General features: G+C 41.9%; 2 protein-coding genes and 1 long non-coding RNA gene across 10 annotated transcripts in view; 1 reads left to right on the top strand and 2 right to left on the bottom strand.

Moving 5' to 3' along the window:
* Positions 1–21,360: 21,360 nt before the first annotated feature.
* Positions 21,361–110,880, bottom strand: ATP8B3 (ATPase phospholipid transporting 8B3). 7 transcript variants are annotated; one of them, XM_087922782.1, is made up of 28 exons: positions 110,739–110,880; positions 87,497–87,559; positions 85,062–85,153; positions 84,235–84,348; positions 81,783–81,881; positions 79,281–79,342; positions 76,341–76,413; positions 73,471–73,541; positions 71,865–71,947; positions 71,043–71,201; positions 67,973–68,061; positions 66,220–66,413; positions 64,213–64,421; positions 62,978–63,009; positions 57,054–57,204; positions 49,748–49,936; positions 48,121–48,233; positions 46,899–47,063; positions 44,951–45,062; positions 43,960–44,035; positions 41,920–42,061; positions 40,696–40,969; positions 37,712–37,935; positions 36,055–36,138; positions 32,502–32,741; positions 30,729–30,867; positions 26,000–26,130; positions 21,361–23,180 (listed from the first exon to the last, which is right to left on the bottom strand). In XM_087922782.1, the coding sequence occupies exons 2-28, from the start codon at positions 87,549–87,551 to the stop codon at positions 22,902–22,904; spliced, it is 3,651 nt and encodes a 1,216-aa protein (XP_087778908.1). In that variant the 5' UTR covers positions 87,552–87,559; positions 110,739–110,880; the 3' UTR covers positions 21,361–22,901. The 7 variants fall into 7 exon arrangements, 6 of the variants coding, with proteins under 6 accessions (XP_087778908.1, XP_087778911.1, XP_087778910.1 ...); XM_087922785.1 differs by lacking the exon at positions 110,739–110,880 and adding an exon at positions 88,835–89,269; XM_087922784.1 differs by lacking the exon at positions 110,739–110,880 and adding an exon at positions 88,409–88,603.
* LOC148128398 (uncharacterized) lies at positions 88,362–93,157 on the top strand. The gene is made up of 2 exons (XR_015741326.1): positions 88,362–88,474; positions 91,771–93,157. It is a non-coding gene; the product is annotated as an uncharacterized LOC148128398 (long non-coding RNA).
* A 24,577-nt stretch (positions 110,881–135,457) lies between the features above and the next one.
* LOC148128399 (diencephalon/mesencephalon homeobox protein 1-like) overlaps positions 135,458–144,179 on the bottom strand; it is a 13,593-nt gene continuing 4,871 nt past the window's right edge. For both annotated transcript variants that reach the window (XM_087923304.1, XM_087923297.1), the window contains 3 exons: positions 144,092–144,179; positions 141,996–142,171; positions 135,458–137,536 (listed from right to left, as the gene is read on the bottom strand). The exon at positions 144,092–144,179 is cut by the window's right edge. In XM_087923304.1, coding sequence (XP_087779430.1) covers positions 137,159–137,536; positions 141,996–142,171; positions 144,092–144,179 — 642 coding nt within the window. In that variant the 3' untranslated portion in view covers positions 135,458–137,158. The remainder of the gene's footprint in view (positions 137,537–141,995; positions 142,172–144,091) is intronic.

Consider the following 144,179-nt stretch of genomic DNA (forward strand, 5'->3'; position numbering starts at 1 on the left):
AAAAATGCTTATTATCCCAGAGGGCCTGGCTATCTGAGGAGCAAGTGTGTGGTGTATGCCTTAAAAAAACAACAGCCCAGCACTGGAAAATGGAAGGGAGGGCAAGAAGGAAGCAACGTATGAATTCCTGAAGCTGATTCAGCTCCCTCAGATGTATTTCTAGATACCTGTCCACGTAACTGGACTTTGTCTAATTTCTGGGTTTTAAATGCCAGACTAACTTATCGTTGCTACCGGGGTTGTCTTTCACCACTGAGACAGAAGTGAATTGTGGGATATTTATTAAGACTCCTACCTAAGACCTGTAACATCCGATTCTGTCTCCTCCTTCCTATTTCAAAGAAAGGCCACTTATGGTGAAGCTGATCATCATGGCCTGCCTCTGATTTGGGAAAAGGCATACGAGAGGATCATGTGGGGAATCGTTTAGCCTTCATTTGGAGACAAGCTGCAATGGTTTATCCTGAAATGAGAGTCAGTGATGACACGAGTGAATGTAGATGAAGGGGTTGCTCAGTTTGCAAGCAAGGATGCATATCGGGCCTGAGATTTAAAACAAACAAACCAACATAATCCCATCTACATCCTTCATCCTAGATAACAATGGGAAAACGCATGAAAATCCATTCCGGGGTGGCGGCGGGGAAACATCTTCAAAATGTTGTCATGTTCTCCTCATGTACGTTTCCTACAGCTCAGCCCTCTATTTTTCCCCACCTCCTGTCCTCAAAAGTCTTCACCACTCCAAGGGGTCCTCATGAAAATCCACCAGAGGTCTCGCCCAGCGCATCACGGCATGGTCTGAAAGTTACCGAAACCAAATTCAACTCTCAAAAAGAAGACTTTTTTTCCCCCCTTTCTTTTTCTTTTTTTTTTTTTGACGATTCCTCTGGGAGGAACTCCAAGCCAAAGTATCAAGGGGGAAACCAGAAACTCTGATGAAAAACGATCCTCTCTTTTCTCCCTTGAATTAGTCATGTGGAATCCAAAGCGAAGTTGCACTGTGTCACCTAGAGAAAAAGCGGGTCATGAAGCACATTTTACGTACATAAATCGGGTAATTAAAAAAAAAAAAGCTTTAAAGAAATCAAAGCAAAGCAGTGCAGGAGCTGAATTTTTATTTCCTGGACACTGGATCGGCAGCTGACCTTCAATCCAATGTTGGTTTCATTCCAAAGGCCAGCCCCAGCTGAATGATTTCCATTCTCCTTCCTCTTTTTTTCCTCTTATTATCCCCATTTTCTGCCTCCCAATACATACAGGATGGCAGAAGGGGAGAGAAACCATGATAAGTGTATGTGACAGGAATCAGATTGGGCAAGTTGAGTTGAGTGGGGGGGACAAATTATGAATCCGTTTGCTAAATGGATAAATAGATTGGCAAGAGGAAGATAAACACCCCCCCTCTCCCAAGTCCTTTTCCAGCCCAATTCCGTATCCCTCCCTGTTGAAAATAACAAACTACAAAAAAAGAAGAAAAAGAAACTAAAAAAAAAAAAGGAATCCTGGCAACGTACGAAAGATAAGTGACTATTTTGTGTGTGTGTGCCAATTTAACAGCTTGCCTTAAAAATAGAAGATGGATACCAGATGACCGTCCTCTTGGAAAGGAAAGGAGGACTTGACTCCAGTAGTCTGGCACCATGAATCAGGACCATTTGCAAGGCAGAGAGAGAGAGAAAGAGAGAGAGAGAGAGAGAGAGAGAGAAAAGACATGGTCAGCTTGATGAGAAATAGCATCACCAGTTAAACCTGGAAGTCTGGCTGGCAAAGTTGAAGCCCTCACCCCCACCCCTTTACCTACGGAGCCAGAGAAAAGGCGTCTGAGAAGGCAGAGACGTTGTGGAAATCGCAGCCTCGCCCTCTCCATGCTAAATGTGGGATTCTTTGTTCGTGTGTGTTTGTGTGTGTCGTTTCTTTGTTTTATTATTTTTTTAACGGGACACTATCAAATCGATGCGGGTAATAGAGCACCATCCTTGCGCAATGGTTTATGCATTCACTTTATGTTGAAGACAATGTGTTGAGCGACCCTAAGGCACCTTTGGGAATGGAACAAAAAGAAAGAAAGAGAGAGGAAGGAAAAAAACAACAACCCAGAACCATCAAAAGTTTATTCTTTGAGCAGAAAAGGAAGAAGGGAGGAAAAAAAGAGAATTAAACAACTCTGATAATGTTTCCTATGTTCAGCAAAACGTTTTGTCCCGGTCTTGACTGTTGGGTGCGGCCAATCAAGGTGTGGGATGGAGTGGGAACTTACTTGGACCAACCAAAGAAAACTGGAAAAGGGAAAATAGCAGATGCTGAGATATGTTTTATCAAAACACACATACGGAGAGAGGAGGGGGGGATACCGTAGGAGGACAACAGCCCCCCAATTACCTCTCTCAGACCCCCTGAGTGTCCATCCCCTGCAAATCTACCCCACCCTACCACATCATCTTGTCTTGTTGTGAGTTGTCGATGCTAAAGAATGATGGAGAAGGACTCTGGTGGATTTCCCATACCTGATTTTTGTGATGTATTGAAGGGCTGAGAAGCCTCACTAAAGGAAAAAAAAAACGAAAAAAAAAATGAAATGATGAAATGAAATGATGGGGCCTGAACTTAGTAGAAGAACCGAAGGGAGGGGGAGAGAAAAAAAGGAAAGAAAATGAATAATTCTATCAAAGGAACGACCCCGAACATGCAAAGACATTTTTAGTGAGAACCAGAAAATATAGGCTACCTCACTTGAGTTTTCGATTTTTGTGATTTGAAAATCACACCTGATACCAAAGATTTTGTTCTCCTTGCCTGGTTTGTGCTGGATTACACACATTTGCGCTTCCCCTTTCTTGTTTCCTTTGTGACCTTCCATTTATAGTTTGTAGTCATAGACCTTTCCCCATGCCACCGTCTCCTGTGCTTTCCAACTTCCCAAGAGAGAGAGAGAGAGCGCGCCAGATGCATGAATGAAACTTGGAGTGATAGCTGAGTGCCTTTTTCTTGTACAAAAGGTGTAAAACCATTTTTTCTTTTTCTTTTGTTTTCTTTGTCCTATAAGTTCATGAGATATTACCTCAGTTCTCTTAATCAGAGGGATTCTGGCAACTCTTATAGCTTTTGGGTGATGGGACAAAAGCCATCCCTGGGTCCTCTCCTCCTGCCCTCCAACTACCCCACCTCCAACTCCCCAGTGTTTCATGTGCACTCCAATGCACATCTAATTCACTAGGTGCACAAGAAACAGTGAGGTGTGTTCTTTTTCTTTGTGGTATTTCCATCAGAAAAGTTTGGTTGATGCTCCAGCACTGGAGATTTTTAAGAGAAGATTGGACAGCCATTTGCCTGGAATGGTATAGGGTCTCCTGCTTGGGCACGAGGGTTGGACTAGAAGACCTCCAAGGTCCTGTCCAACTCTTGTTATTCTGTCTCCAGAACTCTGCATCTCTAATGGGCATCCGCTGATTCACTGCCACCCAAGTAGGACAGTAGTGTGAGATGCATAGCCCGTAGTTGAGCTTATGCTTGGCATACAAAGGACTCTACGTCCAACCCTTTCCTATATGCAAAGTTCTTTGGGGAAAACTTTACTGCGCCCAAAACTTTGGAGAATGATGGCTACCACAATCAACCATCCTGGGCTAGAAGAGCTGATCCAGGATTAAAAGTGAGGAAAGCAGGTTTTTCAGCCTGGTACGAATGCATGTTGGAAATCCCAGCAGCGCATCATGGGGGTGCATGGCTACCCTTTACACATGCACGAGTCAGGAGCTCCTTAGGGCAAAGAAGGGAAACAAGATGAAGCTCAGGCTACTGCAAAGGAAGATGGGAGAAAGAACTATGCTAAAAGGGGGGTCCCCAACCCCCAGGCTGCAGCCCGCTACTGGGCTGTGGCCCATGGGGAACCAGGCTGGCAGGAAAGTGCACGAAGCTTCATCTGTGCATCACAGGATTTAGGTTATGCGCATGAAATCATTTCCCTTGCCATCGAAACCACCAAAGCAGCTGCTAACGGCCACCTTTCTGCAGAGCCAAAGCGGTTGGGGACCCTAAAACATATCTGTGATCATTCATGGAATAATATATATTATCCAATATGGCACCATATCAGACTAAGCTGGCTACAGGTAGTACTCAACTTACAACTATTCGTTTAGTGGCCAAAGTTATGGAAATTTTTTTTTTCCTGTGGTTGTTTTTCACGCGGCCACTGCAGCATCTCTGATCCCATGATCAAAATCTGGATGCTTGGCTACTGGCATGTACTTATGACGGTGGCAGCGTCCCAGGGTCATGTGATCATCTTTTGCCCCCTCATGACAAGCAAAGTCAGTGAGGAAGCCAGATTCGCTTAACAACTGCAGTGATTCACTTACTAACTGTGCGCAAGAAGGGTCGTAAAATGGGGCACACAACTCATTTAACAACTGTCCTTCTTAGCCTTGGAAATTTTGGGCTGAATTGTGGTTGTAAGTCAAGGACTGCCTGTACCCCTCAGTTCAACTCTGAGCGACAAATGCTCTCTTCTATTGATCTAATGTAAGAATATCGATAAGCTCCCCTAATAACTATGTTCCGTGAGTCATCTCATACCTCCCCCAAAAGCTCATGATGGACAAACCATATCGAATGCACAGATCATGAAGTGGATCGGATAGGATCCGCTTTGACCCACAAATGACCCTGCCTGTGGGAAAGCTAACCGATCCAGCAAAACAAGCTTCCCAGGCAGCTTTTTTCCTCCCCTGTTATCCTTTCATAATGCAGGAAAGGCTCTTGATTCCCACCCCTGCAATTTGAAAAATGCTAGCCATAAAATGAGGGGAGGGAAAATTAATGGTGCTTTCTCCCCTCAGAACTCAGTTCAAATAATGCAGAGAAAGGACGAAGGGATAGCGACATTTTGATTGGTCAACCGCTACTTGAATTCTGAGTTTATTTCTTAAATTTATATCCCACCCTTTCTTCTGTGCCACACAAGGAAGGAATGTACCTAATGTGGGGGTACTTGGTGCTCTTGGAGCTTGGGTTGTTTTCTTGCAGACGTTTCATTACCCAATTGGGTAACGTCGCCAGTGCTAGAAGGAAGTGGGGTTTGCTCTAACCACACACTGATGATGTTACCTAGTTGGGTAATGTCTGCAAGAAAATAACAAAGTTCAGGAAACACCGAGGACACCAAAGTTCAGCCTTGAGCCCCAAATACTCTCTTCTAGTGGTACATATCTGATGGTCTTGCTTTCTATTGCTGCCCCACAACGATGACCCTAAGAGGTGAGTTGGACTGGCCCAAAGTCATCTAAGCCGGCTTTCTTGCATAAGGGAGGAATAGAACTCATGGACTGCCAGGTTCCACCCTAGCACCTTAACCATTGCACCAAACTGCCTCTCTCATATTCTGTGGTACCTGATGATGGTGCTTGTGCAAATGTCCGCATCCCCTCCCACCACAAATGACCAACCTATTTCTCCACGGAATTACCTCTTCATCTGGCGAAATCCTGCAGTTTTCTTTTGACCCAACACCCAAATGGCTTGTTGATACCAAAGATGTCTCCTGTCAGGAGAAAATAAATAAATAAATAAACAAACCAGTGGCCCTGCCTTTCTCTCCAGCACAAACCTGGCAAGCCTTTGACAATGTTCTCTGAAATACCTCAAAAATATTTAATGTATAGTTTATGTGACAAAATAATAATGATAATAATAATAATTACTTAGCTAGTTTTTGGAATTTGCAACTTGAAGCTTTATACTGTTAAATTATAATTTTTGCAGAGATGGCAAGTGTTACTATGTTGACATGCTCAATGGAAGACATATTGAATGTTTGGAAAGGAAAGGAAAAACTGGTTAGTTTCATGATTTTTTTGTTTGTTTTTTTTAAAGAGAAAGATTGAGAGAGAGAGAGAGAGAGAGAAAAAAAAAAGAAGGATCCTTGGAGTTTACAGATTTCATATTTAAACAAGTCCTTTAAAAGAAAAAAAAATCACAGATAGTAGTAATATCCTATGCTTTGGGGATGTGTTCCTTTTTTCTGCTGAGTCATGTCTTACAAGAGTATTTATTATATGTGTTTATGTGTTCAAATGTAATTTAAGAAGGAAAAAAATACCAAAAAAAGAAGAAATGAAAATTTGATTTATGCATGAAAAAAAATATACTCTTTCTTGAAGTAATGTAATAATTATTGAGATGGGGAGGGCAGGGTGGGTGAAGTTGGGTTTGCTGTGTTGTTTGTCTAACAAAATTTAATTTCAATTGGAGGTATGTGCATGGATCAATTAATTTCATGTGACTGTGGACGTTTCTTTGTCAATTCTCTCTTGTTTTATTCGGTTCCTCCTTTCCCACCATTTTCTTTCCTTTGTATATTAGTGCATTGTTAAAAATCAAATGGAGTGTTGGAAGAAGCGTCTCTGCAAATTAAGTGAGAATAATATCTCATGAGGGTAGTGGGGTTGCTTGGCTAGGATCGATTTCAGGATGTCCAACATCAACCAAGCAGGATAACTATGTCTCGGTCAAAAGTAATCCTTGACTTTCCTGCCCTTTTATCATTCCAACAAACCCAACAAATGAACTTTAGCATCTTTTTTTTTCAGACTGGTGTGTTCCCTTTTAGCGTCCAATCACAAGTGTCTTTATTCAGAAGAGAGAGAAAAAGACAATCATTTGTGTGTGTATATATACATCCAAACAAATTGATCAGTCAGTTGTCTTTTCTTATGCTCCCCTTGGAGACAAGGGGACGCAACCAAGTCAAGTGTTGGTCTAAATTTATGCTAACCCCCTTTTAGGTCCTTCTTGGGGTGGTCTGGATGAGAACACATACACAAACACACACACACACACATACTCACACACATTTGGAGATGGAGTGGGACAACTCAACATGGGCAACTTGCCACAGAGAACTTGCCGCGGGACAATTCAACAAATATAAACGTTAAATTCATTCCAACGGAACTATGGTCAATAATAATAAAGTAAAGAAAATTCAATCTAGAAGTATAAGAGTTGCAATAATTGCGATGAAAATGTGGTCATCAGTAATAAAAGTTAAGTGAATAAAATGATTCATAAATGTTGAATTGAGTTGACCATGGCAAATTTTCCTGGACCCTTTGGAGCAGGGGTCTCCAACCTTGGCAACTTTAAGACTTGTGGACTTCAACTCCCAGAATTCCTCAGCCAGCTTTGTTTCAGTCTAAAAGTCTTAAAGTTGCCAAGGTTGGATACCCCTGCTTTGGAGAGTGGTTGGGGCCTCCCTCACCACCCCTGTTTTCCAAACATTTCACTTGTTCAGAAGTTCGAAATTCATGTCAGGCAGGAAGCTCAATGGTGGGGTGCAGGTTAAAGGCAGAAAACCTGATATAGGTAGTCCTTGACTTTAACAACCATTTTTTAGTGACCGTTCAAATTTACAACGGCACTGAAAAAAGTGACTTACGACTGTATTTCACACGGCCGTTGCAGCATCCCCAGGGTCACATGATCAAAATCCAGACATGGGCGGTTGATGGCCACAGTAACCCCGGAGTCATGCCATCCCACTTTTACGACCTTCTGACAGGCAAAGTCAATGGGGAAGCCAGATTCAACTTAATAACTGGGTTACTAACTGAGCAACGGCAGTGATTCACATAACCACCGTGGCAAGAAAGGTCATAAAATGGGGCAAAATTCATTTAACAACTGTCTCGCTTAGCAACAGGTAGTTCGGGCTCAATTGTGGTGGTAAGTCGAGGACTGCCTGTATTCATGTCCTAACAAGTCTGCTTGCGTTAGGGAAAAAAACCCAGCCAAATTAGTCAAGAGAGCAAATGCCAATCCGTGTAAGTAAGATGGACTTATATGGCACAGCATATATTGCTGCTGGTATATACATGAGCAATTTACCAATAAATGACAGGACTCTTGTTTCACATGAAAACGTCTCTGATTCAAATTGGTTGAAACCAGGGGTGGGATTCTACCGGTTCGCACCTATTTTCTAGAACCGGTTGTTAACATTCTGAGCAGTTCGGAGAACCGGTTGTTAGAAGAAATTACTGGCCTAATCCTGTAAGGAAGGTAGGAAGGAAACATTCTGGTGTTGCTTACAGAAACTGCCTCTCTGTTAACCCTTATTACATTCTTGGCAGGACTAGACTTCCTGTCTCAAGAACGTCTCTGGAGGGTTTTTTTTCCTCCTTTGCTGGTACTTTGCTTGTGTGGAGTGACCATTCAAAGTTACAATGGCACTGAAAAAAGTGACTTATGACCATTTTTCACACTTACAACTGTTGCAGCATCCCCACAATCATGAGAGGCCAGGCGAGGAGATGCGTGCCTTGATGTGAATGATATTGAGTTGGCCACACCCAGCCAGTCACATGACCACCAAGCCACTCCCACCAACTAAGCCACGCCCACAGAACCGGTTGTTAAAAATTTGAATCCCACCCCTGGTTGAAACCCTGGATAGCTGCTCCGGTGAGTGCAGGTAATCCTTGAACCATTTGTTTAATTGATTGTTTAAAGTTACAATGGGGCTGGGAAAAAAAGGGACTTACACTTAACAAGATATTCACAACCACTGTAGCATCCCCACAGCATGGGTGGGATTCTACCAGTTCAGACCGGTTCAGGCGAACCGGATGTTAAATTTACATCTGGTCCATCGATCCGGTATTTGAACCAACTGGTTGGCCCCATCCACCCCTCCCCTCCGCTCCCCGGGTCTCCTCATGGTCCATTTTCAATGCAGGTAAGTGCAGGGCCTGCGCTGATGCTCAGGGAGAGTGAAAAACAGGCCTTCCGGAAGTACTGAAAGTCCAGAAAACGGGCCTGTTTCTGGCTTCCAGAGGGCCTCCAGAGCCCAAGGGAGGACATTTCCCCCTCCCCAGAGGCCCGAGGGAAGCCTCTGGACCTTTGGGAAGGCAAAAAACAATCCTCCTAGAGCTTCCTGTAGGCCACACCCACCATGGCCACACCCACTAAGCAATTGGGCAGTGAACTGGTTGCTGGGATTTTTGAATCCCACTCCTGCCGCAGTTACATGCTCAACATTTGGGCCCTTGGAACCAGCATGCAATTATGACACTTGCAGCCTTCAAAGGTCCTTGTGATCTCCAATTGCTACTTGCCGGGATGTCTTTGGACAAGAAAAGTCAGTGGAGTAAACTGGGACTCACTTAAGGTGATTCACTTAACTGCAGTGATTTGCTGAACAATTATGGTTTTACAAAAAATGTCATAAAATTGGGCACGATTCATTTAACACCGCTTTACTGAGCAATGGAAATGTTGGACCTAACTGTGGTTAGAAGGTAAGGACTACCTGGATAGATCATAGTTGATCTAGAACAGGGGTCTCCAATTCTGGCAACTTTAAGACTTGTGGACTTCAACTCCCAGAATTCCTCAGCCAGCTTTGCTTAAGTCTTAAAGTTGCCAAGATTGGAGACCCCCTAATCTAGAAAGAGGGATCACTGGCTCTTTAAATCAAGTATCCATAAAGACCTATGTGTTGTTCTTCCAGGAATGTTCCTGGTTCAAGGGGCGTGTCTTTTTTTAAGGCACAGTACAAAGGAACCAGCCACACTAAAAAGCAAATCGGGGGAAAAAGGACTCAGCGTTTCAAGTAATCCTTGACTTACAGCCATTCATTTAGTACCTGTTGAAAGTTACAAGGGCACTGAAAAAGGTGACTTACGACTGGTCCTTGCACTTACGACTCTTACATCAACCCCATGGTCACAAGTTCAAAATTTGTGTGCTAGGCAAGTGGCATTACTTTAAATTGGTTGCAGCATCTTGGGGTCATGTGATCACCATTTGCAACCTTCCCAGTTGGCTTTGTTCAAGCAAAGTCAGTGGGGCAAGCTGGATTTACTTAACAACCGCATGATTCACTTAACAACCATGGCAAGAAAGGTAATAAAAGTGGGCTAAATTCACTTAACAGCCACCTTGTGTAGCAACAGAAATTCTGGTCCCAATTGTGGTCATACATTGAGGGCTACCTGAAGTTCCTTTTCTACCACATAAAAGGAAATGAGTATTTGGATTACCTGCAGAAGAAACAAATTGTTCAGACACATTTGAAGAGAAATTATGAAACACAGCAAGGATCCCTTGCCTTTTCTGGCTTATGTTTCTAGTCTGTGACCTCACATTATTCTCAAACTGTGTGAACAACCAATTTTCCCATGGACAAAACATCCAAGCATTCTTCCTTTCCAAACAGAGGTATTGACAAACCACTTTTTTTTTGCCCTAGAAATAATTCTCTTGAACAACAAGACAAGTGCTGTAAATTTTTGGAACAGTGAGGCCAGAGGTGCTATTCAGCAGGTTCTGACCAGTTCTGGAGAACCGGTTGTGGAAATTTTGAGTAGTTTGGAGAACCAGCAAATTCTTCCTTTGACTGAGATTTTAGAGTATCTTTCCCCTGCGACGCCCACCAAGCCAGGCCCACAGAACTGGTAGTAAAACAATTTGAATCCCACCACTGAGTGAGGCAGAAGAGGAAAATCCCTAAAACACTGAACCAGAGCCAATACAGACCAGGAAAAAGTCACACCCCCATTCTCTCAGAAATTGCAGGATGTTTAGTAGATAGAACACCAGACTCAGATTCCTCTCTGTAACAACGCCATCCAATCAGGGTTAGGTTTAGGGTTACGTCACCATCTTGAAGTACAGGACCATTGCAAATGGCTTTTTTGCTGTTGTTGGTATACTGAAGACCCACCTGGCTGAGTGTGTGTTTTAATGTGACCCAGGAGTATAAAACTTCACAAACTTGGGAAGGAGAGACACATGCATTTCTCAAACTAGGATGTGTCTCTCACGTACATAAATCTTCTCTAAGGTTGGACTTACACAGTCCTTTCAATTAGAAATAAAGTTGGCTCATTTGTGATTTGATGTACTGGGGGAACCCTGCCATTCTCTCGACATTTGGGGTGAAGCAGCCATCTCGTTAAGCCATAATAGATGATTGGTCTGTTTGGGCTCAGCATGTTTCGTAAACATGACTATGATGTTTTCATAACCCAGGTTTAAGGTTAAGTGTGCAAACCCAGCCTTAATGGCACCAAAGAGGAAATTATTAAATATATAGCAAAATATTCACATTATCTGTGTTAGTTATTTTAATTACATTTGGATGCAAATCAAATTAAACCGTATTAAATCTTGGTCTTGGCCACTTCCATTTTTTTGCTCTGGTCACATTGTCTGCTGCTGCATTAAGAGTAGCCATTGACCTGGAAAAAGCACAAGTTGTGGACTCAGGATAAAATCAGAAGTCTAACCTCTCCTGCACAATGTTCTCCATAGAGCAGCACAAGAGAACAATTATAATTGTAGATCTACTATTGGAAATCAGATGAACATTGAGAGAACTACTTGTGGCTGACGATATATAAAACTTAGATAATGCTGGACTTTTTCATGAAATAGTTCACTGAAATCCTATGAAAAGGGCTTTCTTCTTCATGGGATCTTTCAGTGGCGCATGGGAAGGGAGGCCAAATGGTTTCTTTTCTCTTAAAGCAGAGGTGGGAAACTATAGTCCTTTTATGACTTGTGGACAGAATTCCTCAGCCAGCATAAAAGGGCCCTAGTTCTCTACCTCTGTCTTAAAGGATGAAATTGAAGTCACTCTAAAGTAGGAGACATCAATTCCCAGAATTCAATTCCCAGAATTTCCCAGTACGTAGACCAATGTTTGTCTCTTAGTTTTTTAAAGATATGTGGATGTCAACTCCTAGAATTCTGCGAACTGAAATTCAAACATCTTAAAATGGCTGACAAACATCGGTCTAGAGCAGGGCTGCCAAACTTGCGGCCCACGGGCTAGATGCATCATGCGCTGGCCACGCCCACACACCCAGTTTAGCAAAGGGGGGGAAAGTCCCAATATGTCATGTGACGCTGCCATGATGACACAAGTTTGACACCCCTGGGCTAGACCATCCTGTGTGAATTGCACTGCAATTATTCTAATGCCGTCCCTCAAATGTAAAAGTTACACTCTGTTTTGGTGTGGTAATAATTTTGACTTTTCACCATGAATTGACTTCTCCTGGGATGCCCGTCCTTTCAAGGCCAGGAATGCTTGTGATAATAATTGCAAACCACAAAGTGAAGGCCCAGTCACCCAGTAATGATCTTGGGTTAGGGTTAGGGATCTCTTCACACAACTTGCCGAACTTAGGAATCCACTAACCAGTCATAGCTTATTACCAATAACGTTGGTAGGACACAGTCACAGTAAGAGGGCTAGGTTTTCTGTGTAATAAGGAATGCAGAATCTTCATCCGTGTCCCCCATGTCTTGAGATCATGCCCCAATAGACAAATATTGATAATACTTCAGTCTGTTCCCTTCCCCACTGACTCGGTAAAAATAAAAAACATGTAGTTTAGACACTGCAATCATTTGGGAAATGTATTTTCGTGCTTCATAGTGCCTTGATATTGACTTCTTTACTGGACAGAATTGCTTTTTCAGCTGTTCTGTTTCTCTTACTCTTCTTGAAGAACCTTCTAGGCATATTTGACTATTGGCTGAATGTACAACATAACTGACCAGTAAGATTCTCTTCCAAACTCAAGATAGTTAAAGGTAATTAACTCTGCCTAAGTTTTGGTGTTTTCAAACAACTTAATCCTGCCTTTGCCTAGTTAGATAAGGTAAGCACTGACTCAGTTGACTGGTATGTCATAAATTCTTACACAAGCAAACATAGGAGTTCTTGATCACTTCTGAAGCAAGAATTAATCTAATTAGGAGTAGTGTTCTGATCTAGAATACACCATCTCTTCTGACAAACTTTAGATTAATATTTTTTTCTCTGTGCTCTCAATGTAATGATAATAGTGTTGAATCTTGGAGTCTGAGTCTGTTTAAGATCACAATCCATAGTGTGGAGTTTGGAACAAGTAAATTTAGGTTTGATTCCCCAACATTTATTCTAGCTAGGGCACCATATATCCCTTGCTCTTCTTCTGCTTCCTTGCTTGAAGAGCCATCCAGGAAGTACATGCCATGGAACCTGGAGTATCCTGTTAATTCAGTGGTGTCAGTCTGAGAATCAGAACCAGTGGTATATTTTTAAAAATGCAGATTTTAAAAAAAGGTGAAATTTAGGTTCTAATTATTAGGAACAATTAAAATACAGCTTTTCTCTGAGCTTGATTTTGGCTGAATATAAGGACACATGTTCCTTGCCAACAATAGCAATTGCACTTAGACTTATATACCACTTCACAATGCTTTATAGCCCTCTCTAAGCGGTTTACACAGTCAGCATCTTGCCTCCAACAATCTGGGTCCTCATTTTACCAACCTTGAAAGGATGGAAGGCTGAGTCAACCTTAAACCTTGTGAGAATTGAACTGCCAAATTGCAGGCAGCCGGCAGGCAGCAGAAGTAGCCTGCAGTACTGCATTCTAACCACTGCGCCACCACGGCTCACTACAGAAACAGTTGCCATCTTCCAATTTTATTTCTCAGTCAGGGCTCCCATCCATGTATTAGCGAGATCTCATCCTGCTTCAAAATCAGCCATGGTTGACCATGTTTATCATCTGGTGACTGATTTTTAGAGGTGATAAAATATTGACATTTATTCTAGTGCTTTCCAACATTAGAACACAGTTCACACATTTGTGCCAAAGGCAGCCTCACAATTTCAATGACCAAATAAGCATCGAATAAACATTGCATCTGAGGAAATATAAAAGATGTAGTGTGGTATATTTGATAGGCAACTGCTTATTCATACTTACAAATCACTCCTTGATGGAGCAGTCATTGGAAGTTCATGATTTACTGATTTGATTGATTACATAATATCAACTCTGTGTCAATTATTAGTGACTACATAGAATAGACATTCTCCAGAATGGCCTATCTCCAATCTGGTTCTTCAGGTATCCCAATGATTCACCCAAGACTGTTCTAATTGACCCCATCGACTTTGCAGCTGTCATCCACTGTTCTTCTATTTTTCCCACTATTACAAGCTTCTCAGGAGAGGTGGATCTTCCTACAATAATAATTATGAGCCTAGTCATTTCTGCCTTTGGTGAGAACTCCAGACTGGTTTATTGTACGATCCATATGCTTATTTTCTTGGCTATCCATAACATTCTCAAGAAACGTCTCCAATACCAAAATCTTTTTTTTTAATCAATATTCTTTTAATCTTCCTCACAGTTAAATTTCTGCTTCCATAGAAAACATATTATCTGCATGAGTCTTCATAGGCTTAGACAAATGCCAGCACCTGAATATTTCCCACCAAGGTCTTAATTGCTACTTTACCAAGTGCTAACCTATAGCATGTAGGGATGTGGTGGCTCAGTGGTTAAGACGCTGAGCTTGTCGATCAGAAAGGTCAGCAGTTTGGAGGTTCGAATCCCTAGCACCGCATAACAGAGTGAGCTCCCGTTACTTGTCCCAGCTTCTGCCAACTTAGCAGTTTGAAAGCATGTAAAAATGAAAGTAGAAAAATAGGGATCACTTTGGTGGGAAGGTAACAGTGTTCCATGTGCCTTCGGTGTTTAATCATGCCCATGGAGACGTCTTTGGACAGTGCTGCCTCTTTGGCTTTGTAATTGAGATGAGCACTGCCCCCTAGAGCCAGAAATGACAAGCATGTATGTGTGAAAATATGCCTTTACCTATGGCATATTTTCTGATAGTTGGTTCCAATTTTAAAAGACAGAAACTATCCAGAAGTTTAGTGTGGTATCTTCCTAATATCTGACTGTAGCCCCATTTTTTTCCACCATGCTGCTTAATTTCCATTACTAGAGTTTCCAGATTAATTACATTTTTCAGTTATCATAGTAGCATAGCACAGGTTATTGATTCTTCTTCTTCCAGTCAAGTATTCCCCCTATATTTATATTTTGCATTTGGGTTGAATGAATATGGAAAGAGCATATAGCCATATCTCACATCAGTTTCACCCAGTTTCATCTGGAGCATGGCTTTCTGATCAGTATAACAACGAGATATGCTGAGGTTCACATTTTCCTAAGGACATCCCACAACTAAACCTGCTTGACAGAATTGAGGGCATCTTAATATTCAATTAAGCAGCCTTGACTTCTTTTTAGTATTTTTAGCTCTTTCAATTATCCATAAAACATCAGCAATAAAGACTCTCATGTTTCATCTTTTTCCAAAAGCATCTTGAGCATGTCCTTTTCCATGCAGAGATCTAATGTACACTGGACAATTCTATGTATTGCTTTGGTAGCATGTGAAATTAAGGATGTTGTATGGTAGTTTGCATGTTCTGTTAAGTCTTTCTTTGGTACTGATGTATAGACTGAGCTTCTCATATCTATTGGCCATCATATCATTCTTCAGCTTGGCAGGCATAGTTTGGACATAAATTTTATTGTTCATTTGCCATATTTCTTAAAATATTCCATCAATTCTTGTAGCCTTCCAACTTGGTAGTGGCTGAGTGTTGGAGCTAATTTCTTCTTCTAATACCAGGTGATTTTGTAAATAGGGACACTCTTCCAAAATATTTTGGATGAGGCGACATCTCTATGGTACAGGTAGTCCTCAACTTACAACCATTTGTTTAGTGACTGAAGTTACAATGGCACTGGATAAAGTGATTCATGACCATTTCTCACATTTATGGCTGTTGCAGCATCCCCGTGATCACGTTATCAATAGTTTGATGCTTGGCAACTGGCATATATTTAGGATGGTTGCAGTGTCCTGAGGTCACGTGATCACCTTTTGCGACCTTCTGACAAGTAAAATCAAAGAAGAAACTAGATTCACTTAACTGTGTGACTCTTCATTGCAGTGATTCATGTAATAACCATGGCAAGAAAAGTGTCATGCCCCTAACTCCGAGGAAGAAGAGGAACAGCCAACAGGGAGTGGGAGTGTGGCTCTGGAGGTTGTGGAGGAAACTGGGGAAGGGCACAGGCTGGTTGGGCATTTAGAGGAAGACTCAGGCCCATCCCCTCTTCATCCTAGGGCATACAGAGAGGAGTGGATAAGGGAGAAACGTGAATGGTGTGGTCTATGGGGAGGAAAGGGCCTTGATTCCCTTCATGGGCTGCAGCTGTGAGGACTGTTTAAAAGGACAAACTGCGCATGGGACAGTGCTGGAAGCAAAGCGTGAAATAATTCTAGTCTTCAAGTTCTTATCTGAGTTCTGGAATCCTTCCCAGTGTATGTATTTCAATATCTGTGGATGTCTTCAAGCCCCTATCCTGCCTTGTCTCATTAATTGCTTCAGTGTGGTTTGTGTTGTTTTTTCTATTTATAATTTATATGTATTTTGAGTTTGAACGGAAGTTCTTCCTTTTCGCAACTGTTTGTGGGTTTTTTTTTTTCTCCAGTCAATGATATTTGGACCTTTGAAGCTAAGTTGAAGGAATTAAAGGGACTTCACCTGTTTTTGTGACTTTGTTGCTTTTGTATCCCACCCTGGGTCATCACAAAAGGTCATAAATGGAGCAAAACTCACTTAACAACTGTCTTGGTTAGCAATGGAAATTTTGGACTCAATTGTGATCAAAAGTCAAGAACTATCTGTACAGAATTTCAGTATCTGCCTTCCCTCTTTTATATTTTTTGAATTAATTAGTATCTGTTCATTGGCATTTTTAGCATGCTAGTTTGAGTTTGGAATTTTCTTCTAGGATTAGACAACTTTTAGAAGAGTTTCTTTTTCTGTATCTGTTTCCATCCTTGATGTTTTTACAGATATCATTGTACTGGTGCTTCTTGTTTTTTCTAATGGCTGTCAGAAACTCTATGTTAAATTCCTTCCTTGAATAAACAGAGATGTTAAGAAATATATTGACCAATCTTGTTCTTGATGGAGGACATGCCAGCTAGACCATCCTTTAAAGTTATTCACTATATTAATATTAATTTATTAAAGTTTATTTATTAAATGTATTAAAGCCTAGGGAAATATGTCTGGTCTCAGCGGGTCTTTGAAAACTTGTAGTTCTGCACACAAACCACAAACCACCATGCTTAGCAGAAAGCAGGTTTCAAGGATTTCAATGTCAAACAACAAATTTTCCATCTAACAAGAATGGTATCCCAACCGCTCTGTGTTAGCACTGGAAGCTTCTGTCTTAAAGTGTTATTTAAAGGTATAAACACACCCACCTAAACGCTTCTATCTCCTATCCATGCACCTAATTATTCCCTTAATCACCCCTTATTCCCATCTTCCGGTTTACCTAATCAGTCCACTATTTCCTTCCCTATCACCTATCCATTGCCCATGCTTTCTATCTCATCACGAGTAAACTAAATAGTTAAACTTCCCCCATCGCCTGTTTCTTCAGCCCAATTGATTCAACAGCTGCATTGGCTATTATCTCTTTCAGTTCGGCTTTTGACAGAATCATCTAATTAATGCCCAACAATCCATCAAACACAGATAGGAGTTTTCCTTCAAGTTATGGGTGACTGAGGATCCCTTCACACGTCATCATTCTCCGACACTGCAGCTGGTGGGCTCAGATCATCTATCAGCCCTAACGGACCCCAACAGGCTGCCCCCTCTACCAGAGATCCACCTAGAAAAAGAACAAACAGATGAAACCCTATGCATTGTCTCCCCCCCTTCCTTGGCAGAATACTTTAGGTGGAACTGTCGACATAGCCAAGGGTGCGCACCTCCGAGTAGACAACCCATGATGCCTCCAACAGGGGATGCCCTTTCCTTTAAAAAAAAAACTTAATTGAAGTTTTATTACATTAAAAACATAAAAAATATATCACTCAGATAACCTTTCCAACGAACCTAGTATTGCAAGGTTCCCCTATGTCTTCGGGAATCAAGTATTTCACTAATCTCATATTGATCATCTTGAACAGAGCCTGGAGGATCAGGTTGGATGTCAGGATTCGCCATGTCTGCTGGTTTAATGAGGCTAATATGGAAAACTGGGTGCACTTGTCTAAATCATGATGGTAATTTCAATTGTATTGTGACAGGATAGATTATCTTAATCACTGGAAATGGACCAATATATTTAGGACCCAGTTTCTTAGATGGCAGCCCCAAATTTAGATATTTAGTGGAGAGATATACAAGGTCTCCTAATTTGAACATTTTATGGTCCGTTTGTTTCTTATCAGCCTTATCACCAAAACTGAGCAGTAAACTGCACTCCTCGATCCAAGATGATCCTTCTCGGTACCCCATGTAGTCTGTAGATATTTTTAATAAACATGGTAGCTAATTTTCAAGCAGAGGGTAGACCAGCACATAGGATAAAGTGCACCTGCTTTGAAAATAAATCTATGACTGTCCAGATCACTGTATATCCATGGCTATTAGGTAAGTCCACTATAAAGTCCATTGGAATGTCTTGCCATGGTTTAGTGGGATTCAATACTGTTTGTAATAATCCCATAGGCTTTCCAGGTAGAGACTTAGTGATAGCACAAACCATACATGTCTTTACATAAAGTTTAATATCTGATCTCATTAAAGGCCACCAAAATTGCCTTTTGGCAAGATGTAATGTTTTTAAGAATCAGTAATGTCCAGGCTGCCTAAAATCATGGCAACGGTGTAAATTTCTGGTATATATAGTTTTGTTCCTCTCTATGCAATACCATTGCTGATATCACATTGTGTTTGGTTCTTTGTTAACCATGGGTCTTCCTTTATAGTGTTCAGTAAATCTTGAGCCAATAATTTCACTCATAATGACTGTAGAGTCTCCCTCCCTTGTATAATCGGTTGCACTATTATCTCTCATCTACTGTTGTATTGTGGTAACCTTGACAGAGCATCAGCTAAAAAATTCTTTCCCACTGGTACGTACTTTAGGACAAAGTTAAACCACCGAAAATATAGGCCCCACCGGATCTGCTTAGGTGATAATCTTCGAGGTGATTGGAGTGCCTCCAGGTTCTTATAATCCATCCATACCATCCATATGTTATGCTCTCTCAAGGAAATGCCTCCATGTCAACAAGGCCCATCGTACCACGAAGGCCTCCTTCTCCCAAACAGCCCAATTCTTCTCAGCTGGACTTAATTTCCTTGATGTATAAGCACATGGATGCAAACTACATTTGAATTCTTTTGTAAAAGAACAGTCCCACTGCCACGTTACTGGTGTCTGCATGAATTAAAAATGACAATTCCATATCTGGATGTTTCAATACAGGCTTTTGAGCAAATATCTGCTTAAAGGAATCAAACGCCCATTGACATGTATCCAACCAGGTAATGGATTGCCCTGGATGGAGTTTCATGGTCTGTCCTGATTTTGTTTTTAATAAATCAGTTAATGGCAGGGCAAGAGTAGCAAACAAGGATATAAACTGTCTGTAAAAGTTAGCAAACCCCAGGAAGCTTTGTAGTTGTTTTCTCATATTAGGAGCTTGACAGTCCAACACAGCTTGTACATTGCTGGGGTCCATTTCAATTCCTTCACTTGATATACGATATCCAAAATAATCTAATTGAGAATGGTGAAATTTGCACTTTGATAGTTTAATGTACAGCTGTGTTGCCAATAATTTCGTAAGCACTTGTCTCACCAGCTGTACATGATGTTCAAATGTATCCATATATATCAATATATCATTAAGATATACCAATACATCTTTCGTGCAAATGTTCATGCAACACCTCATTTATAACCTGCATGAAGACAGCCGGAGCTCCCTGCAATCTGAAAGGCATGACCCGGAATTGATAACTGCCCAATGGGCAGTTGAAATTGTCTTCCACTCATCACCAGGATGTATGCAGACTCTATAATAGGCTTCATGTAGGTCCCATTTTATGAAGTATTTTCCTTTTGATACTGTAGCTAATAAATGTTTTATAAGTGGTAATGGTTATAGTGGCTCCTTACATACCGCATTCAATCCTCTAAAGTCCACACATAATCTAAGCCCGCCATCCTTCTCCCTAAACAATACCAGAGCTGCAATATATGCACATCCCGGTTTAATAAAACCCCTTGCCAAATTTGTATCTATATATTTTTGCATTTCCTCCATTTCTTGAGGGGGTCATCAAATACATACAAGGTTTAGGTAACTACCCCTGGTAATAATTCTACCATGCAATCAGTAACCCTATGGGGCAATAACTGGTCACTTCCAGACTCACTAAAAACATCAGCTAAATCATTATACATAGGAGGGTATGTGAGGCTGGCTTTATTATTTTGTTCAGGCACTAACCGGTAGGCTGCCGTGTTAGTCACCTCATCTTTTGGGGGTTCAGGGCCTATTCCCAACTGCAATTTCCTAAACCCCCCTTCCTACTGGATCGTTGGACCCCATTTATCCAACCACACTAACCCAAGGATGATGGCCTCTGTCATGCGTTCAACCACCACAAATGAAATATTTTCCCAGTGTTCTCCCATATCCATGCATACTAACTCAGTACGATGCATAGCTGGCTTCCCCCCAGGATAGAGCCATCCACCTGCTCAAATCGTATAGGAGTGGACAGAAATAATAACCTTAGCCCCAATTTCTGCAGGAAAGGAAGGAAGGAAGGAGATAATAGTGAGACTGAGAGAGGGTCTCAGGGAAGTCCACCACAGCCCACAGGTGCTCCTGAGATGAGTCCCATGTCACGCCCACCATGGCCAGCCCCCCACCCCCACCCCAGCCTTGTGAAGTCAAACACAACTCTGATGCAGCTCTCAATGAAATCAAGTTTGACACCCCGACTTAGACTTATATACTGCCCCCAACAATCTGGGTCCTCATTTTAGTGACTTCAGAAGGATGAAAGGATGAGTCAACCTGAGTCAACTTGGAGCCTGGTGAGAGTCGAACTGCCAAATTTTAGGTAGCTGGCAGGCACCAGAAGTAACCTGCAGTACTGCAGTCTAACCACTGCACCACCGTGGCTCATGTTGTATGGCAACTATATCATTCTACAGCAGTATTTCTCAATCTTGGCAACTTTAAAATATTTGGACATCAATTGCCAAACTCCCCAGCTACCTCAATGATGATGAATTCTGAGAGTTGAAGACCAAACCTCTTAAAATTGCCAAGTTTGAAAAACACTGCAGATCCACTCAATGTGATACCCAGTATAAATCAAATAATACATTGCAAGGTGTTTAACCAATAACCTTTCAGAAAGTATTAAACTACAACTCCCAGCAACCTTAACCACAAACCATGACAGTTGAGGGTATTAGAAGTGGTTATTCAGCAACTTCTGAAAGGATGTTGGTCCTTTATTATGCAACAAAGGAAGGAAGGGAGGGAGGGAGGGAGGGAGGGAGGAAGGAAGGAAGGAAGGAAGGAAGGAAGGAAGGAAGGAAGGAAGGAAGGAAGGATTGTATAAACAAATTTAATGTTAAAAGGGGATTGTTTTTTAAAAATATGTTTATTATATTTTTAAAAGAAGTATGTAAACACATATAGTTCATCTTTCTCACAGCTAGAAAAGGTAGATGAAACACCACTTTTTAAAATAAATCTTAAAAAGTAGATTGAAAATTATGCCATCATATTACTTTGATTGTCTGCCCCCTGCCTGCAAAGCCATGATAGCTGAGTAGGAACTATCCATAAACGGGAGCAGTCTATCTCTAGATACCAAATGCTGGCAATAGGCAGTTGGCATGAGGACTGATTGTTGGGGAACTTCCACAGATCTCCCAACCTCAGGGGTGGGATGCTGCCGGTTTAACAACTGGTTCGGTGAGCGCGCACTTCACGTGTGCACATGCACCTAAGGCACAGCGCTGAAAATGGCACATTTAGAAGCTCAGTTGCTTACCTTCCAAGTCAGCAACAGTAAGTAGAACAGCAAGGGGTGTGCCGCACGATGGAGATGAGCTAAAAAGCAGGAAATAAAGGACAGGATAGGGCGGGGACGGGTGGGTGGGGCAAACTGATCGTCAGAACTACTGGTTCACTGAACAGGTCCAAGCCGGCAGAATCTCACCACTGCGCAACCTGCTCTTTGCATGTTTGTTCTAAATTAGGTAGTAATTCTGTCAGATCTGGCTGTCCGCGTACTTTCTCAAATTATATTAATTGGTATTTCACAAGTTAAAATGAAAGTTAAACACCAGGCACTGGGGACAACAAACAGAAGAAGGTTATTGCCTATTTATGGACCTTCCAGAGACCTTTGATTGGAAACCCTCATGAAGAATGTGCTGGATGGCATAGCCTTTTCTCTGATTTGGGACATAAAAATTTCTTTTTGGTACAATGGTGTTTGGACTCGGCTTTGCAAACCTGCTTAACCTCTTAGACTCTGAAACATCATGAAAGTCACGGTGACCAAAGAATTCTGGGAGTTGAAGTCCAAATCCCTTAAAGTTATGGCATGCCTTCCTTCCGGCATTCACTATCTACTCTTACCATAACTGGAATGTAGAGGACCTCCTGCCTGAGATGGTGATTTTCTGCAAGCAAAGATTTTCTCCTTTACCAGGAGCTACCCTGCACAGTTCAGAGGCATTTAAACTTGCCTAGAGACGAGAACTTCAGGCTGAGATCTGCAAAGCCTTCCAGATTTGGAACCGGAGCAAACCGTTTTCTTCGGATGGCATGGATGGCAGTTTCAGTAGACCCTGACTGCCCACCATCCCCATGTAACCTAGCCAAGGTGGGTTATCCCTTGTAAGAATATTGCACAGAGTAGAAGTAAACCTTCGGATATGGCAGAAAAAAAGAACGAGAAGATCTGATCAACGAAGTTCTGATCAATCAGATGTCTCTCAGATTCAACACTCAGAACTTCATGAACGACATACAGGCACTGTCCATGGAAAGCTTCTGCCAAGTGCAGGCCTCCGTTTCAGGAAGAAATCGTGCCATTCAGGCAAAAGTCACCCCTAGGCAGGACAAGGAATATAGGGCCTCCCTGTTCTCTGAAACAGGCTTTGTCTCCTTCAAATGAGTTGGACCTTCTGCTCCACAGAAGCTTCTTTAGAAGCAGGGTTGATCTCAGTTGGCGGTGAGTTGTCTTTTTCAGGGCTGTAGAAGCCATTCAGTTGTCTGCGAACGGGGATACGCTTGCTCCGCAGACTGGCTCCTTTGGCGATGAGATGGGCATATCCTTCCTTGTGGGAAAAGGCATAGCTGGAACGCCTCAGGAGTGAATTTCTACTGTTGTGAGAGGTCAGCTCCACCATCGATTGCTTCTTCTGGATCTCCTGGACTTGAAACATCTGAAAAGAAAGGAAGAAGGAAGATGGATCAGCATATAACTTAGATCCTGATTCTACGATCCTCCCTCTGGGATGAACTACAGCTCCTATATGCCCTCAAATCTGGGCATCGAGAAAGTTTCTCACTCCATCAGGACATTTCCAAGTTGGAAAGGGTCTACTTACTAGGTGTTAATACCTCCTGGGAATGCAGAGTTTGCTGTGGCTAAAATAGCACATTCTCTCTACAACAACGTTACAAGCAGGTTTTAGAGGGAACCCAAAGATTTTTCCTAGCAAGTAAATTGTCCTTCAAATCCAGATCAACCTAGTGACCAGGGGCTCAAAAGAAATCAGATAGTAGCCATAAGTACATGACCAAAGTTCTAACCTTTTGTGTATGTATTACACGGTGTTAGGTGCAAACAACTAGAGCCACTCATAATTCACTAAAGCAACTCCTTTGCTCGCTACCAAAATTACAGGAATCTCCGGAGACTTCTCCTAGGAATTACCAAATTAGGCTTCATGGATCTTGGTGAAGGTCAAACTTATGCCTTTTGCACAGTAGTGGGATTCAAATATTTTTACCACCGGTTTGGTGGGAGTGGCTTAGTGGGTGTGCTTTGCACGCATGCACACACTTTGTGTGCGTGCGCCAAACACACACTTTGCACAGGTGCAGAGGCGTTCTAACTCATCTCCTGCAAGTCTGCACGATCCCGATCACTTCAGCAGCTGTTGCGCAGCACTCTTCTGTGCTGCGCAAAGCAGCTGTGCTTCAAATTCAGAGGATAAAGGTGAGTATGGGAGCCCAGGTGGGTGGGTGGTCCTAACAGCAGAGCGGTGGAGAGAACTGGTTCGGTCTCTGCTGCTCATCACTGCTACCGGCTCGGCAGAACCGAGACAAACTGGTAGAATACCACCACTGCTTTTGCAGCTATACAAGGACGCTAAGCTAAGTCCACATTTGACCCTCCCTCTCCTTTCAGTCTAACTGACACTTTCCCAAACTATGGATGTGGTTAGCACCTTGACCTTTTTTAGCCCTCCCTGCAAACACACTTCCTGGTGACTTTCTGGACTGTGGTAATTTCTCAGCAACAGTCTTAAAGTGGTTTTCCATTGCTGTCTTCCAAATGCTTTTTGTAAAGTTACTACTTTTCTGCCTTCTAGTTTTCTGCCTTCTGCACAGAGGTAGGTTTGAAGCTGTACAGATGCAGATAGGTAACTCAACAAGACATCCATAACAAATTTCATTTATTGGTTCATCAGGTATCCTCATAACTCATGTTTGTGATGAAGTTCTTCTTTAATGACCAATCCTTTGTCTATCTGCCTTGTAATAAAAGATGATTATCTCCTAACCCATCTTGTAGCGATAGAAAGAAGCTGCCATGAGTTAGAGAGTTCAGACAAAGAATGTGGAAAACTCCTCCAACCCATTGAGGGTCAAACTAGTGACCAATCAGGATTACAGATGTAGCCACGTGACATGAACTACATTTCCCAGGATACCTTTAACTACATTTACCATGATGCATTCCCTTAAGGGGACAGCTCATAATTCCTAAGTAACTATCCAATTCCCATAGACTGGCTGGGACAGCACAACTACAGTTGAGAAATTTTTGTGTTAAGTTTATGTTTTACTTACAAAGAAATAAAGGAAGACTAGCAGAGATCTATCTCAAGCTATTTAGCTCTCATCAGCTAGCCATACCCTTCTGAGATTCAAACCCAGCCTACTTGCATATTAGGTAGATGTATTAACCTCTAAGCCACAGGCTCTCCTCACTATTGGCTATACCAAGGGAAAGATTAAGTGCTTTTTATCAGGGCAACCTGGTCTACCCAATTATGGGATGGCGCATACTGCTTCCGCTTTCACCTTTCAGCTTCAATCCAGAAAACTTCACAGGCAGTCGCTTTCATGAAAAACTATTTTTGTGTTAAATTTAGGTTTTACCAACAAAAAAATAAAGGAAGACTAGACTTCTTTGTCGGTAAAACATAAGTGTAACTCAAAAATAGTTTGTCGCGAAAGCAACTGCCTGTGCAGGCTCCTGGATTGGGGCTGAAAGGCGAAAGCGGAAACAGTATGCTTCTTCCCATAATTGGTAGATCAGGTTGCCCTGATAAGAAAACAACACAATTGAGAAATGCTGCACCAGAGGTGGTATTCAGCAGGTTCTGACCAGTTCTGGAGAACTGGTAGCGGAAATTTTGAGTAGTTTGGAGAACTAGCAAATCCCACCTCTGCCTGGCCCCTCCCCCATCTACTCTGCCTCCCGAGTCCCAGCTGGGTCTTCTTTGGTTGCCCTGCACAGGAGAACAGAGCTGGAAAGCAGGTTAGTAGGGTGGGGAGGGAATGGGGATTTTGCAGTAACTTTTCCCCCAGGAGTGGGGAGGGAATGGAGACTTTACAGTATCCTTCCCCTGCCACGCCCACCAAGCCACACCACACCCACAAAGCATACCCACAGAACTGGTAGTACATTTTTTTTGAATCCCAGTTACACCAAAGTGAAAAAGTTTCCGACATTTATCTAATGAGTCAACTTTTGCCCCAAATCCAGAGAAATCAAGGCTAGATTTGCACAGTGTCTCTAAAAGGTGACTGACATTATCTAGCTTCTGAGCAAACATAATACACCATATCAAGAATCAAACCAGAATAGCTTCATGCAACACACTAATCGTTTAAAAGCCTGTCTTTTTAGTCCATCTGGTTCATCAAGCCAAAGCCACTCATCCGTCACTCTCCTTCCGCTATTCCTTGCAACCCGACCAATCAAATTCTCTTTTGATGCTTGCTGCCCTTGGAAAGCTGGACTCACCTCTGACATAGTCGGAGGCCAGATAGTATTGTACACAAAACGGACTGCAAGGGAGGGGATGATGTTCACCACAACACACAGCAACATGACAAGCACAGCAGTTGGGTCAGTCAGAGCATTCCTGGTGGCCTCTGGAGGAGAAAGGAAGATGCTTTGAGTAGGACAATTCACACAATTTGATAAACCTTACACTTGAGTTTGCATAACAGTGTGCTGTGCATACAAATAAACAGTTAGCCCTCGACTTAGAAGCATAATTAGAATGCAGTGCTTCAGGCTACTTCTGCTGACTGCTGGCTGCCTGCAATTTGGCAGTTCAAATCCCACCAGGCTAAAGGTTGACTCAGTCTTCCATCCGTCTGAGGTGGGTAAAATGAGGACCCAGATTGTTGCAGGGGAGAGGCTGACTCTGTAAACTGCTTAGAGAAGGCTGTAAAGCACTGTGAAGCGGCATATAAGTCTAAGTGCTATTGCTATAATTGAGCCCAAAATTTCCACTGCCAAGCAAGACAATGCTTATTAGATTTGCCCCATTTTATGACTCTTCTGGCTACAGTTGTTTAATGAATCTACTGCAGCAGTTAAGTTAATAAAGCCATTGTTAGGTGGCTCCCCCATTGAGTTTGCTTGTCAGAAGGTCTCAAAAGGTAATCCCATGACCCTCCGAGACACTGCAACCATCACAAATACATGCCAGTTGTCTGAATTCTGATGATGTGACCACGGGGATGCTGCAATGGTAATAAATGTGAAAATCGGTCATAGGTCACTTTTTTTTCAATGCTATTGGAACTTCAAATGGTCACAAAATGAATAGTTGTAAGTTGAGGACTACCTGCGTGCTGTTGTAAGAATCAACCTAATGACATTAAGGCAGAGAATAGTTTAAACACACTGGACCACAAATGGTCCAATCTTTCTTTTGGCTTTTGGATGGACCAACCAAACCCCTCCTTAGGTTGCTCCCACCTCTTTTTAATATTTATTTATTTATTTATTTATTTTATTTGTCAATTGTTTACAAGATAAGTAAAAGTGCATACATAATTATGAATACATGAAATGAGTACATATAAGAAAAATAAAAGAAAAATAAAAGAAACAATAGGACAGGGACGGTAGACACGTTGGTGCGCTTATGCACGCCCCTACAGACCTCTTAGGAAAGGGGTGAGGTCAATAGTAGACAGTCTAAGGTTAAAGTTTTTGGGGTTTGGGGAAGAAACTACAGAGTCGGGTAGAGTATTCCAGACATTGACCACTCTGTTGCTAAAGTCGTATTTCCTGCAGTCAAGCTTGGTACGGTTAACCTTGAGTTTGTATCTGTTGTGTGCTCTTGTGTTGTTATGGTTGAAGCTGAAGTATTCATTGACAGGTAGGATATTGCAATGTATGATTTTATATACCATGCTTAAATCAGACCGAAGACGGCGTAATTCAAGGTTTTCTAGTTCTAGAATTTCAAGTCTGGTGGCATAAGATATTCTACAACGAGTAGAGGAGTGGAGAACTCTTCTTGTGAAATATTTCTGGACTTTCTCAATTGTGCTAATATCAGATACGTAATGTGGGTTCCAGACTGATGAGCTGTATTCGAGTATTGGTCTAGCAAATGTTTTGTATGCTCTAGTTAGTAGTGTGATATTACCAGAGAAAAAGCTACGTAAGATTAGGTTAACAACTCTTAATGCCTTTTGGCTATGTAGTTGCAGTGGGCACTAGCACTTAGATCATTAGAGGTGAGTATTCCAAGGTCCTTTACAGAGCTTGGATCATCAACAAGATCTTGACTATTCAGCTTGTATTTTATTTTCGGTTTTTTTGCCAATATGTAAGACAGAGCATTTATTTGTTGAGATTTGAAGTTGCCATTTGTTTGACCATTCTGATACACAGTCAAGATCTTCTTGAAGGGTAGCAGTATTGTCTGTGGTATTGAACAGCTTTACATCATCAGCTTAAAGAACGCAGTTGCTCTTAATATGATCACAGAGGTCATTTATGTAGAGTATGAAGAGAGTTGGTCCTAGAACACTGCCTTGGGGGACACCACTATTGACAGGTACAGAATTTGATAGGACACTCCCAATTTTGACCATTTGTTGTCTGTTTGACAGGAATGCTTCTATCCAGTTATGCAGTTGTCCAGAGATACCATAGGATTTTATTTTTAGTAGTAGTTTGTCATGTACCACTGAATCAAAGGCTTTACAGAAGTCTATGTAGATTGCATCTATTGTTTTGCCCTGATCAAGTTGTGTAGTCCATATGTTTTTGCAGTGTAAGAGTTGCAGATTACAGGATAGTTTTTTTCTGAAACCAAATTGTTTATTGGAGAGTAGGTTGTTTGTCTCTAAGTGGAGGATGATGGATTGGTTAATAATTGATTCCATGACTTTACAGGTGACGCAGCATAAGGAGATTGGTCTGTAATTTTCAACTAGGCAAGGGTCTCCCTTTTTGAAGATGGGGATGACTGTGGCTTGTGACCATAGGTTAGGCAAGGAACTGGTCCTGAAAGATTTTTCAAAGATTATGCTTAGAGGTTTGGCTATGGCAGTGGATAACTTTTTTAAGAGAATAAGAAATAGGCACATATTCCATCCGGTCCAATAGATAGGGATGGTTTTAGATTGCGTAGTGCTTTTTCAACATTGTCTTCTGTAAAATCGATATGTATTAGATCACTGTAGTTATCTGTGGTTCGGCTAGGAAATGCTGGGCATGATCCATTGCTGTTTACAAATACTGAGCAAAAAATGTGTTAAAGATGTTGGCTTTAATGGTGTCGTCAGTTGCAGTCTTTACCATTAGGTCCTATCAGGGGTGGGATGGACCTTGAATCTTTAGTTTGTTGTTTACAAAATTGTAAAAAGCATTGGTGGAATTGGTGCTTAGAAGGTTTTTCTCTTGTTTAATGTGATAATTGGTGCATTCGGTCTTTATTTGGTGGCATAAATTTTTGTATCGGCTTTTGAAATTGGCAACGTGACCAGATTTGTTTTTCCGCCAGAGTGATCTCTTTTGGATTGAAGTTTCCTTATTGTTATGGGCAATTTGTTTTTTTTTTGTTTTGGGAGTAGTTGTTGGTACATATAGTTTGATGACTCTTTTGACTTCAAGTAAAAATATGTTGTAATGGTCTTCAACAGTATTGCATCCAGTGAATAGAGATTGCCAATCAAGGGATGAGAGATCGTTGTTTATAAGATCATAGTTGCCTTTTTGAAATTATAATTGGGGATCACATCATTGTGGTGGTTTTTGTGTGGACGTATGTTGAGACAAAAGTCAATAATATTGTGGTCACTGCTGGAAAAGGGTTCTTTAGTTTGTATTCCGTAAATTAAATTCAAACTATTGCAGAAGATGAGATCGAGGCAGTTGTTTAGTCTAGTGTTGTTGGATACTAGCTGTTCCAGTCCCAGATTTGTAACAGCATTGTAAAAGGTTGCATGTATGGTTTCAGTTGTACATTCATTTAGGGTCCAGTCAATATGAGGCAGATTGAAATCACCAAGAAAGATAAAGGGTATGGGCAGGATGCTGCCCATGTTAGTAGTGTATTTAGCTTGTTTACATGTTCGATGTCATAATCAGGTGCTCTGTAACATAGTAAGAATCGAATTGTGATATTTAAGGATAGTTCACAGATAATGGTCTCAGGAAGAGCAAGCTCTTGGGTAACTTGGATATTTTTTAGATGTAAGGACTTTTTGTAGAAGATAGCAACACCACCTCCTCTACGAATTTCACGATCTGATCGGTAAACATGTTAGTCTCTTACTGTGGTAATGGAGTCGGGGAGAGATGCATTGAGCCATGTTTCACAGACAAATATAATGTCGAATTTAGCCATATTTAGTAGGAGGAAAAATTCAGGTATTTTATTTACAAGGCTTCTTGCATTGAGTAGCTTGCATTTAAGGCCAGCAGTAGTTGGAGTTGAGGTAGTTAGGGGCGTGCGTGCCTAGTCTTGGGTGATGGTGGATTGGTTGAGGTAGGGTTGTGGTTGAAGGTTAAAGCTGAGTTGCGGGATGTGTGACTTAATATGATGTTGAATATTGTGGTTTTAAGATAGGAGATGCTGGGAGAAAATAAATAAGGGATCCAATTTACTCATTCTCTTTTTCTATAAACACTTTTATAAACGCAGCACAAAAAATCATCGGTTGCTCTCTTTCTTCTTTGGAAGAGATTGCGAAGACCAGACTCCTCTCTAGAGCACTAAAAATCTCCACAGACCGTTCTCATCCTGATCTTTTATATTTTGAACTGTTACCACCAGGGAGACGCTATAGGTGTCTTAAAATGAGAACTAATAGACTGAGAAACGGTTTCTTTTCCAAGGCAATAATTGTCTGGAATCAAACAGTGCATTTGTGATTTAGTCCTGTATATAGTGGCATTTTTAAACTAAATGTTTTAGATAGGTTTAAGACTAGGTTTATTATTATTATTATTATTATTATTATTAAAAAAAAAAAAATACTCTGTAGTGTGATTGTGATGTGGTGTTTGGGGCACTGTGCTGGAGTAGCTTTCAAATTTCATCGTATTTGTGGAATGCAATGAAAATAAAGGTATTCTCTCTCTTTCTATTTAACATCTTGGGACCAGATTGTAAATACTGTATGACCCAAGCCCTCCCAGGAAGCAATCCAACTTGCTGCTTAAATTTGCACATGCAAGAGAAATCCCCCAAGAGTTACATCTGGAGGTAACTTACCAGGAAAGGGGAACATCTGGGGAGAGGTTCTGTAAGCTAGGAAGTTTTGAGTGATGTACGTGAAAAGACAATAAAGCAGGACGCTGATCAAGATGGCCAGAGAAGAGAAGACAGTCCAGAATTTCATCTCCAGCATGATCTATGCAAGGAAGGAAGGCGGGAGGAAAAAAAGGACACTGTCAGAATTGTGCTGGTTAAAAAAATGGTTGACTTGGGGGAGAAGAAGGGAAAAACTTGGGCCAATCACCCTCTCTCACACCAACCCACCTCACAGGGTTGTTGTTGTGAAGAAAATAGGAGGAGGAAGATGTGTTGGATATGTTGGCTGTCTTGAGTTATTTATAGGCAGGAAGAAAGAAAGAAAGAGAAAGAAAGAAAAGAAAGAAAGAGAGACAGAGAAAGAAAGAAAGAAAGAAAGAAAGAAAGAAAGAAAGAAAGAAAGAAAGAAAGAAATTTTACACACACACACACACGGAGGAGAGTGGAAAGAGTGGCTACAAAACATGGGCATATCTCTCTCCTTTCCACTGCTATCTATATCTTCATCTATATCTATCTGTCTATATCTATCTATCTATCTATCTATCTATCTATCTATCTATCTATCTATCTAATTCAGCTTTGTTTGGGTATTTTCCCACGTCATTATAGTTGTGCTTTTAAACTTTAAACTTTTAAAAGCACAATTATAACGACGTGGAAAATTACCCGAACAAAGCTGAATACCATACATGTAAGTACCCGTGAAAACCTAAGAAAACAAATATATATATATAATATGTATATGTATATGTATACACACATTCCACCCTGTAGTAGATTGCTTTAAAATAAATGCTACGATGTCAGACATGCTGATCCTGTTCTCATAATGCATTTAACCGGTTTAAGGGAGGTTAAGATGGAGTCAATTGAGGTAGTAAACTAATCCTGAGGGGGAAATCAAATAGACCCAGTCAAGCAGAGGGTCAAACTCATTTCATTCAGGTTATGCTTTCACGGGAACCGTTTAACAGTTCTGAGATCAAGAGAAAGTTTTAGAAAGACTGTAAAAAAAAATGGGTTTTCCTGAATTCGCTATCTCTATAGCTGTTTTAGTAAATTACACACACACACACATACACACACGAACAGAAACAGATGGGAGGTGAGTAGGATTCTGTCTCTTAGAATCTGTCCACAACAGTGGTGGCATCAAAGTGCATTTTTTCCGTTACAGGTAGTCCTTGACTTATAACCACAATTGAGCTACAATCGATACTGTGGCCACCAAAACTGGATGCACAATTACTGTATCCAATTTTGGCCACTACAATATAAAAAAGATGTTGAGACTCTAGAAAAGAGTGCAGAGAACAAAGATGATTAGGGGACTGGAGGTCGAAACATATGAAGAACGGTTGCTTGGAAATGGGTATGTCTAGTTTGATGAAAAGAAGGACTAGGGGAGACATGATAGCAGTAGTCCGATATCTCGGGGGTTGCCACAAAGAAGAGGGAGTCAGGCTATTCTCCAAAGTTTTCTTAAATTTATATTTAAAAAGCATGTGTTGTGTTTATAGTAGAGACAGGATCTTTCTAGAAGGATTTCTTCCCTTTCTCAGCACTTCCTGGAATGACTGTGCACAATCCTGCACCAGCTCTTTGTTCATTGATTTTGGGCCAACTCCGGACTACCTTTTTGGAGGCCTCTGCTCTAAATCTACTACCAGAGGAATTCAGGGAGAAATTCTATCACATTCAGCTTCTCTACCACCACACAAAGTTACTCACCTCAGCCATAACTGTCAAGATGGCAGAGGTTGCAACAACCATTCCAAAGGACTGATAATCACCAGTGACCCGGATGCCTGATCTGTCCCCCATGGCCCACATGGTGACGTAGAAGTTGACCAAAGAGACAAAGGATCCATGGATGAATGACACAAAGAATATTCCAAAATTGAAGAAGAGGTCTTTTTGACCTGCCTTGTACAGCTCGGGGAACTGCAGACTTTTCTTGGCGTTCACATCCTAATGAGAGAAAGAGTGAAGGCAATTCAGGAAGGAGGGAAAAGTCAGGAATGGAACAGTGGAACTGACTGCTGGCAGTTGTAGATTAAACATATCTGCTGTCAGAGTTCCGAGTAATACATCCACCAAAAGCAGGTAGATTCCTGAGGCAGGTAGATTCCTTAAAGAACATGTTTATTGGACAAATTATATCGGCACAGCTAGCGAAAACCAACTCTAAAGGTTCCTGTGGTTTTCCTCCTAATTAAAAGAGCAAATATCCCCTCCCTAGGTATCACCATTCATATTGTCCAATGAAGGTAGCTGGGAGGCTGCTTGGTCACTCAACTCCTTCACTTGCCATCTGTTGGGATGACCTTGGTTCCCACAAGAAAACCTTTTGTTTTGACTGGTAGCCAGTCTATCTGCTTCCCCTTTCCCTTCCCCCTTTCAAAGTTCATGGCAACTCTGAGGCAGGAAAAGATGACTTCAGCCAGGTCAGCTTCAGAGTTGACATCTGGAGGGAGTCACACTGGATAAGATTACAGGCAGTCCTCGACTTACAAGCCCAAAATTGAGCCCAGATTTCTGTTGCTAAGCAAGACAGTTATTAAATTAGTTTTGCCCCATTTTATAACCTTTGCTGCCATAATTGTTAAATGAAGCACAGCAGTTGTCAAATGAATATGGCTTTCCCATTGCCTTTGCTTGTGCTCAGAAGGTCACAAAACTGATCACATGACCCCAGGACACTGCAACCGTCATAAATGAATTTTGATAGCATCTGAATTTTGATAACATGCCCATGGGGATGCTGCAATGGTCATAAGTGTGAAAAACATTATAAGTCACTTGTTTTAATTCCATGTAACTTTGAACAGTCTCTAAACAAACTATTATGAATCAGGAACTACCTGTACTCTAAAACAGGAGTGCAATGTAATGATTTCCCCCAATCTTCTGTTCCTTTTTATTGGTTCCCAAAATACTCCAGATGTGACCTGCTGAACCTTGGTGGCAACAGGTGGTTTCTAGTTTTTGCAAAGCAAAAAAGCGAAACAGATGTGCTAAAACCACTGATAAGCTTACCCCTTAATCTTACCTTAGCCCTAGTCACAATCTTTCCACCAATGGCAAATAAAAGTTAGAATTCATCATTGCTCCTCCAGTGACATCATTGCTGCACCTTTGTACTCAAACCACTGAAAATATTGCTCAAAAAAGGCAACTGTTGGGCATAACATAGAGCCAGTTTGATTTAGCAGTTAAGGCACCAGGCTAGAAACCAGGAGATTGTGAGTTCTAGTCCCGCCTTAGGCATGAAGACCGGTTGGATGACTTTGGGCCAGTCATTCTCTCTCACCCCAACCTACCTCACAGGGTGATTGTGATGGGAGAAAATAAGAGGAGGAAGGAATATTATATAAAGTTTGTTGCCTTGAATTATTTATAAAAGTAATAAAGGGGGGATAATAAACAAATATTTCCCATCTTTGCCTCAGTAAAAGAAGATGGGACAAAATCCTGTCACAAAAGGGATACTGCTTCCCCCTGCTGGTGATGTCAGGTACAGAAGGCAGAAATCTGATCTCCAGATTCTCTATTTCCAAAATGGATACTGTAACTCCCAGGTCTACAGCCAAACTCATTCCTCAAGACTCTGAAAGAGAATTAAATGCCACAATTCTCCCCATTTTGAGGTGGAAAATGCATGAAAACTATATTGGAAGACCCACAAGAGACTTGCCATAGTTTTTAAAAAAAAAAACCCTTCATAAAATTACCCTAGAAAGAACAAACGAAAAGAATAGCCCTATGCAATTTGGGATTTCCTCAAAATGTTAAGTAATGCCAGTAACCATTAGGCCGTAATCTATTTCTTCTCAATTTTCATTGTTTGAATAACAGCATCTGTGCTTCTGTTGTCAAAGTAGTATCATTCCACTTTGCTGAAAGGCAAATAGTGTTTAATAAAAAATATGGTTAAAACTTCCAAAATATACCAAAGTGGCTTTCACTACCTTTTATTAATTTCTTCCATAGAAGTATGACAACTTAAGCTATGGGAGTAAAAGCTAAATTCATATTGTTGTTTTTAAAAAATCTGATCTGGAATTTAACTCAATATGAACATGAGTTTTGGATTATAATCTTACTAATGAGCTTCATAACATGTCCTAAATTTGGGTTTTTCTTAACATAAGCTTTAACATTTCAGTTCTTTTTTTTCCTTTTTTTCTGATTTGCTAAATTTGTTACAATTTTCAGATCTTACTGTAGCTTATGAATCAAATCATGCTGGTTATAGATAGCAATTCCTGCACAATAATCTGATTCTCATGTTTACACAGCAAACCTCTTCGGTTGGTTGGGCTAAGAGATACTGTCGGGAGGGAGTGTGCAACTGCTGGAAGTTAAAACCTACCCCTCTCCTAGAAAAATGAAATATTTTAGGATATATTAAAAAGGCAGAATATTTCCCCTAAAAGAGAAGTAGAAACTTAGAGAGGCAGAAACTCAGTCCCCCTCACACCTTTGTTAATAGGCCATTAAGGCCTGGGCCAGTTTATTCTACATAACAAAGATCTACCTCCTTCAGGCAGAGCCATTTCATTGCCCTTCATTGCACCACCCACCAAGTTTCAACCGAAAACTGTAGAGAGTGGCTCAAAATAGTTCACTGGGTAACAGGAGACCTGGATGACAATCTTAACACTTAACCATCACACTTCACACTTTTCTACAAATCTCATTTATTTGTACATATTCTCCAAATGCTTTAATAGGTGGCAAGCATCTAGCAAACGCTTCCCGATTTTGAAAATAGAAAACAAGCTCTGAATTAATTCGAACTTAGAAGGGAGATCACTATACAATCTCACAGGTTGCACTGAGCAATGAAAAAGCCATCTTGGAAGAAAATAATGTTTTTTTTTCTATAGGTAGTCCTTGCTGGGGAAACTGGGGGTTGGTGCACACATCTTAAAATTGCTAAAATTTAGAGAAACTAAACTTGCTTGTCGCTTCTCAAAGCAAATGCTGCCATTTCTTTCCACTTGTCTTCTATATGGTTCTCCTGTAAAATTTACTCTAGTTATCCTCATCGGAGACATCAAAAACACTGGGCTATTTGAGATTCTAGCTAAGTGGAATATTTCTTGGTTGTCTTTAAATCAGGGAAGCACTTCCCTTCCCTCCCTCCCTCCCTCCCTCTCTCTCTCTCTCTTTTGCATTAGGGAGGTAAAGGATATTTCCGAACATACCAGGGGCCATTGATTTAACTTACAATGAAAACGATACAGTGTAAAACACTGCATAATGCAAAGTTACTTACCTGTTCAAACAAGCCCAAACACAGGACTGGGAACGATGTGTAGATAACATTATAAAGGGCAAGGAACCAGCCCTCCAACAGAGGCTGAATGGAAAGAGAAAAAAGAAAGAGAAGATTAGAGAGACATCTTGAAATCTATGACCAGGACTATCATTTTCTTCCTCTGCACATTATCCAGAATCGGAACTAAATTCCTAAAGCTGGATGGCTTTTCCAGGAACATCAGTGATTCCAGAGAAAGCCCACAGCCTTTGTGAATAATCGCCATTAGTCCATCTACAAATTACAGGATGAATAGATAGATTCCGGATGTTGATTTTTGTGGCTAACTAATCAAGGCGAGGGCTTTGTCGCAACAACAATCCTGCTACTAGCGAAGATGTAGCTATGTTTGCACTGAATATCAAGGAGGAAGCTGTGTTTATGCCGGCACTCTTTGCAATGTGTCTTTAAATGCTTTGCACGCCTTTGCACTCCAATGCAGCTGATCCCTCAGCACAATATGCACAATGCCTTGCGTGCATAAATGCCACAATGTTTTCTTCCTTCTGTTTAAACTGTGACTCTTCCTTGCCCTTTCCCCACAATAATAACTGACTGATATAAGCATGCACAGTGTCAGGCCCCAAGAACCAAGAAATAAAATGGAATTAATTCTGAGCAGTTTCCTTTATTGTTCCTCTCCTATAGACAGAGCATTTGTCAAACTAAAATTACTATTTGCAGTTTAAAAAACAGATATTGTCAGAGAATTGGTAGGGAGGAGCCTTCTTAATTCTCGTTCTCCTAACCAAACTATCTAAGCTTTGCCGTCTCTTTGCCCTCTGGAATGCAGCCCCTCCCTCCTGGAAATCCAGACTACAATCCACCCACACATAGGTAAAATACATTAGTGTATCATGGCTGTTTTAAGGCCATGGGGTGAGTTCAGAAGAAATTTATGCCAAGAACCATATCATGTTATCAGGATCAGATGGATTATACCCCAAGGTTCTGAAGGAACTGGTAGATGTGATCTCAGAATCACTGAACCACATCTTTCAAAGATCCTGGAATACCAGGAAACTACCAGATGACTGGAAAAGAGCTGATGTAGTTCCCATCTTCAAAGAAGGAGCAAAATAGATCCAGGAAACTACAGACCTATCAGCCTGACATCAATACTTGGGAAGATTCTGGAAAAGACAATTAAGTAACGAATCTCTGAACACCTAGAGACAAAGTCATAACCAGAAGCCAAAGTGGGTTTCTCAAGAACAGATCATGCCAGGGAAATCTTACTTTATTCTTTGACAGTGTGACAAAATTAGACCAGAGAAATGCTATGAACATGTCTGGCACAAGCAAACAACCAGATCCACTTGGGAAAGGTTCAAAGGTTCAACTTTATTGTGTTCTGCCTATATTACAAGAATCTCCCCAGACTTTTCGTTTTCCCTTGGGAACAAACCGATAAGGTTTCATTTAAATTAAAGTGGTGGGGAGTCAGGTTTATGAATCTGGTGGGTCACACAAGGATTCAAGACTACCTCCCTGCTTGACTCCTCCTCATCCATATCTGGCTGGGAACCCAGCATCACACAAGTTCAGAAATGAAAGTCAGACTGAAAAGATTAAAATCAGGGGTTTAGGGTGGGGTGGGGGAATTAACACTCACCTGTGCTGTGAATCCGGTATAGAAAGCAAACCAGATTTGCACCATCATGCCAGCAAACGTCTTGAAGAAGAAGTAGCGGAGAAATTTGGAGATCCGGAGGTAGGACCACTTTCCATGGACGAAGAGGAGCCTCTGAAGGTAGCGGAACTGAGCCAGTGCATAATCACTGCACTGTACTGCTTGCATGCCTTCTTGCCCACTGATTCCAACTCCTATGTCCGCAGCTGGAGAGAACACGAGGAAGGGATAATATCAGACCACATTCCAATTTTGACTCCAGCAATTATTTAACAGAACAACAGAGTTGGAAGGGACCTTGGAGGTCATCTAGTCCAATCTCCTGCTCAGGCAGGAAATCCTATACCCGTGATGCCGAACCTATGGCATGTATGCCAGAAGTGGCACGCAGAGCCATCTCATTGGGCATGTCATCCCATTGCTCTTCTGGTTTCTGGTGCTCCTGTGCACGCCTGCTCCCGTTTTGGCACTCAGTGCCGAAAAGGTTTGCCAACACCATTTCAAACAAATGGTTATCCAATCTCTTTAAAACGTCCAGTATTGGAGCATTCACAATTTCTGGAGGCCAGTTGTTCCACTGATTAATTGTTCTGTCAGGAAATTTCTCCTTAGTTCTAAGTTGCTTCTCTCCTTGATTAGTTTCAGTCCATTGTATCTCGTCCTGCCCTCAGGTGCTTTGGAGAATAGCTTGACTCCCTCTTCTTTGTGGCAACCCCTGAGATATCAGAACAGTGCTATCATGTCACCACTAGTCCTTCTCTTCATTAAACAAGACATACCCAGTTCCAGCAACCATTCTTTACATGTTTTAGCCTAATCATCTTTGTTGCCCTTCTCTGCACTCTTTCTAGAGTTTCAACATCATTTTTAATTGTGGCGACCAAACCTGGATGCAGTATTCCAAGTATTCCAATTTATGGCTTTATGAAAAGCTCAGAAGTTTCTGATTAAGATGGGAAAGGGGAAGGATCCTTGCAGGGGACTGCAAGTCTTGTTTGCAAATCACCCCAGCTTTAATTCCCAGATAGAGGCCCAAAGGAGTGGGAAACAACCACCTGTCCCAATGAACCAGGTAGATAACCCTGTAGCAATGAAGCTGAAGGTAAGTTTGGCCAACTCTTAACCGTCCTCAGCAAGAGATCTGTTTAAACATCTTGTAAGGGTTGGTTTTCCCTTCCTTGATGCTTGGTGTTTTTTTTTTTAATGCTAAGGATAACTTCTAATCAAATTCAAATTGAAGGAATTAAAATTTCTAAACCTAATTTACAGGCCAGGGATTTCTGAAGTCTTCAATCCAAATACTAATCAACATTGGCTTTCCAAGCTTGGTCCTAAGGACTTCAAAAGAAAAGCAGGAAGGATACAGAAATAAAAAGGGTGTTAGAAAAATGGGGGAAAGAAAAGGGGTTCTTTTATGATCTCACGCTAACCCTAATCCTAACCCTAATTCTAATCCTAACTTGCTAACCCTACCTACCATATGACCTCTGAAAGATAAAACCTCAGGCCATGTGCCTTTTAATAGGGAAAATATTGCACATCCTTGGCATAAATAGTATTGACAGATGAAAAGGAACGTCGTCAAGAGTCTTTTGATAGTGAGATGGGTGGCATATAAAACAAACAAACAAACAAGGAGAACTTTGAGAGAGTAGCAACTGAGCTGCAATGGAAGGGCCTCATGGAAGCTGACATAATCAAATCTAATGGACTAATCACAGCATCCACGGAAAAGTCTACATCCAAAAGGGAGGAGGGATCAGATGATTGAAGCTCTGCCCTTTTTCATGTGTGTCAATCATCTGATCACTCATCCCATGGGCACAAAAGGGGTGGGGCTTCAGTTGCCTGGTCCTGTCCACCTTGTTAATGTTTTTTTTTAACCATCTATGGTTGATGTAACTGTCACATCACCCACTGTTCTCTAAAAGAAATTGGAATTCATCCATCTTAAATGCTTTTCTAAAGAAAAATGGCTTCCAAGTTGTCAAAAGATAATAGTTACAAAAAGGCCCCTAAGTGTCTTAGGTTTGAGATATCCTCAACACTAATCTCCAAACTCTGTAGCACAGGGCTCTCCAACCTTGGCAACTTTAAGCCTGGTGGACTTCAACTCCCAGAATTCCCCAGCCAACTGGCTGGGGAATTCTGGGAGTTGAAGTCCACCAGGCTTAAAGTTGCCAAGGTTGGAGAGCCCTGCCTAACACACTTTCTTTTCTCTCCCACCTGTAAGACCAATCTCTTTCTTCACAGGAAGGGAAGTCCCTGTGTGTATAAAAGTTAAACTTACGTTTCCACGGTGACAGCTCTGCTGTGGCCTGCACCAGCCACAAAGCCTCTGTTTTCCTCAGGCAAATCTAATCAACTGCACATATTTACCTTCTCCACTGCGGCACCATCCAAATGCTTTGGACTACAACTGCTGTCAGCCACAACTAGCATAGCCAACAGCCCATGGCTAGTCCTCTTAAGAAGTACAAGGAGTCCTCGACTTATGACCACCCCCGAGTCCAAACTGTCTGTTGTTGAGCGAGACATTTGTTCAGTGAGTTTTGCCCCATTTTACGGCCTTTCTTGCCACAGTTGCCACAGTGAATCCCTGCAGTTGATAAGTTAGTAACCTGGTTGTTAAGTGAATCTGGTTTCCCCCTTGACTTTGCTTCTCAGAAGGTCACAAAAGGGGATCACATAAACTTGGTATACAGCAGCTGTCATAAATATGAACCAGTTGCCAAATAACCGAATTTCAATCATGGGGATGTTGCAAAAGTCGTTTACGGTGAAAAATGGTCATCAGTCACTTTTTTTTCAGTGCCGTTGTAACTTTGAACAGCCACTGTAAGTTGTAAGTTGAGGACTACCTGTACAATCACCACACATCTTGGCTGACGAAAACCAATTTGAGAGCATACCTGCCTGCCCAAGACTGTATATCTGAGACCCCAAAGGGCAGCAGGAGAACTCACTTTTAATCATGTTGACGTCGTTGGCCCCATCTCCGATGGCCAAGGAGATGGAGTTCTTGTGTCTCTTCACCATTTGCACAATGAGGGCCTTCTGCTTGGGTGTGACCCTGCAGCAGATCACAGCTTGGCAAGTGGTAGCCAGTTCCACAAAGGCTTTTTCAATGAGGTTCCCGTATTCCTTGCTGGTGTCCGCAGTCCGGAAGCGCAAAGACGCCAAAAGGCCTTTCATCTTCTTTGCTTTCTTCTCCTCCTCCTCCGTGTGAAAGATTTTCTCCTGGGGAGAGAGGAAGCCCAGACGTATAACCCAGGGGGGTCTGATTTCCTTGCCCAAAATTATAGCTGTCCTACCAACAACGGTTGTTGGAATTGTGTAGGTCTACTTCAAGGGTCTTCAAACTTGGCAAGTTTAAGACTTGTGGACTTCCTCCCAGAATTCCTGAGCTAACATGACTGGAGGAGGAATTCTGGGAGTTGAGGTCCCCAAGTCTTAACACTGTCAAGTTTGAAGACCCGTGGCCTAGTTTGATGAAAAGAAGGATTGGGGTGACATGATAGCGGTGTTCCGATATTTCAGGGACTGCCACAAAGAAGAGGGAGTCAGGCTATTCTCCCTAGCACCTGAAGGCAGGAAAAGAAGAGAGAAGCAACTTAGAACTAAGGAGAAATTTCCTGTCAGTAAGAACAATTAACCAGCGGAAAACTTGCCTCCAGAACTTGTGAATGCCCCAACACTAGAAGTTTTTAAGAGGAGATTGGATAACCATTTGTCTGAAATGGCACAAGATTTCCTGCCTGAGCATCTCTATTACAAAGCCCAAGAGCCAGTGCTGTCCGAAGACGTCTCCGTGGTCATGTGGCTGGCATGACTTAACGCCGAAAGCGCACGGAACACTGTTACCTTCCCAGCAAGGTGGTCCCTATTTTTCTACATGCACTTTTACATGCTTTCATACTGCTAGGTTGGCAGGATTTGGGACAAGTAACGGGAACTCCGTTACGCGGTGCTAGGGATTCGAACCACCAAACTGCTGATCTTTCTGACCGACAAGCTCAGCATCTTAGCCACTGGGCCACCGCGTCCCACAAGAAAGGTTATAAAATGGGGCAAAATGCATTTAAAAACTGTTTTGCTTAGCCACAGAAATGTTGGTCTCCACTGAGGTCGTAAATCGAGGTCGTATCCGTACTATAGAGGAAAGGGACCCATTAAAAATGTTATCTTACAAGGAAATCCCCAGTGACCACCAGGGCTTTTTTGACATGCCCTCCAGATGCCTGGTAAGGAAGAAAAGAGCTGGTGTTGCACAGGGCTTCATCGCTGCCAACCAGACTGTTGTTGCTGTACCAGGTTGGTTCAAGAATCTCACTGAAAAACATGGAGGTGGGGAGAAAAACAAAGGTAGGAGTCATGAACCCGGAAGCACAAGGCATCACACCAATTGAAATCACTAGCATTGATCCGCTTGTCCAAGATGCACCTGCAACATCTAACCTTCCTCATCCCTCGGTTGGTATCTGCATGAAAAGTTTAATTTCTGATTCCGAGATAAAGACAACGTTCTAACCAAGGCTTCCCCCAAAAAGCACTAAGCAGACTCTTTGTCCCGGCAAAACCCCTTTTCTTAAACGAAGGTGAATTTCTTGCGTTCACATTCAGCCAAAAGCCTGGCAAACTGTCTTTCAAGGGTGTAATTAGGAAGACCTTAATTACCTTATCTAGCCTGGAGAGCTGCCAAGTAAATATTTTCAAACGCAGTGCTGACAAGGAAGGACTCGGCAGAGAGTCTCTGAGATACACAGACAGATCTTCACACTGCTGGAACGAATGAATTGTTTCCTGCAAAAGCCCCCTCCCCTTTTGCTCCTCTTTTAATCCCTACGGAAGGGGCCATTCACCGTCCACCTGTGGCCTTACTCCCATGTCGACCCTTAGTTCATAATTGTTCTTTTCTTTTGGCAGCTCTGCGCATGTGCAGGCTGGGAACCGGCTCCAGCTGCTCCCACACCTCAATGCTGTCGGACTTCGACGGCAGCTGATGACTGACAGTCTGCCTCAATCCCACTCCGCCTCTGATGCAGAGCCCTTGTCCGAGCCTTCCTCAGCCTCCAGGACTGGCCCAGATTCCTCCCCAACCTCATCACTATCCGACTCTACTGCCAGCTCCACTAGCCGCTGGCAAGCCACAAACACTAAAGCTGAAAGTTCAGGAACAGAGTCCGTATTTGCTCTGCGCTCAAACAACCTCCCTATGAGATAGAGAGATTTACTATGAAAAGCTATTGAGCCCAGCTGGAATTTCGTAGCAAATGGACAAATGAAAAACAGGGAGCCCTGTTGTAGATTGTTCAGTGGCCATCAGAGTTACAATGGCACTGAAAAAGGTGACTTAGGATGGTTTTGCACACTTACAACTGTAACAGTATCTCCATAATCACCTGATCAAAATTCAAACACTTGGCAAATGGTGTGTATTTATGATAATTGGAGTGTCCTGGGGTCATGGGATCCCCTTTTACGACCTTCTGACAAGCAAAGTCAATGGAGAAGCCAGATTCATTTAACAATTGTGGCACGAGAGCAGAGGTGGTATTCAGCAGGTTCTGACCAGTTCTGGAGAACCGGTAGCGGAAATTTTGAGTAGTTCGGAGAACCAGCAAATCCCACCTCTGACTGGCCCGCCCCCATCTATTCTCTGCCTCCCGAGTCCCAGCTGATTGGCTGGGTCTTCTTTTGTTGCCCTGTACAGGAGAACGGAGCTGGAAAGCAGGTTAGTGAGGTGGGGAGTGAATGGGATTTTGCAGTAACCTTCCCCCTGGAGTGTATAGGGAATGTGGATTTTACAGTATCCTTCTCCTGCCATGCCCACAGAACCAGTAGTAAAAAAAAATTGAATCCCACCACTGCCTGATTTTGGGTAAAAGTTGCTTTTTTTAATAAAAAATTCAATATCTATACAAATTTTTGTAACATTTACATACAAGCCATGCCCAGCCAGTCACATGACCACCAAGCCACACCCACAAATTAGGCAACACCCACAGAACTAGATAGTGGTCCCTGGGATTTAAAATTATGAGTTTGGTGGTCCCTGAGGTCCAAAAAGTTGGCGACCCCTAGTTTGGAGAACCAGCAAATCCCACCTCTGACTAGAGATTTTACAGTATCCTTCCCCAGCCACGCCCACCAATCCATGCCCACAGAACCGGTAGTTAAAAAGATTGGATCCCAGCACTGATCCAAACACATTTTTCATAGCTCCATACCTTATTTTGCTCTCCTCCAGAATGATCATATCTTCAGAAAGGAGCTGGCAAGCAAACCCAATATTGACAGCAGTTTCTGCAAACACAATGAAGACCAGAAATGGGATTAAAAGCTGGAGCATGGCACATTTTCTTCTATTTCTCCTTCCATCCCTGAAACAAGGTTGTTGGTTTTTGGGGTTTTGGGGTTTTTTTTTGGAGTAAATACAGAATCTTGGAAACAAACTGGTATTTCCTAACTCCTTGTTAGTGGCCAGTTCACTATCAAATCTCTTTGAATGATCTGAAATGCTTCTTCCCAGATTTCTCTCCATCTGGGCTACATTGCTGTTTATGAGATAAGCTGTTAACGGCCTCACTCTGAGTCTTTCAATTATTGAGGCTTCCTTTCTCTTCCATTCATTTCCCAGTCTCCAAAACCTCTCCTGTGAATTGTTGGTTTTTAAACTTTTTCCCCCCGCAATCCAGTTTGTTGAAAAAGATGAGCATATACCTGAAATAATTCTGGATAATTCTGTCTGAATGTGTTAAATAATAGCAATAGTAATAGCACTTATCTTCCTCTTTGCTGTGTTTTATAGCCCTCTCTAAATGGTTTACAGGGTCAGCATATGGGTCCCCCTCAACAATCTGAGTCCTCGTTTTACCCACCTCAGAAGGATGGAAGGCTGAGTCCACCTTGAGCTGGTAGGAATTGAACTGCTGGCAGTTGGCAGAATTAGCCTGCAAAACTGCATTCTAATCACTGCACCACCAACAAGGGTTCAGTGAGTAATGTATTTCAATTTGTTTAAACAGTTTTTTTTTTTTCAGATTCTGTACTTAGCTGTGGACATACATCTTGAAGTAAAGTGAAATCAACTTAGCTGTGGACATACATCTTGAAGTAAAGTGAAATCATCAGATGCCTGCAAAACTTTTTTTTTGCAGAAAGGAATGTCATTTCTGAAGGATTCCCTGGGATTAGAACATCACGAATTGGCTGATGTACCTTGCTTATCTCCAGTTAGCACCCATACTTTGATGTCCCCCCTTTTGAGAAGGTGAATGGTCTCAGGGACCCCATCTTGTAATTTGTCCTCTATGGCTGTGGCACCTAGAAGCTGAAAGAACAAAACAAGAGTTGATTCAAAACTTCACAGTACAAACTTCACAGTACAAATTTCATAGGACACTACAGGCAATCCTTGACATACGACCAGTCGTGTGTTTCAAAATAGTTTAACACCGGTTCAGTGGACATGGCTTGATGGGCACGCTTTGCGTGCATACACACACTTTGCGCACACCCACCAAACACGCACTTTGCGCATGCGCAGAGGCTTTCCAACTCGCCTCCTGCAATCCTGCACTCTCCCTGTCGCTTCAGCAGCTGATGCGCGGCAATTTGCTGCGCCGTGCAAAGCAGCTGCGCTTCAAAAGCAGGGAACGAAGGTCAGAATGGGAGCCCAGGGAACTACGGACGAGAAACTATAAACTAACAATGTCAACAGCATATAAAGAGAATTTGTATAAAATGTTTTACAGGTGGCATCTGCCCCCCAGCATGAATAACAAGGATTTTCAAAGATAAATTGGCAAAGTGTTGGAAATGTCATCAGATACCTGGGTCTTATTTCCATATGTGGTGGACGTGTGCAGAAGCTAAAAGACACTGGACCAAAATACACATATGGTTGGAAAAAAATGACAAAACAGCATGTAGATTTGAAACCAAAGATACTTTTACTGGGAATTTTACCTGAAGTTTATAACAGAAAATTGACATACTTGATTATTAATGTTTTAACTGCAGCTAGAATTGTATTTGCTCAAAATTGGAAAAATGAGAAAATTCCAATAGAGGAGGAGGTGATTAAAAAAATAATGGAATGTGCAGAAATGAGTGGATTAACATTAACAATTAGAGAGCAAGAAGAAAAAGAATATTTTAAGATACGGGATCTATTTTACCAATGGTTAGATAGAAAAGTGGAAGATTGAAGTATAATTTAACTGTAATGATATGTTATAATTGATTACTATAGAATGAGTTTTAATATGAATTAAAATTGGTAAGAACTGAGATTTGCTCTAAAGGATAATGTGGATTTGAAACTAAAATCTAATGATGGTGTAATAATAATATGACATGGAAAGTTGATTAATGTAATATGAACGTAAATTTAAATTCAAGAGGAAAAGACTATGCATATTGTGCACAAGAATTACGTACCAACTGACACGCTGTACAATTGAAAGATGGTTTTATTTTGTTGTTTTATTTTTGTATTTGTCTATGTTTGTTGTTAAAAATAAAAAACTTTTTATGAGAAAAAAAAATATGGGAGCCCAACAGCAGCTCCAGCAGCTCCACAGATAAAACTGGTTCGTTGTCTGCTGATCTTCGGCGCTACCGGTATGCCAGAACCAGGTCAAACCAGTAGAAAAGCACCACTGCATACAACCCAACTGAGCCCAAAATTTCAAAATACAACCATTTGTGTAGTGATCGTTCAAAGTGAATGAACATGAGTGGAAAAAATGACTCATTGCAGCATCTCCATGGTCATGTGATCCAAATTCAGATGCTAGGCCTCTGGCATGTATTTATGACGGTTGCAGGGTCCCGGGGTCATGGGATCATCTTTTGCAACCTTCTGAGAAGCAAAGTCAATGAGGAAGCCAGATTCACCTAACAACCATGTCATGGGCTTAACAGCTGCAGTGATTCACTTAGCAACTGTGGCAAGAAGGTTGTAAATGGGGGGAAACTCAATGAACAACGGTCTTGCTTAGCCATGGAAATGTTGGGGTCCATTGTGGACGTAAGTTGAGGACTATTTTTGTGGCTCTTTTCAGCCAAAGCAATATTAAATAATGTCAACTCTCAGAAATAGAAGAATATCCAAGATCTCACTTTGACTCGGCTGTCAGACCAGACCAAAACCAACGTTTACCTTGAGGTTCTGCTCAATCTCCTCATATACTTTGTCCAACTCTTGGGCCCGGCCCTGTAATAAGATGCTCGCCGCATGGTGTTTCTTGCTCCATAGGGCATACTCCTTTTTGTCCATCTCTTTCATAGCCAGGCATAAAGTCCTTAAGGTCTCCGCTGCAAAACTCTGGGAGAGAGGACAAGCATGGGTTGTTAAGGAGGGGGATTTGCTATGAATTTGTGTGCCTATTTGTGACGTTATCATCCAAACTTTCCAACCAGGAAGGTCAGCATTGTACGTAGCAGAATATTAGAGTTGGAAGGGGCCTTGGAGATCTTTAGTCCAGGGGCGTCAAACTCGATTTCATTGAGGGCCGCATCAGGGTTGCGTTTGATCTCGGGAGGCCGGGGTGGGCATAGCCAGGGTAGGTAGCTAGCTCAATGTCAATGGCTCAATGGCGGCCCAAGCACTCTGCCAGCAAAAATGGGCTCCCGAGTTCTGTTTTGATATGCAACGGCCTCCTACAACTCTCTGCCAACAAAAATGGAGCTTGGGAGGACCATGTGTGGCCTTTGCAAGCTCTGTTTTCAGTTGCGGTGGCCTCTTGCAACCCTCTGCCAGTGAAAACAAAGCTCAGGAGGACCACGTGTGGTCCTCACAAGCTTCGTTTTCAGCTGTGATGGCCTCCTGCAATTCTTTGCCAGTGAAAACAGTGGGAGGGCTGCATGAGACCCTCACGAGCTCCATTTTCGGCTGCGAAACCCTCTTGCAACCCTCTGCCAGTGAAAACAGAGCTCCCACGGCCCCCCAGAGCTCCGTTTTCATTGGCAGAGGCACTGGGGCCAACCCTTCACTGTTTCCAGGGCAGCCCCATGGGCTAGATCTAAGCACTCCGCAGGCCGGATCTGTCCCGCAGGCCTTGAGTTTGACACCTCTGTTCTAGTCTAACCCTCCTATACCATTTCAGACAAATGGCTGTCCAATCTCTTCTTAGTTCTGGTTTTTCCCCACAGGATCCCTGGGAGAAGAATGATTGGCTCAAATTTAAGCCGATAAGTTTGACTTAAAGAGAAATTAGGTGGTGTTGGTTGTAATTAGAGCCATCAAGATGACAGCTGAATTGCAAGATTGAAGTCCCCCCCCCCTTCTTTTAGCACACGTCGATGGACCTAAAAATGGGGCGGAGCTTCAGCTAGATAACCATGGCCCCCATCCTGGCTTTTCTATACAATACAAAACTTACATCCAGTGCTTTGATGGTGCAACTTTCATTGGTCCGGTCACTGTGGAGCCTTTCTAGGATCACAGAATCTGCCCCCTTGGTGTAAAGCTTGATGCAACCTTCAGGATCTTGCACTGAGAAAAAGAGATAAGGATATTTTTATGCCACCTTGCATTCATCCGTTGGTTTGTTTCCCTTCTTGTTTCTTAGATTCACATTGGATTTTCCCTCTAAGCCAGGGGTGTCCAACCTTGGCAACTTTAAGACTTGTGGACTTCAACTCCCAGAATTCCTCAGCCAGCAAAGCAAAGCTGGCTGAGGAATTCTGGGAGTTGAAGTCCACAAGTCTTAAAGTTGCCAAGGTTGGACACCCCTGCTCTAAGCACTCAGTTCTTAGGATAGGTTGATCCAAGTTATACATGAGCTTTCACAGCTGAGGTCAGAACGCTTCTCAGTTCTCATGGCCTAGAGGTGGAGCTCTGACCTCACAATCAGGAGGCTGTGAGTTCGATCCTAGGTAGAGACGAATATTTGGAATAGACCAGGAGTCTGCAATCTTAAACACTCAAAGAGCCATTTGGACCTGATTCCCACAGAAAACACTGGGAGCCACATGCCCAACTCAACTTCACTCCCACCCAGTCACATGACCCATCACGCTTACCCAGGTTTTGTGGCTCCTGGTGTTTTCTGTGGAAAATGGGTCTCTATCTCTCCCTCCCTCCCTCTCATTTCTGTTTTTCTGTGTTTTACCTTCTCAGGCCAGGCGAGGAGTGACTGGGAGGGGAGGGTGAGGGGCAAGGCCAGCCAGGACCACCCAATAGGGAACCAAAGCAGAAAGCCTAAAGAGCCACATGTGGCTCCAGAGCCGTAGGTTGCTGACACCCAGAATAGACTCTCCTGTTCTAAACTAGATGACCTCCAAGGTCCCTTCCAACTCTGTTATTCTATGATTCTATTACTTAAACCTGGGTCTCTCAGTTCCCAGACCAGTGATGTTAACGTTTTGGGCTCAATGTGTTCAAAATCCAGAAAATGCTTAACTTGACTGCTGGCATGTCACACAACCTACCCACCAACATAAAAAAACAGGAACAATTCTCTATCCCCACCCCACCCCAACCTTCCTTTCTCCACCAGTTAGCTAGAACTGAAGAAGCTTCTTGGATGAGAAGTGAAATGTTTTCAAAGCAAAAATCCAAGAAGGTCTGGTTGCCTTTTGGAAAAAGTACCTTTGGGATATCTCCCAGCTTATTTTGTCTTAAAACAATTAAATTTTGATTTTAATTTATCCCAATTCAGAAGCGGGTGAGGAGTGAACATGGACAGATGCAGACACAAAATCCTTATCTGTTGCCTTCATTTTTCATCTGCCAATTTTGGCTCAGGTTTTAAGGCAGTTTTGTTTCTCACCAGATTTATCTCGTTAGTTGCATTAATTTATACGCCACCACTTCCTACAGCTCTAAGCCGCTTTCAATAAAACAGAAGCACCTGCCTAATCCTCCTTAAAAAAGAAATTCTCCACTTTTTGAAAAAAATATTTTCTTCCCGATCCTGCACATTTGCCCAAATACCCATTAGAGAGGCTATACTTTGCAGCTCAACAAATATGCAGAGAAGTAATACCTGAAGAATCCATACTCACCTAAAACAGACATCCGTTTTCTGACACTATTGAAATCTAGCAATGCCAGCACCTTGTAAGTCCGTTGTATACCCAGTTCACTTATCGTGATAGTATCTTGAGTGCGGGAGAGAAAGACATAACCCAGGTTTCTGGCAGCTGTTACCAGGGCTTCCTCATCTGGTGAAGCAGCTTGGTAAACAAGCTTGCCTAAGAACAAAAAGATTAGAACATAATCAAGAGAGTGTCCCATGCTAGGTTTAATGAAAAGAAAGACTAGGGGTGCCGTGTTAGGAGTGTTCCAATGTCTAAGTGGCTGCTAAAGTACCCGAAGGCCAGACAAGGAATGATGGATGGAAACTGAACAAGGAGAGATTCAACCTGGAAATAAGGCGAAACTTTCTGACAGTAAGAACAATCAACCAATGGAACAGCTTGCCCTTGGAGGTTGTGGGAGCGCCATCACTTGAGACTTTCAAGAAGAGATTGGACTGCCATTTGTCAGAAATGGTGTAGGATCTCCTGCTTGGGTGGGGCGGTTGGACTAGATGACCTACAAGGTTCCTTCTAACTCTGATTATTATCTGTTATCTGCTGCCACAAAGAAGATGGGGTCAAAACACCTGAAAGCAAACAAGAAGCAATGGACGGAAACTAATCAAGGAGAAAACCAACCTAGAAACTAGGGAAAAATTTCCTAACAGGCAACCAACACATATTTATGACCATTGTGATGTCCTGAGGTCAATGGTGGGATGCTGCCGGTGTAACAACCGGTTCGGTGATCGCGTGTGCGTATGCCAAATGCATGCTGTGCGCGTGAACTGGTTTCCCCCCCCAAATTACCTGCTATGTTACCACTGGGGAGTAACACAGCTGAAGAGCAGGGAATCAGCTGAGAGAATATAGGTAAGTACAGCATAGGGGTGGTGGGGTGGGGCACATGATTGTCCAAACGAACCGGTTCGCTGCCAGCTGATCTTTGGAGCTAGGGGTTCACCCAAACCGGTCTGAACCGGTAGAATCCCACCTTTGCCTGAGGTCACGTGATCACGTTTTGTGACCTTCTGATCAGCAAAGTCAATGGGGAAGCCAGATGCACTTAACAACCATGTTACTAATTTAACAACTGCAGGGATTCCCTTAAAAACTGTGGCAAGAAAGGTTGTAAAATGGGGCAATGTTCACTTCACAAATATCTCATTTAGGAACAAAAATTTGGGGCTCAATTGTGGACATAAGTCAAGGACTACCTGTATCAGAGGTAGTATTCAGCAGGTTCTGACCAGTTCTGGAGAACCGATAGCAGAAATTTTGAGTAGTTCAGAGAACCGGCCAATACCACCTCTGAGTGGCCCTGCCCCCATCTCTTCTCTGCCTCCCAATGAGTCCCAGCTGATCGGCTGGATTTCCTTTTGTTGCCCTGCACAGGAGAACGGAGCTGGAAAGCAGGTTAGTGGGATGGGGAGGAAATGGGATTTTGCAGTAACCTTCCCATGCCACACCCAGCAAGCCACACCATGCCCACCAAGCCACGCCCACAGAACCGGTAGTAAAAAAATTTGAATCCCACCATTGACCTGTATTATCCCGGGACACATATATTTGCCTTCATTTGTGAAATAAACAAACAAACAAATAAATACATCATACTGCTGCCTGGGGGAACTTGGGTAATCTGCTTTAGATGGGTATAAGCAAAACAGCTGATTTTATGGCACTTAGTTACTATAACTCCCCTTCTGTGCTCACTACAATACAGCAGAAAACATGGAGAAAATATTGGCTTGCAATATTTTACAAAGGAAGTGTAATTGAAATATTTTGACCTTGTAAAACATTCTAAATCTTAGAGGGGGGAGGGAAAGGTCTGGGTTTTGGGACCTTTTCTCAAGGAAACCCACCTGAGGTTTATGCTACCATCTTTAGATATCTTGCCTTTTATTCTTCCTGACTTTTAAAAACTCTAGTGTATTTTTTTATTATTATTTCTGCTGTGGCTGTTCTTAGGCTATTAACGGCTGCCAGGAATTGTTCTCTTTATTATTGCTCCTTTATTGTGTCTTCTAAACCATTTCACAAATGTTTAGTTGAAAGGCAATAAAAACCCTCACAGGATTAGCCTGAACATAGAAAAGTGTGTATGTGTTGTGGGGGGAAGCCATCTATGCTTCTCTCGGAGCCTTTGATAATAGGATAAATAAACAGAAACCATCCTATGATTCTTCAGATGTTGCGATGTGTGTATAACTACTGTGATCAGAATCGTGCAAGCCTTAGTATTCTCTGCAATACTTCATGAAAGCAAAAGTTGGACTTTGAAGAAACAGGGCAGGAAGAGTATTGATGATTTTGAACTCTGGTGTTGTGGAAGACTCCTGGGAATTTTGTAGACAACCCAGAAAATAAACAAATGGATGATTGAACAAACCAACCCAGAGTTCTCCCTCGAAGCTCGAATGACCAGGTTCAAATGATCCTACTTGGGATACGTTACCTGTATACATTACAGGTATCTGTAGGAGGCTTTAATGCCGAGATAGGTCAACCGTGAATATTACACCTACATGGAGGGAAGCATGCAGTGGGGTACTCCAAGATTCTGTCCGTGGTCCTCTTCAACATCTTCATAAACGTCCCAAAGGTGTTTTTTTTCCAAAAGGAAAGGCAACTAAACTTTGTTTTTCCTTGAGGACATTTTGCTTCTCATCCATGATGCTTCTTCAGTTCAGAACTAAGGAAGCTTCTTGGACAAGAAGCAAAACATCTTCAAGGAAAAATGAAGTCCAGTTGCCTTTTGAAAAAGCACCTTTGGGACAACTGTGACCTGGATGACTGAGAATGTCATTCATAAATGATTTAGAGGAGGGGGTAGAACTCCTCAAATTTGCAGATAACACCAAGCTGGGGAGAATGGTTAATACTTTAGAACAGTGGTTGCCAACCAGTGGGTCAGGGACCACTGGTGGTCCGTGAGAAAATTTCAGTGGTCCGCAGAGAAATGTCACTCCCAAAGCACCCTCCAATGCAATTAATCCAGGCTACACAGGAACACAAGGCTCACGTCACTTGCATTGCAAACATGAGGTAATGAGGGGAGGGGGAAAGGGCGGAGGAGGGGAATTTGCCCCACTCGCCCCACGCACCTCACTTAGCCACCGGGCTACTTCTTTCCACTTCTTTCTTCTTCTGCTTTTGGCTGCATGCAAGGAAAGCAGAAATGAGTCTCTGGGACCCTGCAAGGCATCCTGCCCCAAGAGGCTGCGCCGGTGCATCAAGTCTCGCAAAGACTCATTTCGGGAGGAGTTTGGGGGAGAGAAAGAAAGACTTCTGCTGCTTCTGCTGCTTTCCTTCCACAAAGCCAAAAGCCTGTCTCTCCTCCTGAGATTGGAGCTGGAGATGATATCCTGTGATCCCAAATAAAGAATGATCAATCGGTAGGAAAACAGGGTGGGGAATTTTCCTGCAGACTTTTTTGGGGGATTTTCCCAGGTTCTCTGGTCCACAAGATTTAAAATTATGAGTTTGGTGGTTCCTGAGGTCCAAAAGGTTGACGACCTGTGCTTTAGAAGACACTTAAGATTCAGAAAGATCTTGTCAGAGGTGAATGTTGGGCCCTATCCAAGAAAATGTAATTTCAGAGGTGAGAAAAATAAAGTTTTAGACTTAGTGACAATCTTCCAAGTAATACCCCCATGGTCCACACAGCTCCGAGGCAGGTTGATTCCTCAAAGAACGGTTATTAGGAGATATCATCCTGGTACAACTGGTGAAAAGCCAAATCTAAATGTTCCTGCGCCTTCCACCACATTAAAAAGTAAACGTTTCCTGTTTTCCCAAAACAATAAATCACATTGTCCAATCTGGATACTGGCTGGTTGCCTGGTTATGTCTCTCCTCCTCTTCTGGCTAGTCAGCCATTGAAATGGCCCTGAATCATCGGAGAACTATGTTGTTTTGACTACAAACCCACATCTACCTGTAACCCACTTCAGCCCCATTGCGTCAGCCTGAAGCCATGTAAAAAGAACCCCAGATAGTAAAGACTGCCCCTCACACACAGAAAAGAAAATGGCCACAGCCAGGTCAGCTTCAGGCTTGACACTTAGACAAGAAAAATCAAACGTAGAGGTACAGAATAGGTGGTACCTTGCATAACACCATTAACTATGAGAGGGATCTAGGGGTCTTAGTGGACAACCACTTAAGTTGCTGGATATTGGCTATGTCTAGATTGAAAAGAAGGACTAGAGGTGCAATGATAGTAGTATTCCAATATCTAACAAGCTGCTACAAAGTAGAAGGGGGATCAACCTATTCTTCAAAAGACCTGAAGGCATTGCAGAAGAAGCAACAGATGGAAACTAATCAAGGAGAGAAGAAATCTAGAACTAAGGAGAACTTTTCCAATGGTTAGAACAAATAATCTGTGGAGTGACTTGCTTCCAAAAGTTGTAAGTGCTCCAACATTTGAAGTTTTAAAGCAGAGACTGGACAGCCAGTTGTCTGAAATGATATAGGGTTTCCTGCTTGAGCAGGGGGTTGGACTAGAAGACCTCCAAGGTCCCTTCCAACTCTGTTATTCTGCTATTCTATTAAGTATGAGCCAGCAGTGTGTTGCAAGTACCTGAAGGCGAGGCAAGAACCAGCAGATGGAAGATCAAAACTTAAACTGGGAAAGAATAGGATAGAATAGAATAACAGAGTTGGAAGGGACCTTGTAGGTCATCTAGTCCAACCCCCTGCTCAACAGGAGGCCTTATAACCATTTCTGACAGATGGCAGTCCAGTCTCTTCTTGAAAGCTTCCAGTGATGAAACTCCCACAAGCTCTGAAGGCAAGCTGTTCCATTGGTTGATTGTTCCCACTATTTCCTAATTGCGAGAGTTATTAAGCTATGGCTTCAGAAGCCGAGGAGGCTCCATCACAGGAGGTTTTCAACAGCGGTGGGATTCAATTTTTTTTTACTACCGGTTCTGTGGGCGTGGCTTGGTGGGCATGGCAGGGCAAGGATACTGTAAAATCTCCAGTCAGAGGTGGGGTTTGCCGGTTCTCTGAACTACTCAAAATTTCCACTACCGGTTCTCCAGAACTGGTCAGAACCTGCTAAATGCCCCCTCTAGTTTTCAAGAAAAGATTGGGTGGCCATTTGTCCAAAATGGTGGGAGGACTCCTTCACTGGGCTGGGTGTTGGGCTAGAAGACTTTCAAGATCCCTTTCAACTCTATGATTCTAAACTGCACAGTAGCGCATTCTGTTTCTTTGATGTTTGATCTCTGCGGGGGCAGAGGTATTATAATGACATGTCATAAATACTGTTCTTGACACAGGTATAATCAACATATCCGACGCCAACACTTGTTTTGTTCCTCCAAACAAAACTGCATCTCTTTCAGCATTGAGGATGGGATGTCACATTAGAGCTAGCATTGTTTGTAAATTGGGAAGACTCCTTCATCATACCGCAGGTGCACAAGTAATCGGATTAGAAAGAAAGTTGCTCAAGTGTGGTTAAATTAAGTGAAGTTCCAAAAGAAGATTTTAATCTCCTCATATCTAATGTTAAGCAACACCGGCATCCAAAAATCACAATATTAGTGTGGAGTGGCCTATTTGTGAGTTGCCCATGACCAAAGGATTTATGTAATGAAAAGCTGAATTATTATAATATTGGGAACAGAAATAGGTGCACAGGAGACCTGGGTTCTTTACTTAAAGTAGAGTGGAAAATGCTTGACTTTATGCCATGTTTGTACGTTTCCTGGAGGTACCTGGATGGCAAAACCGGGTGATAAAGTATGAAAAGGATTTGAAACTCAAAGATGTGACATCCCAAAATGAACTCTATTCCATAGTCCCGTAAGCCATCAGTTAAGGAATTTGACATGTGGTAATGGGGATAAATGTTTCCTTTGATGACCCAAAATAAAGGAATTGAGGAGATTTTCAGTTGGTAGATTTTTACTGCCAAATGTAAAGAGCCTCCAGAAGCTGTGGTTGCTCCAACATGGGGAGGTTTTTAAGAAGAGATTGGACAACTTGTCTGAAATGGCATAGGGTTTCCTGCTTGAGCAAAGATTTGGACTAGAAGACCTCTGAGATATCTTCCAACTCTTGTTATTTTGTTAATTTGTTATTCTTCTCACAGTGACAATGAAATGCAGGCAAGCGAATCAGATGGTTGAGATGCCAACACAACAACCAAAAGAGATGATATCTTTTCCAGTGAGATGTGACCTCCTACTGCCTCTCAGCAGTATGCTCAAAAGACAAAAGACCTACAGCTGGCCTGTCTGGGTAATGTTAGAAAGTTTAGGCATTGTATTGGTTATCAAAGACAAACGGGTTCTCGGAAAAGAGGCAAATACATGTCTGAAGTGTTTCTGGAACATAGCTTAAACACTGTGGTCTTTCCAGTTCCCACCTGAACTTTGTGTTCAAGATAGACTGTCTCTCTGCTGAGGTCAGCTTAAACCTTTCCCTGAAGATCAAAGCAGAACTTGAAGCCCACATAAAATCTATTCGTCAGCATTCCAGAAAACCTCCACTCCAACCAATAACTCTGAGACAGACATCTTCTCAAAAGTTCTTTTTATTTTGGAGAGTAAACTGGCACAACTGGGGAATCCCAAATCTAAAAGTTCCAGGCTTCCTTGCAATAAGTAAAAACTACAAATCCATCATCTTATAAAGTGGCATTAATACTTCACGTGATCTTGATTCTATTGCACTTCTGCCTAGAACTGTGTTGGCTTTTTTGGCAGCTGCTGCACAGCTCGTGACCAACTCCTACAAAACTGAGATGACCAAAAATAGAATCAACTACTAGTGTACTCCAGGGGTGGGATTCAGATTTTTTAACAACCAGTTCTGTGGGCATGGCTTAGTTGGTGGGCATGGCTTGGTGGTCTTGTGACTGGCTGGGCATGGCCAACTCAACATCACTCACATTGAGGCACTCATCTACTCGCCTGGCCTGTGGGGATGCTGCAACAATCGTAAATGTGAAAAACAGCCATAAGTCATTTTTTTTCAGTGCCATTGTAACTTGAATGGTCACACCACACAAGCAAAGTACCAGCAAAAGAAGGGAAAAAAATCCAGAGAAGTTCCAGAGACAGGAAGTCTAGTCCTGCCAAGAATGTAATAAGGGTCAACGGAGAGGCAGTTTCTGTAAGCAACACCAGAATGTTTCCTTCCTGCCTTCCTTACAGGATTAGGCCAGTAATTTCTTCTAACAACCGGTTCTCCGAACTGCTCAGAATGTTAACAACCGGTTCTAGAGAATAGGTGCAAACCTGTAGAATCCCACCCCTGGTCTACTCACTTTCTTTCTCCTCCACCATGACAGTGTGACACAGGGCAAGCAACCGCATATATTCCCTCACCACCGGGTCCTGGTCACGCCGGATGGTATCCAAAAGCAACTGATCATGAAATTCCAGCTTCTTGTCTATATATTTGTTCCAGCTCAAATCCTTGGAGAAAAAAGACAAACAAGGGTCAGAGATGGGCTTGGAAACCACCGGGATAATTTACCTATTTACATTGGTTGGTTCTGAAAGTGTAAACTGACATCTTGGGGAGGAGGGAAAAACCACAGAGTTCAGGGATGGGGCACTTTCTTTGGCTAAGATCCACTTAATTGCCAGAGGGCCCCAGCACATGGGAACATCACTGGAGGGATTGAAGCTCAAATATTTTGCTCAATTTGGAAGCTGTTTACTTCCTATGGCCTCCTCTTTATAGCAATAGCAGCTAGGCTTATATACCACTTCATGGTGTATTTTCAGGGATCTTCAGCCTTGGCAACTTTAAGACTTGTGGACTTCAACTCCCAGAATGCCTCAGCCAGCTGGCTGAGGGATTCTGGGAGTTGAAGTCCACAAGTCTTAAAGTTGCCAAGGCTGGAGACGTCTGTATTACAGCACTCTCTGGGCGGTTTACAGTGTCAGCATATTGCCCCCAACAATCTAGATCTTCATTTTATTGATGTTCAAATGACGGAAGCCTGAGTCAACCTTGATGCCCGTCAGTGTTGAACTCCAAGCTGTGGGCAGAATTTGCCTGCAATAGTGCATTCTAATCACTGCACCACCAGTAGTGTCCCTCTTATTTTGGGAAGTAAAGGGAAATAAATAAAATGGCAATTGTATAGCGGAAATTTTGCCACTGAGCAGTTGTCTATTTGGGCTTCACAGGAAAGAGGAGAGCACAAATGGAGTCACAGGTGACTCACAATCTCTGGGTTGCCCACTTATACTCTAATTTATACACCACATTAAAAACTCATTCTAAAAGCTGTGTCTGGGGAACCTGCCACTTTTCAGTTGTGGTTCAAGTACAGGGTAGTCCTTGGCTTATGACCACAATTGGTTGAATTTCTGTTGGTTAAAGCAAGGTGTTTTTAAGCAAGTCATACCCAACGCTATGACCTTTTTCACCATGGTTATTAAGAGAATCACTGCAGTTGTTAATGATCATGTGATCATTAAGTGAACCTGTCTTGTCCCATTGACTTTGTCTGTTGGAAGTTGTTGGGACCAATGATGATCACGTGATTCAGGATGCTACAGTCATCATAAACACTTACTGATTGCCAAGTCCCCTGATTTTGATCACGGGAGGCTCAGCCAATCTCATTGTACACAGGTTGTACTCTGACAATAAAAGTAATAATAATAAAATAAAGTAACAGTGGGGATGCTAGTTGTAAGTGCAAGAACCAGAGGTAAGTCACTTTTTCAGTGCTGCTATAATTTCAAACGGTCATTAAACAAATCGTTCAAAGTTGAGGACTACCTGTATAACTTCCCCTATCAATATTCACAGTTCTTCATTTCACAGATTCCTTGTTCAGGAATTGTAGTTCAACAACATCTTCAGGATATAGAACTTTTTCCCCCAACGCTCACAAGAGCAGATGGATAAATTTAAGATAATAAGTCACTAACCTATACCATGTTATCTAATGCTACTCTATTTTTCCCAAAGTTTTTTATAATTTTTATTTTTTACACATCTCTTCACGTGAGCAACATGATTCCAGATTACAATATTTATACACAGTCATAGTTACTTTCAACTTTCTTAATTAATATCACTTCAAATTATTATCCATTCAAATAATCTTTAGATCAATTTCCCTTTCATATTTCAATTCATTAATTCAATATCAAAATCATTTCATCCTTGCATATATTTTCAATTCTTTATCCCCTATTATTTCCATTTTCAGCTTACCACCTATTTTATGTTACCTTATGTATTGTTATCATCTATAACTTTCTCAAGGCCAATATATAATTAGACAGTCAATGAAAGAAAAAATGAGTTAAAAGTAAAGTAAGATTAATACATTTAGGATCGACATGGTATATCCCCGCATCTACAATATATCATATATCTATTCCAGAGATATTCATATAATAATTTCATATTTTTTCTTTGTTTCCAAAATTTACCTCTATAATTTAAATAAATTTTCATTCCCCTGCTTTTGATTATAATATAATTCATTCATTATAAATATTTTACATTGCCACATAATCCCTTCTAGTTCATTATATTTTCTATTTTATCATATCCTTTGTATAATCAATTGTATTTTCTATTTCATGTATACCACAAAGAAAAACATAAAATAAAAACAGAGTTAATTTCCTCTTTTACTTCCCTTTGACCAATTTCAACCTATAGCATTTATATAAACCTAATTCACACTTTTTAAACATAATTAATACCAGATTTTCACCCATCATCATATTCTCTGTTTTCCAAATATCATTTAGTCATTAACATATTTTAGAATATGTATGTATGCATATGTATGTGTGTGTGTGTGTGTATGTTTTCTTAAGTTTTCGCGGATACTTACATGTATGGTATTCAGCTTTGTTCGGGTATTTTCCCACGTCATTGTAGTTGTGCTTTTAAAGTTGTAGCAATGTTTCGGCAGAATCTCATCTGCCATCATCAGGCTTCTGTATTGTGTTCGTCATGGTATACTCCCCTGGTATACGAACACAATACAGAAGCCTGATGATGGCAGATGAGATTCTGCTGAAACGTTGCTACAACTTTAAAAGCACAACTACAATGACGTGGGAAAATACCCCAACAAAGCTGAAAATATATATATATATATATATAAAACTTTGCTACAACGTTGTAGGTTTAGGTGTGTTGGGGTCTTTTCCCGTGTAAGATTAAGAGTATCTTGATGACTCGTTTGTTGGTGAGTCCCAGCCATGAAAACCAACACCAGACCCAAAACAACATAGGACACCACCGCCAATCCCACTCATCAGATCCAGGCCCAAGCCCACCCTATAAACGAAGGACAACCACCATCCAGAAAATAGACCATGGCTGCTTCGCCAGCTCTCACACCCCCCAACCCCAAAACCAAACAAGCTGACACATGCCAAGAACACAGACCCAGACCCCAAACTCGAAGCCAGACTAAAACCTAGAATGCTACATCACAGCCACCCGCTCAGGACATCAGATCAGAAAACTCAGGAAATTACACCACAAGAACTCAAGAAGTTGCAACACAGCAAATGACCCAGGATATCACAGCAGAAGACCAAGGATACCACAGCAATAAATTTCACAAGGTCATCACACAACCCATTGCCCAAGCCGTTACTACACAGGAGGCTAATGGAAAAGAGATCAAAACACAAATGACCCAGGATACCACAACAAAAGAACTTGCAAGCCCATCACAAAACCCATTACCCAAGCCATTAAAACATGAGAGGCTAATGGAAAAAAGATCACTACAAAACAAACGACCCAGAAGATTACAGCACAAGATCCAGGATATCTCCACAACAAAACTCACAAGGCCATCACACAGCCCATTATACCAACATCAACTCCATCAACCAATCAAGAGGCAGCAGCGCAGTCAACCAGCCCAGCACACCAGGCCCCCCCAACAGTATTTATAGAGAGATGGCAGCTCCGATCACACACTACTTGCACTGGCACGAAGCCAAAAGCATCAGCCTGAGGCTGGTGAGTGGGACCTCACCGAAATGTCACCAAGATACTCTTAATCTTACCCGGGAAACCTGAACACACCTAGACCTACATACCTGTACCTGTGAAAATCTACGAAAACACACAGACAGACAGACAGACATATAGATATAGATATAGATATAGATATAGATATGATTAATAACAATAGAACCCTCTTAATATCACTCACTCCATCTTCATTTTTCTCATCTATAATTATCTAATAATCTTAAGGTAATTCCCAGTAAGTTATAAACTTCAAATCTCCCTAGTCTACATTTCTAATAGAAAACACAAATATACATCCCCATGTGGTGTCCCCCTTTTATGCTATATCTAACCCTTATCTCTAAATCTCTCAGCCTTGTTATTTCTCTTAGTTTTAGCCAGCTTTCCCTTTACTACGTTTTCCTGGCCTTTCCTCTTTATCCCTCTTTTTTCCTCTAATATTGCATTTATTTCCATCTGCCAGTTTTTGAAATTTTTTCTTGTACAGCTTCTTTTGTTTACTCTTGGGAGCTTTTTCTCTTTTATTTATTATCTCTGTCATCAGTGTCTTAGTTTTAGTTCCTTTTCTGTCTTTTGGCAATGTCTCTGAATCTTCATGTCCATCTTGGCTGTTTTCCTCCCCTCTAGAATTCCTTTGTTCTGCTATAAATTGCATTACTTTTTCTGCCAGTGTGTCCAATAGACCCCTTCATTCTTTTATCATTCCTTTCACAGTTTGCAGTTCCAACTTAAATTCTTTGCTTGCTTCTTCCATGTTTTAATCAATTGTGTTATTCTTTATTGTATTAAAGTTAATTGTAATCCATGCCAAGAGACTCCATTTATATCTCTCTTCCTTATTGGTCCTTCTGTTTCCTTTGCACAGTCAACCCCCAACAGTCCCAAGATGTTGCCTTCCTTTGTCCTCTTGCTGAAATCTCCCCCTTTTCCTTTTAAGCTTCTGGGGTTCTTGTTATGTTAAAGTCTTTTATTTCATGTCTTTTCTCATTCACACATTTAACAGACCAGTAATTTTCCATAAAGTCATCCAGGAAAAAAATGCCTCGTACCACTAAGATGGTGCTCTATATCACTTCCACTTTTCAAAGTTCTTTCCCCCCCATTTTTCCATTATATTAATGTTAATTTTCAAGCATTTCAACCATTGGCTTTTTTTAAAAGTATAATCAATTCCAAGCAAGTTCAGCATTTTATCCAACGCCTTATTAATGCCAGGTTCTGTATATTATTCCCAATTCCGTCCTTAATTTCATTATAGCTCTTTTGTAATCCAGATTTTTATTTACCTTATATTGTCCACTTGTTTTCTATTCGCCACAGTTTGTACTCTCAAGTGAGGAATCTTTCTTTCTGCTTTTCAGGGTTACTAAAACAAAAGGTTCAGCTTCTCTTGTCTGGATAAATGCCGTTCACCACTTAACCTCTCCAGCACACACTTAGGTCCCAGTAGCTTCCCGTCTTCAGGGCAGCCATTAAAACTGCCACTTCTCCCTGTCTTCCAGGGGAGTACACCAAGCCAAGGAGGGGAGATGCGGCTCCCCTCAACCCAGCTGGTGGTATCCCCCTCTTCCCCCACCCCTCCAAGTTGGGTCTAATGGTTCAGTCCCATAGGGACCCCTCCAACAGGGTAAGCATGGATCAAAGCCGCTCACGATCATGGTCTCCATCCGCCCTCGATGGAAGTGCCACCGGAATGCTACTCGTTTAAAGGGGACTTAATGAACATGTTGAAGAAAAATGATTTCTAGTATTATAATTATCCCTGCGAATTCTTTTCACAGGTCTCTATCAGAGGTTAATTCTACCCCACTGATCTATACATAAGCTTGTACACTGAGGTTTTTCAACCTTGACAACTTTAACACATGTTGACTTCAACTCCCAGAATTCCCCTGCTGGTTAGGGAATTCTGGGAGTTGAAGTCCACATGTCTTAAAGTTTTCGAGGTTGTGCAACCCTGCTGTGCATCCACCATAAAGTGTCTTTATCCTGATACATCCAACTGCCTTGTGATGTTTAAATGAATGGGGTTAATTAGTTTCTGGAAGACATTTGATTGAGCAAATTCTTTCCCTTCTATAAATGCAGTGGTACAATCCTGCCACCAACTGGTGGGAGGTTCATTTGATTACTAGTGTGCTATGCAATCCCCTTTTGTATGGCCACAAGAACAGGCGAACAAACCTACAGAGCGAACATGTGACGTACCATTGATTTGCATTCAGTCTTGTTGCTTGAACCTACAAATATATGAAAATGGGAGAAAGAGAATATTAAGGAAACAATGCTTGGAAAGTAAGCACATGTACATGCTAGGAAATCTAATATGCACATAGTTCAAGAAATCCTGATTTCTAAGGAAGATTGTAAATTGTGCTCTGGCAGTTCAAATGTGATACTTCTACTAAATTGTTTTGTAAACAAAATATTCCTCAGGGTAGAAAATTTGGAAGGAGGGGGAGGTTTTTTGTTTGTTTGTCTGCCTGGGAAGGAGACAAACTTATTACCTTTTCATCCTCTTTGCATAGCATACAAAAATGGTTCTTTTAAGCTTTTGCTTTGTTTTGGTTTTCAAATAGTTTCTCTTAACGAATATGTTTTATTTTGCAAATTGAACTTTATTTAAATATTCAGATTTAAACGGGTAAAGGCTTCAGTGTGGGCATCCATAGCTCCTTTAAGGAACCACTTTCTTTTCTGCATTCACATGGTAGCTGTGTGGTTTGAGGTTTTTCAAGGACTCTACATCAACCATGTAAACCCTGAGAAAGGATTAACTGCTTTAAGGATTTGTCAATAGTTATAACAAAATGTCCACATGAGATCTAAAGTCTCTTTGCCTGCTTCTGATCTAATATGTTAAGCTAAATTAAAGGTAACCTTTGACTCACAACCACAACTAGGACTGGGACTTCCATTGGTGGCTACTAAAATGTGCTCAATTTTACAACATTTTTTGCAACAGTTGTTATGTGAATCACCCTGATTGCTAAGTGAATCACGTGGTCATTAGGCCATCAATTTTGCCTGCCAGAAGCCAGCTGGGAAGGTTTCAAATTCACCCCGGGATGCTTCCGCTGTCATAAACATATGCTGGTTGCCAAGCATCCAAATTTTGATCACAAGACTGCATTAGTTGGTCGTAGTGTGAGGACCCCATTATAAGTCCCCTTTTCACTGTCATGAAAGCTTGCTAAAATGAATGGTTATAAGTCAAGGCTACTTGTTCATGTAAACAAGAATCTATCAGCAAGATACAAACTCATTTGAATCGTCCAACCAGTTCAAGTGTTTACAAATCTCTGCACTCTAAATCAGGCGTCTCCAAAGCTGGCTGAGGAATTCTGGGAGTTAAAGGCCACAAGTCTTAAAAGTTGCCAAGGTTGGAGACTGCTGCTCTAAATGACCAGTACATTTGACTGCATTCTGAATCCATTCATTACCATAGATGTTTCCATTGATACAACATTTCTTGAAAGTCATGATGTTTTGAGTCAGGGTGCCTGTTTTGTCTGAGAAAATATATTCAATCTGCCCCAACTGGTCATTCAGGCTTGTGCTCCGAGCATTGGCAGGTGTGTCCTTCTCTGCATAATACATCTCTGTGTCCCAGTTGATGAAACAGCTGTTGACCAGGTAGATAAATTCAAACCTAGGGAAGAAGGAAAACAATGATCAGGATGACAGATGAGATGTCACACTCCTTTTTTTTTTGGCCTGGACAAGAAGATCTAGCCAGCAGATCTGGGTGAAAAGAGTCCTGATTCAACCCTTCAAATCTCCAGGAAGGACTGGGGGAAGATTCCGCTTTCAAACTCAGGAGAACTAATGCTAGTCATCATGAATCAAAGCTGAGAGATCTTTAGCTATAAGGTCTGTCCATACGGCTTATTATCTTCTTTCAGTTCATATGCTCCAGTTACTCATCTGTTTCCAATTTTATTTATTTATTTGTAGAGCATGTATTAGATAACAGATATAAGTATAAACATAATTATTAACACATGAAATGGATAAGAATAAAAGGGGACATTAGGACAGGGATGATAGGCACATTGGTGCACTTATGTACACGCCTTACAGATCTCATAGGAATGGGGTGAGGTCAACAGTAGACAGTCTAAGGTTAAAGTTTTGGGGGTTTGGGGAAGAAACCACGGAGTCAGGTAGTGTATTCCAGGCATTGACCGCTCTGTTGCTGAAGTCATATTTCCTGCAATCGAGTTTGGTGTGGTTTACTTTGAGTTTGTATCTATTGTGTGGCTCGTGTATTGTTGAGGTTGAAGCTGAAGTCATCCTTGATGGATAGGACATTGTAATGGATAACTTAATGTACTACGCTTAGGTCAGACCGAAGCCGGCATAGTTCTAAGTTGTCTAAGCCTAAAATTTCAAGTCTGGTGGCATTCTGTTACAAGTAGAGGAGTAGAGGATTCTACTCGTGAAATATCTCTGGACTCTCTCGATTGTGTTAATGTCCGATATGCAATGTGGGTTCCAGACAGATGAGCTGTGCTGTCCAGACAGTTTAATGGGATTTGAGATAGTTAGTTAGGAATTGTGAGCTGTCCCCTTAAGGGAATGCATCATAATAAATGTAATCAAGGCATCCTGGGAAATGTAGTCCATGTCATGTGGTCACATCTGTAATCCGGATTGGTCAGTAAATTGACCCTTGTTGGGTTGGGGGAGGCTCCCTCACTCTTGCCTGAACACAGCCTCGTGGTAGCAGCTCTAACCCCTGCCTCTACAACTATGGGATGAAATATGGGATAGAAAGATTAATATCATTTACACTATGATTTCAACTTTGCAAAGAATTGGACATTAGATGCATCTTGACATAACTGTGAGTCACCTTGAGGATACCTAACGCAATCCAATAAAAGAAACTTTGTATGGAAGAATTTGTAGAGTTATTCTATCTGTCTTTATATTCAGCAAGTAAATCATAACACAGTAAATAGTAAATGATATTAAAAACTTGAAGCCCTAAAGCCCATCAGTATAAAGACAGTGAATTTGGATTTTGTGATAAAGCAAAGTAATATTGAAGCCAGGATTGAATATGCAATGCTAATCTGAGCGTGAATTCTCATCATCTTTCTCTTTCTGTGCAACGGAACTTTTTACATGCTGTTTGGATGGTAGGAGGGGCTGGAATTCCCTCACTTGCTAGAGACAAAAGAGAGCTTTTGAAGCAATGCCTTCTCTGCGTCTTTCTTTCTGAGCCACAGAGTTGCAAAACCAGTTTGGATTACAGGAACCCACCAATATGAGCTGTCTTCAAGAATTGGTCTAGCAAATGTTTTGTATGCTCTTGTTAGTAGTACAATATTACCGGAGAAAAAGCTAATTTCTAATTCTGGGAGTTGAAGTCCACAAGTCATAAATGGCCCATGGCTCTTCACTCCTGGTCTAGAGTAAGAAAAGGAAGAGTTGAAACCTACGTGATGAGCATGGACATGGGGATGACCAAGCTGAGGAGGATGAGGAACCCCCAGAACGCAAAGAAGGCATAGCTGACTGCACTGGTGTGGTGGTAGAAGCCCAAAAGATAGCTGTGTTCCTGGAAGAACTTGGTGGCCCATAACCCTGAGCCAATGGCAAGGCCGAAGGAGATCAGGAGGAGAGAGACTGTGATCTATGGAAACACGGAACAACAAGAATGGCATCAGTTTAGTTTGAAGAAGGGCTGCAAAGGAAAAACTCAGGCCCAAACTTCAGGATCTCCAAATACAGTTAGTTCTCAACTTATGACCACCATTGAGCCCAAAATTTATGTTATTAAGTGAAAAATTTGTTGAGTTTTGCCCTGTTTTATGACTTTTCTTGCCACATTTGTTAAGTGAATCACTGTGGTTGTTAAATTAGTAACATAGTTGTTAAGTGGATCTGGTTTCCCCATTCACTTTGCTGGTCAGGTCGCAAAAAAGGATCACATGACATCGGGGGACTGCAACTGTCATAAATATGAGTCGGTTGTGAGGCATCTGAATTTTTATCATATAGCCATGGGGATGCCGTAATGGTTGTAAGTATGAAAACCGGTCATAAGTCTCTTTTTTTCAGTGTCGTAACTTTGAATGGTCACTAAGCAAACCCTCATAAGTAGAGGACCACCTGTAAAAGTGGGAAAAGATTCCACCTAAATAAAAACAAAAGATGCCAGGCCCTTCTGAATCTGATGCGCTCCGGATGCATTCAATACAATGTAAAATATATATAGAAATTGGCTGGTGTAGAATCTGATCTATACAGATAGTCGTTGACTTAAAAACGGTTCATTTCGAGATAGTTTGAAGTTGCAATGACACTGAAAAAAGTGACTTATGACCAGTCCTCACACTTACAATTGTTGCTGCATCCCCAAGGTCATGTGACCAAAATTTGTGGACTTGGCAACCATCATGTATCTAAGACAGTTGCAGCATTCCATGGTCATGGGATAGACTTTTGCAACCTTCCCAGGTGATTTCCAAGAAGCAAAATCAATGGAAGAACCCGGGTTTGCTTAATGACTGCATGATGCCGTTAACTACTGTAGTGGTTCACTTAACAACCATGGAGCAAAAGGTTGTAAAATCCGGAGCAACTCACTTAACAACCAATTTCCCTGGCAATGGAAATTGTGGTCCCAGTTGTGGTCGTAAGTTAAGGCCTACCTATACATAAGAGAGAACAACTTCAAAGCTCATGGCACTAGTTCTGTGGATGCTGTTCTCAGGGTTGTGACAAGCAGATGTTGAATAATGAAAGTAAACATTAGAGAAGGGAGCAGCGGCCATTTACAGGGGAGGGAGTCAAATAAGCAAAACGTTGGCTTTGGCCATGCAATTTGAAGCCTATTCCTTTCGTACATTTATCAAAGTCACACTCATATATAAAGGGGTGGAGCTTTGCTGCCGCTGCCATCTTGCTGTTTTTGACCCCCTTTGCATGCTTCTTCATTTTAATCTATGCTGATTAGCGTACATTCAAAGTGACAATAAAGTTGTTCTCTTCTCTTCTCTTCTCTTCTCTTCTCTTCTCTTCTCTTCTCTTCTCTTCTCTTCTCTTCTCTTCTCTTCTCCTCTCCTCTCCTCTCCTCTCCTCTCCTCTCCTCCCATCCCATCCCATCCCATCCCATCCTACTCAAGGTAGAACCACTTCCCTTTCTTATCCTTCTTGTTCTCCCTGACCATGAATAGCAGGGACTTTTACCATGAGCACGAGACGATCCATTAGATGGCAGAGTTTTGTTTTTTTTAACGTGATCTTTCCACAATTTTTCATGATTTTGGTATCGAAACCTGGAAATGAGACATTTGAGATGGTTGGATTTAAAACAAAAATAAACACAGCTGCCACAATAGGAGAAACCTAATCCCCAGATGCCCGTAGGTGTGAACCGGATTTGTTCTGTGTCACCTCAGTTTAAGGCAGGGGTGTCCAACCTTGGCAACTTTAAGACTTGTGGACTTCAACTCCTAGAATTCCTCAGCCAGCTTTGCTGGCTGAGGAATTCTGGGAGTTGAAGTCCAAAGTCTTAAAGTTGTCAAGGTTGGATACCTCAGTTTAAGGTGATGTTTGAGGGCAGGTGGACCTTTGCACAAACAGGCTGTCCCCAATTTCCATTATGAAATAATATTGAGAGACAGCACATTATTTGATCTTGATTGGTTGGTTGTTAGGTTCCTTTACTCAATGGTGGGATTCAAAACATTTTTTATTAATGTTTCTGTAGGCATGGCTTGGTGGGCATGGCAGAGAAAGGTTACTATAGAATCTCCATTCCCTCCCTACTCCTGGTTGGAAGGACACTGCAAAATCCCCCTTCCCTTCCCTCCCCACCCCACTAACCTACTTTCCAGCTCTGTTCTCCTGTGCAGGGCAACAAAAGAAGACCTAGCCAATCAGCTGGGACTCGGGAGGCAGAGAATAGATGGGGGCGGGGCCTGTCAGAGGCGGTATTTGCAGGTTCTCCGAACTACTCAAAATGTCCGCCACCGGTTCTCCAGAACTGGTCAGAACCTGCTGAATACCACCTCTGTCTTTACTTATCTAGCTGTTTTTAATTTAAAAACTCTTAAAACAGTTTCAAAGCAGATTGTAAGCCTCACATCTCATCACAGGTATGGGTGCAGCTCAGAGGTGGTATTCAGCAGGTTCTGACCAGTTCTGGAAAACTGGTAGCGGAAATTTTGAGTACTTTGGAAAACCGGCAAATACCACCTCTGACTGGAGATTTTACAGTATCCTTCCCTTGCTACTCCCATCAAGCACACCCACAGAATCGGTAGGAAAAAATTTTTGAATCCCACCACTGGTGCAGCTGTTCCAAGTGAAGCAAAAGATATACTATTTGAGAGTATCCAGAGCCCAGATAGCATGAACTGGTATGATCAGTCAGTTGCTTTAACACTTCCCACTTGAGTAAATGTAGAAAAAAAAGGCAGAAAAATGCAAATATGCCACAGAAGTGATCCGGCATATCATCCAAAAGAAAAGTTCAGTTGAAAGAAGTAGACCGGAGCTTGTTAAAAATTATGGAAACGTCTAGACTGTAGAAGAAAGGATTAGAGCAAGGTTGCTCGACCTTGAAACTTTTAAGATAGATGCATGGATTTCAACTCCCAGAATTCCCGTGGCTGGCTAAGGAATTCTGGGAGTTGGAGTCCACATGCCTTAAAGTCCCCTAATTTGGAAAACCTTGGATTACAAACATAAAGCTGGTCAATCCATCTCCAATTAAAATGGAAAGTGGCTTTTGTGGCACCCCTGATTAGTGGTCTTTATCCCTCCAGATGTCTCTGGCCAGCTGCTAAAGAGAAGAAGTTAGAATAATTTTATTTCCTGTTTCTCTGAACAGCAAGACAGACAGTTACAGAGAAGCGGGATTTGGAAAACTTTAGGAAATATTTCTCTATGGATGATGAATACTCTTCCTTGGGAGAGAGGGGAGGAGGGAGATGATGATAATAGATGGATGGATTGATGATAGAATAGAACAGAACAGAACAGAACAGAACAACAGAATTGGAAGGGATCTTGGAGGTCTTCTAGTCCAACCCCCTGCTCAGGCAAGAAACCCTATATCCATGATGGTGAACCTATGGCATGCATGCTGGAAGTGGCACACAGAACCACTTCTGCTGGCATGCGAGAGGTCACTTGGAAGAGCCCCACTGCGGATGCACATGTGCCGCCCGCCCAACAGCCGATTGTCGCATATCTGGTGCGCATGCATAGGGGGGTGAGGGGGGGTGGGAGATGCATGTCCGTGCGCAGAGATGCATGGCACATGAGGGGATCACATATGCACAGAGATGTGTGGTGCGCACAGGGGTTCACATGCACATGTGCAGGGGCCATTGCCCCCCCACATGCATTGTCTTCTGGGTGCTGGTACAGGAGTGTGCGCGGGTGCAATTTTCTGCACAGGAGCCCAAAAAGGTTAGCCACTGCTGCCCTATATCATTTCGGACAAATGGTTGTCCAACAGATAGTTAGTTAGTTAGTTGATTGGTTGGTTGGTTGGTTGGTTGGTTGGATGCAGGGGTGGGATTCTACCAGTTTGCACCTATTCACTAGAACCGGTTGTTAATATTCTAAGCAGTTCGGAGAACCAGTTGTTAGAAGAAATTACTGGCCTAATCCTGTAAGGAAGGCAGGAAGGAAACATTCTGGTGTTGCTTACAGAAACTGCCTCTCCATTAACCCTTATTACATTCTTGGCAGGACTAGACTTCCTGTCTCAGGTACCTCTCTGGAGTTTTTTTTTCCCCCTCCTTTGCTGGTACTTTGCTTGTGTGGAGTGACCATTCAAAGTTACAATGGCACTGAAAAAAGTGACTTATGGTCATTTTTCACACTTACAACTGTTGCAGCATCCCCACAGTCATGAGAGGCCAGGCGAGGAGATGCGTGCCTTGATGTGATATTGAGTTGGCCACACCCAGCCAATAACGTGACCATCAAGTCATGTCCACCCAGTCAAATGACCACCAAGCCATGCCTACCACCTAAGCCACGCCCACAGAACCAGTTGTTTAAAAATTTGAATCCCACCCCTGGCTGGATGGTTGGTTGGATGGATGGATGGATGAATAGATTTTTTTTTGCTGGAGAGAGACCGCAATGACACATTGCCACAAGGACACTAAATTGCAAAAGTTCCACTGTTAAAGCTGCATCAAGATGTTGCCTTGTGCAGCAGGGTTGGGCTAGATGACTTCAGAGGTCCCTTCCAACCTTGATTCCATGAAAAGCAAGCCTGATCTTGCTCACTTACCTGCATAAATAACAAGGCCGTAGCAGACCTCTGTGTTACGCACTCTACAGCCACGCAACAGGATTTTCTCATAATCAAGAGGGTATTTCTCTCCGTGCCACTCTAAGGTACCGATAAAGTTGTGTAACCGGCTGTTTGGCTCTTCACAGACCACCTCACCTGGACAGTTGGAAAGAGAAACTGGCTCACCTGCTTGTCATCTGTAAACAAACCCTCTTTTTCCTGCACTCCCATCACCTATTTTAGCATTCGTGTTAAAATGGTGCCTTTATTCCAACCGGGATATATATGTTTTTTTTCAATTTTCCTCCGTGAAATATGTCTCTTCTAAAGTCATGTATAAGATCAAAACTTTAATAGCAAAGGAAAGAGAATTCAATTACAGTATTCTTTAAATCATGTAAAACCCCAGTAAGGTAAAGGTTCCCCTCGCACATACATACAAGTCGTTTCCATCTCTAGGGGGCGGTGCTCATCTCTGTTGCAAAGCTGAAGAGCCAGCGCTGTCCGAAGACGTCTCCATGGTCATGTGGCTGGCATGACTAAACACCAAAGGTGCACGGAACGCTGTTACCTTCCCACCAAAGTGGTCCCTATTTTTCTACTTGCATGGTTTACATGCTTTCAAACTGCTAGGTTGGCGGAGGCTGGGACAAGTAACGGGAGCTCACTTGGTGACGTGGCACAAGGGATTCAAACCGCCAAACTGCCGACCTTTCTGAATGACAAACCCCAGTAGAACCAGGCTAATCATAAATGAAACCACCACTCCCAAGGAACCGTTTCTGAAAATGAAAAGGAAGGACTAGCAGAAACACTGACCGTCAAAGGCAGCCATGTCCTCCATAGAGGTCAGCTGCTCGTGTGTTACCAGGAGAGCTTGTCTGTATTTCAGGTTAGTCTCTCTGAAAAAAAGCAGAGTGGAGTCAGCTTAAAAACTGGAAAATGAGTGGTGCTTTTGTATTGTAGTATTGTATTGTATTGTTTCAATTTAAATTTAATGGAGAGCATTTCTTAAATGAAGGCTGGGATGGGAGTATGTGCTATTTGCCTTGGATTTCTACAGTGGTCCTTCACTTAACAACCATTTATTCAGTGTCCAAAGTTACAACGGCATTGAAAAACTTGACTTACAACCAGTCGTCACACTTTTGACAGATGCAGCATCCCATGGTCATGTGATTAAAAATACAGGTAGTCCTTGACTTATGAGCACAATTGAGCCCAGAATTTGTATTGTGAAGTGACTTGCCCTATTTTATAGCTTTTCTTACCACATTTCTTAAGTGAATGACTGCAATTATTAAATGAGTAACTTAGTTAAGTGAAGTTGTGGGAACTTCAAGAAGAGATTGGACTACCATTTGTCAGAAATGGTGTAGGGTCTCCTGCCTGGGCAGGAGGTTGGACGAGATGACCTACAAGGTCCCTTCCAATTCTGATTATCTGTTGTCTGTTATGATGGTGGTAACGTCCTTGGGTTATGGGATTGCCATTTGTGACCATCCCAGCCAGCTTCTGAGAAGGAAAGTCAAGGGGGAGAACTGGAGTCAATGACTGAGGGATTCACTTAACAACTGCAGTGATTCACTTAACAACCATGGCAAAACAGGTCATAAAATTAAGCACAACTCACTCAACAACCACCCTGTGTAGCAATGGAAATTCTGGTGTCAACTGTGCTGTAAGTCAAGGACTACCTGCATTCATGTGCATAGAGCAACGCTGTTTCATCGAAATTAATTAATTTAAATTAATTAATTTAATGTGTTCCTCTACTGGCATCTAACCAGAGCATGTGTCTTGGCAAAATTATTTCCTACATTATCTTCAATTATTCCCTATGCGAGGAATGAAACAAGTTGAAATCATCTTTAACTAAATAATTGGTTAACTGGTATCAAAATGATTTTTTTTGCCCTTATTCTATCCCCTATCCAAGAACACCTTTGATGTGTGGAAAATCTATATCAGCATTTTTCAACCTTGGGAACTTTAAGATGTATGGACTTCAATTCCCAGAATTCCCCAGCCAGTATTTGAGAAGGTTCGTATTCTATGCATAATGACAGGGCAATCAAACCTGATCTTCGTTGCTTGCATCTTACGATTTATATTGTTTTCTTAATATCCTAGAATGATTTATGTCGATTGCTTCTTTCGTATCCTGTGACTATCACTAAGTGTTGTATCTTATAATTGATGATGAATGTATTTTTATGATGACTATGATCATGACTGATCACTTATTGTTTGTATCAAGTTGTATGTATACTAAGAGCTTATGCACCGGAGATAAGTTCCTTGTGCGTCCAATCACACTTGGCCAATAAAGAATCCTATTCTGTTCCGTTTTGTTCCATTCTATTCCATTCCATTCCATTCTATTCTGTACTGTTCTATTAAAAATAACAAGCAAAGACATTACCCATCTATGTCCATGGTCTCCACATAGCAGAGGCTGTTTGGTTCAGAACTGGAGAGTAAAAGGAGGTCAGCCTGGAAAAAAAAAGCAGAGAGCTTTGTTGATAGATCCATCTTCTGAAAATTTTGGCTTTTATTGTCAGCTTTGAAATTCAGCTGCCACATTTTTTTTTTGAGAGTTAGAGAAGTTGAAAAGTTCAAGGTTATTCTGTGTGTCGTATTAAGAATTTCCAGTTGCAGTTAATTGGTTCTCGTGATTTATGAAGTGTAGAAGTGGGAGGGGAGAAAGGAGGAGAGAAAGTGGGTTCTGTGTAACGTGCCAAAAAACTTTCACTTGGGAAATTGCTTTTGAACATGCCAGATCTGTTCCTAATAAATCAATTGGAGAGATAACGTCTAGGAGTGACTGACATCATGGATACTTTCTGGATGCGTGACATTTATCACATTAATATTATCCACTACTTTCTGTCAAAGCTTAGTAAATATAAGACTTTGTAAAAACATGTTTTAAAGAAGCATTGTCTTTATTACATCTCCAACATAATGCTGTCCTAGGCCCGTGATGGCAAACTCTGTGGGCACACGAGCCATCGCCCCAGCTCAGCTCTACTATGCATGCATGCGCATGTCTCTCACTGGCCAGTTGGTCTTCAGGTCTCTGCCGTGCATGTGGGGGCACAGGGCGCATGTGCGAGGGGTATACATGCATGCACGGGTACGGGGCGCATGTATGGGGATGTGTGCACATGTGCGGAGGTGGGACGTCTGTGAGGGGATGCACACGCATGCATGGGGGGCAGGGGGCATGCGCTGGAACATGCATGCATGTGTAGGGGATGGGGCACATGCATGGGGATGGGGTGCATGCATAGGGCACATGCTCATGCCAGGGATGTATGCGCATGTGCAAGGGATGTGCATGTATTGGGCGCATACGTGAGAATTACCTATACATGGAATTTGACAACTGGACAATGCAAATGGATTCTCCAAGCCCTTAACCATCGCAAGATTCACTTAATGGCTGCAACGATTCACTTAACGACTTCAATGACTCACTTAATGATTGAAGTAAAACTTGTAATAAAATCAGGCCTCACTCAACTTATAACAGCAATGACTTACGATGGAAATGCCAGTCCCAATTGTGATTATAAGTTGAGGACTAGCTGTATACCATCAGTTCAATTGTCCACAGTTCTCCAAAGTCAGAGACTTTAGTTGGTAATTTGATAATGATGCAGTTTTAAGAAACTATTTCCCCTAGTGCATGTAATATGTTGCTGTGAGTTACCTTGAGGTCAGATGGGCCACCTATAAATTATACAAATAAATAAATACATATAGTTTTCATATAGTTTTTCCTGATAAGGGTGAACTGCAGAACGGTGAAATTGAGAAAAGTGAGAATATTCAGTGATTCCAAAATTATAGGTAAACTCAGACTGAAATACGAGAGCCACTTCGGTACGATGGATAAGATGCCGGCCTAGAAACTGGAAGACTATGACTTGTAGTCCCATTTTTGGCATGAAAAGCGACTGGGTGACTTTGGGCCAAATACCAGGAGACAGGGAGTTCTAGTCCCACCTTAGGCATGAAAGCCAACTGCAAGACTTTGAGCAAGTTCCTCTCCCTCAGCCCAATCCACCTCATACTGTTGATATGAGGAAAACAGGAGGAAGGAATATTACGATATGTATTTATTCACTGTGAAAGACTAATAAAATAATAGGCAGGACAAAAATCAAATAAATAAAATATTGTATTTGTTTTCCATTGCCTTCTTTGGGGAAGTTTTTTTTTTAAAAATAAGATTTTTTTTTTTAAAGTAGATTGTAACTATCTAGATCAGTGGTGGCTAACCTTTTGGGGCTCCTGTGCCAAAAATTGTGCACATGCTTGCACGCTCACACTTGCGTGCCAGCATCCAAAAGACAATAAGTGCCCCCCCAGGCCCCCTACGCATGCTCATGTAATCCCCACCTACCCACGCCACCCCCTTACCTGCACTGTGCCTCATGGCTGATTTTGGGCTAGTTTGGGGCCTTTTTCGGCCTCCCAGAGCCTTCAGGAAGGTTTCTGCAGGCTTTTCAGGCCAAAAACTAGGCCTGTTTTGTTATTTCCGGTACTTCTGGAAAAACGGGTAGTGACAAAACGGGCCTAGTTTTTGGCTTGAAAAGCCTGCAGAAGCCTTCCTGAAGCTTCTGAGAGGCCGAAAAAGGCCTCAAACCAGCCGAAAATTAGCTGTGAGGCACACACGTGCGCAGTGAGGTAAGCTTGCCTGCAGCTCATGTGCCGGCACAAATGGCTCTGCATGCCACTTGTGGCACGCATGCCATAGGTTCGCCATCACGGGTCTAGATGACTGTAGCCCTGGATGGATTTTGTGATTTCAGGTCCAGTTATACACAAAACACCATCACCGTGCAAACGATGGGAAGCATGTTAAAACCTGTTATTTTCCACCAGCAATTTTACACAAGCCTTTGTAGGACAAAGGACATTCCCTTCCAACCTCTGGATCCAATCTAAAGATGGAGATTTGCAAACACAAAAGTTTTCAAAACTCTGCTCTTCTGTTCTGAACCGAAACAGAGTTGCCATAATTAGAAGACACAATTCTTTTAGGATTTCAATATTTTTAACCGCTCTTGAAATCATCTCGCCAAAAACATTTTGCTTGTTCGGTACATAGTCAAGAAATTTGGTGCCCGCCTCTAATCCTCGCCTTTCATTTCAATCTTGGCAACTTGCTGGAAAAGTAAAACGATCCTGATGGAAGCTCAACCATGATTATGTCTCTTGAGAATTTAAAATGTTATCTGGGGGGCAGCCTTGATTAAAAGACAGGAAAAGACAAATTCTTACCGGTACGAAGCTATCCTTGTGGAGGCAAATGATATCACCCACTTGTATATTGCACCATTTCATTTTGCAGAAACTGGGAATATGGGAAAGATAATCGATAAGAAAAGTTTGGTCTAGTGGTTAAATCACCACTCTAGAAAGCAGGAGCTCGCAAAAGTCTGTAGACAATCTCAGTCATTCAGGTCATGGCTGTCCCAAAGGTGCTTTTTCAAGAGGCAACTGGACTTTGTTTTTTCTTTGAAGACGTTTTGCTTCTCATCCAAGAAGCTTCTTCAGCTCTGACTGGATGGTGGGGAATAGAAGGATTTATATTCCTTGCAGTCAGTTGGTCATTTGCATCCTTTTAGAGGGCCATTGAAGCACATAGAGATTTACCTGTGTCCTCAAGGTCACCTGAGTAATGCTCCTGGTTTCTGTAGTCTGCAATTTGGTTCCTGTAGTCCTCTATTTCCAGAGGAAAAATTGCAGACTACAGGAACCAGGAACTTTACTCAGGTGACCTTGAGGACACAGCTAAACCTCCAAGTGCTTCAACGACCCTCTAAAAGGATGCAAATGACCAGCTGTCTGCAAGGAATAAAGCTCCTTCCATTCCCACCATCTCGTTAGAGCTGAAGAAACTTCTTGGATGAGAAGCGAAACATCTTCAAAGAAAAAACAAGAAAGTTCAGTTGCCTCCTGAAAAAGCACCTTTGGGACAGGAGATCACAAGCTCAAGACCCACCTTAGCCAGGAAAATCAGCTGAGTGACTTTGGGCCAATCACATTCTCTCAACCCCAGCCCACATCACAGAACTGTTGTTGTGGGGAAAATAGGAGGAGCAAGGTGTGCTGGATATGTTCACCTCCTTGAGTTATTAGTAAAAATATTAAAGGCAAAATACAAGTTAATAAATAAATACAAATAAAATAAATAAATCCATTTTATGGGACTTGTGTCAACAAACTAAAAAGCTCAGGAAAGAAAAAAGGTGAATTTGCAGTGAATACCATTCTCAAGAATAGAGAAATGGCAAAATTGGCTGCTTTGGTTAAAGAAAAGTCTTTATCTTGCTTCGTTTCTACCTAGAAACAAACTCTTGGAATTTTTGACCAAAACTGATAAAAATGAGGTCTGGGTTTTGATGATTGATAGGTTTATGGTGATAGAGGTACTATTTGTTATGGTATATTGTAATTCAAGGGTGATTGATTTACTGATTTTTATCTGTATCCATTGTGGTTCACCGGCGGCAGGTGCGGATGGCTGAGGTCTCAGAGAGTGAGGACTCAGATGAGGGGCCTACGTGTGATGTAAGGATGGGGCCAGGACCAACAGGGAGTGGAGTGATGCCTTCGGAGATTGTGGAGGCTGGCAGCAATGATGAAGAGGCCCCCGAGGAGCCTGTGCCCAGTGAGGATGAGTGCAGTGCTGCTTGTAGGAAAGAGCAGCTACAGCAGCACAAGCAACTCGAGAGTAAGGCTGCAAGGTAATGGCCCCTCCCTTAAGAGATAAAAGCCAGCCTAAGAGACCAGTATTCTTTGCAGGAAGCACTGCAAGCCTTGTGGAAGTTCGGACTATCTTGGTTTGTGTTTGAAAACTTTTTGCTTGGAATATTTCTTGGCAACTTAATCTAGTGCTTTTGGCAGTCTTGCAAACCTTGGCAAGGCTCGTTCTTATCAGAGACAATTAGTTTTAATAGCCTTTTAACCGTGAATTAACGGAAATTCGCAGAGAAGCATTAAAAGGTGTTGCTTTTATCTCTGTTTGGTGTTTGTTTACTTGGAACAGAACAGGTTTGGGTCAGAACAGCATCAAAAAAAGACGGAAGATAGTTTTTTTATATAGTTTTTGTTCTTGTTACTTGTACCCTGTTTTTTTTTTTGTTATGCCTTTCCCCCTTTTTAACACCTTTTCTTTTTTATTCTATTTTTTTAAAATTAATAAAGTTTTAAAACTGGAAAAAGTCTTAAAAGAGTTGTTGGAGAATGTTTCCCCTCACTGAAGAAATTCACTCCAAGTTGCCCTCATATCAGCTTGCCCTACTATAGTTGTAAATAACTGAAGTCACAGATGATCTTTGCACACACCTCTAGACACTTATAGGAAGATGTCAACATTTGACACCAAGTTCATTTTTTGCAGGCAAGCATTTTAAGCATGAAATGTGATACAGTGAGAGATAAAGGCCCACAGATCTCCACTCTCCCTGTTTCTTGTGGCTTGCTTGGGTGTTGCTGCCTGATGATTCAGTGCCATTGGAAAAAGTAATAATGATCAAGTCAATCAAGCCATTGACCTTATGAGCCCTGGTGGTGCAGTGGTTAGAATGAAATACTGCAGGCTAATTCTACTCACTGCCAGGAGTTCGATCCTGACGGACTCAAGATTGACTCAGCCTTCCATCCTTCTGAGGTCATTAAAATGAGGATCCAGATTGTTGGGGGCAAAATTCTGACTCTGTAAACCACTTAGAGAGGGCAGTAAAGCACTATGAAATGGTACGTAAGCCTATTGTCTATGGAGATTCTCAGTCATCTAGCTCATGGTTGTCCCAAAAGTGATTTTTTCAAAAGGTAACTGGATTCTCTGGTTTTTCTTTGAAGACGTTTCGCTTCTCGTCCAAGAAGCTTCGTCTAAGTGCTATTGCTATCTTCTTTGGGTGATTCCCATCAATCACTAGTCCGGTAGAAGATCACATCCCATTTTTTTCAGTATTAAGCCATCGCTACTTATTCTAATATGGGTCTTTTGGCAATGCCTTGAAGGTCTCTGTATTTGCCCATGACTTGCTATCCCATTCCAGGAAGCTCATGACTATTAATAACTTCCAAGAAGAATATAAGTTCAAAAAAGTATTAGTTATCCCCTGTTCTCCGACTTTATTCTCTTACTTAAAAGGACAGTGCTTCTCAAAGGAGGTTAACATGTTTCTGAAAGCATCTTCCAGGTTGGCTTACCTTCCACCTGTCAAGATCTCACAAGGTCGGTTGTTGATTTCCCCATCACTTTTGTGTCGTGCCTGAGAAGCAAAAAAGAATGCGTGAAATGCATTGGTACACTGAGCATCTGTTCATCCAGGACGTCACCTAATCCAAGGTTTCTTAAACTTGGCAGATATGTAGAATTCAGCTCCAAGAAAGCATGCCAAGTTTGAGAAATGCTGCTTTAATCCAAAATCAAAAATTACCAGCCCTCTGACCAGAAACTCTCATCTCGCATTCCACCAAATGTGGAATGTGAAATATTAAATGTGGAATGTGAAATATACTTCCATCAAATTATGAAAAGTTAATACAAAGAATACAGGAAATGGGCTTTTGAAATGCTAGATAAGTACCTGACCTTCTTTTGCCTTTTCTGGATGAAGATAACCTTGTAAAATGTGGTTCATTTAGCTTTGGTCAACCTGAGAATCCCAGGGGATTATCCCAGGGGATCCAAGAATTAAATGCTATATTTTAACTGTTATATTTTAATATATTTTAAATATATATATAATTTTCTCCAGTTGAGCAGGATAAAACTACCTTGTTGAGGTAATTCCCCATTAGGAGAATGAGCGCCTACAGGGAGACGTAATTGAGAGAAGTGTTTGAATAATACACACATAGCACACAGATACACTGTACAGTAAATGTAGGTTTTTACTTCCAGAAACGTTTAAGCAAAGTTCAAAATAAGTAGTCCAAAGTCATTCACAGGTAAGGCAGTCAGTGTACAGTCCAGGGATAACCCAATAACAAAGTCCAGTATCAAAAACAGTTCAGCCTGAACATAGCAAATAAGTCAAATTAAAATACATAGTACCTGTGTTAACCTAACTATCCGGTGCAAGACCCAAAATGCAGGTAGATTCTTCTGAAGGTAGGTTGTCCTTACTGCTTACAGTCAAAAACTATTAAAGTTTTGGGAAGGTGCCCTTAAATCCTTCAGTCTGAATCCTGGTGAGTTAGGGGCTTAAAACAAATTCCTTCTGTTCTAGTTATGCTCAAATAAGAAGTAAAGAGAAATGAACAAGGATCCTGGCCTTCAATCAGGTAGTTTACTACAATAGTTTCCTCTACAGTTCCACTTCAAAATAACACACAGAGGGCCTCATTAGAGGTTTGTCATTGATTAAAAACACTAACAACCTTACCTTTATTTCTCTGCGTGATATAGAGCCAATGAGGGGTCTTAAAACAAAGATTAGTGCCAAAAATGACCTGATTTCTACATCACTGTTTTTCAAACTTGACAACTTTAAGATGCGTGGACCTTAACTCCCAGAATTCGGCACCCCACGCATGGTCCCAAAGGGACTTTTTCAAAAGGCAACTGGACTTTGTTTTTTCTTGAAGAAGTTTCACTCCTCGCCTTATCATTCTGAATGCTAACGACCAGATGACCGCAAGGAACATAAATCCTTCAGTCAGAACTGAAGAAGCTTCTTGGATGAAATGCCTTCAAGGACAGAGTCAATTTACCATTTAGAAAAAGCCCCTTTGGGACAACCATGACTTGGATGACTGAGAATCTCCATAGCCCAGGCGTTGGGAGTTGGAGTTGGAGTTGAAGATGAAGTCCATAGATGTTAAAGTTGTCAAACAGGAAAAGGACCTGCCTCAGCTATCTTTATTCAAGAAAGCATGACTCTTGAAATGGGTTTAATGGAGTGCCAGTGATTGCAGAAAAGTCAGGCAGAACCTGAAGTTTCCGCGTAAAGCGTTAAGCTAATTTTCCCTCTTCAAACAACAACCACACCCCAATCTTCCAGTCCACCAGTTGCCAACAATATGCCACAAGGGTGTTTTGAGAACTCCAAGATGTTAACTTGATAGCAGCAGTGATGGGATTCAAATTTTTTTACTACCAGTTCCGTGGGGCGTGGCTTGGTGGGCGTGGCGTGGCTTGGTGGGCATGGCAGGGAAAGGTTACTGCAAAATCCCCATTCCCTCCCCACCCCACTAACCTGCTTTCCAGCTCCGTTCTCCTGTGCAGGGCAACCAAAGAAGACCCAGCCAATCAGCTGGGACTCGGGAGACAGAGAATAGATGGGGGCAGGGCCAGTCAGAGGTGGTATTGGCCGGTTCTCCAAACTACTCCAAATTTCCACTACTGGTTCTCCAGAACTGGTCAGAACCTGCTGAATACCACCTCTGGATAGCAGTTCACTCTCAGGGCACTGCCACCTTGGTAATCTAGCTCTGGCTGGGAGGAAGCCCCTCCCTAAATCCCACGCGTTACAGCAAAAGCCATGCAAGAAATCCGGCTCTAGCAACCTGCCCCCTCCCCCTCCAGAATGGTAGCATCCTGTCTAGATAGTTGAGTTTCTTTCCCTCTCTCTCCCCACCCCCGCCCCCCCCATGAATCTGATAAACTCATCTGCTACAGAATGATCCTACTATCCTCCTCCAAGAGATTACAAAAGTCATCCAGTTAGACGGATGCCTTCGCAGGTGCTGAAAACAAATACTTACAACATCATCAATTAAATCACGGATGCCTCTGATGGAGAGCAAGATACACAGGGGAAAGAGGAGTGCAAACCAAGGCAGTGTGGAGATCTGTGGGAAGGTCTGTAACAGATAACAGATAATAACAGATAATAATAACATAATCGGACTTGGAAGGGACTTTGTAGGTCATCTAGTCCAACCCCGCCGCCCAAGCAGGAGACCCTACACCATTTCTGACAGATGGGAGTCCAATCTCTTCTTGAAAGTCTCAAGTGATGAAGCTCCCACAACTTCCGAGGGCAACTTCTGTTCCATGGGTTGATTGTTCTCACTGTCAGAAAGTTTCTCCTTGTTTCCAGGTTGAATCTCTCCTTGCTCAGTTTCCATCCATTGTCCCTTGTCTGGCCTACACACACTTTAGAAAATAGCTTGACCCCCTTCCTCCCTGTGGCAGCCCCTCAAATATTGGAAGATTGCTATCATGTCTCCCCTGGTCCTTCTCTTCACTAGACTAGCCAGGCCCAGTTCCTGTAACCGTTCTTCATATGTTTTAGTCTCCAGTCCCCTCATCATCCTGGTTGCTCTTCTCTGCACTTTTTCTAGAGTCTCAACATCTTTTTTATAATGTGGTGAACAAAACTGGATGCAGGACTGTAATAGGAGGCAACTTTTCTTATCACAAAGGAGGCTAAAAGGGAGAACTTTGCATTAATATCTTCAGCAGGAACAAGGCATTCCTTCCATTTAGGGAAAGCCAAGTCGAAACAGGACATTTATACAAGAGTTCATTTAATGACCGTTCAAAGTTACAACAAAAATACAAAAATAACTTAGGACCATTTTTCGCACTTAGGACCGCTGCAGCATCCCCATGGTCATGTGATCAACATTCAGAAGCTTGACAAGTGCCTCATATTTATGACAGTTGCAGCGTCCCTGGGTTATGTGATCATCTTTTGCAACCTTCTGACAAGCAAAAATAATGGGGAAAACCAGATTCACTTAACAACCTTGTTACTAACTTAACATTTTCAGTGATTCACTTAACAACCATGGCAAGAAAGGTCATAAAATGGGGCAATATTCACTTAAAAACTGTTTTGCTTAGCCACAGAAATTTTGGGCTCAGTTGAGGCAATAAATCAAGGACTTCCTCTATTCTTGTTGTACAAGCAAGACCAGACAAGTAAGCAAAGCAGAGGCCTTGAGGTTCACAGGCACAACAGACTCTTACCCCAAGGTAGATCTGATAAGATTAATTAGCATCCTGCCCACTTCACTGATGTAGAAGCTTGTTCTACATAGATCTGTATATCTACCCCACCAAGCTAGGAAGGCGGGCAAGGAACAGGAAATAAGGGTGTTTGAAAGAGTTATCACTACGAGGATCCTTTGTCTTCAAAATTAAATATACAAACTCCTTAAGCTTCTGTTTTGTTTGCTCAGTAATTTACAAGTTGTAATACATTGCAAAAATCTGGAAAAATAGTAATTTGAGCACTCCAACTTCCCAAGCAATAATGTTGAGTCGCCCTTGAAAAATACCTTGACAATTTGTGAGACATGACAAAACTATAAATGCAATTTTCCTAACAGAATAGGATTCATCTATAACTAAAGATGAGGAAAAATTAAAAGCCAAAATTAGTAACAGAATAAAAGAGTTGGAAGAGGTCTTGGAGGTTCTAGTCCAATCCTCTATTCAAGCAACAGACCCTATACCATTTCAAACAAAAGCTTGTTCAAATCCCCACTAACCTCAAACTTCAATCTGGTAAGCACCAATACCATCCAGCCACACGCAATCCTTACTTCCAGCTTCCAGTCATTCAAGTTCACACTCAGTTTTGGTGGCAGAATGGCCAAATTTGAGTGGTGTGATTTCTCACTTTTTCTTTTTTTGTCTCACACTGGGGATGGTCTGGAAAGTGAATCCAAAAATTCAGGATGGCAAGTTTGGCCATGAGACTAAAGCTCCTGTAACGTTATGTGAAAATGGCCTTGGAAGACAGAGCAAAGAGATTCCACCAAGGCAATGACAGATAAAAGGCTACTTAGCCCCCAGTAGAAAACTGGGGGGGGCAAGAAGCTCAGAAGAGACTCTCTCAAGTTTCTAAGACAGGGGAAGAAATGTACTTTTAGACTTGTAAAATATACTTTTACTCTTCTACTTAATTCTAATTAGACTTAACTCATCTGGTTGTGTTTCCTAAGACTGGTCTACCTCATAAGGCTGACAGCTCTACCTCTTGTTCACATGTGTGATGCATGTTAAAATGGGGTGGGGCTTCAACCATGTGATTGCAGCGTCCATCTTGATTCTTGCCTCACACCAAAGGATGCCATATTTTTAAAAAACTGACTGGAAATAGAATCTCTTTAGAGAGCGCACAGCCTTTGGTGCCTCAGAACAGCTTATAAAAAAGTAAAAAGAAATGCTGCTAACTAAGAACGGAATAAAGAGCCCTCTTACCTGCAAAAGAATCATGAACAAGAAGTATACATTAGCCATCCGGTGAAATTGTTCATACAAGTTGAGAGGGAGAAAAGTGAAAAAGTTGTACTTAGCCGTCTTAATGGCATTGTCCTGCGAATGATAAACCAGCAAAGATTCACATGAAATTTGAGCTAACTAATTTATTATCACATATAAATTTTCATAAACCAAAATCCACTTTGTGAAGTGAAGTGTGAAGAATGGAATATATGTAGGCAGGTATTCTTGGCAAGACCAAAACTGAGATTTGTGACATTTTTGTCATTTTTTTCCAGCAGAAAACACCAAAAGGGTTTAGAAATGTGAAAAGGGAGGGAGGGAGGGAGGAAGGGAAGGAAAGGAGAAGGAAAGGAAAGAAGGAAAGGAAAGGAAAGGAAGAAGGAAAGGAGAAGGAAAGGAAAGAAGGAAAGGAAAGGAAACAAAAGGAAAGGAGGAAAGGAATCAAAAGAAGGGAAGGGAAGGGAAGGAAAGAAGGAAAGGAAACAAAAGAAGGGAAGGAAAGGAAAGGAAAGGAGGAAAGGAGGAAAGGAAACAGAAGAAAGGAAGGGAAGGGAAGGGAAGAAGGGAAGGAAACAAAAGAAGGGAAGGGAAGGGAAGGGAAGGGAAGGAAAGGAAAGGAAAGGAAAGGAAAGGAAAGGAAAGGAAAGGAAAGGAAAGGAAAGGAAAGGAAAGGAAAGGAAAGGAAAGGCTCACTAAGTTTAAAACACACACACAAACACAGAACCAGAATATAAAGAGGATTTGAAATCTCTGACATTTTTATTCCTCCCTCCCTCCCTCCCATGACTTCCAATCAGACTTACTGCATATTTTTTCTTCTTCAAACACCAGAGATGCTTCTTTCGAATTTGTTCATGATAAGCTCGGTTATTAGCCTTAACCACCCAGGTAAAATCTGGAAGAAAAGGACAGAAAATACTGGTCCCAATTGTGGTCGCATGTCGATGAGTCTCTGTGCCGTTTTCTCCAAAAAGGATGCTCTTGGTAATGGTCAGCACAATTTGCACTCCAAACTAAACATCCACACAAGTGGTTAATATCTTGACCACTGAGTCCAAGTATAATCAACTGCCTTTGTAATACAATCTGTGTCAATGAAGTTCGGTTATGCATTCAAAACTGCTTTTCTGAGGAGGGATCCACAGAGGTCCATCTGAAAGGAGCCTTGGGGAGGAGGAGGCGGGGGAGGGGATCTTCAAAAGGCAAAGAATCCCTTGCAACAATGGGAGCCTCACTGAAAGGATGCTCAGGAAGAAAAAGGTCTCTAAGTGATCATCACACAGGATCTTCCAGAGTGGAAGAGGATATTTGTAGCTCAGGATTGAGGTGAGGTGCTTGGTGCTTTCTGAGCTTGGTTATTTTCTTGCAGATGTTTAATTACCAAACTAGGTAACATCATCAGTGTTAGTAGAGGGTGGGGTTTGATCTCATACAGATACAGATAATCAGAGTTGGAAGGGACCTTGTAGGTCATCTAGTCCAACCCCCCCCCCAAGCTAACCCTACACCATTTTTGACAGATGGCAGTCCAGTCTCTTCTTGAAAGCTTCCAGTGATGAAGCTCCCACAACTGTTCCATTGGTTTCTCACTGTCAGAAAGTTTCTCCTTATTTCCAGGTTGAATCTCTCCTTGTTCAATTTCCATCCATTATTCCTTGCCTGGCCTTCAGGTGCCTTGGAAGATAGCTTGACCCCCTTCCTCCTCTCTGTGGCAGCCCCTCAAATATTGGAAGACTGCTATCGTGTCTTCCCTGGTCCTTCTCTTCCCTAGACTAGCCATGCCCTGTTCCTGCAACCGTTCATTGTATGTTTTATTTATATACTAGTGGCTTGTCATGTCAGTGTTTGTAGGAGAGGTCTTGATGGCTCCTCGGTTGGGCTGTTGTTAGCTTGTTTGGCAGTTCCTTAATTGGGGAATTGTTTGCTTCTTGATTGCAATTCTAATGTTACTCTTGGTGTTCATCCCTGCTCATCTGTTGGTGAGGAGGTATTTTGGTCTTTTTGTTTCCTTTTTGGCTTTTTCACTGTCTTCTTTGAACGGTATGTAGTAGTTGTTTATGTCTATGTGCCTGTTGATGACTGTTTCACTCAGTGGAAGCAGAAGTTCAGGGATCACAAGACCTCTAATATTTGGGATCTCAGCATCACCCCAATCCTCCATGTGTGGATGCTGTGAGTTCAGGAGGCCTCAAAAATCATGAGCCCTCTGTGGTCCAGTTGAGAAAGGATCTGCCCCCAGCAAAATCATCATTGGCTATGTGTAAATGAAAATTCTCCATTAATTGTAATATCTCACTGTCACTCAGTCTTCCCCAACCCCCAACAGGCATGTATAACCAACTCTCCCTGCTATCAGTTTTCCTTCTGAGCTCAGAAAAAGCCAAGAACAGCCATCTTGAAATAGCTGGAGACATAGCTGAGGGAGCTAGGTGTGCCATGCCGTGCCGTGCCTAGCCTATTCGAGAGAAGGATTAGAGGGGACCAGGGTAACTGTCTTCTAATATTTGAGAAACTGTCAAGAGAAGTGGGGACTGACATATTCTCCAAAGCTCCAGAGGACAGGACAAGAAGCAATGGGTGGAAGCTTGTTAAGGAATGATCCAACCTAGAAGTAAGGAGAAAATTTTTGACAGTGAGAGCAACTAATCAATGGAATAGCTTGCCTCCTGGAGTTGTAGGTGCTCCATTGCTGGAGGTTTTCAAAAACAACCATTTGATTGGGATGGTATAAAGCTCCTACTTTGAGTTGGGGGTTGGACTAGAAGACCTCCAAGGTCCCCTACAGCCCTATGATTCTATGATTCCATAGCTCTGGTCCACAGGTGGGATCTCATGTGAGGAAGAGATCCACACACACCTTTCAATGAGATATCAACCGCTTTGGGATCTTAGATGGGTGAGTGACTCACGTAAAATGAGACAGCACAAAGGATTCCTTGTTATTGATTACAATACAGGAAAGTTTGCCAACGAAGACTGCCAATTTCAGGTCAAGGGAGAAATACCAAGGCTGGTAAAGGCATATCTCCAAACAAAATCAAGTTTTTCAAGCTTCTAAAGTGCCCCCCCCACACTTTGGATTACATCAACTGGAAATTAAATTAAAGCTGTGGACAAGTTTTAGCATGGGGGAAAAAAATATGACTTCAGTTATATACATTTCATGGTTCAAAAATCTGTATTTCCCCCCCAACAAAAGTTCCCATCTGTGATTCTAAAAATCCCCACATGTACTTACCTTGTCCCGTTTTAGTCTCATCCTGGTAAGTCCCGAGAGACTCCTGGCTTGGCATTTTGAAATCTATAAGGCAAAAAGGTTAAATCATCTAACTGCCTTGCAATTTGCTTCATCCTTGTTGGCTGTGATCTTGACTGTAGCATTTTGATTACAATGATAACTGATACATACAACCATCCAGAATAATCTGCTCACCTCTTGTATATTCCATTGCAGCCTCAATGCTTATTTAGCCATTCTGCAATCGGCACTCATTTTTTCCAGCGATAGGGTAGCACTTTTCCCAAGCCTTGATGCCTCCCAGATGTGTGGACTTCAACCCCCCGAATTCTCATCAAAGGCCAGGTTAGCTGGGGAATTCTGGGGATCAAAGTCCAAGATCTGGAAGACCCTAGACCTGGGAGGATTGAGCTGGGATGAGGGGAGATCTGGATTCCTCTCCCCCATTCACCTTTGGTTCTCTCTGTGTGATGGGAACAAATCGTTGTCTTTCAGCCTGGTTGCTCTGGCTGAGAAAACAGAGGAATCATCTGTATTGGTTTCCTGGAGGTTGTTTATTTATTTTTCCACTGGTATTGTCAAACGGCTTAGGAGAATTAAGATTGGGTAAAGGCTGCTTAAACAACAACAGATTTCAGTGGTAAGAGGCAGCTGAGACTCTTGAATCAGTGAATGAGGAAACCGTTCACTTTCAAACTTTCTAGAGTTGCAAAAAGTTTTGCAGCTTGGCCAGAGGAAAATTTCCTGTGGGCATGTGATGATCGGGACACACTATCAGTGCAAGAGCCTCTTTGGAAATACTCCTGAGTCCTTCCCACACACCAAAGGGCAGATTAGGATTATAATCTTTTTTTTTTTCAAGCTGGTGCTCAACAAGGATGGTGAGGTTCTTGCTCCCGGAGAGCTTATCACCTTTTAGATCCTTTTAAAATCTCCACCTTCACCAGAAGTCACCTGAAATTGAGCGCTGAAGCTCCCGTGAGTAACCAAGATCCCTTGGGAGCCCGAGATTCCCCCGCAGCCAATCCCAGTGAAGCAGCCTCTGGCAAACTCCTGCAGCTTTCACCAGCAGCCATAGCCTTCCATCCCTGAGCCCTTGCGAAGTGCAATTTCCCAGGGGTGGGGCGGGGCAATTTCCCGGAGGCAGGGCCTTTGGACAATCTCCCGCAACCTCCTCAGCAGCAGTAATGCTTGAGCCCCGAGCTCCATCGGAGCGCAAATACCAGGAGGCAATTAGAGAGCCAAACCGGAGCACAGCCATCCCCACTCATCTTTCTGAGCCCCGGATAAATACAATTCCCTGGAGGCAGCCAGAAAGCCAAGCCAGAATGGACTTACGATCAGCCAGTCTAGATCCCAGCAAGAAAAACTTCTTGTTTTTTGTTGCTGTTAACAGGAAACAATCTTGCTAGAAAAATAATCCCACAATTTTCTATTTTACAGAGCAATCTCTCACCAACTTCTATCTCATCAGGAAAAAAATCCTTAGTAGCCATTAAACAAATAAACCACATGACTTCAAATATTCTTCCAGTTCTAAGATTCCTTGGGTGGAGTCTTGAACCGAGTCAGTTGGGAATGGAGTCAACTGTGGTTCCCCAAACAGGATTCCCTGAACGGAGAAAATGTTTTATCCTGTTTCAATAATTCAGCATGTTTTTAGTCATCCTGTTTACAGCCTGTTTCTGCATGTTCCAGACCTACAGCTATTACAGCGTGTTTCACCCAGTAGATCAGATAACAGCAGCCATCAAAGCAATATATCCTTCTCACCCAGTGGATTGGATAGCAGCTAGAAAAGCAATAAGTCTTTACTTGCTGACTCTCAATACTACTTCATTACTTTAATACTTAAACACTGATTACTTCATTACCTCAAAACTTACCACTTTTCTACCCCCTGACCTATATCAATGATTAGATAATGATGTCTCTAAATCAATTTCTATAAAATAATTAATCAATGGATTAAGGGATTTATTCTTTTGATTGATTAGTGTGATTAGAGTGTTTAGTGCAAATAGTGTGATTACTGATCAGTGTAAAAGATCAGCTATTCATGAAATTTAATTGATTAGTAAAATTAGTGATTTAGTTAATTTAAACAAACCTACCATGCCAGGAAAAAAATTCAATGCTAAACCACAATCTAAAGAGAAAGAAATCCCCACCAGTGAACCACAAGGCTCCTGCACATGCCTTATATGTAATGAAACTCTAAAGGATAATGAAAATTCCACCATGTCAGCCTTCAAAATTTTCTTCCTTTGCTTTGCATCTTTCGGCTGTCATAAGTAACGGGGGAAAGAGGGGGGACATGGTTATGGGAAGCGAGCTGGAGGTGTTACAAAACAGAACTGTATAAGGTGGGGGGGGGAGGTTCTTGCTTAGGCTTCTAGCCTATGCTGTGCACAGCTACAACTCTTTATCAAAATATGTCAAGGTCATTTATTGATAAAAAATTTGGAACGTGGTTTCATCCAACTTGCTAGGCCCCGAGTAGCGGCCCCAGTATTGTTCTGTGAGAAGATGGCTCTCTGCGTTTATGTGTTGACTATAGGAACCTCAACGCCATTTCGGTCGAGAATGTGTACCCCCTCCCCTTGATGAAGGATATGTTGGCCCACTTGGCCAAAGGGAAAATATTTATGAAACTCGACCTGAGAGAAGCATACTACCGAGTTCAAATTAAGGAAGGGGATGAATGGAAAATTGCTTTTAACTGCCCAATGGGCTATTTCCAATTCAACGTTCTTCCGTTTGGCCTACAGGGGGCCCCTGCAGTATTCATGCAAATGATAAATCAAGTGTTGCATGAACATTTATACAAAGGGGTGTTGGTTTATCTTAATGATATTCTTATCTACACGGGACTCATGATGAACATGTGAAACTAGTGCGGCCAGTTCTGGAAAAACTTCGAGCTGCAAAGTTGTCCAAATGTGAATTCCACCAGGAAAAAATTGACTATTTAGGCCATCGCATATCACATGATGGCACAGAAATGGATCTGGGGAAAGTTCATGCCATTTTGGAATGTGCCCTGCCCCACACCAGGAAACAACTTCAAAGTTTCTTGGGATTTGCTAATTTTAACCATCAATTTATCCCTGCGTTTGTGAAGATTGCAATGCCTATCACAAATCTCCTAAAAACCAAAGGGGAGGTGAAACCAAAGCCTAGTAAACCACTGGAGTGGTCCATGAAGTGCCAAGCTGCTTTTGAGAAGCTGTAACAACTGTTTGCTGCTGAACCAGTACTCAAGCACCCGGACATGGACGCTCCTTTTGTAATCCAAGCCGATGCGAGTGATGTAGCAGTTGGGGTGATGTTACTACAAGTAAACAAGACGGGGACTCTGCAACCGTGTGCATATACTTCCCATAAACTAACTGAAACTGAAAGAAGATGGGCCATCTGGGAAAAAGAAGCTTTTGCAGTTCGCTGAGCTCTGTTAACCTGGAGGCATTTCCTAGAAGGGGCAAAACACCCATTTGAGGTGTGGAGGGATCATAAAAATTTGGAGGCTTTGAAAAAGCCTTGGTAGCTATCTCCCAAGCAAGTTCACTGGGCACAGTACTTTAAATGCTTTAATTTTTCATTGAAGTACATTCCAGGGGGGAAAAACTTCATGGCAGATGCTTTATCTAGATTACCTCAATATAATAGTGCTCGCCAAGAAGTGGTACAGCCTATTGTCCCAACCAAACAGTTGGTGGCTCCAGTGGTTACCAGAGCCCAGAAAAAGAAGGAAGTTGATTTATCAAATGATTTATCTTCACAATTAAAAGAGGCTCTAAAGCTTGATGATTGGTTCCTTGCTCACTCAAATAACTGTACGGTTAGAGATGGATTGGCATGGGTGGAGGCCAAATTATATGTGCCAGCAAAGCTGAGAAACCAAATATTACAGCAAGCTCATGACTCTATGCTGGACATTTTGGATTCATAAAGACCTTACACTTGATTAAAAGGCAATTTTGGTGGCCTACCTTGAAAAAGGACATTGAGACTTATGTGGCTAGCTGTTCTATCTGTGCCCCAGCCAAACGGCCTCCTGATAAACCAGCAGGCTTACTACAAAATGTAGCTAGACCAACTGCTCCATGGAAGGAAATCTCTATGGATTTTATAGTGGAACTACCTGAAAGTGGGGGAAATACAGTTATTTGGGTAGTAACAGATTTGTTTTCCAAACAGGTACATTTCATACCTTGTGCAAAAATCCCATCTGTGAAAACATTGGCTAAACTGTTTATTTTACATATCTACAGGTTACATGGGGTTCCTGAACGCATAATGTCAGACAGGGATGTCCAGTTTACCTCAAACTTTTGGAAGGAGTTCCTGAAGTTATCGGACTCCACCCTGGCTTAAGCTCCGCCCACCACCCACAAACCAATGGGGCTTGTGAGAGAACTAATTTGGTATTGGAACAGTATCTTAGATGTTATATAAATTATCAGCAAGATGATTGGGCTGACCTACTGCCATCCGCTGAGGTGGCATATAACAATTCGGTATGTAGTAGTACTGGGTTTACTCCATTTAAAGTGGCTTCGGGACAAGTCTTTGTATCCATACCCGAGTTTCCACAGGAGAAACCAAACATTCAGTCATTAGATGAATGGATAACACAGCTCCAGCTTACCTGGCTCGTTACCTGTAAAGTATTAGATGATGCTCATCAAGCCCATAAAAAATTTGCAGATAAAAAGAGAACTCCACAAAAACCATATCAAGTTGGTGACAAGGTCTTTTTATTCACCAGATATTTGCAGACCACACAAAAGTCAAAAAAGCTTGGACCTAAGTATGTTGGACCTTTCCCAATTGAACAAATTGTGAACCCTATGGCAGACCAACTGAAATTACCTAAAACCTTCCAACGGATCCACTCTGTCTTCCATGTTAGTTTATTAAAATCTGAACATACCTCTGACTTGAGACCGACCCAGGTCGATCCCCCCATGCCATTGCTAATTTAAGGTGAACAACATTTTGAAGTTAAAGAAATTTTGGATTCTTGAAAACAAAGGAGTCGACTCCAATATTTGGCTGTTTGGAAACATTTTCCTCCTTCCCAGTCTGAATGGGTGAATGAGAAGGATGTTAGAGCTCCTAAGTTTATCAAGACATTTCGTACTAAATATCCTGATAAACCCTAAAATATAGTATTATGCTGTTACATGTATATTTTCTGTTATCTTCTATTTTTATCTTTTATAGGACTAACATCTCTTTTGCAGGAGGGCCGAATGTCAGCCTTCAAGATTTTCTTCCTTTGCTTTGCTTCTTTCGGCTGTCATAAGTAACAGGGGGAGGAGTGGGGACATGGTTATGGGAAGCGAGCTGGAGGTGTTACAAAACAGAACTGTATAAGGTGGGGGGCGAGGTTCTTGCTTAGGCTTCTATCCTATGCTATGAGCAGCCGCAACTCTTTATCAAAATATGTCAAGGTCAACGGACAGAGGCCTCATCACCACCTGGAGATGCCCACATGATGCTATACACAACTTTTAATTGGATGAGCCAATTGAACTATTGGGGGTGGGAACGTTGCCATCACTTTGTATATGTGATTTACACGCTCATTTTCTCAGATTCAGAATTCTTTTGTTGCTACCACTTGACTTCCAGTAAAAGATATCTTTTCTCTAATTAATAGAGTCTAAGTATTTCTTTCTTGGATTTTGAATGGAGCACCATCTGACACTCCAAATGTTCCCTATGTGACAGCTATGCTCACCATGGCTGCTTGGGATTGCCCAAGCTAAGGACTTATTCCTAGAGTCATCCAACCATGCATTTCAATATTTCTGCCCATCATGCAGACCCAAACTGAACAAATATATTGCCCTGTTTAAAAGAGGTGATACCATAGAAACATGAATAACATCCCTTGACACCCTAGTAGCATCCCTGGACACTTTAAAAGAAAGATTAACTAACCTTGAAAAAAAAGACACAACACAAAAAACTGACCATCCAATAGCTACAAACCACACCTCTACCCAACAATTCCAACCCAATCCACAAAAAAACCACAAATCCAACAAATAATGATATCCCAATCCTCATCAAAGAAGCTGTTGAGCACAAACTGAAGCGTCCAAATGCCATCTTATTTGGTCTAGAGGACAACAATGACAATGATGACATCACAATTGTCCGCAACATCATCAGTGACTATCAAGCATCAACCATCTCCCTTGATGAAATACTTGATATTTCCCGCATTGGCCCAGAGTTAAAAAACAATGATGGCTTGGTGGCCCCACACCTCTGCAGGGTCATTTGCAAAAATGAATCAAGCAAACGTAAATTCATTTACCCTATAAATTCACTCACCAAAAGCAACACCAACCATAAGAACCTCCATTCTCACCCTGACCTAATCTTACAGCAACATGTACGATCCTGTGAACTACGCTCTGAGCTCCAAAGACTCCATGAACAAGGAAATACTAACCTATACATTGACTACTGCACAGAATGTATCAAAAGCAAGATCTTCAACATATATCCCAATAACCATCACACCAACATCCAACATTAGACATGCATGGCCCTTACTTCCTCCAGACCCACTACTACATATCTAAAATGCAAACTACTTAATGCAAGAAGCCTCGCGAAGAAAATGCATAAATTCCTCAACTTATTAGGCATGACCACATTCGACATTATATTGCCAGTGAGACATGGTTAAATGAATCTTTTCCAGACTCCATTACCACAGTCAGTGAATATCACGTTTATTGGTCAGATCACGAAATCCATAGAGGAAGTGGAGTTGCTATCTTCTACAAAAAACCCCTAAATCTAAAAAAGATTCAAATTACACAGGAACTTGCTCTTCCAGAGACCATTGTGGTATTTAAGGGCAGAGACCATTGTCTCGAAAACAAAGGAGTCGACTCCAATATTTGGTTGTTTGGAAACTGTCCTTAAATATCACAATCCGCTTCTTGCTATGCTACAGAGCCCCTGATTATGACATAGGTCATGCAAACAAGCTAACTTTACTGCTAATGTGGGCTGCCTCTTGCCCTCACCCTCTTATTTTCCTTGGTGACCTCAATCTATCTCTTATAAATGGGACCCTAAATGAATGTACATCCGAACCCATACATACAACCCTGTACAATGCTGTTACTACATTGGGACTGGATCAATTAGTAACTAACAACACTAGACTCAATAACTGCCTCGACCTTATCTTCTGCAACAGCTCAAACTCAATATATGGCCTACAAATACAAGAACCCTTTTCAAACAGTGACCGCAGTATGATCGACTTTTGTCTCAATTTACGCCCTCACAAAAAGGATCATAATGATGGCTCCCCAAAATACAACTTCAAAAAAGCCAACTATGATCTCATAGATGCTGACCTATCATCTCTTGATTGGCACATTCTGTTCTCTAGCTGTAATACTACAGAAGACCATTATAATGCATTCTTGTTTGAACTTGAAAGAGTCATTAAACTATATGTACTATTAGTAACCCCCAAAACAAAACAAAAGAAACAAATTACCCATAACAATAAGGAAACTTCAATTTAAAAAAAAGATCACTATGGCGTAAAAACAAAACTAGCGATGTAGCAAGCTTTAAAAACCAATGCAACACCCTATGCTGACAGATAAGTGCAGAATGCACAAATTACCACTGCAAGCAAGAGGAAAACCTCCTACATACAAAATCCACCTGCGCCTTCTACAGTTTGACCAGGGTAAAGCTATAGACACAATTTACATAGACTTCTGCAAAGCCTTTGATTCAGTAGTACATGACAAACTACTGTTAAAACTAAACAGCATTTCCGGATCCCTTTATAAGTGGATTACGGCGTTCTGTCAAATAGGCAACAAATAGTAAAAATAGGGAGCGCTATATCAAACCCTGCTCCAGTTAACAGCGGTGCCTCCCAAGGCAGCATTCTAGGACCCACACTCTTTATACTCTATATAAATGACCTTTGCAATCACCTTATAAACAACTGTGTCCTCTTTGCAGATGACATAAAACTATTCAACACCACCAACAAGGCTACTATCCTTCAAAGCGACTTTGATTATGTGTCTGAATGGTCAAACATCTGGCAACTCCAAATCTTGACCAACTAATGTTCTGTCCTACACATTGTTAAAAAAAAAATCAGTACACCAAATACAAACTAGGTGGATATGACCTCGTTGATGATCCTCACTCTGTCAAGGGCCTTGGAGTTTTCATATCAAATGACCTAAGCGTCAGAGCTCACTGTAACAGCATTGCCAAAAAGGCATTAAGAGTTGTAAATCTAAGCTTACAAGCTTCTCCTCTGGAAATATCGAATTGCTAACTAGAGCATACGAAACTTTTGCCAGACCAATACTTGAATACAGCTCATCAATCTGGAATTCACACTACATATCGGACATTAATACGATCGAGAGAGTCCAGAAGTATTTTACAAGAAGAGTACCACACTCCTCTGCTCGCAACAGAATACCCTATATCACCAGGCTTGAGATTTTGAGCTTAGACAACCTTGAACTATGCTGCCTATGGTTAGACTTAAGCATAGCACACAATTTATCTGCTACATTGTCCTACCAGTCAATGACTACTTCAGTACTGACTACTTGAACAATGACTACTTCAACAACACAAGAGCACACAACAGATACAAACTCAATGTAAACCGCTTCAAACTCAATTGCGGAAAGGACGACTTCAGCAACAGAGTGGTCAATGCACTACCTGACTCCGTTGTTTCTTCCTCTAAACCCCTCTCCTTTAACCTCAAACTATCCACTATTGACCTCACCCCATTCCTAAGAGGTCTGTAAAGGGCGTGCATAAGTGCACCATCGTGCCTCCCATCCCTGTCCTATTGTCCCCGTTTATTTGTACCTATTTCCTGTATTCTTACTCGTGTTTATACTTATACCTATTATCTTGTAAGCGATTGACAAATCAAATCAATCAATCATTCAATCAATCAATCAATAAATAAAATGCACCAGCCTTCCTTCCCACGGGCTTGAATGGGCTCACCCCTCTTATCTCTTTTTTACATCAGCAAACTTAGCAAAAGAAACCAACATGCCAGTTCAATACAAGCATAGGAACAGCGTCAATGGCTGGTTTAATCCTGATTGTGCAATCGTCTTGGTTGGATGGAATAAACCACTAGCAGCATCATAAGCCTGCAAGGACCTGAGTTGGCTGCCTGCCTGGGAAGTTTGTATACAAAATAACCAGGCCTGTCTGGTTTGCTAGGATGCGTTCAGACGACCTATATGCTTCAAGGATGCATTTGGAATGTTATGTTCCCCCATCTCCTTCTTTAAATAATGCAATTATCTCATCTTCCAGTTGGAGAAATAGTCTCCTCTGAGACTACGCAGATTCCTGTATTTTGTGGCCTCATGTCAACATCACAGAGTTCTCTTGGACAGGTTTAGAGAGATCTGTTAGACTATGGGGCAGAAAGCCAGAATAATCCCATCTGGAGGGTTTCCAGACAAGTAGCGACAGAGAGGATCCAACCAAAGGAAGGCAATGATGGGGGCAGAAGGTGTTAAGCAGGGAAAATCCCGAGAGGAGGAGGAGGAGAAGGAGGAGGAGGAGGAGGAGGAGGAGGAGGAGGAAAAAACAGAAAAAAAGAGCCATAAAGACGAAAGGCGTAAAGGTTATTCAAAACATGTTGCATCCATAAAATTATAGAAAATGCAGTCTCCGTAAGTTATAAATTAGATTTTGCTGGTCTTAATGTTTCCCAGAAGCATACTCTTCTGTTTTTAAAATCAACTCACTACTTTGGAGCATACGCCTGGAAAAATGTTTGTGAAGCAGGACCTCAGAAACCTGAGTGGACTGGGAATTATCATTCCCAAGGCTAGAATAATAAGACCAAACACTGCAGAACAAAAGCAGTTATGCAAACAATGTAACATGCCTCATTATTACAGGACACAAAAGTCAGTCATCTGAGCTATTTAGTTTTATTACTACAACCAAAGCTTCTAGTTCTTATTGACTGCCGAAGTGGGGAGGGGAGTCAAATTAAAAGCAAGGCAACTATCAAAAGCAGTGCACATAGAAAAACAGCTGTTGTTTATAAAACTTCCTAATTCTCATAAAGGCTTTTCTGGCTGCAGCGGGGAAGCAGCTATAGCATGAAATCTTTACTCTGTGGTCTCTATTCACTATTTCTATTGTCACTATCAAAAGAAAATACACTGCTGAAACAAAGGAGGGGAAGCAGATGAACGGGATGTCCTTGAGTTACAACCGTTATGGAGCCTGCTCATCCTGGGTCTCCTGCTCGAGCAGAGGGTTGGACTAGAAGATCTCTGAGGTCCCATCCAAGTCTATTATTCAATGTTTTATCATTGTAACTAATGATGGCCATGTGACTGATCTGCTTTTACAACCCTTTTTTTGCAGTGCTTGTTAAGTGAATCCATGTGATTAAATGAAGTAAAGGTGAGGTTTTGTTGAAAGCTAGAAGTCAATGCCAGTTTTTGGCAAAATCGTCGTAAAACACAGTCGCATAATTGCAAGATGATGCAAATGGTTGTAAATGGGATCTAGTTGCGAGTCCTCAAAGTGCGGCGGTCACACAGCTGCGGGGTGGGGTGGGTTTGACTGTTAGAACTTTCAATCTGGGTCACAAGCAGTGGTGGGATTTAAAATATTTTACTACCGGTTCTGGTGGGCGTGGCATGGCTTGGTGGGTGTGGCTGGGTGGGCACTACAGGGGAAGGTTACTGCAAAATCCCCATTCCCTCCTCACCCCACTAACCTGCTTTCCAGCTCCGTTCTCCTGTGCAGGGAAACAAAAGAAGACTCAGCCGATCAGCTGGGACTCGGGAGGCAGAGAATAGATGGGGGCGGGGCCAGTCAGAGGTGGTATTTGCCGGTTCTCTGAACTACTCAAAATTTCTACTACCAGTTCTCCAGAACTGGTCAGAACCTGCTGAATACCCACCTCTGGTCACAAGTACCCCCAGGTAAGTTGGAATTTCAGAGAGTTGCTAAGCAATTGTTCATAATTGGTTTATAATTGGTTTATAATTGGCCCCCAAAAAGAATTATATTCTATTATTCTATTCTATAAGTCAAGGTCGTAAATATGCATCAATAACAGAATTCTTTATTGTCCAAGTGTGATTGGACACACAAAGAATTTGTCTTCGGTGCATAAGCTCTCAGTGTACATAAAGAAAATAAGTGAAAAATCATGATCATAGTAATCACAAATACATTCCTCATGAATCATATGATACAACACTTAGTGATAGTCATAGGATGCTAAATAAGCAATCAACATAACTCATACCAGGAAACTAAATAAACAGTATAAATCATAAAGATACAAGCAACAAAATCATAGTCATAAGTAGAAAAGGAAATAGATAATAGGAAGGATGGGAAGAAGAATAGTAATACAGTCTTGGTAAATAGTTTGACAGTGTTGAGAGAATTAGTTGTTTAGCAAAGTGATGGCATGGGGTGTGTGGAAACTGTCCGTGTGTCTAGTTATTCTGATGTGCAATGTGCAGTGCCTATAGTCGCTTTGAGGGTAGAAGTTGAAACAATTTATGTCCAGGATGTGAGGGGTCTGTAGATATTTTCACTGCCCTCTTTTTGACCGGTGCAGGATACAAGTCCTCAATGGAAGACAGGTTGGTAGCAATTGTTTTTTCTACAGTCCTAATTATCTTCTGAAGTCTGTGTTTGTCTTGTTGGGTTGCAGAGCCAAACCAGACAGTTATAGAGGTGCAGATGACAGACTCAATAATTCCCCAGACTCAGATTCAATCATTCCTCTGACTCAGACTCAACTATATAGGTTTAACTCCATTTAGCCTGTGGAACTCATTACCACAAAACATGGAGATGGCTTCTAACTTAGATGGCTTTGTAGAAAGTTAGCACCCACCCCCTCCTAGAAAAATGAAATATTTTGAGAAATCTTTTAAAAAGGCAGGATAAAATACAGTATTTCCCCTAAAAGAGAAATAAAAATCTTAAGGGAGACAGTAACTAAAAGCCTCAGCTCCCTCCCCCCAAACAGATACTACTACTACTACCCTGCAGCAAGGTCTGAACAAAGGTAGGGTTAGCCCTCAGCCACCGTAGGAATTGCCCAACAAGCCCCGTCATTGCGTCAGCCCAAACTTCAACCAAACTCAGCTCAGACAAACTCCTAGGATTTGTACATGGCAGCATGGGAGTCTGACAACAGCCAATAGAATACATTTTCTTGCACAGGAACAGGAAGCTCAAGTTCAAAGCCCAAGAAAAGGTATAAATACCTCCACTCTCAACTCCATTTTGTCAGCTGCACCAGAACCACAAACCCTGATGGTTCTGCTTCATTAATAAATGGACCCTCTTTCCAGTCAGCCTCCACCCTTCATTTTGTCTCCGGTGCCTTTCTCCCGGCTTGGAACTGAACCAGATGGATATTTCTTCCCACAGCTTTAAACCAGAGCTACCAATGCATGTTGTGATGAGTGATTTTGTTGGTCAGTCAGTTTATTGCAGAGCCTGATGCTGATCAGAGTCACCCAGCCTAAGGCACGATTAAAACCTGAGTCTTCTCATTTTTCTCCCAGGACTTTCACCACTTCACTGTGGTGGCTTCCTCTGGATGACCACAGTGAGAAATAAAATGCTGGTTTAAGATGGGATTGACAGGGCATTCTTTGGTTTTCGTGGAGAAAAATCTATCCATCTATGAGACTGCTAGGAACCAAAAATGACTTGGCACATCTTCATAATTACCATCTTTAGGTTTTTGTGGTTAAGCTTGATTGCCTGAAAGATTAGCTAACAATGCATTTCAGAAGAAGAAGGAAGAGAAGAAGGCTTGCAAGTGAAACTAATCCTTTATTTCTTCCCTCTGCATTTCCTGCATAGCTTTCATTCATCAGTCAGTTAATGAAACCAACAAAAACAGATAGTATTACAAACAGGCAGGTACAAATCTTTAAGCTGTTTGCAAAATCAAAAAACAAAAAAACACCTTTCAGCTTAGATTTTTCTAGAGACAAATCCAAGCCACATACCCAAAGCTGGCTTACCTACACATGCAATCGATGAGGAGGACCCTAAATAGTCAATTACAATGAACTTTCCATTAAAAAATGCTGATATATTTGGTCCATCAAACTGAAAGTAGGTAGTGAGGCAGAAATTGATGATTCTGGCTACTCCAAGAATTCCTGGAAGCTTGGCATTTAGACAAATCAGTTATCAATAGATACATAGAGAGAAATCACGTTTACACACCATTCAAGGTTGACTCAGCCCTCCATCATTCCAAGGTGGATAAAATGAGGACCCAAACTGTTGGGCACAATAGACTGACTCTGTAAACCACTTAGAGGGGGATGTAAAGGACTGTGAAGTGGTATATAAGTCTAAGTGCTAGTGCTAGTGCTATTCAAAGTTAAGGAAATAAAAAGACCAGGCACATCTTCTCCAGCTAATAACATCCAGATAAACAGGGTTTAACACCAGACAAATAAGCAAGCAAGAAAACCATCAAGGAACCACCAAGAAGAAAACCACACTTGCACCAACAATGGCATGGCAAGCCTCAAGCCCCATACCTGTTGGCATTGAAACATCTGCAGGCATACAACCAAGCTCAGAGAGCATCAAGGACTTCACAGTTCAACCCTGAGCTACATATATTCTCTTCTATTGAAGGCCAAGTTGGGAATTTGACATGTACTACTCTCGCCCCTTTTAAAGGGTGCCCCATTGGGGAGAGTTCAGTTGAAGGATAGGGAGCCTCTTGATATCTGGATGGAACTGTTTTTTAATATACAGATCAATATTATTTTGATTTTAACATCAGGGAGGGGACTTTCCCCTTTATCCTTATACACTTACACGCCTCTCTCATTTGGATTAATGTTTTGTCTTAATCATTGGCTGCTATCTTCAGGTTTTTCTCCATCCCTGTTCTTGATTTCTATTATTGTTTTATTTATCATTGTTGTTCTTTGAACCAACTGATATGCCACCTTTTTTCTGAAGCCACCTGAACAGGAAATGAAGCCATACAAAAAACAAAACTTCTATCAGCCATCTTATTATTCTGAAATAACACCGACAATCAAAGGTCAGTGGTTCTGAGACGTAGGAGGGAGAAGACCATGTTTTACATAGAGTTCCATATCCTTAGAGTCCAGCATATGTATTTTAAGAAAAGTACAGACACTTCAGAAAACTTCAGCACCCACCCACTGGCACACCATGACTTATATCATGCCATCGTGCCTAATGCCATGCCAAGAAAATAGGCATTTTAAAATTTGCCTAAGCAAAGCACGGGATGGATATTGAAAAGTAAATTATCAGGAAGAAACAGCTTGTAAACTTTGTCCACCTACCAGAATAAACCGAGATCGTTTTGTTGTGGAATCTGGAAAGTCACTTTGTACCTCAGCTGTCCTCGGAAAATCCTCAAAGTGCTGCTGCTTGTAACCTTTGGATGGACTTACTCAAAGGATGCTCACTCTCATGCCATTCCATTGAACTATCCATGTGCATGTACGGTACCGTCCAAAGGATGTAAACCCTTTAGGACACGGACTGGTCTTCTTGTAAAGGACCATTGCTATGGTGATACTTCCACAACAACAATTATTCAGTGTACTGTACTATAGAGATCTAAGTTCTATGTAAATAGAAACCAAATAAGTACTATGATATCAATAGAAGCAAGAGAAATAAAACAAGGAATAACCTTCCTTCTTTCTTCTTCCCTTCCCTTTTTTTTTCCAATCCAGAGTAGCTTCAAGGTATGTAACGAATGCTATAAAAACACTGCACGAAGCCTCAAGCACATGCTCATGAATGCAATGGCTCTGTCAGTGTGCAACTCAGTTCATAGGTATGAAAGCAGGATGCTTTGCGTTCTGCAACTGTCCCTTTCATGCAGTTCTTGTCTACTGCACTTTGCAGCTTTGACATGGAAAGTAACTTCATGGAGATTATTGCCTACAGCAATGATTAACCAGATGATGTAAAGAAAACTACAAACAGTCTTAAGGAATAGAAGAATAGAACTTTATTATGGTCAAAGGCTGTTCTGACCAAGGCTTCCTAGACTGTAACTATGCACATGCTTATTTTAAAAATAAGACTTATTTTATTGCAACGCTGGGAATTGGTAACAGAAAGCAGATAATCAGAGTTGGAAGGGACCTTTTGGTCATCTAGTCCAACCCCCAAAGAAGGAGATCCTACACCATTTCTGACAAATGGCAGTCCAATCTCTTCTTGAAAGTTTCAAATGATGAAGCTCCCACAACTTCCAAGGGCAACTTCTGTTCCATTGTTTGATTGTTATCACTGTCAGAAAGTTTCCCCTTATTTCCAGGTTGAATCTCTCCTTATTCAGTTTCCATCCATTATTCCTTGTCTGGCCTACAGGCCCTTTAGAAAATAGCTTGACCCCTTCCTCCCTGTGGCGGCCCCTCAGATATTGGAAGACTGATATCATGTCTCCCCTGGTCTTTCTCTTCACTAGACTAGCCAAGTCCAATTCCTGCAACCGTTCGTTGTATGTTTTAGCCTCCAGTCCCCTGATCATCCTGGTTGTTGTTCTCTGTATTCTCTCTAGAGTCTCAACATATTTTTTATAATGTGGTGAACAGAACTGGATGCAGTACTCTAAGTGTGGCCTTACTAAGGCTTTATAGAGTGGTATTAGTACTTCCCTTGGTCTTGATTGTATCCCTTTGTTGTACCCAACTGTTTTCATTCCCAGCCGGAATATATTTATTTTATTTATTTATTTGATTTGTCAATCGCTTACAAGATAATAGGTATAAGTATAAACATCAGTAAGAATACAGGAAATAGGTACAAATAAATGGGGACAATAGGACAGGGATGGGAGGTACGATGGTGCACTTATGCACGCCCCTTACAGACCTCTTAGGAATGGGGTGAAGTCAATAGTGGATAGTTTGAGGTTAAAAGAGTGGGGGTTAGAGGATGTAACAACAGAGTCAGATAGTGCATCATCAGGTAGTGCATTTCAGGCATTGACCACTCTGTTGCTGAAGTCATACTTTTTGCAATCAAGTTTAGAGCGGTTAACATTGGGTTTGTATCTGTTGTGTGCTCTTGTATTGTTGTGGTTGAAGCTGAAGTAGTCATTGAATGGTGGGACATTGTCGAATTAATCCCCAAAAGTCCCTCGAGATAAGCACCCACCTTTCTTTTCTGTGAAGTGCTGCCAATAACAGAAGTATCAAATGAACTAGAAAAAAAAAAACCAACAGAAGTACAAAGAGCTTCAAGAATGACTCTGAACCGAATGAACTACTTTGCTTCCTGCACAGGTTTTGTCATCTTTGCTTGACCTTTATACCTTATGGGAGGGGCACTCACCTCCCAGCCTTATACTTCCAAGCCGCCCCTTTTGTTTCAGCTGCTCTTGCCTTCTATTAGCTCTGCGCATACGCGCACTGGGAACAGGCTCCCCTGGGTCTTCTACCTCGCTGCTGCCAGACTCCACTCCCAGATGGTCCTGACCCCATCTCTGCATCGGATGCAGACTCCCTGATTGGTCCCCGTTCTTCCCCACTGTCCGATTCTGCTACTATCTGCACCAGCTGCCGGTGAACCACAACAAGACCAGCAGTAGCAGTCTTAAGGAAAGAGTTTTCCCTGTCTTCAGTGGTTGACTGCCTCTGAACAGGGAGGTGTATATATACACATGTAATGTTTTAATCATCACAAATAAATATGGAAATGATGATTCCCTTTCTTAAATTTGTCCTACTGAGCCATTAGCCATCAAAAGCCCTAACCCTATTTCCAACAGGTGGCCTTTGGGAAGCTCACAAATAAAGCATCAAAAGTAATTTGTATTTATAGAAGACTGCCTCTGCACATGGAAACTGCATGTGATTATCAATAACAAGGACTTGAAAACCCCAACAGATTAGACCAGGAACCCTTTCTAAATGTGAAGTGTTCGTGCCACTGTATAATGCCTTGGTAATACTGCACTTGGGGTACTGCATCTAGTTTTGGTCACCATGATACATCAAAGATACTGAAAATCTAGAAAGAGGGCAGAAAAAGAGCAACAAAGGTGATTAGGGGACTGAATGATAAAACATATGAAGAACAGTTGCAGAAACTGGATATATTTAGTGTAATGAAAAGAAGGACTAAGAGTCTATCTACTTGCACACAGACTGGAATGGTGGGCCTATCTTCAAATTCAATTGAGGCATGGTAAAGATAAGAAAGAATGGGGAATTAATATGCATGATCTGGTATTAGATAAAACTCTGTTAGGTCCAGAAGACAAACAAATAAGGAGAATTTATAAATATTTGCTGGACTGTGAAATGCATGAAGAACAGGTAAAAGAAACGATGGTGCCCTGGGCTAAGGATTTTGGGTACAATATAAATTTGGACCAATGGCAATTATTATGGGAGTGGAACAAAAAAAATAACACTAGCCAAATCATACAGGAAAACTTGTATAAGATGTTCTACCAGTGGCATCTCCCACCTGCAAGAATGTATAAAAACCAGTCATCTAAATGTTGGAAATGTCAGCAAGAAAGAGGCCCATACTATCACGCATGGTGGTCTTGCAAAAAAGCCCAGGAGTTCTGGCTTAAGATCTGGAAATGGTTAGAGGAAATGATGGGGACAAAAATAAATTATAAACCAGAGACCTTTTTATTGGCCTTTTATGTCAGCACAGTATAGTAAAGATAATATATATTTAATAATCCATGTTATTACGGCGGCAAGAATGATGTTTGCCCAGAAATGGCAGGTTAGAGAAATACCTAGCGAAGATGAGGTGATAGATAAGATTTTGATCTGCACTGAAATGAATAGATTAACCTTGGAAATGAAAGATAAAGATGAATTTGATTACTATATGATATGGAATAAATTGTACAGTATTTATTGGAGGGAACAGAAAGGGAATGAATGATTCAACTGATATGTAACCGAAAGGGTTTAAAATATAAAAAGACCTAGTGTATATAAATGTATATAAGATCTTGTATGAGATATAAGGACAAAAATTTATGTCAATGAAGTCCATCACGTTCAATGTTTTTAAATATTGTAATCAATAAAATTTGTATTAAAAAAAGAAGAAGAAGGACTAAGAGTGACATGCAGAGGTGGGATTCTACCGGTTCTGTCCACCTCTGTAGAACTGGTAGTTCTGAAGAGCAGCAGACATAGAACCAGTTCTATGTCTGCTGCTGTTTTGGCCCACCTGCCTGCCTGGGCTTTTACCTGACCTTTATTTCCTGCTTTTTCAACCGCAGCTGCTTTGCACGCACAGCTGCAGTTGCAAAAGTAGGGAAAAAAGGGCTTTTCCAACCTCTGCACACTTGCACGCAGCACTGCTCAGTTGTCTGGGCAACTCAGCAGGTTGTAAATTGCACTTGCATGACTGCCGCGACGCAGAGCGACAGAACCAGTAGTTATACAGGTCGGATCCCATCCCTGGTGACATGATAGTAGTCTTTCAATATCCAAGGGATTGCACAAAGTCAATCTGTTCTCCAAAGCGCCTGAAGGCAGAACAAGAAGTAACTAATGGAAACTTAAGGAAGGAGGGATCCAAGCTAGAAATAAGGAGAAATTTCAGTGGAATGACTTGCTTTCAGAAGTTGTGGGTGCTCCAACATTGGAGGTTTTTAAGAAGGGACTGGGCAGCCATTTGTCTGAAATGGTATAGAGCTGGGGTCCCCAAACCTGGCAACTTTAAGACTTGTGGACTGGCTGGAGAATACTGGGAGTTGAAGTCCACAAGTCTTAAAGTTGCCAAGTTTGGAGACCTCTAGTAAAAAGTCTACTGGTTGAACCGGGGGTTGGATCAGAAGACCTATTATTAAATTGAGAGTTGTAATTTTTTTGTGCATAGAATAGTCTTTCCAGCCTGGTTCTACCCAGCCTTGATAGCATTACAGCTCCAAAATTCCAAAGCAGCATAATCAGAAGTACTGAGAATTATCCAAACTCAGCAGCAAAGTAAGCGACTGGGAAAAACTGCCGTCAATCGTAAGACTAACCACAATAGGGATGGCCCAAGGGCAGATTATTGAAGCGCCTATAAGTATCCGAGTCCCTGGATCTATGCTGCTTCCAAATGCGCTTCAAGGACAGCCGTCTGTAGAGCACATTACAAGCGTCCAAAGGTGAGATGACTAAGACATGAGTAAGAGCAATTATGGCAACAGCTACTGTAATAATTAACATAATTCTATTGAAAAGGAGAGATTGATGCCTGCATTAGTCAGGGTTAATTACTATTTGTTTATATATTTAAAAGATTTGTATGGCTGCTTTTATTGTACAGCTTTACTCTGGGTGGCTTACAACAGCAATAAAACCCAGAGATATTTAAAAACCCAAGCCATGAAACCATAAAAATAAAACAAAATTTGTCATCTCAGTCGCCTCCTTGGAATGTGCCATAATTAACTCCAGGCAGCCTCACTCTAGGTAAATAGCCTGGTCTTGGTGTCTATGGAGATTCTCGGTCATCCAGAATGATCATGGTCGCCTCAAAGGTGCCTTTTCAAAAGACAGCCTGACTTTCTTTGTTTTTGCCTGAAGTTGTTTCACTTCTCATCCAAGAATCAATCCGAATAGAGTCGGAAGGGATCCCAGAGATCTTCAAGTCCTGCTCAGGCAGGAGGCCTTGTGCCATTTCAGACAAGCAGGGGTGGGATTCTACTTATTCTGTCTGGCTCTGTAGATCCGGTAGCTCTGAAGAGCAGCAGACATAGAACCGGTTCTATGTCTGCCGCTGTTTTGGCCTACCTGCCTGCCCGGGCTCTTACCTGACCTTTATTTCCTTCTTTTTTCAACCTCAGCAACTTTGTGTGGCACAGCTGCGGTTGAAAAAGCAGGGAAATAGTGCTTTTTCAAACACTGTGCACTCACACAGCACTGCTCAGCTGTTCGGGCAGCCTAGCTGACGACGTTCCACACACGTTTCGCAAACCGCAAAATCACCGAACTGTTAGTTACACCGGTCGGGTCCCATCCCTGCAAGACAAGTGATTGAAACGGGACAGTCTCTTCTTAAAAACCTCCAGTGATGAAGAAGCACCCACAACGTCTGAAGGCAAATTGTTCCCCTGATCAATTGTTCTAACTGTCAGGAAATTTCTCCTTAGTTCTAAGTTGCTTCTCTCCTTGATTAGTTTCCATCCATTGTTTCTTGTCCTTCTGGTGCTTTCGGAAAATAAGTTGACCCCCTCCTCTCTGTGGTAATCTTTTAAATACTGCTCTCAGGTGACCCCTCGTTCTTCTTTTCTCTAGAGTAGCCAAACCCAAATCCTGCAACGGTTCTTCATACGTTCTTCATAGGATGGCCTTCTGGTAAGCTAAAAGTTGGAGGGGGCGGGGGGAAGCTGCTGGGTGATGGGGGGGGCGGGGGAGGCTTCTAAACTCTCACCCTGAACATTTGGCAACATTTCAGGGAAGGGACCTGAACTTGCCTAACCCATCTAACGGTGGTGCGTTTCAAAACATTTTACCACCGGTTTGGTTGGCACGCTTTGCACGTGCACACCCACTTTGCGTGCGTGTGCCAAATGTGCACTTTGCGCAGGTGCAGAGGCTATCCAACTTACCTTCTGCAATCCTGCATTCTCCCTGTCGCTTCAGCAGCTGCCGCCTTAATAAAATCATACCTAGAATACTGCATCCAGTTTTGATCACCACCAGGGGTGGGATCCGACCGGTGTAACTACCGGTTCGGTAGTTATGATTTGGACAGGGTCTGTGTCTGCTGCTGTTCAGAGCTACCGGTTCTACAGAGCTGGACAGAACTGGTAGAATCTCACCCCTGATAACCACACTATAAAAAAGATGTTGAGATTCTAGAAAAAGTGCAGAGAAGAGCAACCAGGATGATTAGGGGACTGGAGGTTAAAACATACAACAAACGGTTGCAGGAACTGGGCTTGGCTAGTCTAGTAAAGAGAAGAACCAGGGGAGACATGATAGCAGTCTTCCAATATTTGAAGGGCTGCCACAGAGAGGAGAAGGTCAATCTATTTTCTAAAGCACCTGTAGGCCAGGCAAGGAATAATGGATGGAAACTGAACAAGGAGAGATGCAGCCTGGAAATAAGGAGAAACTTTCTGACAGTGAGAACAATCAACCAATGGAACAACTTGCCCTCGGAAGTTGTGGGAGCACCATCACTTGAGACTTTCAAGAAGAAATTGGACTGCCATTTGTCAGAAATGGTGTACAGACTCCTGCCTGGTGTGGGGTTGGACTACTAGATGACGTACAAGGCCTCTTCTAATTCTGTTAAATCTGCTAATTTAAAACATATTTCTGCCTTGGACTCAAATTCCCTTTTCCTGACCATTGTCTTGATTACACTTGGTCTGGGAATGTGACTATCAGAGGACATGATGATGCCTTGTCACTATTCAGATTAACAGATTGACATATTTATCCAGAACCCCATATGTTTTCTTCTGTCCCCCCAGAGGTGAGGACCTCTGCAATTGTGCAATTTTTCTCCAAAAGAGGAAGGGAATGGATTAAATCCAATAATTAGCTCAATCCATTCTCCTGTTTTTTTTCCACAATGGGCAAAAAAGATACTTCTGAAAAGTTCATAAGGAAGGAATGAAAGAAGCAGCTCTCTTCCTAGAGTCTGCCAAGAACTTCTGATAGATTTTCTCTTCCTCCTCAACATCTTAAGATATTGAGACTCTAGATAGAGTGCACAAAAGAACAACAAAGATGATTAGGGGACTGGAAGCCAAAACATACGAAGAACAGTTGCAGGAATTAGGTATATCTAGTTTAATGAAAAGAGGACGCGGTGGCTCAGGGGCTAAGACGCTGAGCTTGTTGATCAGAAAGGTCGGCAGGTCGGTGGTTCGAATCTCTAGAACCACGTAACGGAGTGAGCTCCCGTTACTTGTCCCAGCTTCTGCCAACCTAGCAGTTCTAAAGCAGGTAAAAAATGCACATAGAAAAATAGGGACCCCTTTAGTGGGAAGGTAACAGCGTTCCATGCGCCTTTGCGGTTTAGTTATGCCAGCCACACGACCAAGGAGACGTCTTCGGACAGCGCTGGCTCTTCACCTTTGTAAAGGAGATGAACACCGCCCCCTAGAGCCAGAAATGACTGCCATGTATGTGCGAGGGGAACTTTTACCTTTACCTTTTAGTTTAATGAAAAGAAGGACTAGGGGAGACATGATAGCACTCTTCCAATATTTGAGGGGCTGCTGGCAAAGCTGCTGAAACTTCCGGTTTGCAGGGCTTCAGCGGCAGGCAGGAATCCACGATCGTGTGCGGTTTCTGCCTGGGCTCGCCGCTGGAGTGCCCCGAGCCAGCTGGCTTCGGGGCTAAGCCACCCTGTAGAGGTGGTGAAGACAGGGGAGGCTGCCAGAAGGGTTGAAGAGAGCCGCATCTCTCCTCCTCAGCTGGCCAATATTTGAGGGGCTGAAGGCAGGACAAGAAGCCATGGGTGGAAACTTAATCAAGGAGAGAAGCAACCTAGAACTAAAGAGACATTTCCTGACTGTGAAAACAATCAACTGGTGAAACGAATTGCCTCCAGTTGTTGTGAATGCTCCATCAATGGACATTTTTAAGATGAGATTGAACAGCCATTTGTCTGGAATGAAACAGGGTCTTCCTGCTTGAGCGTGGAATAATAAAAGACCTCCAAAATCCCTTCCAACTCTGTTATTCTGTTATGCTCTTTTCAGCTGAGATAAAAACAGAATGATAGTCAGTTCCCTAGATCTAGGATGCCTTGTGCAAAGGATCCCTCTCTCTTGCATGCCATTCCTCTCATCAGATTTAATTATGTGCATTTCTTTTCTCTCCCTTTCACCCCAAAAGAAAAGCCACCAAGCCTGAAACCTTACTCTAACTTCACAATCGTCCCTATAGACTTCTTTCGCACTTTCTCCGATTCCGCACCAGCTAAGAGGCTCCCTGGGCTGTTTTTCTGTCTCTAAGATACCTTAACGACAGCACCTCCGCGTCTTCCTGTAACACAACATGTTTCCCCTGGTTGCATCTTCAGCCGCCACTGCATTCTTAGGTAGGAAGAAGCTTGGAGTCGCCCAAACTGCTCTGCTCTTCCCCCTTGGGGCTCATTAGGGATAACGAGACAAACGGATCCACGCTGTGCATTGCTGGCAAGAAACATTCTCATGGCTTACCTGCCTACTTTCTTCCCTTCCTGCCAAGGGAAACGCTGTTGCCCTTCTCCAGATCTCCAGGATGCTTCTGATGACCTCAGGTGGCCTCCAAGCCGTTGCACAGAAGACCAACTTTGCCAAGGCATAGAGGCTTTTAAAAAGCAGCACCAAGAGAGCAGGAAGTAACTCACTCCACCCAATCTCCTGTTCTTGTTCTCTCCTTTATCCCTCTCTCCCTCCCTCCCTCTCTCTCTCTCCTGAAACCTGTCCCATGACAATACCTGCAATCTTGCTCACCGGTATACCTGAGAAACAAAACCTTTCCAATTCATGGCAAGCTATACGATATCCCCTTTCACTTCTTCCGTGCTCAATAGGAGTTTTTGCCAAGAAGAGTCCAAACACCTCGCTGTCACCCAACATGTTTTGTCCCCCGCGGCCCCCCTTCCAGCTTTTCTTTGGCCCAAACCCAGTTGGACCAGTGGGTGGTACCCAAAGCAGAAGAAGAACGGCATCATATCGGTCATGCTTGACCTACGAAGCTATTGAGTACATTGTTGGCTTCTGTCCCAGACCAGTTTGGCTAAGAATGCCTCCTTCTCCTCCTCTGCAGGTAGACAGACGTCATCCGATTTTATATTATAATCTTCAAAGCCTCCCAGGTAGGGCTAAACTTAATATGGACCTGAATACAAGCGAACTAATTTCACACATCGAAACCAAGGAAAAGTTAAGGGCCCCTTTCAAGTGGAGGGAGATTTTTTAGAGCTTCATGGGCTTCACGTACAGGCAGTCCTGGACTTACAACAGTTCATTTAGTGACTGATCAAAGTGTGACTTACGACAATTTTTCACACCTTTGCAGCATCCCCATGATCTTCTGATCAAAATTCTGGTGCTTCACAACTGGGTTACTAACTTAGGAACTGCAGTGATTCACTTAACAACTGTGGCAGGAAAGGTCGTAAAATGGAGCAAAACTCATTTAACAGATGTCTCACTTAACAACAGAAATTTAGGGCTCCATTGTGGTCATAAGTCGAGGATTATCTATAATTATTTTGACAATGGTTCAGAAGGGGGGGGGGTTGCATTATCTTATTTTAGAAAGTTGTTTCCACTTCCTAATCTAACCTACTACTCTAATCTTTTTGGTGGTCTCTGAACAACTAATCAGGTCTACACAAACTGGATATTAGGTATCATTCAAAATTTGCAGTTTTCCAAAATTCATATTGCAGTTTTACCTTTTTTTTTAAAAAAAAGGTATATTGGAGAGAAACACCTCACCATCAAATGAAACACACTGATGAAAAGAATGCGCAAAGGCAAATTGTCTTAGGGATCCTGTTTGCAAAAATCACGTTTTGCACACTAGGCAGACTGACCCACAAAGCTGCATGTATATAAAGAAACATGCACCAAAATATCTATATCAGCCTTTGCAAACTCTTGAATACATTTTGATCTATTTGCAAAAATGAATTGAGAATTTAGTTCTGCCATGCAACTGGGGGTCAAGCTAACTGGAAATAAGGAGAAATTTTCTGACAATGAGAGCAATCAACCCATGGAACAGCTAGCTTGCCTTTGGAAGCTGTGGGAACTTCATCACTGGAAGCTTTCAAGAAGGGACTGGACTGCCATCTGTCAGAAATTGTATAGAGTCTCCTGCATGGACTAGGTCCCTTCCAACTCTGTTAATCTGTATAATCTCTCCATGGAATAGTGGAGGGGAGGAATGCAGTGATTTATAAGAGGAAAGTCACAAATACGCAGGCGGACTGCTATTTCATCTTGTTTCTATTTTTTTCATGGTGTGGAGGTGGTGGAAACTTGAAAATCTAGAAGTTGAGGTTCAATTCATCCCCAAGAGATTTGCCTTCCAATACAGACTTTTTTAAAAAAAGGATCAGCTCAGTTTATGGATGATTTTAGAATTCCTTTTATTTGTGGGCATGGTTTTATATGCAGCCCTCATGGTTACAGCAGTTTCTCAATCTTGGGAACGTTAAATTTTCTGGAACCTAGAAAGACCTAGAAAACCTTGAATTATACTGTCTTTGGTCTGATCTAAGTATGGTATACAAAAACATTCATTGCAATGTCCCACCAGTCAATGAATACTTCAGCTTCAACCATAACAACACAAGAGCAAACAACAGATGCAAACTCGAGGTTAATCGCACCAAACTTGATTGCAGGAAATACGACTTCAGCAACAGAGTGATCAGTGTCTGGAATACTCTACCTGACTCTGTGGTTTCTTCCCCGAATCCCAAAAACTTTAACCTTAGACTGTCTACTATTGACCTCACCCCTTTCCTAAGAGGTCTGTAGGGGGCGTGCATAAGCGCACCAACATGCCTACCGCCCCTGTCCTATTGTTTCTTTTATTTTTCTTATATGTACCCATTTCATGTATTCATAACTATGTATATACTTATACCTATTATCTTGTAAGCGATTGACAAATCAAATCAAATCAAATCAAATCAAATAAATAAATAAAATAAACTCCAGGGATCCCCTGAGCCTCACGCCTTTATCTCCTGCCAGCCAATTCCCGGAGTGACATGAAATAATAACAGAAAGAATAGAATAGAATAGAATAGAATAGAATAGAATAGAATAGAATAGAATAGAATAGAATAGAATAGAATTGAATTGAATTGAATTGAATTCTTTATTGGCCAAGTGTGATTGGACATACAAGAAACTTGTCTTGGTGCAAATGCTCTCAGTGTACATAAAAGAAAAGATATTCATCAAGAGTCAAGAATAATCAGGTACAATACTTAATGATAGTCATAGGGTACAATAAGCAATCAAATCATACTAGGAAACAGTCAATATAAATCATAAGGATACAAGCAACAAAGTTACAGTCATACAATCACAAGTGGGAGGGGATGGGTGATAAGGAGTGATGAGAAGATTAATACTAATAGTAATGAAGACTTAGTAAATAGTTTGACAGTGTTGGGGAATAATATACCTTCCTGGTATTTCTTTATGTGCATAGCCTGCTTTCTAATTAGGAGGCAACTTAAATCTAACTTATGTAAGATGTCAATCATTCAATTTAAAGGTGGGTAAACCTGTTTGCATTAGCAATCTTTGGAGACATGGAAAGGTTACAGATCATTTTTGATTTACAACCAAAATTGGGACCAGAATTTAAATTGCTTAGCAAAGTGATTGTTGTGGTTGTGCCCAATTTTGCCATGGTTGTTAAGTGAATTACTGTAGTTATTAAGTGAATCATATGGTCATTTTTTGTCTATTGGCTTTGCTTGTCAGAAGCCAGTTGGGAAGATCACAGATGGTGCAACCATTGTAAATACATATTTGTTGGTTGCCAAATGATGAAATTTTGATCTCACGACTGTGAGGATACTGTGGCAATCATAAGGGTGGGGATTGGTTGTAAATCATTTTTTTCCAGTGGCATCGTAACTTCAAATGATTGCTAAATGAACCATTGTAAGTTGAGATCTACCTGTATGTGTTTACCACCGATGGCAACAAGCAAACCCAACAGAACAGCAACAGATGAAAAAAAGCATGTCAATTCCACCTTCCCTAAACATTCTGAAAAATACAAGCCTTTTTAAAAACGGTATATTGTTCCTGGCAATATATGTGTAATATTAAAATACAAGAGTAATCTTGACACGATCATATTAATCAATGTAATACTTGCTTCCTGGAGTTATGGTGCTCCATCACTAGAGGTTTTCAAAACAGATTGGACACCATTGACCTCAATGGCATAAGGCCGTGATGGCGAACCTATGGCATGCACGCCAGAGGTGGCGTGCAGAGCCCTCTCAGTGGACACACGAGCCGTCACGCAGCTCAGCTTTGCTGTGCATGAGCGCATGCCTCCCACCGGCCAGCTGGTCTTTGGGTCTCTGCTGCATATGCGCGAGGGGGCAGGGTGCAAGCACAGGGTGTGTGGCACATGCACGGGGAGGGTGTGTATGCACAGAGACGCACATGCATACATGGGGATGGGATACATGCATGGGGACGTGTGCGCATTGCATTTTGGGGGTGTGCATGCTTTGGGCACTCAGTGCCAAAAAGGTTAGCCATCACTGGTATAAGGTCTCCTGTTTTGAGCAGGAGATTGGAGAAGAAAACCTCTGATGTCCCTTCCAGACGTAGGATTCTGAAAGCAATTATGTTTGGAAGAGTTATTGGTAAAAGGACATCAGGCCATCAAAGAACATGGCGGCTGGCCACTATGAAAGCGGACACCATTTTTTATTAGGTATAATAACACAAAAATGCAATAAAACAGATAGATATATTATGTTACATATATTAACAGCTGCAAGGATTTCGTACGCACAACTCTGGAAGGAAAAAAGGGTTCCACTGGAAGGCATGGTTATTAAAAAAAAAAATAGATTGTATAGAGATGGACAGGCTAACAATGAAAATAAAAGACAGAGAAGATTTAATTTATTATCGGGCCTGGGATGCCTGGGATGAGTGGTTTAGAAATAAAAAGAAAATAAAATGGCAATTAGGAAAAGAATGAGGGAATATGTAAATATGTAAATATGCCATGGAGAAGATTGAGATGTAACGATATTATAGTAAGAGTAAGATGTAATGGTAAAGGAATAAGTAAATACATATTCTGAAAAATGTGAGGAGAGGCAAAAGATGTCTTGATGTTGATAACAATGTATAAAGTTTAATTTTATGTTTTTAAAATTTGGAAACTTAATAAAATTTATTTTTTTTAAAAAAGAAAAAAAGAAAGCGGACACCAGCCAGATCACAGAGAAACTCAAAGAAATAGTGCGAGATTGGAAGGCATGGAGAGACCTGGTCCATAGAATTGCCAAGAGTGGCAATGGCTAGATAATAAAATATAATAATAGAATATTTAGAACCTTAGGAAATAATGAATACATATTTCCTTTTTTTATTTGATATTATCTTTATAAAATTCTATCAAGATAGACTTTATGATTTGTTACAAAATAAATTAAGCAAATTATAGATATCTCGTTAAAGTATGAACTAACAAAATTATAGTCAAATGATTGTTTAATAATGATATTAGGCTATATAATTGTTGATTGATAATATGAGCTATTATGTAATATAATTATAATGGAGACTATGAAATGGATGCACAAAAAAAAGTGGTAAACCAACCGATACACTGTTTGTAAACTCATGAAGGAAAGGATGATGTTTTTATGTTTTATGTGTTTTTGTTTGTTGTTAAAATTAATAAAACTGTTTTTTTTTTAAAAAAAAAGAATTGCCAAGAGTGGGACTCAGCTGAATTGATTCCATCATCATCATCATCATCATATCCTCTGAAATCAGCCGCCCTTGGGATAGCTCTGCTGTTGTTATTAAAGTGCTCCCGGAAGCTTGTAAGAGATTTGGGTATCATCTTGCTTAGTATGCATGCTATGTTATGTTATGCTTTTAAATCTGTTTGTTTGAGCTAATAAAAAAACACCTAAAATCCCTTTATTCAACCGTTTGTTTATTGTCTCTGGATCCAAAAGAACCAAATGCCTGGGCACCTGATCCGTGGCCTGACATTTGACAAAAGACATGGTCAACCAACTTCTTTCATGGAAGCTTTCTTAATGCAAGGTATTAGCTCATTAACAAAATATTAGATGAATGTTACATCCTTTTCTTCTCTTTTTCTAATCTTGCTAAGCCTATCTGTTCATGGTAATCCAGTTGCAGAAATAGGTAGAAGTACAGATACAGAGTTGGAAGGGACCTTGTAGGTCATCTAGTCCAAACTCCCCCCCACCGCCCAAGCAGACCCTACACCATTTCTGACAGAATCCAGTCTCTTCCTGAAAGCTTCCAGTGATGAAGCACCCACAACTGTTCCATTGGTTTCTCACTGTCAGAAAATTTCTCCTTATTTCCAGGTTGAATCTTTCCTTGTTCAGTTTCCATCTATTATTCCTTGTCTGGCCTTCAGGTGCTTTGGAAAATAGCTTGACCCCATTCCTCTCTGTGGTAGCCCCTCAAATATTGGAAGACTGCTATCATGCCTCCCCTGATTATTCTCTTCCCTAGACTAGCCATGCCCAGTTCCTGCAACTGTTCATCGTATATTTTAGCCTCCGGTCCCCTAATCATCTTGGTTGCTCTTCTCTGCACTCTTTCTAGAATCTCAACATCTTTTTTATAGTGTGGTGACCAAAACTGGATGCAGTATTCCAAGTGTGGTCTTACTAAAGCTTTACAGAGTGGCATTAGTAAAAATGAAATTAACTTCATGATGAAACTGGAATTGTGTCAACATACTCAGAAGGACATAAACAGCAAAACAGCATTTTCTGGGGCTAAGCTTTGATGGCTCTTGAACACCCGTGCCTCTTTCATCCAAATACAAAACTAGTGTTCAAAACAAATTACGCCTTAATGCTGAAAGACCTGGAAAGTCAATTGACCTTCTTCATTACAGCTTTAAGTTTTAAGCTCACGGTCTCTTCAGTTTAGGGAATCACACCAAATAGAGCTTGAAAATCCTTATCAAAAATTGATAATTTTTATGACAAGGGCAGCTAAGGTTAGACCTAATAGATAATATTATTTTCCCACATAATAATTAAAAAATGAGAGAGAAATGTTAAAAAATTCCAAAGGTCAGGACATCGGATTAGGAGCAGAATCTGCAATATTGTATTCCTTTCCAGCAAAAATCATATTCCATTAGGATGTTTGTACGATTTTTCTCATTTGTAAATGTAGAAGATGATATTGCTTTTTGCTAAGGCTGCATCCCTGAAACTGTTTCAGTTTTACATTGTGCAGCAGAGGTGGGCAAAGATGGCCTCTTTATGACTTATGGACTTCAACTCCCAGAATTCCTGAGCCAGCATTGGATAACTCTGGGAGTTGAAATACACAGGTCATAAAGGGGTCAGAGTTGCCCACCCCTGATATTGTGAGTCTAATTCCTATTTGCTGTTCAGAAATGTCCTTGAAAATTTTAGACTTTGCTAGTTGACTTTTGCAGATAATAATATATATAATAATAATAATATAATAATAATAATATATTTTAATATATATTATATATATAATATATAATAATATATTTTAATATATATTTATTATTCTTTAAGCAGCAAACTGATCTCTCTCACACACACTCCCTTTCTCACCCTGCATATTTATTGGAATATGTACAACAGTGTTTCTCAACCTTGACAGCTTTCAAAAGTATGGACTGCAACTCCCAGGATTATCCAACGAGCAGGGAATTTCCCCAGATTGGCTGGAACATTCTGGGAATTGCAGTCCGCACCTCTGAAAGCTTCCAAGATTGTGAAACACCAATGTAGAAGGCATTGGTGTGTTTATGCAGCATATTTGGTTGGTGCTGGCAAAGATGTATAGAAATTTTCCTTTACGTTTCTCATAAAATCCATACAAATACATTCAGCTGTAACAAGTGTCACGTGAAGTATTAATACCATTTTATAATGCTTTTGTAAGAGCACGCTTGGAACATTGAATGCCATGATATAAAAAAGATGTAAAGGCTCTAGAAAGAGTACAGAGAAGAGCAATAAAGATGATTAAGGGACTGAAGGCTAAAACATATTGTTGGAATTCATCCTTGGAATGTATTTCTATGCCACAACTACAGTAGTATTCTTCCAGTAGATGGCAGTGTTTACAAGTTTGAATCTATGCTATAAACTCTACGCGCATTTGTTCTAAGTAGAGTTTCCTGTTTCCTGTTATAGTTAAACAGTTGAGCAGTAAAGTACATGGTGATTGTGCTCTTTGTTTGCTCTGTGGTGTTATATAAGAACAGAATTTCTAACACATATGAAGAATAGTTGCAGGAAATGGGTATGTCCAGTTTAGTGAAAAGAAGTACTAGGGGTGACATGTCAGTAGTATTCCAATGTCTAAGAGGTTGCCACAAAGAAGAGAGGGTCAACCTATTCTTCAAAGCACCGGAAGGCAGAAAAAGAAGCAACGAATGGAAACTAATCAAGGAGAGAAGCAACCTAGAACTAAGGAAAAGTTTCCTAACAGTGAAAACAATTAATCAGTGGAACAACTTGCCTCCAGAAGTTGTGAATACTCTAACACTGGAGGTTTTTAAGAAGAGATTGGACAACATTTGTCTGAAATGGTATAGGGTCTTCTGCTTCAGCAGGGGGTTGAACCAAAAGACCCCCAAGATCCTTTCCAACTCTGTTATTCTGAGTAAATATTTTGACATCTAAGAAAAATCAAATGCATAAGTACAGAATTAGGGAGGCCTAGCAAGGCTTGTGAGAAATATCCAGGAGTACTAATAAGCCACCAGTTGTTGTATTTTTTATAAAGAAAACCTAATACAGTACTTGGCTCCATTAACAGAAACATCATGTTCAGATCATTGGAGGGAATTGTTTCTTTGTATGCTGTGCTGATTAGAAAAGCCAAAGTCCAGCATTTAGTTCTGCGAGTTGCACTTCAAAAGGACATGGAGATGCTGGAGCAGATTCCCCCAAGAAGTGTCAAGATGATGGGGGTGCTGCAACACTTGTGAGTGCAAGAACCAATCCCGAGTCACTTTTTTCGGTGCCATTGTAACTCCAAACGGCCACTAACTGAATGAAGTCACAGATTATCAGTATTGTTTTCCAGAAGTGTTTGCAGTTTATTTTAGAGTTTTAACATCTGACACAGATTTTTTTTATTTGCACTGTTATTTTTATTTTGGCTGTGTTTCACTATTTATAAACTATTGGCCACTATCCTTGCTTTAAAACGGGGATGGAGAACTAGGTATGGCCCCATTGTGACCTGTGGACTTCAACTCCCAGAATTCCTGGGTGGCTAGTTCAGGAATTCTGGGAGTTGAAGTCCACAGGTCATAAAGAAGCCATAGCTCCCCATCCAGGGGTGGGATTCTACCAGTTAACACCTATTCACTAGAACTGGTTGTTAACGTTCTAAGCAGTTCGGAGAACCGGTTGTTAGAAGAAATTACTGGCCTAATCCTGTAAGGAAGGCAGAAAGGTAACATTCTGGTGTTGCTTACGGAAATGGCCTCTCCATTAACCCTTATTACATTCTTGGCAGGACTAGACTTCCCGTCTCAGGAACTTCTCTGGAGTATTTTCCCTCTCCTTTGTTGGTACTTCGCCTGTGTGGAGTGACCATTCAAAGTTACAACGGCACTGAAAAAAGTGACTTATGACCATTTTTCACACTTAGGACTGTTGCAGCATCCCCACAGTCATGAGAGGCCAGGCGAGGAGATGCGTGCCTTGATGTGAGTGATATTGATTTGGCCACACCCAGACAATAACATGGCCACCAAGCCACGTCCACCCACTCACATGATCACCAAACCACGCCCACCAAGTAAGCCATGCCCACAGAACCACTTGTTAAAAAATTTGAATCCCACCCCCCCCTGTCCCCTTCCCTGCTTTAAAGGTATTGTTTCCCTGCTTGGAGGTTATTCAACAGGACAGAAAAGGAGGACCAACACGTACCACACATTAATTTTCTCTTATTCTGACCTCTGCCAAAGCAAACTGCATGCCAAAGAACTCAGGGAAGTGCGACAGCAGACTGAAGGACCTGGTGTGACGTGTGAGCCAGACCTCTTCTCCCCGCACCAGTTGTCACTGTGGGAGATCACAGCCCATTCCTTGGCTTCAGGAAGCCATCTCAGAGGGCTAAGAGAAGCTGAAGGATAGTTGATAAGAGTCCTTCAAAAAGCCAAGAGGTTATTCCATGAACTGAAGAATGGCAGAACCTGTTCTCCATCCTTTCAGGGAACATGACATGGAATGAACGGCAGCTAGTCCTCGACTTACAGCCATTTGCTGAGTGACCATTTGAAGTTACAATGGCTCTGTGAAAAGTGACGTGTGATCAATGGTGGGATTCGAATTGTTTTACCACCGGTTCGGTGGGCATGGCTTGATGGGCGTGGCTTGGTGGGCATGGCTTGGTGGGTGTGCTTTGCCTAACGCTGGCACACAGCTTTCCCCACACCAGCTGAGACCTGCAGTGCCAATCAGCCGAGAGGAAAAAGAAGAGAAAAGCGCAGGGGTAGATGGGAGGGCCAATCTTGCGCTTTTCTCTTCTTTTTCCTCTCAGCTGGTTGTTGGAGGATTTTTTTCCTTCTCTCAGCTGATCGTCTGCTTTTTTTATCACCCGTTCTGCCGAACCGGTCCAAACCGGTAGCATACCACCACTGCGTGTGACCATATGTCATGCTTATGGCCATGGCAGCATCCCTATGGTCATGGGATTAAAATTCAGAGACTTGGCAACTGGCATCTATTTACGATGGTTGCAGTGCACCAGAATCATGTGGTCACCTTTTTGTGACCTTCTGACCAACGAGGCCAACGGGGAAGCCAGATTCCCTTAAGAACCAGGTTACTAACTTAACAACTGCAATGTGTCAGGATCCCTGCAGTCGGTCTAATTAAATCATGATTCTCGAGCCAAACTTCAAAAAACTTCAAAGGATTCATTAGAGGTGACATACTGGCACTGCCCTAAATGAAGCCAACTCTGGCATATGTAATTTACAGCCCCCTGTGACCCTGTTCCCCCCCATCCCCCCTGGGTGCCTCATAAACCAGATTCTCCAATTGAGCACGTTCACAGGCTGGGTGTCATCATTCACGTTCTCCAATTAAATATATTTGCGGGCAAAATCTCTGGTAGTTTAGTTACAATGTTTTAAAGATAAGAGTTGGAATGTACTTTCGCTTTCAACTGCTCTTCCAGATTTCCTTCCTCCCCCCCTTTTTTTTTTAATGGCAACTACTAAAACAGGCACAGGAATGTTTTATCAGTTGACAAAATGATTCACTTAACAACGATGTCAAGAAAGGTCGTAAAATGGGGCAAAACTCACTTAACAATTGTCTCACTTGGCAACAGAAATTTGGGGTCTTAATTGTGGTCGTAGGTGGAGGACTAGCTATAATAGGAAGTCAGATTCCAGGGGAACAACTGGAAAAATCTCCTAGCAGAAAAATAAATCAATATGGAGTCTATCACCCAGGGCTCTACCTGATGTTCTCACTTGGTTCAAGTTACCTGGTATCCCCAAATATCCAGTCTGTTATTTATTTAGAATTTAGAATTCTTTATTGGCCAAGTGTAATTGGACACACAAGGAATTTGTCTTCGGTATATAAGCCCTTAGTGTACATAAAGATATAAGTGATGAGAAATGGAGCATGATTTTACCTTGAAAAGAATATCTTTCGCTCAGAGGTTGGATTCTGCCCTAAGGTATAAAGTTCCAGATAGTACCAGCATCTTCAGGTAAGGGTGCTGTGTTTAAATCATGGACTTCTGGGTCAAAGCTAGTTCTTCTAGTTTGAGCCAATATGTGCAACCCCAGAATCTGTTATTGTAAGCACCCTGGCCTTGTAATAAAACAATTAATTCCTCTGTTAGATTGCAAATAGAGGGTAAAATCATTCTATCTGCCTGAAGCACTGCAGCAAGAACTCAGCCGCAAACCATGAAGCCCTTGAAAAGTGATCACAAGTACCTTGAGCAGAGAAATTTCCTGAACAATAAAAACCAGTAGAGCGGCTTGCCTTCAGAAGTTGCGGGGGCCCCATCCCTGAAGGTTTTTTAAAAGAGACAAGACATCATTTGCCTGAAATGGTAACAGACTTCCTGCTTGAGCGGAGTGGGTGGGTTTGAACTAGTAGATCTTAGGGTCCCATCCAACTCAGTTATTCTGTTATCCTTCTATTATACAATTTGGGCCCCCAATTAAGAAATGTTTAAAATGTGTATGCCTCAATAACAAATAAAACGGTTTGCTCACCTGGAGAGGATGTCCTGGGATTCCATACCACACAAGGCATATTATACCAAAAGATGAGAAGGTCAAAAAACACAAGGCAGACCCAGAAGAAGACAGAGAGACAACATCAAAGACACACTTACAACAGCATCAAGAGCAAGGAAGAGCAACAACCTAAACTTGGTACATCCCCCAGTACCGGAAGTGGTAAAAGGGGAAGTAAAGAAGAAGAAGAAACCTCAATTATCTCAGACCCATTTTTTCTAGCGCTCGTTTTGAACAAACCACTCACTCCATGGCAAGGCACGGGAAGTTTCATGGAATTCCATCTGAAGGAAGACTGTGCATTTGTGGAGCCCCAGTCATTCAAGACATTGGTCTGCAAACTGTACTTTTCAGTTTTGGAAGTTATAACCCACCCATCTCTTAGGAAAGTGAAATATTTTAGGATATACTAAAAGGGCAGGATATTTCCCTAAAAGAGATGTAGAAACTCAGAGGCAGAATCTTGGGGCCCCAACCCCCCCCCCACCTTTGTTAATGGGCCATTAAGGCATGGGGCAGTCTATTCTACATAACAAAGATCTACCTCCTTCAAGCAGAGCCATAATAGGAATTGTCCAAAACCCTTTCATTACATCATCATCCAGCAAGAGTCAACCAAGTCAACCAAAGACAACCTACCAAGTTTCCACTGCATGGCCCCATGGAAGTCTGACAACCAGTCAGAACACAAGCCCAAATTCAAAGCCCAACAGAGGGCATAATACCCAGGCACTCTCAGTATCTCTTCCCTTTTTCTGCTCAGGAACCAATCCAGAGGTGGTACTCAGCAGGTTCTGACCAGTTCTGGAGAACTGGTAGTGGAAATTTTGGGTAGTTTGGAGAACCAGCCAATACCACCTTTGACTGGCCCCGCCCCCATCTATTCTCGGTCTTCTGAGTCTCAGCTGATTGGCTGGGTCTTCTTTTGTTGCCCTGCACAGGAGAACGGAGCTGGAAAGCAGGTTAGTGGGGTGGGGAGGGAATGGGATTTTGCAGTAACATTCCCCTGCCATGCCCCTCAAGCCATGCCATGCCCACCAAGCCATGCCCACAGAACCGGTAGTAAAAAAACATTGAATCCCACCACTGAACCCATCCCATCTACCATTAAACCATCTTTTATTATGGCCAAGCCCTCTTTTTTTCTTTGTGTGTATTTCCATATTTGTGTTAGTTTTATATTTTTGACATGGTCGAATGACTAAATTAATGAAGTTTCTTTTCTATTCTAATTAAATACTTCCAACAAGATCATAAAGACTAGCTAATTGAAGCTCGCAACTAACATATGTGTGAAAAAGAAGTAAAAAAGAAAAATGGTGGCTGGGGAATTCTGGGAGTTGAAGTCCAGACGGCTTAAAGTTTCCAAGATGGAGAAACCCTGGCCTATCTCATCTACTGATTGGTTGAGTGAAGAGATGGTGCCTCCTTCTCACTCAGCCTGAGTGCAATCTCTTACTATTTGTCCAGTTTCCTTTTAAAACCCTCTAAAAATTGACTGCAATCTCTACTGTTGATGGTAGCAAATGTTGTAGTTTAGCATGCAAGTATCAGAGACAACTACGCAACCTGCCAGATTGAGTCATTTTTCACCCAATTTATTGGTCTAAGTCATAATAGGCTAGGAAACAGCAGAGAAGTGAATTGCTCAGGCTACGAGATAAAACAGTTTACAAACATTATACAATAGGTGGTTTTGTACAATATACCTGTAGGAAGTTAGCACCCACCCCTCTCCTAGAAAAATGAAATATCCTAGGAAATATTAAAAAGGCAGAATATTTCCTCTAAAAAGAGTAGAAACTCAGAAGCAGAAACTCACCCCCACCTTTGTAAATGGGTGGGCCATTAAGGCCTGGACCAGAATATTTTACATAACAAGGATCTCCAGGTAAAGCTATAGCAATTGCTCAAAAGCCCTTTCAGTGCATAGTCCAGCAAGGCTCAACCAAGCCTGGAACTCAGGACAGCCTACAGAGTTGCCCCTGGGAGTCTGACAACCAATCAGAATAGAAGCTCAAATTCAAATCCCAACAGAGGGTATAAAACCCAGGCACTCTCAGCACCTCAGCACCTTTTTCTTGATCGCTTCTCACCTTGAAGCATTTTCACTCTGGAGCTCCAGGCGAAGTGGTCCTGATATTAAATCTTCCAAACAGCCTCTATGTTTCCAGTGTCTTTTTCCCCACTTGGAACTGAACCCAGAAGGATATTTCTTCCAACATACCCAAGCAAAGGTTCCCTCCTCCACACTCCCACATGCCAGAGTTCTCAATTGCTCAACGGTTTTTAATCATGGTTAAGTCATAATAGCTGGATTCATACATCAGTTTACATGAGAGTTTCTACTAACCATCATTTGCTGAACAGACCATAGAAGCTGGTTCCCTTACATCATTAAGGTATGGACTAATATTTTAACAGTGGCTCATTGATTAAGTCTTAATAATGAATTACATAGCAGGAATATTCTCAGTTGGCAGCTGCATGCATGCTCCAAAGCCTATCCGTTTTGTACATGCAACAACATTTGCAGCATGCACATACAAAGCAAAAATTAAATCATGCAGACGTAGCCACCACCTTGATTTTGTTTGACCCTCCTCCTGGACATTTATTTTATTTTATTTATTTATTTATTTGATTTGTCGATCGCTTACAAGATAATAGGTATAAGTATAAACATAGTTATGAATACATGAAATGGATACACATAAGAGAAATAAAAAGAAACAATAGGACAGGGACGGTAGGCATGATTGGTGCGCATAAGCACGCCCCCTACAGGCCTCTTAGGAAAGGGGTGAGGTCAATAGTAGACAGTCTAAGGTTAAAGTTTTTGAGGTTTGGGGAAGAAACCACAGAGTCAGGTAGAGTATTTCAGACATTGACCACTCTGTTGCTGAAGTCGTATTTCCTGCAATCAAGTTTGGTCTTGTTACTGTAAGCCATAACAAAGAAATTACATAAGCCAGGATGTGAACAAAATTCAGGTGCTTGACAACCAGCACACAGCGTATTACAGAAGTGAGTACACCCTCTCATATTTCGTAAATATTTAAGGATGTCTTTTCATGTGACAAAACTGAAGAAATGACACTTGGCTACAATATAAAGTAGTGAGTATACAGCTTGCATAACAGTGTAAATGTTAACCTTCAAAATAACGCAACACACAGCCATTAATGTCCAAACAGCTGGCAATAAAAGTGAGTACACCACTAAATGATAATGTCCAAATGGGACCCAGAGTGTCAATATTTTGTCTGGCCACCATTATTTTCCAGCACTGCTTTAACCCTCTTGGGCATAGAGCTCACCACAGGTTGCCACTGGAGCCCTCTTCCACTCCTCCATGATGATGCCACGGTACTGGTGGATGTTAGAGACCTTACACGCCTCCACCTTCCATTTCAGGATGCCCCACAGATGCTCAATAGGGTTTAGGTCTGGAGATATGCTTGGTCAGGCCATCACCTTTACCCTCAGCTTCTTTAGAAAGGCAGTGATCATTTTAGAGGTGTGTTTGGGGCTTTTATCATGTTGGAATACTGCCCTGCGACCCAGTCTCCAAAGGGAGGGGATCACGCTGTGCTTCAGTATGTCACAGTACATGTTGGCATTCATGGTTCCCTCAATGAACTGTAGTTCCCCAGTGCCGGCAGCACTCATGCAGCCCCAGACTATGACATTCCCACCACCATGCTGGACTGTAGGCAAGACACACTTGTCTTCGTACTCCTCACCTGGTTGCCACCACACATGCTTGACACCATCGGAACCAAATAAGTTTATCTTGGTCACATCAGACCACAGGACACGGTTCCAGAAATCCATGTCCTTCAGTCTGCTTGTCTGTAGCAAACTGTTTGTGGGCTTTCTTGTGCATCATCTTTAGAAGAGCTTTCTTGTGCATCATCTTTCCTTCTGGGAGGACATCCCTGCAGACCAATTTGATGCAGGGTGTGGCGTATGGCCTGAGCACTGACAGGCTGACCTCCCCACCCCTTCAACCTCTGCAGCGATGCTGGCAGGACTTATACGTCTATTTCCCAAAGCCAACCTCTGGATATGATGCTGAGCATGGGCACTCACCTTCTTTGGTCGACCCTGGCAAAGCCTGTTTAAGTGGAACCAGTCCTGTTAAACCTCTGTGTGGTCTTGGCTACCGTGCTGCAGCTCATTTTCAGAATCTTGACAATCTTCTGATAGCCTATGCCCGTGTTGGCGAACCTATGCCATGCATGCTGGAAGTGGCACGCAGAGACATTTCCCCCAGCACCAGGGGTGGGATTCTACCAGTTCGTACCTGTTCGCTAGAACCAGTTGTTAACATTCTAAGCAGTTCGGAGAACCTGTTGTTAGAAGAAATTACTGGCCTAATCCTGTAAGGAAGGCAGGAAGGAAACATTCTGGTGTTGCTTACAGAAACTGCCTCCCCATTAACCCTTATTACAATCTTAGCAGGACTGAACTTCCTGTCACAGGAACTTCTCTGGAGTTTTTTTTCCCTCCTTTGCTGGTACTTTGCCTGCATGGAGTGACCATTCAAAGTTACAATGGCACTGAAAAAAGTGACTTATGGCCATTTTTCACACTTAGGACTGTTGCAGCATCCCCACAGTCATGAGAGGCCAGGTGAGGAGATGCGTGTCTCGATGTGAGTGATGTTGAGTTTGCCACACCCAGCCAGTCACATGACCACCAAGCCATGCCCAACAACTTAGCCATGCCCACAGAACCGGTTGTTAAAAAATTTGAATCCCACCCCTGCCCGGCATGCAAGAAGTCGCCTGGAAGAGCCCCACTGTGCATTCATGCACACGCCGCCAACCAACAGCTGATTGTCGGGTATCTGGCATGCATGTGCAGGGGGTTGTGGGTGCATGGGAGACGTGCGTGCATGCACAGGGATGCGCTGCGTGTGAGGGAATTGCGCACGCATACACAGATGCACGGTGCATGAGGGGGAATCATGCATGCATGCACAAAGATGCATGGCGCATGAGGGGGTCTCGTGTGCATGCGCAGGGGGCACGGAGTGGGCAGCACGCATTGATTTCTGGGTGCTGGCACGCAGGCGCACGCAAGTGAGAGTACCCACAATTATCGGCATGGGAGCCAAAAAAAGGTTAGCCACCATTGGCCTAGGCCATCTTGATGTAGAGCAACAATTCATTTTTTCAGCTCCTCAGAGAGTTCATTGCCATGAGGTGCCATGTTGAATTTCCAGTGACCAGTATGAGAGAGAGAGAGAGAGCGATAACACAAATTTAACACATCTGCTCCCCCTTCACACCTGAGACCTTGTAACACTAAAGAGTTACATGGGCCCCATCTGGACATTATCACTTAGTGCCAGCAGTTTATACATCAATGGCTGTGTGTTGCGTTATTTTGAGGGGACAGTACATTTACACTGTTATGCAAGCTGTATACTCACTACTTTACATTGTAGCCAAATGTCATTTCTCCAGTGTTGTCACATGAAAAGATATACTTAAACATTTACAAAATGTGAGGGGGTGTACTTACTTCTGTGATATACTGTATATTTACAAAAGTTGCAGCATTCTGTGGTCACCATTTGCAGCATGTTTCCAACCAACACAATCAAAAGGGGAAGCCAGAGTTGCTTAATTACTACATAATTCATTTAACAACTGCAATGATTCGGCCGACAACCAGCATGCTGGCTGGGGAATTTTGAGAGTTGAAGTCCACACAAGTTCTATTACTACAATCTCTTCTAGGTGATGGATGATAATAGAATACAATTTGTTGCATTAACTAAGTTGCATTAACAGAGAGATTCAATCAAGATCAAGGGAGGTATTAATACTGTTCTATAAAGCCTTAATAAGACCCCACGTAGAGTACTGCATCTAGTTTTGGTCACCACATTATAAAAAAGATGTTGAGACTCTAGAAATAGTACAGAGAAGAGCAACCAGGATGATCAGGGGACTGGAGGCTGAAACATATGAAGAACGGTTACAGGAACTGGCATGGCTGGTCTAGTAAAGAGAAGGACCAGGGGAGACATGATAGCAGTCTTCCAATATTTGAGGGGCTGCCACAGAGAGGAGGTGGGATCAAGCTATTTCCCAAGGCCAGACATGGAATAATGGATGGAAACTGACCAAGGAGAGATTCAACCTGGAAATAAGGAGAAACTTTCTAACAGTGAGAACAATCAACCAATGGAACAGAAGCTGCGTTCAGAAGTTGTGGGAGCATCATCACTTGAGACTTTCAAGAAGAGATTGGACTGCCATTTGTCAGAAATGGCATAGGGTCTCCTGCTTGGGTGGGGGGCTGGAAGGTCCCTTCCCACCCCATTCAGAGGTGATATTCAGCAGGTTCTGACCAGTTCTGGAGAACAGTTAGTGGAAATTTTGAGTAGTTCGGAGAACCAGCAAATGCCACCTCTGACTGGAGATTTTAGAGTATCCTTCCCCTGCCATGCCCACAGAACTGGTAGTAAAAAAATTGAATCCCACCACTGCTGTTATTCTGTTGCCTCTGTCTTCTCATTACATATATTTTAGCTGCTCTTCGAAGAGATCAGATGACAAAAATGCCATCTGAACACTCAGAAGGGAAGAAGCTTCTTGGATGAGAAGCGAAACACCTTCAAGGGAAAAAAAACAAGAAAGTCCAGTTGCCTTTTGAAAAAGCATCTTTGGGACTCTGGAAGATGCTTTATCTGTATCTGATTCCCAGGCTGGAGTGAAATGAAGGTAAAAAGATGGTGATGCAGTAGAAAAACATGGTTTGCTCAGGTGTGTTTGTTCTGGAGTGTTTAAAGATCCCTTAAACCATATACGATTTTTCAGAAGGAAAGATTTAAGACAGAGGTCTCCAAACTTGGCAATTTTAAGACTTGTGGACTTCAACTCCCAGCTATGCTGGCTGGAGAATTCTGAAAGTTGAAGTCCACAAGTCTTAATGTTGCCAGGTTTGGGGACCCCTGATTTAAGAGGTTTTCCAGATCAAGAACCCCTTGAGATACCCACCAAGGAAACTTCTACCATCTACAGTCAGGCATCTTCTGCACAAAATCAAACTGTACCTGGTCACAACATCACCAAACATACAACAGCTCTGAGGCAATCAATTCTGAAAGATGGGGAAATAAGGTTTACCTGGAGTAGCCTGTTTCCCATTTTTTAAATCTTCTCGCGCCATGGAGTCTTGCTGCATCTCACAGCTCCGTACAACAAGTCTGAGATTTTCCTTATCTGTTTAAAATAGTGTTCTTTTTTTCCCCAGTGTGGATCAAACTGGAAGGATCTGTCCCTTGCACATAAAAACAGTTCCAAGGACAATTAGCAGCTCAAGAATATTGCTTCTTTGATGGCATCGTTTGTTAGTTCAATGCTGAAGGCAAAGCTACAGTGAACAATTATATAGGGACCTGTCCTATGTTTTGGAATCCAGACTGTAACTGGATAATCAGGATGTTTCCCCTAGACCTTCTCAGGTTAATAGATCTTTAATAACTCATCCCCCATAAACTCAAAATTTGCATAAGCCATTTGAATCATCCACCCACAGCAGTGTTATCCAAAGGTCTGATGATTCATATCGGAAAATACTTCCAGGATTCTTTTCTTCTGAATTATTCCCAGCATCTGGCATCTCATTAATTTCAGAATAGGATCTGCATGCCCCTTCATGGTTTTTCCTCCTCATTATTTTCATTTCTGCACTGTACGCGAAACTGCAGACGTCGCAATGTGATGAAGCTTCCGATTCCAATCTTTCCAATATCATCTTTCATAAGTTGCATTGACAGAGGGATTCAAACAAGATCAAGTAAAGCCTTAGAAAGACCACACCTAGAGTCCTGCATCCAGTTTTAGTCACCACACTATAAAAAAGATGTTGAGACTCTAGAGAGAGTGCAGAGAAGAACAACCAGGATGATTAGGGAACTGGAGACTAAAACATACAAAGAATGGTTACAGGATCTGGGCATTGGCTAGTCTAGTGAAGAGAAGGACCAGGGGAGACAGGATAGCAGTCTTCCAATATTTGAAGGGATGCCACAGAGAGGAGGAGATCAAACTATTTTCTAAAGCACCCGAAGGCCAGACAAGGAATAATGGATGCAAAATGATCAAGGAGATATTTAACCTAGAATAAAGGAGAAACTTTCTGACAGTGAGAACAATCAATCAATGGAACAGAAGTTGCCTTCGCAAGTTGTGGGAGCTTCATCACTGGAAGCTTTCAAGAAGAGACTGGATTGCCATTTGTCAGAAATGGTGTAGGCAGGATTTCCTGCTTGAGGGGTGGGTTGGACTAGATGGCCTACAAGGTCCCTTCCAATTCTGTTAATCTGCATCAAATGGGTAATACACTAAAGACCCATCACAGTGTAATCATGATAGCCTAAACTTGAAAAGGAAGAGAGAAATAGTCCAATCCAACCCTTTTACCAACATGGAAAAATCATCCATCACAGATGCAAACTGGCAATCACAAAGAATTGTTGCCTTACAAATCATTATGCTGAGTCTTTATATTATAGGCCGTCCTTGACTTAAGACCACAATCGAGCCCAAAATTTATGTTGCTAAGCAATTGTTAAGTGAGATTTGCCCCAATTTACAACTTTTCTTGCAGTGAATCGCGGCAGTTATTAAGTTAATAACGTTGTTCAGTGAATCTGGCTTCCCCATGGACTTTGCTTGTCAAAAGGTTGGAAAAGGGGATCACATGGCCCCCTGGGACACTGCAACCATCATAAACACACTCCAGTTGCCAAGCATCCAAATTTTAATCCCGTAACCATGGGGATGCTGCAACGGTCACAGGTGTGAGATACGGTCATGCGCAGGGGTGGGATTTCAATTTTTTTAACAACGAGTTATGTGGGCATGGCTTGGTGGTGGGCGTGGCTTGGTGGTCATGTTATTGGCTGGACGTGGCCAACTCAATATCACTCACATCAAGGCACGCATCTCCTCGCATGGCCTCTCATGACTGTGGGGATGTTGCAACAGTTGTAAGTGTGAAAACGGGTCATAAGTCACTTTTTTCAGTGCCTTTGTAACTTTGAATGGTCACTCCACACAAGCAAAGTACCAGCAAAGGAGGGGAAAAAAAAAACTCCAGAGACGTTCCTGAGACAGGAAGTCTAGTCCTGCCAAGAGTGCAAAAAGGGTTAACGGAGAGGCAGTTTCTGTAAGCAACACCAGAATGTTTCCTTCCTGCCTTCCTTACAGGATTAGGCCAGTAATGTCTTCCAACAACAGGTTCTCCGAACTGCTTAGAATGTTAACAACCGGTTCTAGCGAATAGGTGCGAACCTGTAGAATCCCACCCCTAGTCATACGTCACTTTTTTCAATGTCGCTGTAACTTTGGACAGTCACTAAATGAATGATTGTATGCTGAGGACTATCTGTAGGCTGACTGGAAATGAGTTTGTAATTTTTACTCGCCTCTTGTTAAATACCTGTAGTGTGAAGAATTCGTCCATTTCCAAGGTAGCCTTTTCCCCTTAAAGAGTTCGCTATGAAGATGAAATAAATTTTCCTGAATTTTTTGCTTCTTCGTTGTGGATCAAATCGGTGGTGCGTTTCAAAAAAATTTACCACCGGTTCACTGGACGCAGCTTGGTGGGCTCGCTTTGCACACACGCACACAGTTTGTGCACGCACACCAAACGTGTACTTTGCACAAGTGCAGAGGCTTTCCAACTCGCCTCCTGCAAACCTACACTCTCCCTGTCACTTCAGCAGCTGCCACGCAGCACTCTGCTGGGCTGCGCAAAACAGCTGTGCTTCAAAAGCAGGGATGAAGGTCAGAATGGGAGCCCAGGCGGGTGGATGGCCCCAACAGCAGAGCATCAGAGAGAACTGGTTTGGTCTCCGCTTCTCATCACCGCTACTATCTCTGCAGAACTGGGCCGAACTGGTAGAATACCACCACTAGATCAAATTTGTTCCACCAAGACCTTCAACTACCCAACAATGCTGTTATCTTGTATGTTAAATTGTGGGGGGTCCTTGGTGCTCTCTGAGCATAGTGGTTTTCTTGCAGACATTTCATTCTATGCACTGATGATGTTACCTGGTGTTCCATACTAAGCAGGCTCGTAGGCCTGCATTCCTATTGGTCCGGAAGAGCCGGGCCATGATTGGACGATATACGCATTCCTGATTGGTTCGTATGGGGTTTGCCGCGATTGGGTGAAACCAAGCGCAGCAAGCTTAAAAGACTGTCATAGGCTGCCTGGCCGCGGCCAGCTCTATATAAAGGGCTGCCGCGGCTAGGCTTGTCGTCCCACAATCTGCCTCCTTAATAAAGAGCTGTTGTTCACTACTCGAGCCTCGTGTCTCAATGGGACCCACCGACCATACTTAACACCTAGTATGCAGAGGTGGTATTCAGCAGCTTCTGACCAGTTCTGGAGAACCGGTAGCAGAAATGTTGAGTAATTCAGAGAACCGGCAAATACCACCTCTGACTGGCCACGTCCCCATCTATTCTCTGCCTCCCGAGTCCCAGCTGATCGGCTGGGTCTCCTTTTGTTGCCCTGCGCAGGAGAACAGAGCTGGAAAGCAGGTTAGAGGGGTAGGGAGGGGAGGGGATTTTGCAGTAGCCTTCCCCCTGCCATGCCCACCAAACCACGGCCACCAAGCCACACCCACAGAACTGGTAGTAAAAATTTTTGAATCCCACCACCGCTGGTATGGCAATGAAATGTTTGCAAGAAAACCACCAAACTCTGAGAGCACGAAAAACCACACCGTTCGATCCTGAGCTACAAATATTCTATTTTATGTAGGTTAATTGTCTCTTCTTGAGATTAATTATATCCAGATCCTTCAGCTGTGCCTCATAACACTTAAGAAGAACTTTAGAAAGTCTTATCTTTTAAATTATTTTTATTTAAACAAAACACCAAGAAATCTTTAAACACAAACTTTAAGGAATGAAACATAGGAAGACAAAATAAATAAATCAAAACCCATAGATTGGGATTAGGCATAACTGCAGTGAGGTGGGTGTCAAATTAGAGAAAATGGTGACCATGCTATAACACAAACACACACTAAAGCACCCAAAGGTCAGACAAGGAATAATGGATGGAAATTGAACAAGGAGAGATTTTACCTGGAAATAAGGAGAAACTTTCTGACAGTGAGAACAATCAACCCATGGAAGAGAAGTTGCCTTCGGAAGTTGTGGGAGTGCCATCAGTTGAGGCTTTCAAGAAGAGATTGGACTGCCATCTGTCAGAAATGGTGTAGGGTCTCCCGCTTGGGCGGGGGGTTGGACTAGATGACCTATAAGGTCCCTTCCAACTCTGATTATCTGTTCAATCTGTTAAACATACTATTAAATATCTTTTGCCTGAAAGAGGAAGGTGGGGCTTTAATCTGCAGCTCTTGGCTTGTTTTGATCCATTTCTTCCAGGTGCTCAAATTGAGAGCAGAGTAAATACATTTGTAATCTTAAAAAGAGACACAACATTTTAGGCAGAGTAACACAATAACAGAGCTACAAAGCATCTTGGAGGTCTTCTAGTCCAACCCCCTGCACAAGCAGGAGACCCTATACCAGGAGTGCCTAAACTTGGCATAGCTGGCTGAGGAATTCTGGGAGTTGAAGTCCAAAAGTCTTAAAGTTGCCATGTTTGGGGACCTCTTCAGACAAGTGGCTGTCCAGTCTCTTCTTAAAAGCCTCCAGTGATGGAGCACCTACAACTTCTGAATGCAAGCTGTTCCACTGGTTAATTGTTCTGTCAGGAATGTTCTTTTTAGTTCTAGGTTGGTTCTTTGCTTGATTAGTTTCTATCCATTGCTTCTTGTCCTGCCCTCAGGTGCTTTGGAGAATAGCTTGACTCCCTCTTCTTTGTGGCAGCCCCTAACTATTGGAAGACTGCTGTCATGTCACCCCTAGTTCTTCTTTTCACTAGATTAGACATACCCAATTTCTGCAACCGTACTTCATTATGTCTCAGCCACCAGTCCCCTAACCATCTTTGACATTCATATTCCATATGGCAGAGAAGTCTAGAGAGCATCCTGAAGATGTTATGCAACAGCTGTTACGAAAAACGAAACCATCTTATGAGGAAAGCGGAAGATAAGGAAGAAACTCAACATTCCCCTTTTGACTATCTGAGGTATGACAGGAAGGAATGAAGAATTTTTCTTATTATACCCTGTAACAATCAAGGTGAGTTATAGTAATCCTTATGGTGTCCATTTCCCAATTTTGGCTGTTCTGAAGTGTTGACATATATTTCTGTATAAAAATATTTATATAAGCAGGAATCATTCCATTTGGTATTACTTGGTAATATATATACACTAGCTCTTTACCCGTGCTTCGCTACAAAACTATGTGATCGGGTTTAGTTTTTGGGGAGGAAAATAAGGGGTAAAATTCTGCCTCTGCCTACCAGCATCCATTGGTATTCTATCTGGCTAGCATCCTGTCAATGTGTGAGAGAGTTGAGGGCTGTTTGGAAACTGGAACATGGAAACTGAAACAGTATTTGCAAAGAGAGCAAGAAGGAGACAGCAAGGAGCCTGGGCATGGCTTAGCTCAACTGTTCTGTACTAAAACTGCTTAGTGCTGTGAAACTAAAGCTGAAACTCCTCTCCTCTGCTTGTGTCTTGCATTTGGAACAGATTTCTTTTCAGGTGGGGAGGGGAGTAGAACTCCTTAGCATCAGAGCGTATTAATAATAATATACAAAATACTAATGCTCTGATGGTCATTTCGAAAAATCCTTTCTTAATCAGCACTTAGAAGGCAAGAGGAACATACATGCCAAATTTCAAGTTTGTAGGCTTTACGGTTCTGGAGATGTTGTGATGATGCGTGAGTGGTATTTCGCTTTTATATATATAGAGATGGGGGTCGTGTTTATTGTTTGATCAATACCCCTTGTTTTGCTTTGCTCATTTTGCTGTCTATTAGATTATTTTAGTCCAGGCTGTCTTTTTGATATAACATTCTTCATTGTTTTTATGCTTTCTCTAATTTTGTATACTACAGTAATCGGAGTCCGTTGGTGGCCATTCCATTACATTTAAATAAATAATAATCACAGACAAGTTAAGCAATTCTTTGCTCAAAAAAGTTCTTCAAGGCACCATTGTACTGTAGGGTTGTTGTTGTTTTTCAAGATGTTTTGTACACTTTTAAATAGCAGTAATCCAAAGGAAAATATACTTGCATTTTCCTTTGTTCTGCTACAGTAAATCTGGCAATGAGCAAGACAAAGTAAATTAATTTCATACATCGCAGAAATCTTCTAGTGAACTGGGGTTCAGGAAGCCATTCTAGTAAAGGCATATTAGGAGGAGGAAGAGTACAGATCAAGCAGAGATACAACAGGGAAACTCTTTCTATATAATTACTATAATTACTATAGAGCCATAAAACCACAGTACAAGAACTAAGGAGAGTAGTATAGCAAGCTGTTCATGAGGCTACAATTCTAATTATAGGATGTTATAGATACAGTAGCTTCTATAATTAACATTTTGTCTCCTGACATTCTAGCCAATCTCCTCTGGTTATTTTTTGGAGAAATTGTTTAAGAGAAAGGTAGGCAATTCCTGGTCTTCAGGTGACCCCAATTGTTTTAGTTTCTGATTTTGCTTTACAGAGAAAAACTTCACAAAACAGTATATTCTAATAAAAGGGAGCTTTCTAAAATAGAGGAGTGTACTTTATAATAAAGACAAGATCATAACAATTAAAATAATTTAATTGGCCATCCATATAACTTATTTACGAATATATTGTTTCCCAACTTTAAGTATTCTTGTAATGTTGGTGCTCAAAATAGAGTTAGGCAATTACAAAGATATCTCTGAATCAGGGAGTCATTAAGATAAAATTAATCCTTCCTCAATTAGACTGAATGTGACTCATGAAATCAAGAAATAGATAGTTAAATACATATGCTATCTTATTGTATACTCCTATTTCATTCTTGCCTTTGACATGTGATTTGAACCAGCACTTAAAAGTCTTTCAGGGTATTTGTCTTTCTGGATCTGGTGAATCCACTAGGTTTCTTTCAAAACAAATCTTTATAACAGGGATGTCCAACTGTGTCAACTTTAGGATCCACGGATTCAACTCTGAGAAATCCCCAGTCAGCATGGCTGACTGGGGAATTCTGGGAGTTGAAGTCTTAAAGTTGCCAATGTTGGACACTTCCGTTTTATAGGATCATGAGTTAGTTGACTGATCAGAGGGTTAATGGACACTGTTACCCCCAGGAAGAGACCCTCCTAAGTTGGCTGGTGCTTCTGGATCCAGATGTAATGGGACAGCAATTCCAACCATCTCCTGGCCCACACATCTGGATGACTGCAAGTTAGGGAAGACCACAGTTGCTTTCCCTTGCCCAGATGGCCTTTCCAAACTACTCTCTTTGAGTCTTTTTAATCTGCCTTTCTCATTTTGCTCTGTGGGTGTGATGAGCTTCATCTATTACATAAGGCAAATCTAAGAGTGTTGGAATGCTGGGCCTCATAGCTGATGGGGAGGGATTAAACCATCTCTACAGACACCTTGGAAACAGGTGTTTGCTTCTATGCATTTAGCCAATAAGCTGGCAAGGGCCAGGTTGATCCATAGCACAACCCTAAATCCTGAGTGCTCTGGAGCTCTTTGTGGAGTGATGTTGGATCAAGAGGGCAAGAACTGCCAGGAGATGTTGAACTGTCTCCTGGGAAGTAGCAAGGAAATGTAATCATGTTCTCTTTTGTAATTGACACCACACACTGTTTTCTTTCCAGCACGGTAGTCACCGAAGCTGGTTGGATCCAAGACATCTTCACATGGCACCGTTCTTCTGCATCTTGTCTTTGGCCTCCTCCAGTGGTCTCTAGGAATGCAGTTGACCTTGGTTTCTTTGCCAAGCTAGGTTGGCCCTTGCAGAATTTTGCTCTGCGATTTTTGAACCATACCTGTGATGGGGCCAAGAAGGGTTGGGGGAAAAAATGATACTTGGATTAAGAACTATGGAAATTCTCCATTGTAAGAAAAAGTTATTTGCAGTTACAGAATTGTAAAAGTGTGAACACGGAAAGTGGAATTAAATCAAAGGAAATTCCTGCCTTGTAGAAACTTAGCAGCACAGGTGAAAACATTTTGGATCAACTATTTCATTATTATTTTTCAAAGTGTATACAGATAGTCCTCAACGTACAATCACAATTGGACCAGAATCTCCATTACTAAGAAAGTGGTTAAGTGTGCCCAATTCTACAAATGTTTTTGACATGGTTGTTAAGTGAATCATATGGTCATTACGTAAAGTCAACCTCCCCGATTGTTTTTGTTTTTGGAAGCCAACAGGGAAGGTCATGAATGGTGATCATATAACTGTAGAACATGGCAACCATTGGCAGCCAATTGCCAAGAACTACATTGTGATCATGTAACTATGGGGCTGCTGTGACAGTCATAAGTATGAGGACTGGTTGTAAGTCATTTTGTTCTGTGCTGTTGTAACTTCAAATGGTCAATAAAGGAATGGCTGTATGTCAAGGACTATATCACTGCTGTCTATGAGGATTTGTCTTGATGACAAAGATGATTAGGGGAGTGGAGGATAAAACATATACAGAACAGATGGTGGAACTGGGTATGTCTAATCTGATAAGAGAAGGACTAGGAGAGACATGAGAGGAGTGTTCCAATATCTCAGGGGTTGCCACAAAGAAGAGGGAGTCAAGCTATTCTCCAAAGCACCTGAGGGCAGAACAAAGAAACAATGGGTGGAAACTAACCAAGGAGAGAAGCAACTTAGAACTAAGGAGAAATTTCCTGGCAGAACAATTAACCTGTGGAACAACTTGGCTCCAGAAGTTGTGAATGCTCCAACACTGGAAGTTTTTAAGAAGAGATTGGATAACCATTTATCTAAAGTGGTGGTTTCCTGCCTAAGCAGGGGGTTGGACTAGAAGATCTCCAAGGTCCCTTCCAACTGTTATTCTATTCTGTTCTGTTCTGTTCTGCTCTGCTCTGCTCTATTCTACTGTTCTACGTGTTTCTTTCTCTCCTCTTTGACTACATGACAGTACAAGGAGCTTGCCCCACACTACCACATAATCAAATACTTAAAACAGGTAGGAAAGCAGAAATGCACCCAGATACAATGTACTTCTTTATTACCCAAGAAAAACAGACACACCTTAAATGGGTTGGAAAGAATCTGTATTTTATGGGTGGTGTAGGACAGTGTTTCCCCACCTTGGCCACTTCCAGATATGTAAACCTCAAATCCCAGAATTCCACAGCCAGTGTAGCCATTGATGAGAATTCTGGGTGTAGCAGACCTCACCTCTTAAATTTGCCATTGTTGGGAAACGCTAGCGTGGGACTTTGGGAAACAAGGTAACTCTTAATGCAATAGTGTACTTTTTCCTTTCTTATTAAGGAAACATGTCTCTAACATGAGCGTTTCTTTTAATTATGCAAATTATGCCAAATATACTTTCCAATGCACAACTCTTTATAAAATTTACACTTTAAATGCAGTTACCCATAACGGACAGTTGCTAATGCCCAATTTTACTAATCATGTTTCATGTTTCATCACCTAATCATGTTTACTAGTCATATTTCACGTTTCATCATCTAATTCAATGTTTCTCAACTTCAGCAACATTAAGAAATGTGGACTTCAACTCCCAGAATTCCACACCCAGAATTTGAGGAACTGAAGTCCACAGCTGTTAAAGTTATTAAGGTTGAGAAACAGTGCCCTAATTTATACTACAGTACTCTATATTAGGGGTCTCCAACCTTGGCAACTTTAAGCCTGGAGGACTTCAACTCCCAGAATCCCTGCTCTATATGAAAGTTTGAAGGTAGGAAAGCAGACACTAGGGGGCGCTGTACGTTGCAGACTGCTACCTAAAACACTGAGGGTCCTTGGGGCTGTCTGAGCTTGGTTTTCTTGCACACCTTTCATTACCCAAACTAGTTTTGGGGTAATGCAACATCTGCAAGAAAATAATCAAGCTCTCAGAACCCCAAGGACCCCCTCATTTCAACCCAGAGCTACAAATGAAGTATTAGTATTAGCACTAGTGAAGTATTAGTACCACTTTGGGGCACCCATATTACAAAAAAGATGTTGAGACTTTGGAAAAAGTCCAGAGAAGAGCAGCTAGCAGGCTCAAAAGCCTGAATACCAAAACATGAAGAATGATTGCAGGATTTGGGTTTGGCGAGGCTAAAGAATTAGGGGCGACACGATAGCAGTCTTTCAGTATTTGAGGGACTGCCACAAAGAAGAGGGGGTGAAATTATTCTCCAAAGCACCAGAGAGGGCAGGACAAGAAACAATGGTTGGAAACTAATCAAAGAAGAAGCAACCTGGAATTCAGGAGAAACTTCCTAACAGGAAGGACAATTGACCAGTGGAACAGCTTGCCACCAGAAATCGTGGGCGCTCCAACACTGGAGGTTTTTAAGAAAAGACTAGACAGACACTTATATAAAATAGTATAGATTCTCCTATTTGAGCAGTGGGCTGGACTAGAAGACCTCCAAGGTCCTTTCCAAATCTATTCTATAAATATTCTTCTTTATCGGTATCTACAACATTGTCTTAGCAGATGTTATTATGTCATCCTTTAAAGAGCATTCATAGACTTCTTGTCACATTCCTAATTAAAATGTGACCAAAGGTGGATTATTGTTCTAATACACATGCATGGAAATACATACATGGTTATGTGGGACAGTATGTGTCCATTGCTAATCACACATGCCCAACAGGGAAGTATAGCCAAGTGGTTTTGTATGGCGCTGGAGTGCAATCAAATTAATTGAGATTAAACTTTCCTGAGTGTGCAATGAATATTAACACACTCAGGAAAGTTGTTAAACTCTCCAGTTGTTAAGCTGAACAGCCAGTTGTTAAACTCTCTTCAATGGGTACAAGAAAACATATTACACCATAAAGAAGAGCAAAATTGCAGGTAATAAAATAAGGGTACATAGCATGTCCATGGATAAGGGTATTACGAAAGATAGGGGTATTACGAATGATAAGGGTATTACGAAACATCCAAGAATGGTCTCTGTCATAAATTGTGAAAACTTGAAAAATATGACATCAACACTCTGTTTAGAGAGTGTAAAAAGTCAAACCATTAATTAAGTGGTTTCTACATTTCCATTTATGAGGATGGGCAAATCCACTCGATCTCTTGCAAAACTGGTGCCCAAATTGTGACAAAAATAATTCAAAATAATGGAGTGGAATGGATAAGTTCCATTCGAATCATGACCACTTCTCATTAGGGGTGCAGGAGAAATTTTACTTAAATTTACATTCAGCTGCCAAGATTTGAATTCTGTGGTTTTGGGGTAAACATTAACTGAAATTTAGTTACTTGTTGAAGTTATGTTTTCTCCAAATTTTGTTCTGCAATTCGTTTTACAATCAAAAGATAATATATCTTGGGAAATGCCTTCCCCCAAAATCAAAGAAATCCTTAGCCAAAAATTATTTAACTCATAGGAAGGGCAAGAGGCAAAACAAGAGTCAAACCCAAGTGTTCAGCAGGTTCTGACCAGTTCTGGAGAACTGGTAGCGAAAATTTTGAGTAGTTTGGAGAACCAGCAAATACCACCTCTGACTGGCCCCGCCAACCCCATCTATTCTCTGCCTCCCACTGAGTCCCAGCTGATCGGCTGGGTCTTCTTTGGTTGCCCTGCACAGGAGAATGGAGCTGGAAAGCAGGGTAGTGGGGTGGGGTGGGAATGGGATTTTGCAGTAACTTTCTCCCAGGAGTGGGGTGGGAATGGAAATTTTACAGTATCCTTCCCCTGCCACGCCCATCAAGCCATGCCCACCAAGCCACACCCACCAAACCACACCCTGTCCACCAAGCCATGCCCACAGAACCGTTATTTAAAATTTTTGAATTCCACCACTGGTCAAACCCGCATGTTGGGAAATTTCTCGTTAGTTCTAGGTTAGTTCTCCTCTTGATTAATTTCCATCCATCACTTGTCCTGCCTTCAGGTGCTTTGCAGTTTGTAATCCATTGGAGCACATTGTACCAGGAGATCTATGCTTGACAGCTGAATCTTTGTTAGGGAAATTTGATAACAGCAATAACAAAATGAAATCCACAAAAACCTTTGCAATAAAAATCTGAAAAGCTTATGGTGACTCGAAACAGAAGCAATACTGTATAGCAGTGTTTTTCAATCTTGGCAGCTTGAAGATGTGTGGACTTCAGCTGCCAGAATTCAAGGCTGGCTGGCTGGGGAATTCTAGGAGTTGAAGTCCACAAACCTACAAGCTGCCAAGGTTGAAAAACACTGCTGTAGAGGCTGGAGAGAAATGAGAAATGGGAATCTATTCTACAACATCCATCTAGAAGGGTTACAAAGGCTCACCTGAATCCGTGCTTCAGGTAGATTGGCAGCCATGGCCAGGCGCTCCCTAGTGTTCACATCTGGGTAATGGGTTTCTTTGAAAGTGTTCTCCAGCACTTCCAGCTGTTCTTCAGTGAAAGCTGTACGGCTCCTCCGCCGTTTCTGGGGGAGTCCATAGGGCAGGCCCAGCAACAGGGCTGTGTGTTTGGAGAACAAAGGAAGGGAAGGGTCATCATAGGTGACTTTTTGTTGGAATATATTGTTGGACTGTATTTTTGTGCAACAGCTACAGTAATAATGAGTCAGTAGATGGCAGTGTTTACAAGTTTGGATCTATACTCTATTCTTCTAAGAAGAGCTTCCTATTTCAAAAGATACAGAACAGTTAAGCAGTAAAGCACATGGTGACTGTACACTTTGTTTGATCTGTGGTTCTATATATAAACATTTCTAACACTTGTATCTCCCCAATTCATTCAAAGTCAAACCTAAAGCCAAAGTAGGGAACCTTCTCTTCAGATCTGAAAGTATTCTGTCAGTTTTGTTGACAAATACCTATAGCTCCGGTGTAGGCTGAGGATGAAGGCTTGTTCTCTGAGCTTGTTGGTTGGTTTATGAACATCCCATTATCAGGCTAGGTAACATCTTCAGTGGACTTTAATTTAAACTCTGCTGAAGATGTTATCTAGCCTGATAACAAAATGGAGTTTAGTTTAAATTACCTAGCCTGGTAGCAAAATGTTAGGAACCCAACCCACAAGTTCAGAGAACAAACCTTCGCCCTTATTCTATCAGTGCCAAATGAGAAGCAAGATAAGATTTGATAAACAGCCACCCCTTTTCTACTCATCCCCTCCAAAGAGGCATCCACCAAGGGGTCAAAGACATCAAAATAGCAGATATAACTGAACAATAAAAGCACTGCCTCTTTTTGACGTCTGTTATGTGCATCACGCATATGTAAAAAGAGGCGGGGCTTTGATCACCCAGTTGTGCTCAATGTTTTGACATCATTCACACCTTTATTTATTTAAAACACTGATACAGCCGCCCATCTTTTAACCAACTCTCTGTGGTTCCCCATCAAAATACATAAAATCACATTAAATTATACTAGTAGTCCTCGACTTACAACCGTTTTTTAGTGACTGTTCCAAGTTACAACAACACTGAAAAAAAGTGACTTATTACCATTTTTCACACTTAGTACCACTGTGATTCTCTTAACAACTGTAGCAAGAAGATGGTAAAAGGGAGCAAAATACAGTTAACTATTGTCTCTCTTAGCAACAGAAATTTTGGGTTCAATTGTAGTCGTAAGTCAAGGACTACTATAAAACAATCTCCATGTAGGAAAAGAAGAGGTGGAGGCTGGGACTGAAGCCAAGAATTAGCCTGCAGTCATTACATTCCCATTAGCAATCCAAGGGAGGGAGGGAGGGAAGGAAGGAAGGAAGGAAGGAAGGAAGGAAGGAAGGAAGGAAGGAAGGAAGGAAGGAAGGAAGGAAGGAAGGAAGGAAGGAAGGAAGGAAGGAAAATGGTGCCAAATCAAAGGTCTATAGAGAGACTATCCTTGTGAAATTTGTGAAGTGCTGGCAGGGGAGAGGAAAGATTGAACCTTTGTCATTCCTGTTTTAAGAAAACTATTCATTATGTTAGAAATTAAACTTAAATTATAGATAAGGACACAGAGGTGGTATTCAGCAGCTTCTGACCAGTTCTGGAGAACCGACAGCGGAAATTCTGAGTAGTTTGGAGAATTGGCCAATAACACCTCTGACTGGCCCTGCCCCCATCTATTCTCTGCCTCCCGAGTCCCAGATGATCGGCTGGGTCTCCTTTGGTCGCCCTGCACAGGAGAACGGAGCTGGAAAGCAGGTTAGTGGGGTGGGGAGGGAATGGGGATTTTGCAGTATGCTTCCCCTGCCATACCCACAAAGCCATGCCCACAAAGCCATGCCACTGCCCACCAAGCCACCCCCACAGAACCAGTAGTAAAAAATTTTTGAATCCCACCACTGTAAGGACAGTGATGGTTGAACAAGGTATGAAGGGCAGTAATTGGACAGTAGCTGTGTGATGCTCTCCTGGCCAGCCTGACAGACAGAATCTCTCACCTGATAAATGGTCTGACACGAGGACCTCACGGAAAGCAGAAGGCCGTGTTCCAGCCGCCAAAGTCAAGGCATAACCCTCTGATGTTGG

The sequence above is a fragment of the Pseudonaja textilis genome, chromosome 1, assembly GCF_049901715.1.
Source record: "Pseudonaja textilis isolate UNSWEBS1 chromosome 1, rPseTex1.2, whole genome shotgun sequence".
Lineage (NCBI taxonomy): Eukaryota > Metazoa > Chordata > Lepidosauria > Squamata > Elapidae > Pseudonaja > Pseudonaja textilis.

Excerpts from the sequence above, each read along its gene's own strand:
- ATP8B3 (XM_087922781.1), bottom strand. Across the intron at positions 73,542-76,340 it reads ACAAGGATAGCTTCGTACCG|GCTGACCTCCTTTTACTCTC; the intron begins GTAAGAATTTGT and ends TTTTTTTTCCAG. Across the intron at positions 71,948-73,470 it reads GAGACCATGGACATAGATGG|AGAGACTAACCTGAAATACA; the intron begins GTAATGTCTTTG and ends GCTTTTTTTCAG.